We start from the raw sequence: 142,670 nt of genomic DNA, 5'->3' as shown, positions 1-142,670 counted from the left end.
GAGCAGCTAAAAACTCTGTGTGAAGAATCTGCTGAACAGTTCTAGGTCTAGTAAGTTTTGGCCAGGTTTAAAATTTCCCTTTCTGATCAGAATATTGGCGTAAAGTTATAGAGTCTCAAACAACATGGTCCAGTGAAACCTACAATGCAACATCAGTGAATGCCCTTTGTGATAAATTCAAACAGGATTAAAACACCAGCCATTAAATGAAGCAATGCAATGCAGTTGATCAACAACTTGTTACATGACACTAGAATGGAGTGTTTGCTTCAAAAGTACAGGAAACCCAGCAAGCTGGAAGAAACAATAACATAACTGGCAGAGAAAAATGTAATATTGAAGCAGATTTGATGTTGACTTCTTCCAGCAGCGATGTGCATAAGCACAAGCCATTTGTCAGAGTACAAGCTTTTCCGGACCTCCTGGCCAATATGTTTTAAACCCTACAACCAAAAGTGAGAGTGTAGGTCAATCTACAACACTGCTCTCTATTCATGCCTTCTCTGAAGGTACCAAAACATGGTGCTACTTGAGGTAGTAATTGAGCATGGGTGAGATGTGCACCTCTGCCCCTGGGAATTGAATGAAAACCACCAAAATAAATTCCCATAAGGTATTGAAGAAATTAATACATTTTCTATCTAGGCATTTATAAAGTGCCCATAGTTGTGGTATCTGGGAATTAATCATGTCTATTTTCTATATTAATATAAAATCTAGTATAGTGCCTTCGTTCTGAAAGATCCCAAAGGCTGCACAGCTCTTGTGAAATCAGATCACGTCACAATGGGAGCTTTTGGGTGCTCAACATTTTGGAAAATGTGGCCCTTATTTAGCCTGCATGAGAGATGAGCTCTTTTGTGAAAACCTGACTCCAGTTGTGAGTGCTAAGTACCTGAAAACCTGATCTTGAACTCTGTTGAAAACCTGGTACCATAACCACCACTGATTATACTGACGATCTTCAAATGATAGAATGTGTAGGAAAACCTCATAAAATGTTCATATTAATGTTTTGCATATCAACACTTAAATAGGATTCAAGAACCCATACTGCAGGGACTTTATTTGGAGTGTGGGAGTGAAAGGAACAGAAGATGAGATTCATTGTGTGGGGAGGGGAAAATCTTGAAGGTATGCTTATGAATGTAATTGCAAATTGAGAAGCCCCAAGAGTAATCTCACTCCCTGTCACTGCCCTGCTAAGAAAACGTTGGTTATATTTGAGCCTTCAGAATAGAAGCACACTGGACAGCAGCTGGTTGGCTGGCCACGGTCCCTACCAATCAAGCAACGCAACAGCAGAATAAACAAACCAGGGGCCCGATGTTCAATCATTGATCCAGCTGCTTTGTCCTAAAGGGACAGCCAGAGATTGCCACTGACACCATAGAAGTGTGAAGGGGGTATATCAGACTGCTGCAGCTGGCATAGTTAAGAGCAGCCCTTATTCCAAGACCAGAAGGAACCATTGTGATCAGCTAGTCTGACCTCCTGTTTAACACAAACCAGACAACTGCCCCAAAATAATTCCTAGAGCGGATCTTTTAGAAAAACATCCAATCCTGATTTAAAAATTGTCAATGATGGAGAATCCACCATGTCTCTTGATGAATTGTGCCAATGGTTAATTACTCTCACCACTAAAAATGTATGCCTTATATCTAGTCTGAATTTGTCTAACTTCAGCATCTAGCCACTGGAACATGTTACACCTTGCTCTGCTGGATTGAAGAGCCCATTATTAAATATTTGTTTCCATGGAGATAGTTATAAACTGTAATCAAGTCATCCCTTAACTGTCTCTTTGTTAAGCTTTAGATAGACTCGAGGAGCTCAGTCACTATAGGGCATGTTTTCTAATCTTATAATCATTCTCTGGGCTCTTCTCTGACCCCTCTCCAATTTATCAATCCTTTCCAACTTATCAACATCCTTCATGAATTCTGGACACCAGAACTGGACACGCTGTTCCAACAGCAGTTGCACCAGTGCCCAATATAAAGATAAAATAACCTCTCTACTCCTACTCGAGCTTCCCCTGCTTAGGTATCCCAAGATCACATTAGCTATTTTGGCCACTTCGCCACACTGGGATCTCACATTCAACAGGATATCCACCATGACCCCCAAATCTTTTTCAGAGTCACTGCTTCTCGGGGGAGAGTCCCCATCCTGTAAGTATGGCCTACATTTTTTGTTCCTAGATGTATGCATTTACATTTAGCCATATTAAAACATATAATTTGCTTACGCTCAGTTTTCCAAGTGATCCAGATCACTCTCTATCAGTGACGTGTCCTCTTCATTATTTACCACTCCCCTAATTTTTGTGTCATTTGCAAACTTTATCAGTGATGATTTTGTTTTCTTCCAGGTCACTAATAAAAATGTTAAATAGCATAGGCCTGAGAACCAATCCTTGTGGGACCCCACTGGAAACACCCACTTGATGATGATTCTCCATTTACAATTACATTTTGAGACCTATCAGTTAGCCAGTTTTAATCTAGTTAATGTATGCCATGTTTATTTCGTCCATTAAGTTTTAGTTCTGTGATCAGTTCTTCTTTATCTATTAAAATAAGATCTAATATAGAATTCCCCCATGTTGGAGTTGGGAAATTGTCATCTATAATGTTTAGAAATTGCAAGAATATTCTGGTACTGCCAGTATGAGATTTCCAGCATATGTCAGCTGGTCTAAAATGAACAAAAATGCACACACAATCTATGGAACTCACACAATACACAGTCAGCCTATGGAACTCCTTGCCAGAGGATGTTGTGAAGGCCAAGGCTATAACGGGTTCAAAAAAGAACTAGATAATTTCATGGAGGGTAGGTCCATCAGTGACTGTTAGCAAGGATAGGCAGGGATTGCTGTTTGCCAGAGGCTGGGAACGGTCAATGGGATGGATCACTTTAAGATTAGCTGTTCTGTTCATTCCCTCTGAAGCACCTGGCATTGGCCACTGTCAGAAGACAGGATACTAGGCTAGATGGACCATTGGTCTGACCCAGTATGGCCGTTCTTATGTAACAGGTAATGCCATCTTTGGTGTAGCTTATGATGCTGTAATATACCCCACGTTCCATTTTGACCCCCCAGTAGATCCAGGATTAGGAGAATAGAGCGGTGACTTAGACCTATTTTTTCCCTCCACTCTCTCCCAATAGTACTCCCCCACTGCTTCCAGTTATCTGCTGGCTGTGGCTGCTGCTGGAGGGGTCTCTGTCTTCCAAGGCCAGCTCCCCATTTGCTGCTGCCTTTACTTCCCCCAAGTTCATGTGATGGTCCAAGACGGCAGAATGGGCCTCAGTACTCTTGGCACTTGTGCCTTCCTGTCCCCCCACCCAGTCTAGTCAGGGTTTGGGGGGCTGGAATGGGGACTTGACTGGACCACCTTCATGCCCCTGGTGCTGCTGCTCCACCAGTGTGTCTTCAGCCATGTCATGCACATATCATGGCTCATCACTGCTTTCTGGCTGTAACGTGCTCAGTCACGCCGAGCAGCCGACCTCTTGTCTTTCATCTTCCCCTTACTGAAAACATTCTCCCACTTCATTGGTCATAAATGCAGCATGCGAGCTCCCCAAATCAGCCAGGTTCATTATGCGGCAAGCATATGAAGCCGGCTAAAAATAGCAGCAGTGGCTCCAGTGGAAGTGCCAGTTCATACATTACTATGTTTCAACTGGCAAGAAGCCATTCACTGAGTGACAGACGCCTTAAAATCTTTCATCTCATTTCCTCTGACCCAGGAACTATGGCACGGGCAGAAAGATGCCAAATGTTGCATGCAAAAAAGAAAGATAGAGAGAAAAGGAGAGTGGAGGAGAAAGGGAAAGGACCTAGCACGAACCTGTCTTTTCATTATGGGCTGGCACTCAGAATGAAGTCATGGAGAAAACTGAACGGCTCAGGGGGCTTGTAAAGGGATATAGACCCCCTTCTTCTCCAGTTCAAATCTGGCCCATGTCAATAGTAACTGCATTACCACTATCTAACACATTTGGTGGTCTGTGTGAAATGGGCTGTTAGTCCCGCTCTAGTTCCTAGTTGGTAAGTGACGTCACAATAAACGCTATTGTAAATACTACTCATCAGCATTAGAAATGGGGCAAACTAAATCCTTTATTGAAAGAATTCTGAATTTTAAGAGAATCTCACCGTCTGAATTTTGCAGCTAGCCCTTATCTTTAAATTGGGCTTAACCATAACCCAAGATCTGAAGAACTGTTGGAAAGTTTGAAATCTGGAACTGAATTTTGTGGCTTAGACTCTTATTGAATCTGGACTAACATTAGCGGGCCAAGGACTGGATGGACTATGGAGACAGAATTCACCTCTAGCCCTAGTGGTGATTTTTCTAGGACAAGGATCTGGCACTGTGTGGCGTTGAGAAATGCAGGGAAAGTGTGTGCTGTAACGTTTTTCAGTGTTTGACTAGAGAATTTTCTCATTGAGCCTCCTTCAAATGGTAGTCTGGTTTTCAAAAATTCATACTGTAAGGGCTATCCTCACATCTTTAGATGAAACACATATTTTATATGACACTGCATTTTCAGTTCTTCTGCCTTTATAATCGATGGGAAAAGCAAGTGAATCGGTATGTTTTACTGCACTGGTTCTCAAACTATAGGCCTTGATCTCCAAAGGAGTCTCTGGCATTTGTCATAGTTGTAGAGATATGCTTTTAGAAGATTGTTATTTAGAGACACCCCCTAGCATGGGACAGTGTTGTTTGAATTGGGAGATGTGCCCTACATCAGATCTAACATGGCTGCTCTCAGCTGCACACCTGAGAATCACTCCTGTCTGTGTTGTTAAAGTTCTATTTCTTACTCATTCAATAGTATGGTCTTTAATGAACCCTCAGGATCATTACAATGGTCCCATTCTCTATCTCTAGGTTTCTGGTTAAGTTAATTTGCTTAATCACTGACATATGATTCCAAAAACTATTACAATGATTCCCATGGCGCCTCTACAGAAATAGTGTGTAAACACAGGCAAAAGATTCAGAGACGCGACTGAGGAAGATCTAACTGTGAACAAATGTATATGGGGTCATCCATAAGCTGGTCAAAAATCTATTGACAAAATGTTTTTCTATCGGAAAATGCCATTTCTTCTAAATCAAAACTTTCTGCAGGAGCATATGCTTTTGATGAAATTTCATTTTGGAAAAAAACCAGTATAATAATAAGCTTGAAATGTCACCTTTCCATATATTTGGACTAGTATGTTTTGAATTTTCAGTTCAAAATGACTTTTGTGTTTAGAAATTTATTTTATATTATAAATTATAAGAGAGTTTTTAGAAGTTGAAATCACAACAAAATGTTTGTTTTATCTAAACAAAACATTTCAATTAACCCGTCACAACAATTTTTTCAAAAACTTTGTTTCCCTGGAAATTTTGGAATTTGACATTTTTGTTCCCATTCAGAAGAAAAACAAACTTCAAAATAGTGGAATTTCCCACAAAATGGAAATTCCATTTCTTGCACCACCCTAGTCACAATATGATAAAAGTTGCAAATCCTATGTTTCTTCATTGGCAAATGGTGCCTGTAGTGGAATGGCCTTGTGATGGGGTAGTGCTAGCTATATGACTACAACATGTTATTGGAGAAAGGATGGGGGAACAAATATGAGAATTTATTAGTTTTGTTTCCAAAAAACACTGTGAGTGAATTTAATGCAAGAAAATGTCATGCATTTGCTTGAGGTAAATCTAGGGCTGGCAAGAGATTAGTAAATGGCCCATACAAAAAACTCTTTTGACACACTTCATCCCTAACATCTGTCTCTCACTGTTCTTCTAGTGCAAGACCCCCATGCAATTCTGCTAAGGTACCTTTGTCCTATTATGAAATAGCCCCTTCTCATCCTAGTCTTTTGTATCTCTAAAGTACAGACTACCAAATGATTTAGTGATGGGGACCAGACTCAAACTACATAACTTCAGATGAGATTTGAACACGTCTCTGTTGGTGGAGAGCTAGTTCATTAATAGAGCTGAGTGGTAATTTTCAGATGCAACTTTCTTTTGCTATGAAATACAGATTAGGCTCCATCAAAATGTTTTGTGAATTTGTCTTAAATTCACTGAATTGTTTTAGTCCAAAAACAAAATCAAAACATTTTGCTTTGACAATTTTGAAACAAAATGTTTTGATTTTTTTCAAATAAAAACAGCTTTTTGTTTTGAATTTTACTTCAATTTTATTTAAAAAAAAAAAAAAGATAAACTCTTGAATTTGGCATATTTTTCACTGGGGAACTGGGAATCCAAAAAAACCAAAACATTTCATTTCAGCATTTTCAAAATGAAATGTTTTGCATTGGGAAAAAAATATCATAACAACTCTTTGTCCAAATTTGACTTCAGATTTAGGGTTGTTTTTTTTTTTAAAGTTAAACTCAAACTAAACATTTTTTTCTCCGAAAAATGCAACAAATATGTGTTTCTGGTCAGCTCAAAACATTTTTTTTCCAATTTCTTGGTTTAGCCAGTGATCCAGAAACTCAGCACAGTGCATTAATGAATAGAGCTATGTGAATAACTAACTATCTAAACACCTAATAAATTGTCTTCTTTGGCCAGCAGTATTAGTGAGATAATTTCATGTCCCAGCTCTAAGATAGAATCAAATAGTCTGATATAAGAATGATTAGAAATAGTACCCAATACTTGATTTTTTGAAAATCATAGAAGATTAGGGATGGAAGGGACCTCAGGAGGTATCTAGTCCAACCCCTGCTCAAAGCAGGACCAACCCCAACTAAATCAGCTCAGCCAGGGCTTTGTCAAGCCGGGCCTTAAAAACCTCTAAGGATGGAGATTCCTCCACCCATTCCAGTGCTTCACAACCTTCCTAGTGGAAAGGATTTTCCTAATATCCAACCTAGACTTCCCCCACTGCAACTTGAGACTGTTACTCTTTGTTCTGTCATCTGCCACCACTGAGAACATCCTACCTCCATAAAAGATGAGAGGAGCACTGTATTTGCTTTGATTTAAAAGATACATTAATAAAACTCAACACTATTGCCTTATGGAATTAACTTCCATTAATGGAGACAAGATTTATTGCTACTTCAGGGAAGTGACAATGGTGGCTTTTTTACAGGAGCCAGTGGGAGAGGTGAACGAAACTCCTCTTTGTTGACTGCCAACCCACAAAGCCATGAATCTGCGCAAAGAGAAACTTTAACCGTGAGTCCCTCTTGAACTATTCACTAACGTTTTAAAGTGGCCTGTATGAACATGCAGTCAGATTGCAACACTCTTTATTCCTTGCTTGGGGTCTAACCACTGAGGTGCACATTTCTGATTCACTTATTTGGTGGTTAATATTTAATCTAATGGTGACTCATCAAGTCCTTGAACCTCAGAGGTGCTGAGCAACTCTGATTAAAGACCAGTCGATCAAGTCCTAATTAGTGATGGAATTTTTAGGTTTGAGGGCTGCCATGTTCCAAGTTTTAATTTGATTACATTTGGAATCGATAGTGCTAGAGACTGGCTTACTTCAACTGAAATACTTCACACACACAATCTACTGTACATTCACTTCATAGTTGTGTAAATGATATATTGGCCAAAGGCACCACCTTCTTCTAACATCTCGTCCTTGATAATGAGGGCCCCTGGGACAGTAGGGAGAAATGTCTCCAGACATGCAATTAGGGGAACACAACCATCTGACCTCAGCAGTGGCCTGGGATTATGCAGTCCACCAGCAGTGTCTTGTGGGATGGGAAGCATTGAGGTAGCTCTATGCTGATTCTGCAGGGAATGTATATATGGTAGAGAAGTTAGTCATCCAGCCACTGACCACGTTGGCATCTACGGAATAAGATAGGGCTCTTCTGTGGCAGAGACCTACCTTCAGCTGATGCCACAGGAAGGGGGTTCAATTTGTGGAGTGGGGTGCTAGCCAGGGTGTGCTGCTCCTCCTCCTGGGTAGTGTCCTCTGGGCCCAGACTTGTGGTGACAGGGGACGGTCTGGTGACACAGCGCAGTGTCACCCATGTGGAATCCCCAGTCCTTCTCCCTTCAGGTCTGACTCCTGCAAGTTCGTGTCCTATGATAGCTCATCTGGGAAGGCCTGTTTCCAATGGCTAGTGACAAAAATGGTCGTCCTGCTCCGTAATCACCCTCCATGCTTGTGGAGAATAGACCCTTCTTTTGGGGTCTAATGAATGGAATAACCAATATTGTTTTGTGCTCCCTAATTGCGACCTTCTGCTGAATTCACTTAGGTTCATGTTCTTGGGGTGCTGAAGTCCCTCACACTTACCCTCTAGGGGTTCAATGCTTTGAGGTACAGGTCTGCCCCAGAACGAACCCTAGTCGGGTCTATGTTAGACATGATGTTGCATGGTCTGATGCCTGGCACCACAACCAATGCCCGGCCTATGCCAAGCTCCATTCCTTGCAGCACACGACTCCCGACATTGCCCCACTGTTACCAACAGAGTGGACTGTGTCTGGGCAGTGGCACTTACTTAGAACAGGTTAGAATATGCTCAGTTGTATGCCCGAGAGCCCACTCTGAACATCAGCCAAGGGCTTCTGCTCACCAAGCTGGTCAGAGCCTGACCTTTCCGCGTGCCCCCCTCCAGCTCTATGAGTCACCTCTGGACAGCTACGGGGAAGGCAAAGCATCACCCCTCTCTGAATTCCATGCCTTAATAAACGTATGCCTGTTGTTAACTATGCCTGGGTCTCTGTTTCTTTGATTCTGGGGTCATTGCCAGAAAGAAAAGCACACAACAGTGACAGTAAGATTAACTGCCTATTTACAGCTGACTTAAGGTTCCTCTTGTCCTAGTCATGCCAACTAAGTGTGCATATGTACACAACCCTAGTTGCAAAGGGTCTGGATATCTCGGCTGGCTCATTTATTTGTTTCTGTGGCAAGGTTCTGACCAAGGGGTATTAAATGATTCTAACTGTGACATGTGTATTCATAAATCCTCATCTCTTTATTTGATTAACTGCTTGAGTGGAAGTGGTCTGGCCTTAGGTTTTTAGGTACAGTGTAGACTCTGCTGTGCTGTACTGCGTAGTGTATCAGAGACTCTGTATAGCAATATAGTTCATATTATACACACACAAAAAAGCCCCTGGGTTAAAAGAATATTGCGGTTACAAAGTCAAGCAATCAAAACTTAGGAAATAGCGAAATTAAGGTTGCCTGTGCAACCTTAATTCATTCCCCTTGTGCATATGCATTATGATACAGGGTTTAATTGCCTGATCACTTACTATTTTTTCCATAGGCTACCCTCTGACCTGCTGGTTCCCAGCCCTCTCCCCAACACACACACATACCCCTCCATTTCCTTCTCCAGCTCCTAGTCCCAATCTCCTTTGCCCACCCTGGCGCCAGTCCCAATCTCCAGGCCTAGTCAGTCCCAGTCTCCCCACCCGAAGGATTCCTTGTCCCAATCTGTTCTCCACCCCCCAGGTCTGGCTCTAGTCCCCTCTGCATTCCAATTAGGCAGGATCCTCTTCCACGTTGCCTGGGCCAAGCAGCAATGCAATGAGAGCCCAGGAGAGACTGTCTCCCGGCTTTCAGTTCCAGTGCCTGGCCCCAGATCTGAGCAGACCACTGCAAGCCACAGCAGCAATAGCAGGAAAATTCCGCTGGGCTCGAGCATGCTCAGTGCAGACGAAATCTTCTTTGCAGCTAAAAGCTCAGCTCTAGCTAGTCTCTACTGAGCATGTGCGAGCTCTGATTCTTTTCAGCTGCTTAGAACTTGGCCACCTTTTGCTGAGACATCTTTCTTAGTAACCCAGGCAGTTAGGGATTGGCTAATGGTCCAAAGCAGGGGAGTTGCTATCCTTTATATGTTTTTATCCTAGCTAGTATAACTGCAGGTATTTTAATTTCACACAAATGTTGAAATTCTACTAAATTCTTGGCCTCAATATCTAGTGGCAATGAGTTCCACATGTTAAGTACCTCTCATGTAGAAAACTATTTCCTCTTAATTAATTAAAGTGCATACATACATACATTTTGTTGCTTTTTAATTATATTTAGTTTCCTTTGTGCTTATATTACCAGTGAGACAGGGTAACTATGGGGATCCGATTTACCTTCTCTAAACCATTCACTATTGTTATTTCTATAGTGTCCCACATTATTAATCTCTTCTCTAAAAATGAAGTACTTCTAGCAATCTCTCCTCATATAGAAATCATTTCAAGGCTCTTGTTATTTTCATTGCCCTTTCTGAACCTTTTCTATTTTTGATTTATATTTTCTGAAATGAGGTGATGAGGACTGAATGTAATATTAAGGTCGGAATGTACCATCTCTTTCTATAATTAATGGCATGATAAATATTTTCAGCATTCCTACTCATTTTCACATACCACCTAATATCACTCACCGAGCACATGTTTTTAATGAGATATTGCAATGACAGGTCTCCCAGTAGATTTAGGACCCATCAATGTTTATGAGTAGTTAAAACTTTTTCTTCTAATGGGCATCATCTTGCACTTCTCTGCACTTACTTCCATCTGCCATCCCATTGCACACAATTAAATAGTGTCATGACCTGCCCCTTCCTGGGCTCACACCTTATTCAGCACTGGTGTCTCTGGGTTACTGCTATTTGAGTTCCGGGACGTGAGTGGGCACAAGCCCACCCATGGCTAAAAGCCCCTCCTCCAGCCTAAGGGGAGGAGCTACTGAGCCCGGGACTCAACTGATTACGGGGGACAATGAATGAAAAAACAGGAACGGGCATGAAGGTCAAAGGGCTAAATGAAGGGAACCTGAAGGGGACACCAAGCAGAGAACCCCAGACAGTACAGCCATTTTATTGGGCAGTTGTGGCTGCTTTTTTTATCTCTATTTTAAAGGCCCTGCAGATCTCCTTAAAACCCACTGACTGACCACATCTCTGATGCCTGGGTTTGACAAAACACTAAACTTTTATTTAACCTGAGTAAACATAACCTACTTCTTACTGCAATAGAACAGCCTAATCTTATAAGAGTCCAACAGCACTTCCTCTCTTGACCATAGTCTAGCTCTCCAACTCCCTCTGTGACCCTGCTCCCTCCCTCATGGGAGCCAAATGACAATCCCTCAAATTCAAACCCTCCAAGTTCTAAACAACCAGTCTGCCTGGTGCTTCTGGCCAGGGGTCCCAGACTCTATGTCTCCATGCACCGCACAGCATGGGGTCTTTTTGGTCTCCATCCCACAACATACCCTGTCATATAATTTTGCTTGTCATTTATCTTGTGACAGCATCTCAGATCAAACAATTTTCAAATCCGTTTAGTTCCTCCTCCACACGTAGCTTTGTTAGGTCCTTGGAAGTTCCTCAAAATCCTCTCTAGTCTTGACAAACCGAAATAATTTTGTGTTACATAAATTTTACGCCATTCACCGTTTATCCTCTCCTCCAGATCATTACTAAGTAATCCTGGCACTTGTTCGTACCATTGGGGCATATAGCTATTAACCTTTCTGTGCTGAAAATTAACGATTTATTCCTACTCTTTGCTTTTAAATGTTTAGCAAGCTTCTAATCCATGACAGAACCCTTCCTCTCACTCCATAAATACTTAGCCATTCGTGCTACTTTGACCCCAGCACACCATGCTTATCCAAGTGCTTTATAACTCTGGATTTTCATTGTCAATGTTCCCTAGAAAAAAAGAACTACACATGCTCTGTGAGGTAGCCTGATTTTCATCTTTGTGGCAGATACTCAAATCATAGGGTTGGTCTACACTACAGAGTTTTGTCACCAAAATCAGCTTTTGGTGACAAAACAGTGGTGGGGCTCACACTACAATGCTCCCTTCACCAGCAAAACTCCCCTGCTTTGGCGACAAAATAAAACCACCTCGATGAGAGACATAAAGCTTTTCTTTTTGTTCACTGGCATAACTTGTGTTGACAAAACTCTGTAGTGTAGACAAGGCCATAGAGGTGGGACATTTTCTCCATGACCCTTATAATACAGTTACCTCTGCTAAGTGTGAATCATTCATCAGTTGTGTGATTTATTTATTTTACTGCAGTGGAAGTCTTCTGGAATTACATACATTAAAATAAAATAAAGAAACAAACAATGCAGCTGAATAATAGTTTGTGTTCTGCTAATACTCTTCTTAAAACTTGAGAATTTGAGGTGACTGCATCAAGTTTGAACTTGCCAGACGGTAGAAGATTACTGCGGCTCCAGGGGTGTGCTTGTTGATTTTGATTAGTCAATGCCAGCCTCTATGTATCTTTGGGGTGGCTGCAGATTCAAAACTATCTCTACAGCAGTCATCTCTTGTTTTACTCAGGGAGGAAGAATTGAGTTCATGGCAGGTTTAAATGTTGTAACAAGATCATGCAGCAGAGACACATAGGTTTCATCTCTAGAAACCAAAGCTCCAGTTCTGACCTGGGTCATAAGTGAAAATGAATTTTGTGGCCCCAGCATGGCACTTATACATATGCATGACAGTTGGACATGACATGGAATAGAAGGGCAGGTGAAGGGTCAAGAATAAGGTTAATCAGCAGAGCTGTGTGGGGTCCCAGGACAGGAATAGCAGGGGTGCCAAAGGCCCGGATTTAGCTGCTACCCACAAGGTGCTGCTGATCAAGACTGAGCTGTACAAAGAATGGAGAAAAGTTATTCTCTTTTGCCACAGAGGGCAGGACAAGAGGCAATGGGTTCAAACTACAGCACAGCAGACTTAGATTAAATCTCAGGAAAAACTTCCTAACTGTAGGAACAGTAGGCCAATGGAACAGAGAGCCCCTGGAGGTTTTCAAAAGGAGGTTGGATAGCCATCGATCTTGGATGGTTTAGACACAACAAATCCTGCATCTTGGCAGAGGGCTAGATTAAATGACCCTTGCAGTCGCTTCTACCCATGGTTCTAGGACTCTTAAGACTGAGCTGTATTGGCCGAGCAGTGTTTGCAGAAAGCCGTGGAACTGGAACTGGAACTATCCACTGCAACATCCACTTTCTGAAACCCACATTTGCAGTTGGCTTGTGGTGTCTGTCTTTAGACAAATGTGTTTCTGAATCGGGGGGGAGGAGGGCAGGGGCCAATACTTGCATTTGTCCCCGTCCCCCTTCCCCCCGGTGGTGACAGCAGCAGAAGTGCCCCGCAGTGGGGGAGTCCGTGAGCCCGTTTCCCACTCTCACCCTACCCCCTGCCACCTCCCGCTGTGGGGGCAGCAGGTGCAGCTGGGAGCAGGAGTGACGGGGCAGATGCCCCCGGACTGCACAGCGGCGTGGGGGGCATGATGGACTCTGGTTCCTGCGGCTCCCTCGTTGCGCCCAGCACGGGGGCAGAGGCGCTGGGAGGATACTTGCTTCCCCTCAGCGGGAGCCCTCAGCCACCAGCAGGCCGGAACTGGGGTCAGCGCGGCCACCAGGGATCTGAAAGCCCGGCGGCCCCTGACCACCTGTGACAGTGGGGGGTGGCTCTGAGGAGGAGGACCCAGCTGGCACCCAAACAGGCTGGTGCTCGGGGGTATGGCCTCCTCCCACCCCTCCTCGGTAAGCCACTGGAGAGAGGGGTCGCAGCAAATAAATGTTAAGCTGCAGAAATTGATCTATCCAGCCCTTTGTTAAGCAGCTTTTTTTCCTTTTTGTAATTGGCCACGAGCCTGTATTAATCACACAGGAGAATATAGACTAGGAGTGTCAGAAAATGAATGGGCACAGAGTGGAGTGAAGACAGTTATATGGGTCATCATGTATATTTCCTTGTGCCCCTTCCTTGCCTCTGCCAGCCATGAGTGGGAGGTGTCACCTTTAAACCTAAATCTGCTACAGTTTTAGCAAAGAAAAATGTGCACAGTCATTAAAACTCCATATCCATAGGTGGATGACTTTGAACTCCCACGCTTGGGAGTATTTACACCTGGGGTTCTGGGATTATTTGACAAGTTAGATGTCTTCAGGTCACCAGGGCTGTATGAAATGCATCCTAGAATACTCGAGGAGCTGGCTGAGGAGATATCTGAGCCATTAGCAATTATCTTGTAAGGTCATAGAAGATGGGAGAGATTCCAGAGGACTGGAAGAGGGTAAATATAGTGCCAATCTATAAAAAGGGGAATAATGATAGCCCGGGAATTACAGGTGTTTACTCTATGTCTGTACAGCATCTAGTGCAACGGAGCTCTGAGTTCAGCTGGGTCTTCTAGGAAGAGCTTCTGTAGCAGAAGCCAAAATGGCATTACTTTTTAACAAATTTGTGAGAGCCGGCAACACTTTTATTGTCAAATGTAGCGTGTGGGTGAACAGCAGAGTTAAAAAAAAATCTGAGGTTAGCTGAAAAATGTGATTTAATCTTCTTTTGAAAAGCCTCCTTGGAAGAAACTCTCCTTCAGGGTGGTTATCCCCTAATTACCTAGTGCAGGATTTCTTGCACCTTCCTCTGAAACAGCTAATACAGGCCAATCTTGGTGAAAGGATGGACCAAATGGGCCAGTAGTCTGATTGAGTACACAAGTTCCTGTGGTTGAATGTACCTTACACCTGTGCATATTTTCTTAATGTAAAGAAGGTCCTTTGAACTCCATGTACATCAAGGTAAATAGGCTTCTAACAATTTCACAACATAAGGGAGTTCCCCAGACCATTGAATGGCAGCTAGTGGTGAACTATAACACCGAGAGTTATGTTGAGGTTGGAGAGGAATCTGGGATGCTCGCTTAGAACGTGACCAGCTTAGAGTTCCCAAAGGGAGCTCCCACATTGTTGAAAGGTAACCGTGAAAGTAAGGGGTCAGCAGTGGGGCTGGGCATTCAGAGAAATGACTGAATTCTTGATTTACGAATTGCAGGGCCAACTTAAAAAAGAAAAGAAAACTTAGAAGCCATAGCATCAAGAACACGCTCTCTACACAGAACAAAGTTTGTGACCTGTATGCGGTGGGTAATAGTAAAACACACAGTTCACTGAAGAGTAAGCACAAGTCTGTTAGCCCGTTCAGAAATCTTGGCCTACCACGTGAAGGAAAACTGACCTGCAAACCAAGCTCTGTTGTTAATGAGATGACTATTTATTATTTGTATTATAGTAACAAAGAGGGGCCAGCCAAGAAAAGGGCCCTGTTGTGTTAGCCATTGTACAAAAATAGGGTAAGACTGTCTTCCCTGAACAACTGTCGGTCCTAAACAGTTTGCAGTCTAACCAGACAAGACAAATGAAGGGAGAGGAGAGGGATATCACACACTAGCAGAATGAACAGATTGATGGCTTGAAAGTGTCCCTTTCAAACAAAACCCCTCCTTACTTGGAATACTGTGTACAATTCTGGCCACCTGTGTTCAAGAAAAATTAAATCAGAACAGGTGCAGAGAAGATCTACTAGCATGATCATGGGAAGGGGGGGGCCTGTCCTATGGAGTCTGGAAGAGCTTGGCTTGTTTAGAAGAGGGCTAAGAGGGAATATGATCTCTATAAATACATTAGGGAAGGAGTAAATGCCAGGGAAGATGAAGAGCTGTTCAAGCTAAACGACGATGTCAGCACAAGAACAAATGGATGTAAATTAGCCATGAAGAAGTTCAGGATGGAAATGAGAAGACAGTTTCCAATGATCAGAGGGGGGAGGTTCTGGAACAGCCTCCCAGTAGGAGCTGAGGGGGGCCAAACAAGTTAATTAGTTTTAAAAGAGCTGGACAAACTAAAGGGCGCCATTGTGTGATGGGACTGCTTGTGATGGTAGGAGGCAGGGCTCAGTAGCCTGGTGGTTCACTTTGTTTGTCTGATGTTCCCAAAAACTGATGCTTCAGAGATTCAATCAGCCAACTGCAGGAGTCAGAAAGGGATTGTTCCCCCCACACCATCCGCCACCAAAAAAACAAATTATGGGCATTGTTTTGCTTTTATCTTTTTCCTCTGAAGCATCAGGGATGGCCATGGCTGGAAATGAGACATTGGGGGGGAGGACCAGGGCTCTGACGTGGCACTGAGCATTCTCTCTGCTTGGCTGACTGGTTCTTGCCCACCTGCTCAGCGTCAAACTGATCGCCCTGTGTGCAGTCAGGAAGGAATTTTCCCCCAGGTCAGATTAGCAGTGATCTTGTGGGGGGGCGGGTTGCCTTGCTCTGCAGCATGTGAGTGCAGGTTACTTGTCAGGACTATCTGGGTAGATCTCATTTAACCATTTCCCTGCCATGGCAGGGAACTCTGGCACCGATGCACCTTGGTCCCTCCTATTTTCTGCCTGTGACATATAACAGCCTAGTCTCCTGCGGACTGTGAGATGTTGGGTCTAATTTGGTGTTGGGTTTAGTGAGTGGGCACTGGGTTGGGTTGAGGGCCTGTGTTAGTCAGAAGGTCAGACGAGATGATCTCATGGCCCCTTCTGGCCTTAAATTCTATTACTCTGATGCCCAAAAAGGTATATTAAACACCAAATAAGAACACACACAAAGTGGGCCTGGTAATCTCATAAGAAGTCTGGTGTGATTCCGTTTCCAGTTTGGCCCAAATCATCACAAAATCCATTCTTATCCTGCAGAGCTACACTGTCCTTTAGCTGGGATAAATTACTTTGTTCTGATTATTATCGGACTAAGAGGTTTCTTTATTCTAAATTACCGTCTGAAGAATAACAATGGCAAAATACATCCACAGTGTAAATCCATTTGCTTTAGAGGATTGATATCAGAGATGAATTTGGCAGCCCATAGTGTTTTCTGGTTAAAATAACATTAAGAATTCTAGTTTGCCTGAGTCTGAATAATTGAGCTTGATATGATTAAGTCATCTTTTTGATGAGCTAATTTAATTATGTATATTTAGAAAAGCTTTTCCCTGCAACTGACACATTTTATTTTTCTGTGAGTCAGGCAGATGAAGGTGCAGATATAGACAGTATAATTTATATGGGATTTTGAACTTGATTTGATCATACTATGAATAGACTTGGAGGAATTTTTTAATAATTAAGCATTTTTTCCCTATTTTTAGCTATCTATTTTAACAGTTGTGGGAAATTTATGGGCTGGGTCACAAAAATGGGGGTCAGACAATTTAATGATCATAATGTTGACATTAAAAAAGCTAAAGCTTTATAACCATTAAAACACAAATTGTCAACATCAAACGGAAAATATATATCGTAAATATCTCTAAATCAAACTCTAAGTTCTCAAATGGCAATTGTCTTTCTTTGCCATTCTGTAAACTTTAGTTAGTTTGCCTGTGTGTGGTGATATCACTGACATTTACATATAAAAATCTAATCCTTCCAAGCCTGAGTTCATTAAGGAAAATTTAGATCAGTTGTCATGAGTTCTTCTCAGAGTCTCCTTACTTGAAGACTTATACTAAACCCAACATGGATGCGGGTGGGAGGGTCGTGGCTGTGCTATTTGTATAGGCTATTATCAACTCATTTCACATGAGCTTTTGAACAGCAATTAGATGGTATTTACTTGCTATCATTATCAGATCTGAGCTAGTTTCTAATACCCAGAGGGGCAAATTCCTCAGCTGGTGTGGACTGTCATAGTGCCAGCTGAGGATCTGAGGATCTGCTCTCGATTGACCAGCCCCTTTTAGTTCCCTTTTTACGTCTTGCATGATCTTGAACAAAGCTTGTTGTAGATGCAAGGGAACAGAGCCAGCCTGGAGAACTCATGTTTAAAAGCGGAGCGTGCTCCTTCTTTTTGGCAACAAGAACATCATAGTCAGAAAAAGCCCGGGTGAAAGTTTTCGAGGGGGACCTTAGATAAATCATGTGAATTGCACTGCAAGGTACCAAATTTAAGATGTTGAAATCCTTCCTGCGGTGAGAGAGCTTGTTTCACATTGATTGTGACAGGGCTTGGAAAACTGTTTTGGTTGCACACATTGTTATTTTTGTATGAACTTTGTGCTGCCTTTGCTTTTGAAAGGGGGAGATTAATAGACTTGAACTGGAACCCAGGCACAGAGCCATCTCCTCCACCCAGCATGCTGCACCTCCATCCCGACCTGCAACATTCCTCTTCGTCCAGCCCTGGGCCCCTCCTAAGTAGACAATGCAAACTGAGCCAAATGGCTCCTTGGTTAGAATGTCAGAATTGACGTATCAGATCAAATCTGGGATGCTGCTAATTTCATAGCCTGCAACTGCTTACTCAACAATCAAAGTATTGGTCGGTCCTCCAGCAGTATTTGTCCATCTAGTCTGGTGCTCTGTCTCCAAGCAGAATATGTGAGGTTTCAAAGAAAATGGAACCCATCTATAATTTACCTGAGACACAAGATGGGTGAGGGAATATCTTTTATTGGATCACCTTCCATTGGGGAGAGAGACAAGCTTTCGAGCTTCACAGAGCTCCTCTTCGGGTGTGAGAAAGGTACTCAGAGTGTCACAGCTAAATACAAGGTCGAACAATTTAGTATAGTGTAAGTTGTTCAACCTTGTACTTAGCTGTGACAGTCTGAATACCTTTCCCAGACCTGAAGAAGAGCTCTGTGTAGCTCAAAAGCTTGTTTTTCTCACCAACAGATGTTGGTCCAATAAAAGATACTACCTCACCCACCTTGTGTCTCATCCTGGGACCAACATAACTACAACAACGCTGCATGGAATTTACCTGGTCAGTTGTGCAATGCTATGGATGGGGAAATAATTCCTTCCTGACCCCTGCAAGGGATCATCTTATAGCCTGAAACATGAAACTTGACCCCACTCATTGTAGCCTGCATAACTATAAACGTTGCTTGAGTTCAGGAAATTTTTATTTACATGTTATTTATTTACACTAACTTTATAGCACAGGCAGGCTGCAAGGATTAGATCCCAATATGGAGCCAGAGTTTTCCCAACATTTAGTAGAGTTCTGATACATGTTTAGGGTTCAAGCCCATCTTTAATTCATACTAATTCACCAGTTGTTATAAAAATTGGTATTCGCATGGGTAGTAACATGCAAATAGGCTGATTCATGTTCAGATGGGTCTGCTTTGCTGTTCCTTGTGTAAAGCCCTTTGTGAATTAGATGTTGTTTCCAGAATCCTGAGCAGACTCAGGTTTGCCTTATGTCAGTATAGCTACATCACTCTGGTGTGTGGAAAATCCACACCCCTGAGCAATACAGTTATACTGAACTAACCCCCCGTGTAGATAGCGCTGTGTCGACAGGAGAAGGCTCTCAGGAAGGTGGAGCTACTCCGAGGGAAGAAGCTCTCCTGTTGACATAGCTACTACCTCTCAGGGAGCTGGAATACCTACACCAATGGGAGACACTCGCTCGTCAACATAGGTACCGCCTCTCGAGGAGGTGGAATACATACACCAATGGGAGAAGCTCTCCCGTTGGCAAAGGTAGCAGCTTCGCTAAGCGCCACAGCGGCACAGCTGCCTCAGTACAGCACTGTAAGTGTAAACAAGCCCTCGGAGTGAACTAAGTGCTTGGCGGGATAACAAAGGGTTCTCCCATTAAACCCGACTTCTTCTGGGTCTTTATAAAATATCAAAGTCTGTAACAAGGCCTGGCCTTCCCCCAGTGAAACCAAAAAGAGTGTGAGCTAATATACATCCAGATTTATCCCTCCCCTTCCCCTTCCCGGGGGGCCATATTTATAAGGCTTTTAACACAACCAGGACCTCTCTGCAGAGGGTTCAAAGCCACATGCTTCCTCACGGTCAGCAAATTCATAAGCAAATAATTTTTAAAAACCTAGTGAATATCACAAATACATCTCCTCACCCGGCTATTTGCGCCCCGGTGCCTCCTTTTAGGCTTTCTGACCTGTCTCTGTGACCTTCCAGCCACCTTTCCGGGGTAGGGCAGGAGTTCCATATCTCCTACAAGGTTAGCTGGCAGGGTAACAAGAACCACGAGCCAAACTCACCCAACTTCTTAACCCCTGCTGGCCCTGGATGCATTCCTGTAGGTTTCATTTCTAGGCACTAATTTAGGGTGGGCTGCTTTAAGTCCAGGTGGATTCTCACTCAACCAGAGGAGCCATTAGACTTTGTCACAAAATCATAAAAGTCCAAGCAACCATTTAAAAGTAAATCAGCTTAGAGCATAACAAAATGACCAAAGTCAACTTCAAAAGGCCTCTCCTCCAGCTAGACCTCAGGCATTCTGCCTCAGCAAAAGCCTGGGCAAAAGATGAACTTTGTGTGGTTATCATTTTGGGTAAATGAAATGATCAACCTTGGATAAAATGATATGGCAGCTACATTCTCCTAAAGGCACCCAACCCCTGGGAACTTGGTAATGATTAGGAACTTTATGGTTAATTAGGATTTAAAGTGGACGATTGAGAGGTCCCATCCATGCACTGAACAGGTATAAGCAAACAAATCTAAGTCTCACGAAAGCTCGTATTCTTTCTTATTCAGTCTATGCCCTTCATGCCTACACAAGACAGGCTGTACCTTTTGCAAACAACCTCAGGCTATTTGCAGATTTGTAACATCAAGAGCTGGAGATGTTGCTGTGGTGGCGCCTAACAACTCTTGATGTAGAGCATCCCACATCACAACGTTGAGATCCAGATCTGGAGCCTGACATCCCCACCTCTAAGGTGCAACCTGCTTCCTGCTACATCCAACGTGCAGGTTCATTGTCGTCATTGTGGAACAGAAGGCAATCATGAAGTACGGGGTTTTTGTATTTTGGTTTTATTTTATGATCGCATCTTTTGAGGCCTCAAAAGATGCGACGTTTCATGCCCCGGTCCTCTGATGGCAGATGCCTCTACCTGGGCCTGGCTCGTGCCCAGGCTCTGCCCTTTGCAGCGCCTTGTGACTCTGTGCATGGATGGTGATTGCCGCTTGTGACGTTCAGCTGAGTGGCTGCCGACCCAAATGCATTGCCAGAGGTTATCTCCCAGCAGTGGACACAGCGGCACACAGCTGAGACACCTGCCACGGCGCTAAGCGTCTATGTTGTTTTCTGGGTCCGTGTCACGGTATCCACTTACCTCCTCCTGGCCACTCTGGGGATTAGCTCTTTCCAGGCCCAGTGCCCCCTTCTGCTGCTCATTCGTGCACCCTACCGTACCCCATACCCTCACCCTTGACTCAAAGTGCTCCCTCTTTGTGGCTTGGCCCTCCAGTCAGTTCCCTGTGTGTTTTCCTCTTCTGGGATATCAAAGTCTCTCCATACACACTGTCTCCAGCAGTTTTCCCATTCACTGCCCAAACTATGCCACTTCCCCAGTGAGTGGTAGGGGAACCCAGACCCTCCTTCTACTGCAGTTTCCAGCTCAGGGACCCTTCAATCATCAGCCAAACTCTGCACTGTCTTGCACCTTGCTGCCGTCTCCTTGAGCCTTTTGCTACACCCTCTCCCCTAGGGTCCTTCCTTCTCTCTAGATGTTCAAGAGAGGGTGGCTGCAGGCTTCCTCACTGCAGCCCTCTTCTGCTTCCAGCTTCCTGGCTTTATGTTAGCCCTGCCTGTTCCTTCTCAGCTGGGCTCCATCATCATTCAGGGTTACCTAGGCCACCTAATTCCCCTCAGCTGTGGCCTGTCCAGTTAATTGGCCCCTTCTCAGCCTCATTAACACCGTCTAGGCTAGTGTGGGGTGAACACCCCATCAGAGACCGGCACAGTCTTATTCTCATGATGGACTCTGGGGGATTGACTGTCAGAGTGTGGCTGATGCAGGTCAAGGGAATGCAGATCAGGCTATGATGTAGGTGTCCGTGCTCCTGATTCAATGTGCTGCGCATTGCTTTACGCAGTAAAGTACATACCGAGGATGCTTTGGGGCTTGATAACTGAGGCCAACCTCTCTTCCACTAACGCGAGAAACATTTGCACATAGATTCCAGAATGACCAGATCCATTTTGGTGTGCTAGCACTCAGCCTCTGGGACCCAGGTCCATTGCGTGTAGCAGCCAGCATGATTCGGGTCCCTGCCTGTCTCCCTGGGGGGGGCAATGCCCTGGCCCTTGCCTGCACTTCAAGATCTGGTGCAGCAAGGACCGCAGTGACAGCTCTGATCTGCGCCGAGCTGGCTCTGGATCAGTTCAGAAAAGGTCTCTGCTCTTTAATTACTGCTATGGTCTGTGCCATTCTCTGCTCAAGGAGAGATGGGACACAGTCAGTTTTAATGCACTGGGTCCCAGGCACTATAAGAGTAGCCATGCTAACCCCTCACTCCAGCTGCCACAGAGCTGTCAACAGGCTGCCGTCTGCCACAATGGCCCCCATTCCCCTACAACATTTGTATGTGGAAGTGAGGCAAAGAGGTGGTAACTAGGACGGCAGTCTCCCATTGCCTCCAATGGACGTGAAGCCAGGCTGCCCTCAGAGAAGATGGCCATCTCTCTACCCTCTGGGTAGGCCACTGCACAGTTGACTGTCCACACTTTATTGGGAAGCAATCTCCTACTGTTGCAATAGATAAGTAGGTTTAAGGGATGCAAGGGCATTTTCAACCTTTGCCATAAGAGCATAATTATCCAGTCTGCATCTACAGACCCCAGTCTTAAAAACAGAGTCAAAACTAATCTGCCGTGAGGAGCATATCGCTGGGAGTATCCGAATGAAGGCGGCGAGACGACATTAGCATGCTGCGATCCAGGACGGTTTCAACATTTTTCACCCAGTCCCTGAGCTCCCCTGTGTATATAAAATACGCTCCTGACTTTGGTGGGAACTACCCTGCTCAGTGTCACAGCTGTCCCTTCCCACCAGCTCTGAGAGCTTTCCCTGTTCCCACAAACAAAGACCTGGATTTAGCTTAACACCTCCACTTGAAAGAAGGAAGAAAATGGCTTAATCTGATAAGGTACAACAAAGTGCTGTTTTTATTAAAAGTTCTTCCGCTTTGATAACAACAAACAATTGCTGGCAGGAGCCCAGCACATCTGACTGGCTCTTTTTGGGGGGGGGGGTGGGAGAGGGAGTGGATGTCCACCAAACGTACAGGGACCAAATGAACTCGCTTATGGTCGTTAGCCATTACAGGGCTTGTTTGTTTCTTTGTCCTGATATGGGAGCTTTGAGTGTTGTGATGAATGGATTGAAAGGTCTGTCTGGTTTCTCTAAGGATCAGGGATGGACAAATCAAAGACTGACTTTGAAGCATCACCCAAACTTAGAAATGGAAGTTGCCAGGTCAGATTAAGCCAGGTGCTCTTCTAGTCCAGCATCCTGCCTTTGCCAGTACCAGATGTTGCAGAGGAAAGTACAAGAACCCTATAATGGACAGTGGTAGAAGATCCCGCCCATAGGGGACATTTCTTCCTCAACCTCATCCTTCAGAAGTTGGCTTTGCCCTGAAGTTGGGACCAGCCCAACCCCCTGAAAAGCATGAGATTCTTATAAATCCTCACAGTGGATCCTCAGTGCCATGGTTCGGGAGGGGACAGGATTATCAGCACACCCACATTTGGGGCTTGCACCTCTAGGTCAGTGGGACCACTTGTGCTTGAAGTCAAGTATGTGCATAAGTCTTTCACTGGAGCAGGGCACGGGTGCTCAGCACAGCTAGCACTTGGAAGGTGACGGCTGTAACGCTGGGTCACTTAACGCTCCCCGGGCTTTGTCTTTATGAGTGAATGTGATATTTCCCCCTGGTGGCTGGCGTGGCGGACTGGCTGCTGCTGGCAGCTGTAACAGAGTCCCATCCACTCTCCATAATGTTCATTAGTTCCCTTTGGAGAGTGAGCAGCATGTGGTGTTCACCCCTTCTCTGAAGGGAGACAGGAATGGAAGGGGGGTAGAGTGGGGGGGGGAAGTGGTTGAGATTCTCTGGAAAGGAAAAGATATGGTAAATTGATTCACATATGAATGGGAGCCCCAGTCCGTGCAGGAAACTCCAGCAGCCCCTTCTCCATTCACTCCTGCCTGTATCAAAAACCTACTAGGGTTTGGATGGCAAGTGCGTCTTTTGAAAATCCAGTCCCAGGGAAATGTAAGCAACAAAAGGGGCAGCAGAGGGCAGCAAAAGACTGAGGGAAAAAAGGCGGCTAAAGCAGAGGTGGATTTCAGTATCTGCTGACCCCAGGGGTGAGGAGTGAGACGCAGGTGCAGGGCAGTATGGTGGAGGCTGGGCACATCTGCCTTTAGCCTGTGCTGGGGTGTTTAGTCAGGCTCTGCTGAGCAATAAGGGCTCAGGCAGCAGCTGCCTCAAACCAAAGCAGTTGCTCTCTGAGTCCCTTTGGAGATTACATCTCCTACTTGCAGGGCAGGGGACCACAGCCGTTGAAGGCAAAAGCCTGCATAAGTGACCTTTTAAAAGCATTTGGCCAAATGCACCCTTCCAAAAGTGCCAGTGGGTTGCATGGCTGGAGAGCTGCCGTTTACAGGACAGTCCGTGTGGCACTGCTAAAATCCCTGCCTCTGTGTCCAAAATACAATTTAAAAATGAACAAATCTGCTTCGCTTCCCAGACCCCTCACAGCTGTCAGTTTCACCTTGTCCCTGGGAAGAGGAGACTGTTATCTACTGCGTTTGGAGGGGTATTAGCTCTGGGTTTATTTCCCGAATATTAATCACAGTGTTCCCTTTGCCCCACCACTTCACTCCACGCCACCTCCAAAAAAAAAAAAAAAAAAATTCCAGCATAATCTCAGAACCAGAGATCATACATGGCTCTGCACCAAATAAAACGTTATCACTGGATTCCACTGAGACTAACGACGGTCTGTAAAATGGGTCTAATGAGCCATACTGATCATCTATAAAGCATTCTGAGATCTGCTGATGAAAAGCTCTATATAAGAACAAGGTTATTATTATTGATTGATTGATTGATTGATTGAATTTGCACAGATTTCCCCTTCCTGACATTTACATTAACAACTTTCTGTTCAACTGGCAGTATTTAAGTTGTTCTTGGCATTGTGGCTAAAATCAGGTTCAGGATCAATTGAATACCTGATGCATCTTCTTTCTAATCATTGGACTCTCCTGCATTGTATCTAGTTACCAGTGGTATTTAAGATGCCGTGCATTCTGGCCATGATCCAGCAAAGCTGGTGATTAAGAAGATGTAGTCCTATTAAAAGCAACAGAATACTTACTTACGTACAGGCTCTACATCTGTATTCTGGATGTAGGTACCTGTCGCTAGATTATCGCTATTTTGTCTATAATAATAAAAAAACCCTTGAAATCAAACATTTAAAAAAAAATAAAATGTCAAAACCGAATAGCCTTCTGCATAACTGACTAAAGCACCTTCTAGAGTATCGTTTATTGGCATGAAGCTATAAGATAGACTGTGGAATTCCTACAGAACAGGAGTAGGAGAAGAGGCGCTTGTCTGGCATTGTAATCCTCAAAGAACATCATGAAATCAGTTGCCTCCATCCGTCTCTTACATTGCTGTCAGATTTATAGGCTCCTGTGAGCCTGCAGGAAATTGCCTCTCTGAAAAGGTTACATGCTATAGCACATGGCCCTGCCGTGACAGAGAAAGAAGAAGGAATGACTCAATCCGAGATACTGATGGCCCCCCTCACCCTAGTGTCTGAGCACCTCATGATCTTTTAATGTATGTAGCCCCACAACACTAGGACAGCACTAGTACCCCCATTGTACAGGTGGGGACTGGCGGTCCAGGGAGACTGACTTGCACAAGATCACACAGAATGTTTATGTTAGAATAGGAATGAACCTGGATCCCCCACAGCCCAGGTGAGTGCACTAAGTGCTGGACCATCCTTCCTCTGCTCCTTTCCATCCTTTGCACAGCCAGGGCGAGGGAGGAGTAGGAGGAAAGAAAAGAACTACTTACCACCACCATCATTAACTGCATTTGCCCTGCAAGCAATGAAGAGGGGGTCACAGTAAGGGGCTCCCCCTCCCCTGCAAAAAAACAGAGGGGCTTAGGTAAGAAATGGTTCCCACCGTTTCTCCTTGGCTGTCATGGTGAGAGCCTTCCCAGTTCTGTCTGCTGAGCACTGGTATTGACTGGTGACCAGTTACCTCCAGGAGTCTATGAGCCAGTGTTGCACCATAGGCGTATGATCAGCTTGTGGGTGGCATTATGCCCTACTGTCCAGCCTTTTGCATCCACATGGAGATCCACCTGGTGTGAGGAAGTAAAATAGCAGTGGATCTGGGGCGCGTGCCAAGAGTGTGAATGGGAATGTAGGACTCCCAAGTGAGGAGATTACCCTACATTGATCGACTGACATCCAGGTTTTCTGTCATTCACATTATCAGCTCGCTGTGCAACTGGCAGAATATAAGTTGTTCTTGGCATTTTGGCTAAAATCAGATTTAGGATCAATTGAATACCTGATGTACATTCTCCCTAATCATTGGCCTCTCCTGCATTGTACCTAGTTATCTGTGCTATTTGCGGGTCGGATCCCACAAGATGCTGTGCGATCTGGCCCTGATCCAGCAAAACATACGACTAAGCAGGGCCTAAGCATAGTTTTTTCGGGCCCAGTACAAAGTTGAAACACTGGAGTAAGGACAACAACTGTGAGTGGGGTGCTGTGAAGAGAAGGGCACGTCAAAGGAACATCTGGTTGATGGACGTAAGAACCTGAGGAAAGGGACACTGCTCCATGTACTCTGGGTTGGGTGTTTTGTTCATGGTTTTATGATTATGAATCCTGCTTGAGGCATTTTCCCAAGTCAAGGCTGGGTTACTTTCCCCTCTTTATTAACAGTTTCTTTCCTACAATCTCTCTCTGTGCTTGTGAGAAGGGAAGTTTTGCCTCTAGAAGCATCCAAGGGGCGGGGTGTGGGGGGGTGTAATTGTCCCAGGTTACTGAGTGGGGTCTTGAGCAGGTTTTGTGTTGTATTGTTGAAAGGAACCCCAAGATATTGAACCTGGCCCTTGCTGCTGCCGGCTCCAGCTGGCAGAGGGGTTACACACAAATACCTGCACAAAGTCAATAAGAGGGCTCACGAATCCTGTCAAAGCAAATGCACATTTTTTATTTGGATGGATCTTTGCAAATGCTCTTTTGCCACTTTCACACCTTGGTCGTTCACACCTCAGCCGTTCTCTCTTTGCCGTGTGCATTTGGGAGCAGGAAATTTTTTTGACAAGAATCTTTACGTTCTGCACTTTCCTGATCTCGCTTTCTTATCTACATCTGTCAAAACAGAACAATAGTATGGCCGTAAATACCCAGTTTTTATCACCTTATCACAGGGTGTTTTGAAGTACATAATGATTAAATCCCCATCAGCCAGTTGGTCTAACTGAAATACAGTTCCTGGAACAGAACCTTATCAGAAGATCTAAGTCTCCTGTTTGGAAGATACAGTACAATGGCACAATGAATCTCTAGTGGTTACCATGCTAATGGCCTCCCCAAAGTTACAAAGCTGAAATGTCTGGGAGAAACAGAAGTAAAAATGCCCATGGAAAGGAGAACTGATGGATTTCCAGATGAGATTTGAGCAGGGATGGAGAGTTGATAAGGCGAAGAGAGAATAGACATCTCATCACTGCCGCAGATCTCGCCAAGGATTATACAACCAACTCATTTCTCTGGTGGACTTTATCTCTTAATTAACGTCCTGGTTTCAATGTCCCTTCTCCTCTAGATGCAAATCTGGGCGAGGTCCCTCAGGAGGATAAGGGACTGCTGAAGTTTCCCGTTGTTCTAGCAGGTAACAATCCTAGCTGCGGCAGTCCTTAACCTGAACAAGTCAGGAGCAGAATGTTCTCTTGTAACTGTAAATTCAAATCTGCTTATTGTGTCCGTCTCACGGCAAGGACACGGCTACTCTCCCTTAGAAGCAGGTGATTCACACATAAATCAAAGGGCACTATTTTTTCTGGGTAATGTCACAGTTGGGATGGCTCATAACATACGTTGGTTGGAGCAACTGGCAAACATGTTCTCATAGGAGGGGTGCATTATCCAGTGATTATAGCAAGTGACATGTCAGGGATGCGTTCCCAGCTCTGTTCCATGGCCTTCGGCAAGTCACATCACCTCTCTGTGCCTCGGTTTCTCTCTCTGTGAAATGTGGGAAACAATACTGACTCACCGCACAGGGCTATGGAGAGCCTTGATCCGATCTGTCTTGGGTATCTCTAGGGCACCTATCACAGTAGTATCCGATTGTCAATTAATTAATGTATGTTTGAAAAGCAGTCAGGTCTTTGGATGAAAGGCACCACGTGCCATGGAACAGAGGCGACAACACATCATTTATTGCTTGGGCAGTGCCATTTCTTGTGACAAATGGCAGGTTTGTTTAATTCTTCATCCTCTGCCCCCCCTTACTAACCCTGTGCTTGGTCTCTTCCCTGCTGCCTGCCTGTGAGTGCTCTTAGTGGGAAGCGCCCATTAGTGCTGCATTTTCACAGACTCATAGAAATGTAGGGCCGGGAGGGATCTTGGGAGGTCATCGAACCCAGCCTCCTTCATAGGACTAAGGAAACCTAATCAACGTCTCACAAGCATTTGTCCAACTTGTTCTTAAAAACGTCCAATGATGGAGATTCCACAACCGCCCTTGGAAGCCTAGTCTAGCGCTCAGTTGTTCTTATAGTGAGAAAGTTTTGCCTTATATCTAACCTAAATTTCCCTTGCTGCAGATTAAGCCCCTTATGTCTTGTCCGACCTTCAGTGGACATGGAGAACAATCGATCACTGTCCTCTTTTTAACAGCCCTTAGCGTCGTTCAAGACTGTTATCAGGTCCCCGCTCAGTCGTCTTTTCTCAAGATTAAACATGCCAAGGTTTTTAACCTTTCCTCACAGTGTTTTTGGCATGGAGTTAGGGGGTCACATTTTTCATGTCGTCATCCATGACTCCTGACATGTGGGGGGTTCTCGTGAATACGTTTCACTGAGACTGAAATGCTGCCAACCTCAGTCCTCGGCTGCATTGGGGTGGGGGCTCTGCATGGGGTAGAGCTCTTACAGCCAGACGTTGCTCAATAAGGCTGGGCGGCTGGAAGAGTTAAAGAGATGGGAAAACACTCAGGAAGGGGAGGAGAAGCCTGTGGTGAAATTCAGTGGACACTGGTAGTGGCTTGTGGCTGCATTTCCTTTCATCTCATTCACCTGGGCTCACCAGGTCTGAAGTCACACAAACCCTGAAACTCAGACAAAGCCACTGAGCTTCACCTCTCCCTGGTATGAAACCATAAGTGGGCACCAGTCTTGCGAAAGCCCCTGCTGTACCCAGGCGGAGTTTGGCGTCTGTAATGAAACCCGCACGTTGGCTGGTTCTGAGGCTCTGATAATAGCCCCTGATGTTCATACAGCACATTCCCTCCTGAAGAACTGCACCCCAAGGTGCTTTCGAGAGCGCAGGGCAGAAGCCATCCACCCTACTGCTGAGCTTGGAGCGTTTGAGTGAGTCCACGGGTTCCCTAAAATTCGTGTGCAATAGAAGAGGCACCTGTGAGATAACCTCAGGGCAGGTTTGACCCCGCACTGGATAGAATTCAGGTCCCTTCCCCATAGCCATCTCGGGAGTGGTCCAGGTGTGAAGGGAAGGATCACGTGGCAGGTAAACTGCAACAGTCTAGAGCTGGAAAGAAAATGGTTTTCCTGTCCTGCAACAGTTTTTGACGTTTTTCCCTGTGCTGAACTGGGACAAATAATATCAAAACCTTGATCGTGAACTGATAATCTGGGGGAAAAAATTCAAACTGAGCCAATCATAACATTTCATTTTGATTATTTTGAAATGTTTCATTTTGAATTCAGTCTTTCAAATTCTTTTTAACCTTTTCTTTGCTATAAATTAACTACAATTTCAAAACAAAAAGTCACATCAAACTGGAAAAGGAAACGTAATTTCTCTTATTGTGCCTCAGTTTCCCTATCTGTAAAATGAGGATAATGCCACTGGCCTATCTCCCAGGGCCGGGGGAGGAGTCATCATTATTTGTAAATTTCTTGGGGATCCTCAGATATAATATTATGTTAAGTTACTCAGGTGCCAGAGCTTATATCCTCCCCTGCCCTGCCCTTAGAAGACTATCCCACTGGCTGACAGATCCTTCACCCACCCAGAAACGGTTCCATTTTTCCCTTGCTCAGTCTCATCCCAAACTTCTGGAATATGGAACAACCCCAGCACACCTCGAGGATGTGGAATCAGGCTGCAGAAAGAGTAGAGAACACCTGGGCTCATTGATAGCAAATTATTCACATTGTGGCATAAAAACCAGAGGCAGCAGAGCCTCCCATTCTGTGACAGCTGAACACACACCTCAGATCTCTCCCTGGCGTTACCAGGATAGAGTTATGTCGCCCACACTTGGCAGCTTTCTTCCTCCTGGCACAATTTTTCATCTTTTTCCTGGCAGAGCTGATGTGTAAGACCACCCCTTTCTCCCCCAGCCTCTCTGCAGGTGACCAACTCTGTTAATTAACCTGCTGGGTGCCTTTGCTGTTGGGATAATGCTCGCTAACTCTCTGTTGCTTTGGTTTTCACTGAATACGTATTTCTGAAAGTATATAACAGGGAGTGCTGGTGTAAGGTGATAGCTAGCAGCCTTGGAGCCGGGAGCCCTCCGGGTACCCAGCATAGGCAGTAGCCGGGCAGGCTGTCTACACCCGCTGTGCTTCCATCCAAATCAGAAAGACTGCTCCTGGGATAGTCTGCCTTGCAATCTGAGTGGTGATTGCCGCTCAGAGAGGCCTACCCGGGGCTAGTTTTTATCTAGCTAGCACCACTAAAAATAGCAGGGAAACAGAGTTCCCAGCTAGCTTGGACAACACCCTCTGTAGCCCACGCCACCACATCTTCACTGCTATTTGTTAGCCACGCTCACTCGATTAAAGCAAGCACAGAGACGCCCGCAGGAGCTGCAGTCACACTTCCGGCTGCAGGGTACACAGACCTGCAGAGGAGGCTGAAAAGCTGAGTCACTGTTGCCCATTCAGTCAGCCTCTCCCCTGATGTGTCTCTCTCCCATCCAGGACACTACCCGGTCCCCCTCTCAAAGGCGTTACCCCAGTTAGGAGAATTTACCCTGTCTCCTGCTGGTCCCAGTGCAGGATTTGGGACAAAATGGTGAAGTATTTGCCAATGAAGGGCAAAAATCCAGTGCTGAAGTGCATGGATATGCTGGGGGAGCCGGGGTGGGGAGAGACAAGGAGCTGCTTCACCCCCCCCAAACCCAGTGCCGCAGAAATAGGGAACAACAGCAGAATAGAGACCCGCACTCCTTGAACACTAGCCAGGAGGCCTGGCCAATGTCGGGCCTGCGCCTATTAAGTCCTTGGAAGTGGAGGATGGCTGTGCACACACCCAGGTTAGACTAACTATCTAGGCAGTGTGGACTAGTGGATAGTGCATTGCACTGCACTGGGACTCAGGAGACCGGTGTTCTATTCCTGGCTGTGCCAGTGGCCTGCTCAGCAAGCTTGGGCGAGCCACTTCCCCTCTGCGTGACTCAGTTTCCCCATCCGTAAAATTGTGACTAAGGAGACATGCCTCTTCTGTAAAACACTTTGAGAGCCAGGGCTGGAAAGAGCGAGGCGTTATTACTGTCTTTCTATGGATTTATATGGTCCATCATTGTAGCATGTGAGCACCTGCACAGCAGTAAGCTGCTCCCCAGAGCCGGTTGCACACCAACACCCCATAAACCAGCCTACATTATACAGGCAAGAAGGCTCCAGTTGCCCCTGACATCGGGCAACCAGATAGCAAGTGCGAAAAATCAGGACAGGGTGGAGGGAAATAGGCCTCTATCCAAGACAAAGCCCAAATATGGGGACTGTCCCTATCAAATCGGGATTTCTGGTCACCCTACCTTCTCCCTCCCTTCCCCTCCCTATCTCTTGGCAGCATTTGGCTCCATATTCGTCCTGCAACATGAAGATGGCAGCTTGGGGGAAGGACCCACACCAACCTCCACCCAGAATGGTTCATTTTGCTCTTACTTCTCTCCTGGTCAGCCAAGCCAATGAGCTGCCCCTCCAATCCGGGGAGAGTTCACTGGGAATTGTTTTGTTAAGGGATGAAATAACGCTTGGCAAGTTTTCTCCCTTCCTCTTCATTCCCTACTTCAACTGGTCTCCTGGCTAAATTAAATTCAGCCTCACAATAAACTGAGCACAGAGGCCAATTAAAGAAACATGATGAGTCCTGATTTTTTATTTTGTTTAGCCATTAGTCTGAGGCAGACGCAGATGCTAGCCTAGTTGTCCTTTTATATGGCATGATTCAGGTCTTTCTATGGGAAAACCAGTATTTATGATGTATAACTAAGCCTCCAGCCTACGCTTTCACGTGCAGCTGCCCATATGAGCCAGGGAGCTCAGACACGAGTGGAGAGACCGGGGGTAGGCTTGAGTTTATTAATTGTTTTCATTTACAATTCTGATGAAGAACTTCATGATGGTCACGTGTGCTGCACAGCTGCGTATTTAGCAGCTGGCGGCAGCAACACGGGCACAGGAGGAACGTGAAATCTAAACCAGAGAAGGAGGCGAAAGGGCAGCAGTTTGGAGAACACAGAGAGGAACTAAAAACAGACCAGCATGTTTAACCCTTTGGCGACTGCAGACTAGAGGTCGTCATACCAGAAAGGGTTCAGAGCTTGGGGGCAGTTCAAATAATCACCCAAAATTTCAGGAGCATGGTCAGTCCAGCAGGTGCATATATGCTCCCTGGAAATTTTAAACCAATAGGTAAATCAGACCCCCTGTGTCTAATTGGCTGTATCTGAACCTCATCAGCCTCAGAGCTGGGCTACAAACTCATGAACACACACTCTTTCTTTCTCTCTCTCCCCTGCTTTTTGTGGATTTCCAGTCATTCCTGCTTGCAGGGCCTGATGATCCCAGTGGTATTTCAGAAGAAGGATGGTCTTATGATTAAGGCACTGGCTGGCGATTGGGGCCATCTGGACTCCATTCCCAGCTCTGCTCCAGCTGTCTCTTACTACGTGTTTGTACAGCACCTGACGTGGTGGGGCCTCCAGGTAATAATAACAACAGTTGTGCATGCACAACTCGCCCTGAAGCTCCTGGCAGCTCTTCAGCACAGAGCAGCAGATAACACGTGGGCAGGCAGGTGCCAGCTAAATGTCCATGCCCTGCTGACCTTAGCCACATCCAGCCAATAGAAAACCAGTGCTCACATGGACTCAGCTCAAGCTCATGTGCATACATTCCAGAACACTTTAACCCATACATTGCTGGATGCAATATTGCAAAGAACCACGTATTTAGCACACAAGATCGGCCTCTTTCTCACCATTTCAGCCAGGTTCTCTGGTGCCATTCCCAGCCAGAACCTGGAAGTGCAGAGGTTTCTGGAAGTAAAATGTAATGGGAGAGGAGAAGGAGGGGGAAAAAGCTAAACTGACTATTTTCACACCTGCAAAAACAACTGAAATGGACAAAGTTTTGGGGAGATGTTATTTGTTTTTAATTGATCGGTTTAGCCATCCCTGTCCCAAACATGCCTGCATACGTACACTTACATCCGTACATTCAGGCATTCGTTTGGAGGGTAGCCTGGAAAACTCGGTTCCTTGTCTAAAGGCCAAGAAAATCAAGCTGAATATAGTCAGAACACAGCGCCAATCTGCAAGTGGCATTCCAAACACTTCCCTAAAATCACAGAGACTGCAAACATTCAGGGCAGGATTTTCAAAACCACTCAGCATTGGCCAAACTCTACTCTTGCTAAAAACACAGTGGTAAACCTTGCACTCAGCCCACTACGGCTCCTTTGCTTCACTCTATGCAGAGCATCCATAAAGCCAGCTTACCCATGTGACACTGACAGACCAGGTGCCAGCTCATGCCAGTCCCCATGTCTCTATTGAACATTGACAAATACACAGCTGGAATCAGTCCAGCTCACCTGTGAGTTAGGATTAGGTCTCAGAATGATAAGTATGGGTGTTTTAGTGTTTATATTTATTGAATGCCTGTGAGTTGCTGCCTTCATTATTCTCACTTATAACATCTATATCCCATGGTGTAAGGTAATATTTGAGCATTTGTATTGCAAACCTTTGTGACTCTGTAAATCACACGGCAGGAGAGAGACATTAATTAGTGTGAGGTGCTGGTGCTGGTCCTGCCCCATGATTAAGGTCCCATTGACACCGGATGGATTATTGTGGAATGATTTTCTTCTTCTTTTTCTTCTTCTTCTATATGGTATTTCAAAAACAACATGCTGGGAGTAGAACTGACTCTTGAGATTCAAAAGCCATTCTAATGCATCTGAGGCTGCTAGACGGAGCCCCCTTGTGCCGTCACGGTAAGTGTGACTGGGGCAGTTGTCCATGGCATGTCACACAGTTTGTACCTCACCCCAGTCACAATTTGTTGATTCTTTGATTTTCCATTTGTGGAGGAGATATCCAGACCTTCCATGCCTTGTTCAAATGTGGTTGAGTGCAGTCCCACTGCCTATGAGGAAAGCAGGATCCCGGGACTTCTTTTGTTGGATCTTCAATCGGGTCTTTGTTTGAGATGTCTCAGCCAGCCCACGATTCAAGCCAGCGAGTGCTGACATCCTTTGCATTGAGTCGGGAAAATGGTAGTGAGTTGACGTCTTCTTCCTGGCAGGTCTGGAGCAGCCAGGATCTTGTTGTACTCCAGAACTACAGCAACGTCTTAACTGATATAGGCTGGCCTGATAGCTGCAAAACTATAAGCCCCGGTATTGGAGTTGATTTGAGAGAGCCTCTAGCAATCCAGACTGGTGTGGGAGCTGTTAAAGCAAATTGTCATGCAATACTCGGCTGTTGGCAAGACCAGGACTTGACCTGACATTCCAAGTATGCATACATCACATCCCCAGGATGTGCCAACAAGCTTCTGGATGAGGTTAACCCTGGTCTTTATCTTCTTTTTGGTGCAGTCAAGTGCTGGCAATAGTTCAGCATCCGATCGAGGGTAATTCCAAGGTTCTGTGGACTGTGGTCATGTGAAAGAGGCAGACCAAGTGGCAGACAAGGTTTTTGAAGCATTAGGTTTCAGTCACCAAGCCTTGAAACACGCCTCAGGTGTCCAGAGGTCGTTGTTTATTATCTTTTCTGTGGCCTTCAGAGAGGAAGCTTGCATTGCTAGGGCAATGTCATCTGCATAGATGAATTTACAGGATGATGTGACTGGAATCTCACTAGAGATTAAACAGTGCAGGTGCTAAAATGGATCCCCCTGGGAGACGTTGTTCAATCTCCATGATTGACTGGTAGATTCACCAAGATGTATGGTGAAGCTTTTGTTACTCAGCATCTCAGTGCTGAGTCTGATGGTTGATTGGCATGGAAAAGTTAATAATAACTTCAGCAGGAGACCTTTGCATGGTACAGTATCATCTGCAGACGGAAGATCAATGAATGCTGCCACCGTTCTTAATTTTCACTGGAAGCCGGATTCTATGTAGCTGGTTAAGGCCAGCAATTGCAACCGCTGGTTCTAAATCTGGTCTGCTCTTTGGGGACCAGTTGCTCCAGCATCAGTTGCAATCTTTGAAGTAGGAGCCACTTCAACAGCTTATAACATCTGTTAAGGAGGGAAATGGGCTGTAGCTTTTTGGATCAGTGGCTTCTTTTCCAGGCTTCAAAAATGGCCATCTTCCACTCTGCTCGTATCATGCCAGAAGAGTGGATGTTGCTGAAGAATTCTGCCAGCCCCTTTCTTGCCTTCGGACCAAGGTTCTTCAGGAATTCTGGATATATTCCATCCATTCCTGCCATTTTTTTGGACTTAGTGTTGGAGAGACCCTTGTCCGCTTCATCTACCGTGTAGGGAGCAGAAAGGGGTGAAGACAACTGACACTGGTCTAGCGTGCAGTAAAGTTGTTTGTGGACTTGCTGCCTGATGTCTTTACCCACTGGCACACGGGAGCTGGCAATTAGCTGTGTGGAGATGGCGTCTGCACTTTCCTGAGGTGACTTGTAGGCTGCTGGATCCGCACTGCCTAAAAGACGGAGGCGCTTCCAGGCTTTGCGGTTTGGCCATGTGAAGTCCAGCGCCATCATGGTTTTGCGCCACCTTTTCCTTCTTGCTGAGTTCAAAGACCCAAGCAATGCCATTGCAGTTTGGCAGCTTTGGATGACTTGATATTGCTGCTGGAATAATAAACCGAACAAAAGACTGTTGCTCTGCTCTTCACTCTCCCATGAAGATGAGCCATGCAAGTAGATTCCACCCATCAGCTCAGAACACATGGGGGGAAGGGTGTACAAACTCCTAACAGGAAGGAACTGTATCTCTGTGCTGCATGGACTCTGGAAGACAACATTTGATAGGTATAAGCAAGAGTTCCCCAGCTGTTTAGCTGGGGTTAGCCCTAAAGGACACATAAAGCATGCTTATTATAGAAGCTTCTATTACCTTTTGAAACTCATAGACTCTAAGATCAGAAGGGACCCTTATGATCATCTAGTCTGGCCTCCTGCACAACCCAGGCCACAGAACCTCACCCACCAACTCCTGTAATAGACCCCTAACGTAACACTGAGTTACTGAAGTCTTCAAATCATGGTTTAAAGACTCCCCCCCCCCCCCCCCCCCCCATTGATAATCCACGACGCAGCTTGTCGCCCTCAAGCCGAAATGATTCTCCACTTCAAGGCAGTATATATCCACCCGAACACGGTGCTGGATCCTAATCTCCCCCTCCTAAAACCCCTTTCTTCAGCTATTAAACGCTCCAAGGCAGCAGCCGCAAGGCCCTCAGCACTTGAGCAGCTCATTAACAGTTCAAGAGGGCCCTGAATAACACAGAGGCCACGGGAGCTGAGCACTCGCAGAGAAACATCACGTAACGAGACATCTTGTGCGGGATGCAGAGACGCCGTGTATCGCCGAGTGCCGAAACAAAAAACTTCCCAAGAAGGTCAAAAATAATGAAATCGGCAGCTTGTTAGGTCGACAATGAGCTCTGGTTATCGCACTGCAGAACGGCCGGAACCTGGCCTTGACCCAGTGCGCTAGAATGGATGTTGTAATAATATGGGCCGTATCTGACAGCCCTCACTCAGACACCGATTTCAGTGAAGTTACATAATATCTTACAGAGAGGCACATTACTCATCCTAGGATGCAATTCATCCCTCATGAATTTAAGGGAGTGAACTTTATTCTCTAGTGCATATTAGTGAGGACTGATCCTCTAAGCATCTGTAGAAACCCCCCAAACCTTATGATACTTCACCCATGCTATCCTAACCCCTTGACTCTGCCATGTCAGCCGGGAGATCCCACTGGATCAGAGGACTTCCTAGAACCTCCTGCTTCAGGTCGGACATTAGTTATGCCAAGAGCTGCCATTCTTCACAGGAATGTGGATGCTTCTGCTTCCAGTGATCCTGGAGAGCAGAGAGACATAAGAAAGCCAATAGCGCTCTACGAGGAAGCTGCTGCTCTTCCTCCTTGCTCGCTGAAAGCTGGTGTGGGATGGCTTCCTCCTCGTTTCTGGTTTTGCAGCGGTGGGTGCATCCTGGCTGCATCAGGCACAGCAGTTGCATTTGACGGCCCATTTCAGCTGCTGCTGTTGGACCAGCGTCCCTGCAGGACACAAAGAGGAACACTTCACTGAAACCATTGCTTACAGGCGGGTGGACGCAGACTCAATCCCATGGCCCTGGGTGATATCTAATGGGCCACTGGGGATGACTCCTTTGCTCAGACAGTTTGAGTCTCATGGGGCAGAGGGAGACTGGGACCATCCCGTACCAGCCCTCCTCACACAGACCCACCCTTTTCTGCAGCATTAAAACCTCCATCCAAAAACAATTAAGTAAAGAAATTAATTGTGAAGAAAACCTTCCAACTGTGACCCACTGCAGAGATGTCTTATTGAGACTGCAGACAGACTGAAAGAATGTTTCTGAGGGGCGTGAACTATCTGCCTCATCTCAGTGATGTGTTTACTCTGAAACCTATTGATGATCATGGCAACACAGAAACTTAAAACTTTGCTCAGCTGATCATTTGGGCAGAAATTTCTGTGAGAATGTAAGTAAACACAAGCTTTCCATGCTTGGGCCCGGTGTGACATTACCATTGAACACCTGTGTCCCCTCAATTCTCCAATCTGGGGTGCCTTTTACACTTCTTCACTGTGAGAGCAACCACTCCTGGTCTGCTCGCACACAGCCTCCAACAGGTAAATTACTTCCAGTCATACTGTATTAGTGCTATGGCCAGTCATTCTTGAATGACACTGCAGAGCAATCCCAGCAAATTCCCAGTCTCAGACTTGCCCCCAGAAATGTGCGTCTTGTACTGCCCAGCCTCTCCTGGACAATACACGCTCATATAAAGTCCATCATTTTATTAATAGAAAATGTAGGCAGAAATTCTATTATCTCAAGTGGAGCTTCCCAAACACTTCAATTCAAACACACTGACTTAGATAAAACAATAAAACAAGCTTATTAACTACAGAAAGATAGGTTTTAAATGATTACAAGGAATGAGGCATAAAAGTCAGAATTGGTTACAAAGAAATAAAAGATAAAATGCAACTAACACCTAACTTAACAGGCTAAGTGAATTCAAAACAAAAGTCTCTTTCAACACATGCTTCAGCAGTCTTACTGGCTGAAATCCTTTCAGACAAGATCCTTCCCTCAGTCCTAAACTACTTCTTTGTTCCTCAGATGTCATGACTGTCATGGGTAGAGAGAAAGTGAGGAAAATTTGGGGGCATCTGTTCCCGATTCTTATACCTTTTCCTCTTCTTTGAGAATCATTCATCTCCAGCTGGGGGTCAGGAGACAGAAAGTCTGTGGGGATAGGAACCTCCAAATAGTTCTTTGTCAAAGTGTAAATTTCTAATTCACACTGTGATCATCTGCTGTATAACACAGGCCATAGGACTTCCCTGAACTAATTCCTGTTTGAACTACGGCATCTCTTTTAGAAAAACATCCAACCTTGATTTTAAAATTGCCAGTGATGGAGAATCCACCATGACCCTTGGTAAATTGCACCAATGTTAAAAAAAGTGCACCTTCTGTCCAGTCTGAATGAACAAACGTCTGCATTGCTGATATTTGTATTTATCATGACGTTTCAGTGATCTGGGCAATGCCATCTATGCAAATTAAGCCCCTTAGTGACTCCCCAGAACCCCTGGTGGCAGGCGTGGCATGGAAGATCCTAAATTATATGGGCAGAGAAGGAAGTGGGAAGGGAAGGTTTTATCTCTCCAGACCAGAGAGGGGAAATATCTCCAATCAGGAGAGGAGAATAGCATCAGGAGATGCCAAGGAAGCAATGGGAGCTCATAGAGGCATGACAGCCACCCCCACGCTGCCAGCTAAACAATAGCTGTTTACAGTGCATGCGACTTCCTGCCCATCACATAGGCACAATCAGCCTTTTCCACCAGCAACTGGATGGAGGAGGAGCTGTATGTTTGAAGAGCACTTATGGGGGCTTATCTCACCCAGCAAGCACAGGGGCTGATTGGAAAACTCCTAGCAAAGACAGAGTCTGTAGTGATCTCGGAGCAGCAGGAGGTTAGGTGAAGAAGCAGCCAGAGTGTGAGGCAGTTATGTAAAAATGATGTAAAGAAATCCCGTCTGCCGCCTCTCCGGCTCCTCGCCCTGGGGCTGTCAGGAACCCTGCTTTCTATGCGTCTGATGTAAGGGATCATTGCTGAGAGAATAGATACGAGGCGCATATCAGCATAACTCTTGTGATCCCCAGTCATTCCCTGCGCCGTCATGCGTGCACCTGGCGGCACAGCAGGGCCATGCACCCCACTCACAGCTCACCCTAACCCATCAACCCACTTGCCATGCCCACCATGGGACACAGCTAAGTTATCCAGTGAAAGGATTTTCCAAAGTGACTCGTGATTTTGGATGCCTAACTTGACACCCCTTAAAGAGACCTGGCTTCCCGAAGCCAAGGGCTCAGCACTTTCCAAAAACCAGACCTCTTTAAGGGGTGTCAAGTTGGGCCCCCAAAGTCACTTTGAAAAATCTTGGCACAAGGGGAAGATTGCTCATCTTGGAGACCAGGAGCTTCTCTCTCTGCCACTTGGCCTTGTGTTCGATACAGGGACCACAGGGGGGCAAGGTGACCTACATGCCAGTCTATCATAAAGGTGACCTGCAAAACAGAAAACACTGGGGAGCTGTGAAAGGTTTTGTCTCTTTGGGGTGCAGGAAGAAAGCCGTAAAGTGTGTGTACGTTAGCGGGTTTGTATTTTGTTTTTCAATAAAAGGGTTTTTTTCCTTGCTTATGTTTATACTAGAAATGTCACTCTTGTCTGCCTTGGGAGCTCTGTGTGTGACTGGAGAATGGGTAGGACTGTGACCTCAAGCGTGAAACCAGATTAAGTGGGGGAAGAGGTTTTTATTCAGATGATTTGAAACTCTTTAATGTTCGTTGGTCTTTTCTCAGCACCCTGTTCAACTTGAACAGAGGGGAGAAAAGCTTTTTGTTATGGCCTCCCACCTTCATCGTTTATGGGCTGACAATGATCCCAATCCTCATCTCTGAGGTACCCCAACAAAACCAGGAAATGCAAGATGTCGTATGTATAATAAAGAAGCAAATGAAGGCACGAGCCCTTTTTTGTTGTTTCCTTTCTGGGTCTCCCTTAAAGGGACGTACTCTCCTAGTACAGAGCCATTCATTATGCCATTACATGTCCTGCCTTTAAGAGTCCTGACGTTTTCTGGCTCAGCTGTAACACTGGCATGGCACGAGTCTGTATTGTCACCCCCATTAAGTGCCTGAGTCTCCTCTCACTCACACCCGTTTTACAGCCACGGGGCCAGATCTTCAGCTGCTTTAAATCAGCCTAGCTCCACTGACTTCAAAGGAGCAATGCCTATTTGCACTGGCTGGGGATCTAGGGCCAGATTTACAAAGGGATTTAGGCACCTAAAGATACAGAGAGGTACCTAATGGGATTTCCAAAAGCACCTAGGCACTGAACTCCCCTTGAAATCTATTGGAACCCATTCGGTGCTGAGCTCCTGTGAAAATCCAGGCAGAAGTGTCACTCTGGGGTCACCTCAGCTTTCCTGGAGCTAGCATGGGCACTGGAGCAGTGAACTGGGGCCTCCGCAGCTGAAAGAATTGAGCTGCTATAACCTGAACTGAAGAATAAGACGCTGTAGTTGGGACCCTAACCACTCATATCCTCTGTGGATGGGACCTGTAGCACACACTCAGCACTGAGTAAAGAACCACATACGGCACAATAGACCTGACAAAGGGAAACTAATATTTGAGTCCGGGGGGAGTCCGGGGAAAGGGCCCGCCCACCGCTCACGGCCCCTCCCCTTTAGGGGGAGGAGCCACCAGATCCAGAACTCAACTGATTGCTTGGGACAACAAATGTGAAAACAGGAGGGGGCGTGGGGGTCATAGTGTTAAACAGAGAGAACCGGAAGGGGACGCCAAGCAGAGAGCCCCGGACAGCGCCCACTGCTCCCAGGAGGTGTCCAGGGAGCCAGCGGATGCCACCCAGGAGAACTCTGCCCGGATACGTGAGTGCACAAGGGAGCGGAAGTAAGCCCCACAGTCGCAGGGTGCCTCCCCAGCCAGCCTCCCCTCCCTGGTGTTATAGATGGCCACTTTGGCCAGGGCCAGGAGGAGGTCCCGCGACTTCGTGGGGCCACAGATGGGGTGAGCGTAAATAAACAGGTGCGGGGAAAAGTGCAGCCAGAACCTCAGCAAGAGATTCTGGAGGGGCCAGAAGAGGGGATGCAGCCTGGCGCACTCCAGGTATGCGTGCGCCAGGGTCTCCCTTGTGCCGCAGAAGGGGCAGGTGTCGGGGCGGGGGGTGAACCGCGCCAGGTACACGCTCGTGCTCACGGCTCCATGAAGGAGCCACCAACTGATGTCCCTGGGGTTAAGGTGGAATACAGACTGGACCACTGGGAGTCCTCGCCCTCCATGGGTGGCAATCGGTCCCGCCACTTGGTGTCAGGGTGGGACACGAGGGCGAGGAGATGGAGGGTGTGGAGCACGAGCGTGTAAAGATGCGCCCTCGGCGCAGTTCGAAAGGGGACCGGCTGCAGGTCGTGCAGCCGGCTCGGTGTGTGGGGAGGAGGCGGCCGAGCGGGCTCGCAGGGCCGGGGCCCGATAGTAAGTGTTGGAGGGCCGGGGCTGAGGGGCGGGCGGGGAGCGCCTTCTCCCAGGACCCGCTCAAGGTAGGCCCAAGCAGCGGGGGGCAAGGCTGCCCTCACCTCCTGGAGTACGCGCCGGGGGGTTCGAAGGGTGGAGAGGACAAAGGGAAATTGACAGGCTAGCGGTGAGATACAACTTGAAGAACAAGCCCCACCCTCTGCTAAGATCAGAAAAACAGACCAGCCTCCAACACCGGGGTTGATTTGATTCTTCTGATGTGGTTATTTTAAAAGCTTATCAAAGCCCAGATAATTGTTAGTAAAGAATAAAGCTGCTTCGTCTTTTTGCCTCTGTAGTTTTAAGTGCAGGATCACTGGTACCCCCCATGTCCCACAGAGTGACCACAATACACACCCACCCCTTTTGCTGCCAATTTCCTGTCTTTATAGTCCCAGCCCAGTTCATTCCTCCTCAGCTGGGCTGCCCCAGTCTCTCAGGGCATTACTTAGCCACCTGATTCCCCTCAGTTGTTGGGTTAATTATCCCCCTTCTCTACCTGCATTAACCCTTTCCTGGCCAGTGTGGGGTAAACACCCCCTCACAGGCACCTAGAGCTCATTGACTTTCAGTGACACAGGGGCTCTTTGTCGCATCAATCTCTCCAGCCTGCCCAACTCTAAAAGGAAAACGGTAAAAATTCTTCTCTCTCACATTTTATGTCGGTCTTCGGGGCAGGGGCTATATGTGTTTTAAGAGCACGCAGCACAGTGGGGCCCTGATCTCAGCAGGGTCCATTAGACATCACCACAGTATAAATAAATAATAATATCTGCCGTGAATTGGGGGATACTCAAACTGTGCTTATAATGTGAGGGGCAGGGAGGCCACTGTGGGACAGGAGGGGAACTTTAAGGACCAGTATCTGATTCACTAGCATTTCCGCATACAGACTAGTCTAGTCTCCTGTGGGCTGTAATATTTTAGTCTCATTGCAGTTGTTGGCTTTAGTGTGGGGTTGGTGGCCTGTGATATAGAGGAGGTCAGACGCGATGACCTGCTGGCCCCTTCTGGCCTTCTCCTCTAGGGTTCAGCCGGTGCTATCATCACTTGCGCTTTCGCTCCAGTGCCAAGGTTTGAAAATTTTGCCCCTCTCACCCTAAATTCTAAAGAAATGGAAAACTTGCCAATCCGCATCAGGTGCTAACAGCGTATCTGGCCAGTGGTTTTTGCATTTGGCCGGCAGATGGCAATGGGTTTTTAGAACATGGCTCGCTTCTCTTCTACAGAGACCACAGCACCATTTGCGAGACGCAGTCAGAAAGAGATGGAGTTGGCGCAAAGCACTTTATCGATACACAAATGACAGGACAAACGCTAAAGAAGGAAAGGCTCTTGTGACAGATTTAATGTTTCCACTGTTATACAGATATACGGTATTGCAATCAAAGCTACCGCCCACTGGAGCTGCAGGGCTGTCACTAGGTTGCACTCCACAACAACAGCAAGGAAAGAAGATATCGCCCTACGCAGGGCCCACCCCCATGCCGAAGAGAATCTCAGTGAACCATAGGTATAGGGCCTATGACATGCAATGGAGCAGTTCTGATTCACCCCCAGCAGAAGGCAGCAGTGCACACACTTCAGCCAACTCCTTGCACCATTTTCACATTTAACGGTGGAGTAAAATGGCCACAGCTCTTGTGCTGAAGTTCAGATGCCCAGCCAGAGAGTGGAACTTCATGGCCTTGGGGGATACACTCCATGGTAGACCCTCATTCCTGGGGTCTGCTACACAAGCTCAATGGAGAGGAAAATGTCTGGATTTGAGCTGTCTGAGCTGTGCAAAGTGCTTCTTCAGGATCCTTTGGAAAAAGTTCCTCTTGGGCTTCTTGGCAGGGAGCTCTGGGCTGGAGTAGCTCCTCTGAGAGACAGTCTCTAAGGGCAGAGACTCCTGCTTGCCCTCTGTCTCCTCTGCCTCTCTGCTCTCTAGCACGTCTGTGATCTGCCTGCCTCTTATTGGACTGGAACTTCTTCTGGGCAAGGGGGGCCTGGCTGGCTGATCACAGGCCTGGCTCCCTTTGCTACCCTGGGAATCATGCAGCCTGCAGTCTCTCAAGCAGCCACCCATCCAGGAGTGACTGTCTGTGTGGGCGACGGGTATCCCAGGGTCTCGGCAGCTTCCCGGCTGCTCCTGGCTGGCAGGATGTTCCTTGACACCAGGACGCCTGGAGTAAGCTAAGTCCAAATGGAAAAACAAAGCCTCCTCGTTGGTCACTTGGGGGCTCTCCCCCAGGGTGACGAACCCATAGGGGGTGGTGATCTTGGGCAAGTGGGGCAGGGACAGGGCCGCCCGGGTGACGGGGTCTGGAATATCCTCCACCCGGGCGACCAGCTCTGCGCTGGAGCAGCCATGCATGGAGCCCGGAAGGCGCGCCCCTTCTTCACGCTGGGGTCCGAGCTGCTCCTCCTGGCCTTCCGCTCTGGCTGCCCTGCGCCTGGACTCCAAGGCTGCTCCTTCCCCTTCCTGAAGAGCCTGTGGCCCTCGTGGATGTCCAGCGAGGGGATGATGAATTGCGGGATGCGGTCGGGCGTCACCATGTACGTGAAGATGTCTCGGGAGCCCCAGCAGGGCCTTGCGGCCTCCCAGAGAGACATCTCCAGCCAGAAGGTGAACTAGCTCCTCTCCTCTGCACCCAGGCGCCTGGTGCTCCGTTCTCTAGCTCTGCGGAGCAGCCTCCTCTTATTTATACTCTCCGCTGAGCCCTGATTGCTCCCCTCTCAGTGACGCTCCGCAATGACTATTGCCAGACAGCCAGGGCTGCACCTGCTCTCTCCGAACCAGAGATTATTCATCAGCTGACCCATACAAAGGAGAGCAGCGGGGAGAGGAGCGGGCACCCAGCCCTAAACCTCAGCTCCCACTCTCTTTCTCAGGCAGAGCCTATCTAGGGGCAACTTACATAGGTGGGCTCCTGCCATTATTCGCATAAGTGCATCCTCCAAGAAACAAGGAGCCGGAGAAGCTGCCGGTCCCCAGGGGCTCCAGGGCACTTGGCAAGCAGAGCGTGCTCGGCTGCAAGATACAAAGAGGGGGAAAGAATGAAGCCATAGAGGATTGGCTTCTCCAGAGCTGAGTCATCGGCCCCTGGGCACACGGTGCGCAGGGCGAAGGGGGGGCAGCATGTGCTGTGTGGAAGCGGTAAGTGCTCGTCTAAGGCTCGGATCACTTTTCTCTTTCATTCTTTCTTTCACCCCTTCGCACTTCCACGTTAACCCTGAGGCCAGCAGGAGCGCGAGCACATTTAAGACAATCTAGTTACGAAGCCATGGCTTTGCGAATGTTTGGTCCAGAGACCCGAGCTGGTATCTTTGTTGTTATTAGTTCCTCATTTACTTTAAACGCTTCTTTTCAGGAACTCCTGGTATTTCTCTCTCTTTGTGCGGCAGTGGCGGGGGCTGAGGCCTCTCTACAGGGGGCAGTTCTCAGACTCCAGGGGTGAGGAGCTGCCTCAACCATCACCGAATCCGACAAAGCCACACAATATTGTTTCATGAATGACTGGGGGCGGGGAAGGAGATGTCGGCCAGGCAGTTACAGCCACATGGCCCCATAGGTGTGGGAGCCTCTACAGAGACCTTGAAATCATTCCCAGAGGGTGCTTGTCTCCTATTCTCTCCCCCGCACAGAGGCAGACCTGGAGACGCAGAATGGCATTGTCCTGCCAGGGAGAGGGTTTGCTAATGAAGCCTGCTCTAGCAACAGCTGCAGAAAGGCTGCGTTGCATCTGCTCCTGCGCTCAAACCAACGCGGAGAAGAACGCGGTCTCGACTGCAGTGCTACACTGTGTTTAACGGCTTCTGCGGGAACAGGATAACCGGGGGCTGCTGGTCTCTGCTTGCAGCACCGTCAGCTGAACCTGCCATAATAAAGACCTCTCTGCGGCATCATGATTTGCCTTTATTCCTGCCCATTTGCTCCATTTCCTTGCAGTTGACCCTTCTAGTGTAGACAGGGTTTTCCAGAGGACTAAGCGCCCAGGACTGCACCATTAGAGGCACTGGGAGTTTCGGTGAGAGCAGGCCCTCGGCTTGGACCCCAAACCAGTTCAGAGAACATAAGAACTGGCCTGAATTTGTGCTCCAAACGGAAATGAAGGATATCTCTGCACCCCAACTAGCTTTGATTTAGCTCGCTCCGATACCGCAGAGCCGCGGCAGCACGGGGCTAGCCGGGCGAGTACATACATGGGGTTCTGCATGGAGCTGTAGAATCCCAGCTGCTGCAGCTTCACTGCTTATGTTCTTCAAGCTGCCTAGATCAGAGCTAGTGCGGGCATGTCTATGCATGCTGCAGTCACCCCTCTGACTGCAGAGCAGACATGCCTTCAATCTGAACCGGTGACGTTTGAATACGGTCAATTCACGTACGTAAAAATCTGCCCGTTCCCTTCTCTGCATCTTGAGCTGAGCCGGCAGCAGAACAGCGGGAATGATACAGCTGTCCCTGGGGAATTTGCAGATCAGCTGAGATGGGCACCGAGACCTCTGAACTGTGTGGCTAGTGTTGGAAGTGTCACACTGCTGCTGATTGCATAGGCTTGCCAGCTGGGTTTCAGAGAAGCTCCGCTACGCACCAGAACTCTAGGGTGCTTGGCTGACCCACCCCTCTCGAGCTGCAGTGTCCAGCTGGAGAAAGCAGGGGGTGTAACAACACCCCCCATGTTAACATAGCCCTAGGTAGTGCACTGTGGGGCTGGGGACCTGCTCCTTGCCTGCTCTGTGTGGCCTGCAGCTCAGGTGGGACTCAGCATGGGCGGGTCTGGGAAGTTAGCTGAGTGGGAGGATATAGTGATGCTCAGACCTTCTTTGCCCTCCCCTCCCACACCCTGAAAAACGGGAGCTGGAAAACCATCACTAGGGCAAAATGCATTTCAACTGATGTGTCAGAGTCAGGCACGCGATCTGGGCCCCGCTCACCCGGCAAGGGCCCATGGGGCCCCCACTAGACCCCAGATCCTCTTGCAGCACTCACGCCAAAACTGCCCACTCAGGCCAGCTGCAAAACGGGGCTAATGATCCTTGCTGGCCTTTTCGAAAGTGCTCACCCACAAATGAGGGACAAAGGCAGGTAGGATGGTCCTGGCACCGGCCAAGGACCGGACGGCTCCAGATTCCATTTCAGGCTCTGCTGCAGACTCCCTGCTGGACCCTGGACAAGACCCTACCTACCTGTAACCCCCGGGAGTGGGATGTGGGTGTGAGATGGGGGGTGTGAATTAGGGGGGAAGGGGGGCATTTGCAGCCTGAACTCCCCAGCAGTCAAATATCAGTCTGAGACACTGGAGGGAGGAGAGGGCACCTTCCACATACCACAAATCGGGGGAGGGGGGAATGATACAGAGCAACAAGGCAACATTTTGGAGGAGCTTTCTGATCCTAGGGGAATGTCTGTGGGAGGGAGGGGCAGTCAGAGTCACTAACTGAATCAGGCTGAGGTTTCAAAGAACCAGCCTGACTCTTCCTTGACTTCCCTCCCATTCATCTTCATTGGCTAAAATGCAGGGGAGGAGTCACTCGTTGCTTGGTTGGGGGACCCTCTCACGCAGGGGCTCCAGCTTAGTTCTCCTGCTGTTTGCCTGGGAATGCAGAAAACCAAGTTACCTGCAGGATCTCACCACTCCTGCTCCCTGTGCAGGCAGGGCAAGGGAATTGTTATCGTTGTCATTATTCACAGCAACCAGGGCGTATAGAGAAGGGACTTGTCAGCGCAATACCACGGTGGCGGAACTGACCCGACTCACACGGGCGTAGAATGGGCTCAGGGCCTTCCATGGAAAGGGGCCCAGCGAATTCATATTCCACAGTCATAGCAGCAGCAAGATGCAAAGGCCAGATATTCCAAGGGATTTGGGTGCCTAAAAATCCAGGCTGTCCATCCCAAACGGTGCCTATCTGCATCTTTAGCACCTAAATACCTTTACAAATCTGGTCCCAAACCTCCAGTATCCTGCATCTTGGGTGGTTATTCACAGCAGTGTGAAATGGGTGTAAAATGCCCCCGGATCACAAAGGTGGCCTCACACACTTGTTGCACCCTGCTGGAAATGACCTCACAAGGTGATGAGCATCAATGAATCCAGCCCAAAGCACATCCCAAAGGAGCACTGAGTTCCATGGCCTGATTCCTAACCATCACCCCCCCCCCAAGGGAAGCCCCAGGACTATTCCTTCAGGTGGGGTTGCTCTGCAATGAAGCTAAGCCTACAGAGTTGCACTGATTAACTGAGGCTGGCAGCTCATCAACACAATGGAGAACAGCTGGGTCAGAACCAATATGTAGCTAAAGTAGTGGGAGGGGAGCTACCCTAGGCTTCTGCCTAGTCTAGTCTGTCACTTGTCATGCAGCAGCAAACTGAGTCCATGGCTGCCCATGTCGATCCAGAGAAAAGAGCGCTCCCTCGGGTGACGGTGGGCTGGGTTCTCTGCAAGGCAATGGGCCAGGTACAGGGGGTTCTGGCTCTTCTAATGACCCCTCTCCTTTTGTGTTTAGGAGATGCTAGCTGTCCAGACAGAGGTTGAATCCTCCTTCCTGAGGTTCTTCCACCAGATGACTCAGCTGGGGCTCTTCAGATCTCTGGTAAGTAACTCCCCTGTGCTCGGTGTAGGGCTGCCTCTGAGCTGGGGCCTGGCCTGGTATTAGGCCCTGTAGCCGCCCCTGCCACCACTTTCCTCTTTGCTCCTGTTTCCCCCCCCTCAGTGCTGCTGTCAATATGCAGATACTCTCCTGTTTTCTCCACGCCCCTTTTCTTCCTGCTCTATTCCCTGCCCTGCTGAGATTTTAAGGGCTTGCTTTGAAGGGTTTGCATGTGTGGAGCTGGGCTGTGGAAAGTTGTTTGCAATCCTGCCTTGTGGCTACTAGAAATTGCTGTGGCATCTGCTGGGCAGATGGCCTGGCACTGATGGCTTGTTGCCTGTGATGGATCCGGTCCAGAGCACCCAGCCACCCAAACCATTGCAGTTCTCCATTCAGACTCCCCCACTGAACACCTACCCCAGGTAGCGCTCTCCTGCTGGAGTTTTAAAAAAGAAGAGCTGTTAGCGCAGGCTCGCCAGCCTGTCTCTGACCCAGCCAACACTAGTAGGGGACAGAGTTTTGCACTGAGAGGTTATGTGTGCAAACGGCATCATTAAACTGGAGTGAAATGTGTCCTGTGGAGCAGAACAAAATGTGACTGCTATGACTCAGACCTGTGTCACTCCTGAGTTAGAGCTGCCTGGCTTTGTGCAAGACCACGTGATGCTAACTTGCAAATAAGCTCGATCAAGAGCTGACATAAACCCCTACATCAGTAGCCACTTCCCAGCACTAATCTACAGTGTTGTTTAGGAGAGGTGTTGGCCGAAACTCGAAGTTCGGTCTCTTGTTTTATCTGCATGGCAGCAGGAGCAGGGCAAAGGCGTGAGGTCCTAGCTGGTGACAAGTGTGAACTGCACTGAAATGTGGCTGGTGAGACCAGGACCCATGCGCTCCCGGCTCCCGGCCCCGTGTACTTCCCCCTAAGCCAAAGCGTATTCTGGTGGGGGAGCCCTGCACCCTGTGACCCTGTCCCTGAGATGTGGGCAGGCAGCAGAGGGCTGGCAAATGCACGAGTGCCCGGCGAGTGGGGCTGTGTGGCACATCTGGCCTATCTCCCCCTTGGGTTTGGCTCCCTACCTGGGCCTGACATTACCAAAATCCTTCCCGCTCTGGGCACGGGGCCTTGATTGCTGGTCGTGCCAAACAGGCAAAGGGTTTAGATTCTTCCCTGATCCTCCCTCAGCTGCTAGAAACTAACCCTTTGTCGGGGGGTCTGCTGCAAAAATAATACTAGAAATAATTCAACCTAAGGAGTCCTGCTGTCCTAGCAGGAGCACCACGGGCTTATTGACGTCTGCACCAAGAGCTTCCTAATACCAGCTCTGGCATGCCTTGCTGCAATCGTCGCTGGGGGCGGGGGACACGTCTCCTGTGTGCTACTGCAGCTGGCCAGTGCCTGCTGAGAGTCGTTAATCTCTGTGCCCCGCGCAGCGCTCCCCAGCTGACGGTGAGCCTGGCCTGTTTGTAAAGCCCTAGGATGGCCCAGGAGCGAGATGGTAGGACTCTAACCCGCTCGCTAGACCCAGCCTGTAATTACGGGGAGGGAGGATCTGGCACCCCCATTGGGGTTTTACAGCTCAAGCTCTTGGCACGCTTTCTGACCCCTCTAACTTACGTTCCCAGGTCCAGTTCCTCCGCAAGGTGTCAGCCTGGCGGGACCCCTTGGTCCCTGTGGAGAACATTGGCAGCAGGGACTGTCTGGCCCCTTCCCCCGATAGGCCTGTGCGGCACGCCAAGAAGCGTCTCGGCAGACTGGCACGCTTCCTGTTTGCCATCGTCCCCTCCCGGTTCCAGCACGCCCTCGGCTACCTGCCAGCAGACCGCATGGGCCAGAGTGTGATCCCTGAGGGTAAGGACTCGGTGACGTGTAACTTGGCCTGCATGCGGAGAGTGACGTTGGATGCGGAGAGTGGGCACTGGGAGCACAGCTACAAATCATGTGCCTCCTTTTGGATACCCAGAGTGAGAGACCTGAAAGGGGCTTGACATTCAGGGCGTCGGAGCCTTGCGTTGAATACCCAAACATCGGAGTCGCTCGTTAGCCCTTTAAAACTTTGACCCTGGCCTCCCTGGAGTGGAAGGGGAGGTGTCTGGCTGCCTCTGCCTGGCAAGCTTGTAGTGGGAGCCTTGGCATAGGTCCTACCGGATCAGCTGGTAGAAGTGCCCTGCAGGCCAGGGACTCTCTGTCATGATCACCGCTGCTGTAATATCTGAATGGATCCGTGGTGATTCAACTGTAGATCTCCAACTGAGCCGGTCTGGTCCCTGTGGTTGGGAGCTGCCTATCACCCTAGCTCCCTTTCCTTGTGCCCTGCAGCACCCCTCCCTCCTCTGCTGGTCCTGAGCAGGCTGCATGACACAGCTGTGTGCTGGCTTAATGGTTGACATTGCTAATGGGGCACGGCTAAGGCTACAGACACTTGGCCCTCCTGGGATGCTGGATAAGATGAACCCTGATTTGGCAATTCTTTGTTCCAGATTTCCCAAGAGCTCTTCTCCCAGCCTTTTCGCCTCCTGGGAAGAACTCTGCCACTCCCTGCTCCATCATCATGGAGGCCGGGCAGGTGCTGACCACTCCTGGCTCTCCGATTGTTCTCCCAAAGCCAGCAGAGGAGTTGCCTTAAGCCTCTTATTAAGGGGAATGGGAACCAACAAAAGCTTCCCACAAAGCAGAGGCTGGAGCAGGAGGGAGACGAGCTGCCAGTCAAACACTGAGCCAAAGACATGCCTGGGCTGTATCTAAGCCTCGTAGTAGGTACCCGGCATCTTGCTGTCCAGCCATCACCTGGCTTATTAGTCATATGGCAAACCTGCTAGGCCATCCCTACCTCTGGGGTCCGTGCCTGGTCTTTGGGAGGGCACACTTAAGCAGTGGGGACCCTTGCCTCCATGGGGTTAATACCCTGATACTAATTGTGCTGTTCGTGGGCTTCTTGCAGAGATCCAAAAAACTCCGATCAATCCCTCCGGCAAAGGGAGCAAAAGGAAACAAGATGACGTGGCTCTGGAGGAGCATCAGTCCTGGGTCGAGGTCCTGCAGGGAGAGCTGTCGGAGGAGGATGAGGCTGAAGACCCTACCTATGAGGTATGGTGCACTTTCTGTTTGGCAGAGCTAATCCCTGTGGACTGGGTTATGCAGAATCCTGGCATAGCTTCAGTGCACTGTCCACATGGTGCTGTTTGCCCATGATGCTACTACATCCTCTTCCAAGCAGTGAGATCTCCTCAGGTCTCTTCTCCTGGGGGCAAGTGGATTGCTGCAAAGCATGCAGTGCTTCCACAGACAGCACAAGGAGCCATCAGACTGGGACTTGGTAAGTCTGACAGCTGCATCCCTCGCTGAGCCATGGCTAGGACATGGGCTGGAGTCAGTGTATGTAAGACCTTTGTTTTCAGTTTTTACTAACTGTTTGGAGTTTTTTAACTGAAACTCCTGTATTCTACAGAAGCCATTTGACCTTTTCTTCTCTTAACCAATTGGCACTTCCAAAATTCAGGTGACAGAACTACCTGGACCCAGCCTCCTGCTTCAAGGAGAGAGAGAGTGACTCAGTAACCACCATCTTCCCCCCAGAGTGGGGACAGAAGTACCGGCACGCCTAGAGTGCTGCAGTGCGCTCAATCCCACGTCAACCACATACACGTTACCAGTTTTACAAGGAGCAAGGATAGTTCTCTGCCTTGAAGACAAATAAGTGCTGGTGTCCTACTTTTCATGCTAAAATGGGTCAAAAATGAAAACCTGTATCTGACTAATTTCAGAACAAAGTGGTTTTGGAAGCTTTCAAAAAGATTTACCCAGAAAACTGCAGCATTAATTGTTTTGCAATATTTTTAATCTTTGGGATTTTTGCTTTTAATTTGTGTAATAAACACCGACCGTTTCCCTGAAACTTGAAACGAAACAAACTGAAAACAAGGGCCTTCAATGTACACAGCTTGTCGGCTCCTCCCTTGTCAGACACATCTGGTAACACACCTCCCGTCCTGTGTGAGTCCTTCCCAGAAGTTGCGAGACTAGTGACGCTCTGCATTGCAAAGCTGGGTCTGGTGGAGGAGCTTTAACTTCCTCTCTGTGTCTGCCAAACGTGCCTGTGTCACATCTGGCTACAGAAATGAGGCTGTCAGACACCTACAGGCTGTGATGACACTTGTGCATTTCAGTGACTGCCTTAGGGTGAAGGTGTGGTGCTAGCAGACCGGCAGCACTGACCTACGCTACCCTATGCTAGGGTGCTTGTTCCCAGTAGCAAAGGAGAGCTATTGGATTGTGAGCTGTCCTCCTTGAGTGTTTGGGAAGAGGCTGGCAGACAACAAATGCTATTAAAAGCTTCTTGCCCAGTAGATGAATCCGTGCTGAGCTGTAGATGGACAGATCTTCGGTGTGGCAGATTGCTCGTGGTACCAACCCCTCCTTTCCCAGTATTGGCAAGTCCTTGTTCACCAAGGGGGGCTGGGGAAGGGCAGACTCTCGAGGCACAAAAGGAAATTTGGCTTTGGGGGGGCCCTGAGTACCTAAGGGATTTAAGTGCCTAAAGCTTGTGTCCTCACTGGCACTGGCCTCCTTCCCTCCTCCAGCCAAGTCAATCAGAGGTGGACAGCGAGGAATACAGGTCCCAGAACGACACGGAGACTGACCTGGAGTTTGAAGAGAGAGATGGGGTCCTGGTACTGAAGGAATCACCAAATCTGCCGGTCAGTGAGCCTGTCTCAGTGGTGGCAGGGATCACACAAGGGGCAAGCAAGCATGCTCTGAAGGGAATCTGCAGGTGCCCATGTGATTAACAGATGACTGAGCTGCAGCTTTGCTTGACTTCTCTGTGGGCGAAGGTAATGATGGCACTGGACTGCAGCATGGAACACCTTGCTGTTAACCCTAAACCTGGTTACCAGTTCACCCAAGTCAACAGAGCAAGATGGGTTTATGGGGCCAGCAGTAGCTGAAATGAGCCAGTTCTCTGTAGCTGTCCCAGCTGCTGGTATACCTGTTCCCGGGGGGGGGAGAGCTATAATCTCCTCTCAACCCATCAGAAAGCTTTGTGGTTATAGTCCGACTCTCCTGAGCCCCAGGTGTAAACCCTGATACTGATGTAACTGACCAGTTCTGAGCCACCAAGTTGTGTGCCCTTGACTCTGCAGGGAGAGAACGCGCTGGCCGCAGCGAGCAGAAATGCCCCGGAGCAGCAGGCGGCAAGCGGCAGCAATGGCGGGGAGGCCCCGGAGCAGCAGGCTGCAGCGAGTGGCAGGGGTGAGTGATTGGTAAGGATGTCTCTTCCTTGCACACAGGTTTTCTCCTGGGGAAAGGGGGTGGAGGGGATGGGACAGAGGGCTGATTGTCTGTCTGTGCACATTGGAACTGCATCTCTGAAGCAAGTTTCCCAGTACTGTGAGCCCTATAGGATGTTCTCCCTTCCCCCTCACTGCCCTGGGGGGGGGGCTTGGACACATCCTTTTTCAGGTCCTACCCTCCCAGCTGCTGAAATGGCTGGCTCCATTGAGGGCCTGAGCCACTGCACCTGCTGAGTGAGGCCCTGCTGCCAGCTGCTGAAAAGCTGTTTGCAGTGCCCCAGGCTAGTGCAGTTCTTCTATTCAGGGAAGATCAAGAGCCTCCCTCTCCCCGGATCCACCCAGGTGAGTGCAAGGCAATGGGGAATCAGGCCTCCGTCTCTAGTGCTCGGAGATGGTGTAGGCCGCTTAGACATTAGGTGAGAGGGGAAAGCCAGGCAGAGCTGGGCTGTGTGTTAGTGCAGGGACCAGCATCAGGGCTCCTGAGCCAAGTCCCAGTTCTGCAACAGAGTCACTCTGACCTTGGCCAGTTCACATCAACCCTTTGCTTCCATTTTCCCCGTAGGGATAATCCTCAGACACTCGAGCCTTCAGTCCCAGCTGAGGCAAGTGCAGGAGATACTGGGATGGAAGGCCCTTAACCTATGCATTTGACGTCCTTGGAGAGGACTCTAAGTCGCTGTGCCCGTCCCAAACTTCCACTGCCCACTAAAGCTGCTTGTTCCCCCACACTAGACTGGCCGCCAGTGCTTTGTAGTCACTTCTCTTGACAGCACTGGTGACTCTAGTAAACTACACGTGACGATCCAACATCTTTAAATAAGATCTCAAATTATCCATTTCCATTGGCCACCAGTGTCCTGCAGACCCCTGGTGGGTGGATGAGCCAGCTGGCTGGTCACATGGTCCTACACCCTCTATGGCCACTTCCTAAGCTATGTTAAGACTGCTAAATAAGCTGGATGCTCTCCCTGCAGGCAAAGGCTGCAGATGCTGTAGCTGTTCTTCCCTCACTAATGTGAAAAGGTAGCCTGTCCTCCTCCTCTTTGTGACTGGGCTGCCAAGCGGCACTAGAAGAAGCCTGGCTTAAAGGATTATGGAACACCAGGCACATGCTTACTACCACCTCTTGTTTCCCATCAGCACCTGGCTGCAGCTGGCTGTGGCTGAACTTGACCAGCAGTGTTTAAAACTTTGGCTCACCTGACTTGAGCTCTTCCAGCTAGGATTTTAGTGAGGATCCAGACCTCGTGTGAGGTCACTTCACTTCCCTGAATGCTCCCTGTAGCCGGCAGAGCTGGTTGTCCCAAAAGCTGCCACCTACAGCTTTGGTATTGGATTAAATATTGCCCTGCAGGCTCCCAGAGGATCTGAGCACGCCCAGTAGACAGGGTTGGCTGGTGGCTGGCATCTCTCTGAAAACCACACCACTGCTGTGTGAGGCTCTTCCCACACGGTGCAACACAGTCTCTGGTGCTGATCTTGGCCAGTGCATCACCTGGAATAACTGTTCTTCTCCTCTTCCCCCCTAGGATAAAAGGGCCCCTTGACTCCTGGACCAAGATGCTCTTTCCCATAGTGGTTGCTGTGCCTTTGAAATGCCTGGTTCTCTCCTCGCTACCTTTGCCTTGCTGGATAAATTGCCTTCTTAAAATGCAGTGTTTAATATTTTGAAACCTGTGGTGGTAATAAACATTTTTCATGTGATTTCAAAAGTAGTTTGGCTCTTCCCTACCCCAGAACTGGGCTGGCTCAGTAGCTGTGCAACGGAAGGCAGCAGTGGGGTCTTTGCTCCAGTTCAGTCTTGGGGTACGAGGCGGGGCTCTCGCCAGCTTTGTAACAGGCAGTATTGAGGAGTATAGTGCATTAAACTACTGCACCAGCCCACCTCCCTCCGCGTGGGTCCCAGGCCAACAGCTGTCCAGTCAATGCTTGGAAGGAGAAGAGCAGCCCATCTTCTGACTCCACCTGGGAGTATCCCAAATCATCCCTGGGGCCAGCACAAGGGGCCGTTCAGCAGATGGAAAGGGTCTTGCAGCTTCTCTGGGGCTGCTCTGCTCCGGCATGGCTAGCTCGAAGATGCTGCAGAGCACTGCTGAATCGGGGCCCTCTGCCTCCAGAGCTGTCAAGGAAGCATTGGCAAGGCCTCCATTGGAGTGTGGTGTTGTGTCCTGATGTAAAAATGCAACAGTGGAGCTCCAAACCCTTTGATGAGGGTCCCAAAATTAATGGTCTGGAAAACCGCCCTTCTGTGGGGAGACTTAATGTGCATGAGCTGCTGAGTTTATCTAGAAGTACCTCCAGAAAGCAGATGATAGAGGGCTGCTTCTGCTAGCAGAGAGGCAGAGCAAGATCCAATAACCAAAGAACCCAAACCGGTTCAGGTGGAAAGGCAGATGTACATTTTTTTAACAGAGGGCAATTCACCCTAAGCAAACGTACTGAGGGATTTGGTGAATCCTCTGCATTCAGGCTCAGATTCCAAATACCAGGGAGTGGGCTTGATGTGGGAATTGCATAGTGAAACTCTGGCCTGTGATGAGCAGTAGTACAGGCTAAGAGCCTGTCACAAGTGCTTAACTTCCCCCTCCCCACCAGGGGGAAGGTGTGGCTGGCATAGTTACACAGGCAAAACTGTCCTGTGTGGATGTGGTGATCCTGGTATGAAGTGCTTACACTGTTCTAACCTATTCTGGTTCCCCACACTGCCAGAAGCTACTCTGCTTTAAGCACCATCTTCTGCCACTATCCCTGTCTACACTAAGTGTTTCCTGGGCGTAGCGTCTTCAGTTAGTGATGCTGGTAAAGAGAATCACCCCCTATGTTGGTAAAATGGAGGCCTAAATCTCAAAGAACTGACTTAAGCGGTTGATGGTTTTTAATCTAGTGGGAGACCGTTGTTCTCCTGCACTGTACTTAGCTTAGTCCTTCCATATGCACTGGAAAAGGCAGTCCTCTCTCTGTGCTGTGTGAACACCATTGGATTGCTCTCATACCTGGAGTGGGATCAGCTAGAGTGCTGAGCACACTTAAGTGATGTAGGTGCCTAATGAGAGCAGAGCATGTTAGACTTTTTTTTTTTTAAATTAACTTCAGCCTGAATGTGTGTGGGTTTTTTTTTTTTTTTTTTTTTTTTTTAATTGATGCTATCTACAGCAGCCCCTTCTTAGTCCCTGCCCTTAGGACAATCACACCTGGGGCCTCTCTGCAGTCAGGTTAAAAGGCAGGTACATCCCGCGCACACAGCTGACTAGTCTGCATGGGTGCATGTTGAGCAAACTGTTCACAATCAAGCATCTCCTTTACACAAAGCCAGATCTGAATGTTGCAGAAGCAGGCTTAGAATTGCTCTTAATATGTGTCCGTGGTGCTCGCACTCGTTCAAAAAGCTCTGCGAATGTGAACTAATCCTTCTCAGCCGGGCGACTGTTTGTCTCCATTTTATAGATGGGCATCAGGCACCGAGGTAATGTGACTGGACTAAAACACCACTGACCTCAGATGATGAGGAGCTGGGATTAGAATGTGAGTGTCCCTAACTCTCAGTTGTCTAATCCCCTAGGAGATGGTCTGGGTGAAGCCAGAATATGGTGCTACTAATCTTTCTAATTAAAAAGGCTGCTGTGACTGGCAAAGATCACTTCAGGTGATAGTATGCTCAGTGCAGCTCTGACTATTAGATTAAAATGATCCTGGAAAGTACTGTGGCTACAGCCACTATAATTGGGCCAGTTATTAAGCTGTTATGAGGGGAAGAACTTTCCTTGGTTGTGGTTCCCCCCCCCCCCCCCATTAAAAAAAGGACCAATTGCTGGTGGGCTAATTAGTAAATACTAGCATGTGCGCACACAACCCCTCTACTGCTGTGACCATATTCTACTACATTGAAAACATGCTTTCCTGGTACAACCTCGAGGTGTATCTTCTAGGCTGTAGGTCTTGGAGGCAGACTGGGAAATGGCCATACATGGGCTGCTGTGGAGGTAAATCTATATGGGGTTAACATCAGTCGTGTAGAAGGAAGGATTGAGAGCTGCCCAGTGAAAGCCTGCTTAGGAAAGAGATCCTCTGGAGTGCTTCAGATGGGAAGCACAGGATCAGAAGCAAGGTGCGGGACCATCCTTCTAGCAGCACTGACAGGCAGTGCACTGCAGTAGCCGCATGCAAGGGAGAGAAACGTTCTTCCTTGGGTGTCATAGCCCTGGGGTGTAGCTGCTGCTGTGATTTCCACCCGTCCCGTATCTGAAGTGTCTGGGCTCTTTGAAAGAAGAGCCAGCTGGGCTAAACTCCCATTCCAAAGTCTCTTGCAGTGTCCCTAAGCAAGCTTTTCAGTAGAGATGAGAGCATGGATCAACCTGCAAGGCCAGGATCTGATTTCCAAGACTCCAAAGGCCAGAGATGTTTAGATGCAGGTATTTAGGCTGCTCCAGTTACAGAGAGAGTGGCTGTTTGCAAAATACGGATCTGCTTTTCGTAGTAGTATAGAATAGCTCATTAAACTGGCTAAAATTTATTTGCTCGACTGCCCCCTGAGGATGGAATGTCACAAGTGCTAACATGCCACAGAGCCACGCTGCCATCTAGGGGATGCAGCCTGTTGCACATACAACCCCGCAGTGCACCTAACCCACTTTCCCCTTTAGCATGGTGTGCAAGGATTACAATTTAGGATTACTATTTAGGATTACAAATTCTGTGCACCCATAGCATGCAGAACAGCCACTAGCCATGAAATGTATGTAATTATGAAATTGTTAAACATCCCTCCCCTTGGCAGTGTCTCTTTAAATGCAAATATGCCTCTTAGACAGCATTATCTGTATACATAATAGCAGTGATTTGATTACCTCGGAAGAGGTTGTTGATGGGGAGGAGGATTGATTGGGTGGGGTTTTTTTTGTGTGTGTGTTTGAATGAAGGATCTGGTGTTGCAGCTTATGGATATTATATTGTACTCTGCATTCATTCCATTGCTTCTTGGTTTGCATTTGTTAGCATTTGTTAGCTCTGCTGTTCTCTGCAGCCAGTTACCAACACAGGGCTTAATAAAATATGCATTAGCGCTACATGCCTATGCAAGAGCTTTTTGAACTCTGCACCTGATTTTCATGCTTGCTTCTGGGTTTTATCTCCAAACCCAATGTTAGTAAAGATGAAAATGTGTCTATCATTCATGCTCCAGGCAGCAGCATGATGATTATTTACGCTTTAAAATTTAACTGGGGGGGATGGGAGAGGAGACGCACTAAATTTGGGCTTTTAACAATCACCTGCAAATTCATTCTGCAACCACATCTACTAGTGGGAACTGTGCCAAACCCTCCCTGAGCTTTAACCAGCCCTGATGAATGGCGATCAGAACAAATCTGAGATCATTGTGCAGAGGAAGAAAATGGCTTAGGGGAGTGGATGAGAAGCTGTTTCATCTCTAACTCATCACCCTTGAATCCAACCGAAGCAGGTAGGAAATGAAAATTGCTGCCATCTGATGGGCTGGTCAGGATGTCTAGGCTTCTACATGAGCTAATGAACTAAAAATAGAAGTGTACCTGCCCCGAGTCCCCACCCAGCTGAGACCCTGAGTACATACTGGGGCAGCTAGCACCTTCCTCTACTCACAGGACATCTCCATTTCTATTGTTAGTGCACCAGCTTGATCAGATTAGCACAGGTATGTCTCTTGAACTGGAAACTACACCTCCAGCATAGATATACTCTAAGTGGATCTCAGTCAAGGTTCCCTGCCAGTGTGCTCATGCATGGCCTGGAGAGAGGGGGAAGGGCAGGCAGCATCGTGCTGTGCCAGGGCACTGGGATAGCAGACTGGCGCTCTGGGTTCAACTTGTGACTCTGCTACTGATGCATTGTGTGACCTTGGGCAAGTCACTTGTTTTCTGAGCCTCAGTTTCCCACCTGCAACCTACCAACCTTCCTCTATGCCACCCTTTGAGAACCAGGGGTACTCTCCCCTTCAGACTGGAGGCGTACATTATCACCCGCAGAGACGTACCCACGCTTGCGCTGATTGAGCTTGTGCACCAAAAGCAGAGCGAAGCTGTAGTGGTGAGAGTGGCGTTGGGAGCCAGCCAGCCCAGGTACCCACCTCGGTCTCTGACAGCGATGTTGTCGGAGCAGCTAGCCCCTCACCTCCCCTTGGCTGTGCTCTAGTTTTAGCATCCTGGCTCGATCACAGCTACGTCTCCTTGACCTGGAATTCACACCTTTCCTCTGTGGTGTAGACATACCCCTGTACGGGCTGGGGCCTGTTACTCAGAAGGTGAAGCAAGAGGGTCATTCACGCCCAGTCAGGCCTTCCTCTCTCTCCTGCCCGTTCCAAATGGGAGCAGCCAGTCTGTGCCCTAGACTGTGGCAGCCCCTGCCTTGTTGCGTACTGACTATGCCTCCGCTTCCTGTCGCTACAGCCCTGCCCCGGATTTAGAGCAGCGATGGGGGCAGCATCCCATTGCTTGAGCAGGCCGTTCCTCTCTCCCTGGATGTGCCAGTGCTTCCTGCCAAGGCTCCACGTGGAGCAATGTGCACGCATCGCTTGTGCGGCTGCCAGCTGGCTCTGCCCACGGGGGAGACAGCCTCACGTGGCTCTCTGCGGCCAGATGGCCGGCCAGGCTGTGAATTAGCTGTCCTCGGTGTACTCTGAAGTGTGGGTTTCATGGAGATGTAATAAGATCAGGCTTAGACATCACAGTGGTACAAACTCATCCTTGAAAGGCTGGTCGGCAGGGAGTGAACAATTGGGCACCAGCCCTGCTCAGTGGGATTTAGTAATTACCTGGAGTGTGTTTAATACTCAGCCCCTCTTCTATTAAAGCAAGGGGCGGAGACACTGCTACTTCTATCAACCCTAGGGCTGGTCTATGTGTAAAATTTAGGCCGACATAGCTCTGGCACTCAGGGATGGGAAAAATCCACACCATCGCTCTGTCGCCGTACCCCCCAGTGCAGACACAGGGAGTTGGATGGAGGTGGTGGATCATCACTCGGAGGTGGTGTGCCTAAAGCAATGGGAAAACCCTTTCCGTCCCTGTAGGCTTAGTCTATGCTACAGGGTTATGCCAGCATCGCTATGGCACCCTTGCTATAGGCCCCGTAGTGTAAACTTGGCCGTAGGGATCCTCTTCGCTGCAGTAGCGGAGCACCTCACAAGCTTTCTTGCATTCCTCCTCCCAGCCCCCTGGTGTGGCAGGGCCGGGCTGTTCCCCCGTGGTACGAATGGGAACCGAGGCACCAAGACCAAGTGAGTTGCCCAGGGCCCCACAGGGAGTCTGTGGCAGAACAGGGACCTGAACCTGAGTCTCCGGAAGCTGTTCCCATGAAACTCACCCAGGCCTCGGGATGATGTGCTGTGGAGATAACTAGGGGTCTAGTCAGACAGGCCTGTGAGAGGCTCTGCAGGCTGAGGAAAGGGGTCCAAGCTGTCCTTTTGGTGTCCCTGTTTCGGGAATGGCCTTTAACCAGCATCAGTAAGGTCTTGGTGCCCCGGTGCAGCAGAGATACACTGCAATGGGCTCAGCAGAGCCATATGGGCCCAGCAGTGACAGGAGCTGGATGTGGCATTCCCTTGCCAGAGCTGAGGTCAGGAGTGCGGGAGGGTCACAAGTTTTGGCTCGCAGGAGGCTCTAGAAGTCCAGGTGCTTCCCCCTGTTTCCTGAAACAAGTCCCCCCCCCCCCATTTCCTGAAACCCCAGATGGACGAGAAGCCAGGGCAGACCTCTCCCCCGCAGACTCTCGGGATGGAAATACAGCTCCTGCGCTGGCACTTCAGGAGGCCCATATCGGGAGAAGCCCCGAAGGGCCGAGGCAGCAGCTGTGACGGCGAGCCCAGGGACTAATGTGAAGGGAGCACATTGGAGCTGCAGGGAAGGGCTGGGGATTGGAGTCACGCGTGGGGCCTGGTTCTCGGGGTATCCCCCAGCCTGCCGAAAGGAGTCAGAACAACAGCTGCACCCTGATGGGCTGGCAGGCGGGCAAACACTGCACAGACACCCCTGGAGCATCACTTGGTCTCCACTCCCCCCTGGCCTCCCCTAGGCCCTTCCAGCTCCCTTGGTGCTCCTGCTGAGTCTCCCCACAGCTGCAGACGGCCGTGCAGGGGCTCTAGCTGTCTGCTCGGGGGCTCTGCTGTTCTGCTGGGAGCCAGCAGGGGTCAGCGTTATAGCAGGAATGGACCAGAGGCAGCAGGCTGGAAGGATGGTCTGGCTGTACCCAGACCCTGACCGCATCGGGCGTTGCAGGGGTCGGGTGGCGCGGATCATGCAGAGAAGAACGGGCAAAACCCTGGAGTTCCTCATGCCGTCTTCCTCCAGGCGGGAGTGTTCTCCCTCTGCTAGCCAGGCCCAGAGCCTGATCGCTCCGGGGCTCAAACCCCAGCCTCCAGGGTGGGTCTCTCACACATCTGGGATCCCTGCTGACAATCACAGATTTTATCTGAGTCGCTTCTGCGCTGCCCAGTACGTTTTGTTGTTGAATCCCTGTCGCTATAAACACCCGCCTGCGCCTCTGCCTGGACCTCAAACCCCAGAGCCGTCAGCGCAGCTGGCTCAGCTTTTCCATTTCCCTGCCCCCTGGAGCCCCTGCTCCCTGAAAAGCTCTGCTCACCGTGCTTACAACCTGGCTTCCTGACCGTGCCTGGGTCTAGGGGGTTCAGACACTTGGAACCTTGGGGGATTTGAGGGCTCACAACCTTCCCCGCCAGGTTTTGGGGCTTGGAAATGTCTCTGTTCGAGCCCGCCAGGCTCATCAGGCCAAACACGCGCCCCTCTTCCCAGAGCTAGAGACCGTCCAGCTCACAGCCAGCCCAGCCGACCTCTTCCATTTTAACTGGGGCTTCCACTGAGCCCACTGATATGGGCTGGTGGAGTGGGGGAGTCGTGGTAGGCTCGCCATGGGGAGGAGCTGCTCCGAGGACACCGCTGGGGGTCCTCTCATCTTGCCAAGCCCCTTCCACAAGCAGTGGAGCGGGGAGGGTGGTCTGCCAAGCCCTTGGCTCAGAGGGTGCTGCACCCCCTCACAGCCATAGCCCTATGCTTGAGAAGTGGCCCTCTGCCCCCCTCACACCCCCAGGACTTTTTGTTTGGGAGGCGGGGCAGCGCAGCCAGAGGGCTCTCCTCCCCCTGCGGGAGATGCAGAGCACCCCACCGGAGAGAGGGAGGCCAGTGGGGTGGGTGAAGATGGAGAGGGCTGGGGGGACGCGTTCTCTCGTGGGGTGGTCAGGCCCCCCCAGCGGGACGCTGTGAGGAGGCTGCGCTGTCACAGGGAGACAGGCCCACAAATGGCTCCTCGTTAGCACGGCGGAGAGGGAGCTAAATGGGAAACAAATGGTTTAACTGAGGCAAAAACGATAGCAATTAGTGTCGGCAAATCCAATTAAGAGCCGCTGATGGTTACCTTGGGCCTGTCATTGGGAGCACGTGCGGGGCTGGCAATGCACGGCGCAGCCCCATGGCTCACGTCCTAGAAACAGAGGGAAACGGGACCCCACCCAGGATGCCCTTCATTAACAGCCCTGTCCCCTCGGGGATGGGAGGATGCTGCTATTCAGGAACCTAAGGAGGCAATGACACGGCTACGCCAGCTGCACTCAGCGGGCAGGAGAATCACTGGTAACCAGGCCCCGATCAGCAGGGTGGCGGGGGTAAAGTGGAAATTACATCTCCCAGGGAGCAGCCCCCTGCTTCCCAATGAAACACAGTCTTTCACGCTGATCCCCCCTGGCCGGGTGCTCCAGGCACCGCCAGGCCATGGCGTGCAGGGGGCCATGCAATGTCCCAGCTGCGTGGTTGTGTGTAGTATGGCCCCTCCTGCCAGTGACTGACAGACAGACAGACCCACCTGGGTAACATCAAATCCTCCCCAAGCCCCTTTCAGCCAATCTTGTTGATGACCCTCAATCCTGACCTATTTCTCCCCACTAACTACGCCCCCTGCCAAGTAGAGAGCAGGTGGGTTTCTGATGAGGGCAGGTGGGCTCAGGGATGATTCCCTCCCCCCACTCATCATCACTTGTGACAAGCAGGATTTGAACCCTGCTCTTGGCAAGGAGCGGCCAGGGCCCAAGGCTACCAAACCTGTCCTCTGGGGCACTGAGCGCCCACCTTGGAGAAGGGGTAACTCCCCACAGCCGTGGTTTCATCTCCCTGCAGCGTCGCCACCTTGCCCAGGGTCACAGGTTAAGGTCGGCCATGCGTATCTGATCGACTCGGTCTCACTGGGGGCTTCCCAGCTGTGAGCAACGGGCATGCTGCCTGCCAACGGAGAGCTGTGCGTCTCAATCTGGGCTCGCCTGAGGGGAGCTGGCGTTTCTGCTGAGCTGCACGTTGTTTTGTGGGATTGGGTAGAAGGCACCGAACACACGGTCGTGGAAATCCCCAGATATGGGTTTTGGTTCATTTTTTTTTTCATCTTCGTGCAACATAAACCTCTCTGCTCATCCCCAGCCACAGCAATATCCATGCCAGCAGGATCCATTTCCCCAATAAGATTCTTTCTCCAGGTCCTTAAGGAATGACCCTTAAAAGCCACCACAAATTATTAGATTATAATCTCCTTGGGGCAGGGACCATCTTTTTGCTCAGTGTTTGTACAGCACCTACCGCAGGCGGGGGCCTGGTTCCTGACTGGGCAGTACTGAAATAGTACTGTAAGAGGGGCGGGGCAGAGCAGAGGTGGGTTATTTTGACCGTCCCATTGGAGTGACACACAGCAGAGGCAAGGTTTATGCTCCGCATAAGGATAATACTTTCCACTTTCATCCAAAGAGCTTACACTTGACAAATATTCGCTGATCCCCCCAACCCTCCTAGGACCTAGGTAAGGAGTATTCTATCCATTTCACAGGTGGGGGAACTGAGGCGTCACAGTGAGCAAAATGACTGAAATGGGAATAGGATCCAGGAGTCCTGGCCCTTGTTTTAACCACTAGATTAAGCCCTGGTGAGAACTCCATTAGTAACTCTGTGTCTCTAATTAAACCCTGGTGTATCCTTTGAGAAACGAAGGCAGGGTAGCGTGCATGCTACTTCGGGCATTAACATGTACATACGTTATGTGTATGACTCACCCAGTGACGGAGAGTCATTTTCAGGACCCATTAGCCTCACCCACGCGTTCGCCCAGACTCACATTTTATTTAAGACACAGCAAGATATTAGCTTAGAAATATGGGCGGCAATAGGGAGGGCTGAGGTTAAGCCCTGTTCTCCTGAGAATCATCATCTGCTAACCAGGCCTTCTAGTCCATCAGTTTCCCCCATGCCCACCCTGCCCTGGAGCAGTACTCCTGGCAGCACCGTTTGGCAGGTGGGATCCCCGCCCACTCGGTCCATTACTCACATCAGATTGTGCCTTCCCCAAGCTCAGCCCCTTCCCCAGCTCACCAGGGCCACTGCCCGATTCAGGCACCTTTGGTGCGAACAGCTTTTAGTGGCAAATTCCAGAAACAGAGAGAAAAACGATAAAAACAAGCGGGTGGGTATGAAAATGCAGCCACCTCGTGAAATTCGGTGGGGAGATCCACTGGGCCGATAACCTCGAACGCCAGCTCACTGTACAGCATGCTGGATAATTGTCCTACGGGCAGGGAAAAGGCCTTTCACTGTCACAAGTGAAAGGCCGCTCTTGCCTTCCACTCATTCAGTCCCCCAGCCCCGAGGATGAGAGCCTCAGGGAAGCATGTCACCCCTCATAGGGACCACGGCTCTTTTGTGCTGTATTCATGAAGTCTCTGGTTACATCACACACTGAAATGGGCTTCATCTGATTCCTGCTTCCCCGGCCCCGCTGGGACCTGCTGATGTGACCATTAGTCAATAAGCTGGGTGAGTGTCCATTTCCAGCCCCACACGGGCCACACGTCAGGGCCAGTGGGTCACGAGGCAGTGACTTACAGCCTGGCCCTTTGAAGGGTTAAGGAGAAATGGGGAGAGCCCCACCTGTGCCATAATTAGCGGCCTCCCAGCCTCAGGGGCAGGATTAATTGGGGTCAGGTGATAAACACCTGGCCCGCATAAAAGGGCAGAAACTGTGCTAAGCAGAGGAACCACAGAGAGTGAGCTGGGTCCCAGAGAAGTAAGGGGGTCTGGTTCAGAGCAGCCACCTAAAGGTTGCCTAGATGGGACTGGGAACTGAGCTCAGAGGTTGAGCTGAAGAGGAATTCAAGTGGGGTGAAAGAATCTTTTTGTTTGGCCCTTTGTGACCCTGGAAGGGGTTAAGTTTTAGTGACTTGGCCACAAGACTCAGCTATGGCACCAACAACGACCTGGGTGGGGAAGGCTGAGGGGACCTGCTTGGAGGAGGCAAGTGAGAGGCAGGGAACATCTGCAGTGCCCCATGTGCCAAGAGGGCAGGGCCACAGGGCAGCCGTCCCTGTGAGCAGGGCATGTTCCCTGCAACTAGCGTGGGGAGCTGATTGGCTAAGAGCAGCAGGGTGCTCTCTACATTGACTAAACAGCCCCAGCTGTGCTAGTGCAGGGTGCAATGTGCTAGTGCAATGTGCTAGTGCAGGGTACGTCATGGCCCAGTGGCTAGGTACCAGATGAGGAACCAAGGAGGTAGGTGGGTGGGTTACAGGTTCTGAGCTACAGGAGAATGACTATGGTTCTCACTCACCATTACAAAATCAACCATTTAACAAGCAGTTCCAGAATCAAACCAAAGCCCAGCTACCGCAAACACTAACCTCCGTCCAGGAGCCAGTACCAAGCTCCCGCAGGCCCAGAGAAGAGACCAAGGATCCAGTGAGCTGCCCTGAAACAACACTGGTGTAAGCATTTTTGCCACCACAAGATCAAGTGGATGGATGCCTGTGTCGTAGCGTTGCCAACAATCTTTTATTTCTTCATCTCTGTACAGCAAGATTGGGAATTGCTGAGCGCTGCAAAAAGCAGCAAGAAATACGCCTGGTGAATGTAGGTGAGTCTGCTTTTTCTTCTTAATAATTATGATTGCTAATGTCAGGAGAAGGGGTGGGTGGGGGTGCTGAGAAAACCATCCCTTATTTTTTTAAATACAGTGTCTGCAACCTGGGCTCCTCCCCTGCCTGGTACCTTCTCCACCTTTCCCTTCCCTGAGCCACTCTTGCTGTGATCTCAGCCTGCGCTCCTCCACCTGCCCCCTGAGTTCATCTCCTTCACTGAGCAAATCGTCCCTGACATGCCATTGGCAGGCATCCCCTTTCTGGAGCATTCCAGGGCTGCCTCGGCCCTCCCATGGGAAGGAGCTGGGCATGGTGCCTGCCCATCTATGATCTAAAAGCAGAAGCAGGTTGCAGGCTAGCAATCCTCCCCTGCAATGGAATTCATGCTCTGCTCCTCTTTTGTCCCAGATGACTCGCTGTCCCTTGAATGCAGCATTCAAGACCTCTAGTGCTGTTTTCTTTTGCAGGAGAAAATTGAGACAGCTGATCCTGTTGAGACCCAGTCGGGATTAGAGCGAGGAGAAATTTTTCATACTAAACTTATTTTTGGCAAAAAATGCAGATTGGGCTTCACCAAAACATTTCACCAGCTCACGTCCCTTTCACCAATTGTTTCAGTTTAAAAACAAAAAAACAAAAAAATTCTGAAAACATCAAAATGTTTTGATTTGTTTTTTTCAGTTCGAAATGATTTTGGGTTTCAAACCTTCCTCTAATTTTATTTTTAAAAGATAAAAAACGTCTTATAATGGTCAAAATTGAAAAGAAACATTTTGTTCAACCGGCAACTAATTTTTTTAACTTTCTGATTCACTAAAGATTTTTTTAAATATTGTTTTCATGTCAACCGAAACACATTTTTTTTCAATTTTTTGGACTTGCCAGTGAACTGAAAAAAATCCATTATTCGCTCATGTCTAGTCAAGCTTCCTCCGGAAGGGCCCATGCTGATGGTTCAAAGGCTCCTGGCCATACTGCAGGGTTCAGGGACTGGTGCGGTGTGAAGGGGTGGTGTGGGAGAGGGGATGTATAGAGATCATAAACATACAGGGCTTGCCACAGAAGTCTCTCTGGTCTGCTAACAGATTAGTGGGTCTCTGAGAATGGTCACCACCAGATGCACCATGAAAAATTACAAGAAAACCCATAATAGATAATTATAAAATAATCTAACCTGCCCATTCCTGGGTGCCAAGGTCTCCCCACAAAAGACTCTGCTGATTGTGTAACAGATACACGGTGACCTCCCAGCCATACACACTTCTCATCCCCCTTTAATGACTCTTTTCTCCCCTGAGTTGTTGAAGCACAGAATGTTGCAGTCCCACCTGGGAGTGATGGGTGCTTCCTCTCTGAGGTGACTCAGCAACAGGCTTCATAAATTATGTGTACCAAAGCCACTTTGCCTAGCGAGGAAATGCAGCCACCTCTGGGGTGGAATGCGGCTGTTGTTTAACAACTCAGAACAACACTAGGCAAGATTCTAGAACAAGAAGCGAATTAGAATGGAAGTTTTAGTAAGTAATGATGTAATGATTTACCCAATTTGGAATCTGTCCAGAGCCCTAGATTCTTTAGGAAAAAAGTACAATCAGGGTTGTACTTGGACTCTTGAAAACAGTGTCAGGGGACCGTTAACCATCGCAGACAGCGCCTCTGAAAGCTGATGTCTGGCATTGTAGTGCCCCCATACCACAAGTCTGGAGTGTAAGCTCCATCCTCAGATCTCCCTGCTGAGTTGCCATGAACACTTCCCTTGTGCCTTCTGACCAGACCCCCCCCTCTCTAACACATGAGCTCTGGCACGGCAGCAGCCAGCGATGCTCTGGCTGCACAAGACACATCTGAGGTGATAAGTGTGCAGTGAATGGCTGTGTTTCCACATTGCTCTGACTGGCCCATGAATTAAGTCCAGGAGTGAGACCGAAAAGATAAGGGGAATTCCTTACACTCCGGGGCACTCCCCATATTTCCCCCATTATGGGAGACAACTCACGCAGGCGAGAGACAGACGGAGAACACATGGCGCAGCCGCTTGGTAACTTTATCTTGGCAGCCTCTCCACGGGACTGAGATTCCTGGTGCAATGCACCTTTGAAGATCCTGGTGTATGAGCAATGTCCGCTCCAATCAGCCCTGCACCCAGAAGGGCAGGGCCTGATGCTGTGTGCTAGAATCCCGGGCCAGCTGCTGAGCAGAGGGCACTGCAGATTGAAGGCCTCTGTCTCCAACTCCCTTTGCTTGCTGAGGAACTTCTGCACGCACAGGAGAGTCAGGGTCAGGCACCTCGAGCCCCTTAAGGGTTTCGCTGATCATCTGTGAAGCCGTGGAGATGGGAACCGGCTCTGTTTTACAAAATCCAATTGGCTGGGTTCGGTGTTTGCAAAGCCTGAGCCATGGTGGGCTGAGACCCACCCAGTGACCATTGTATTTGAACTCCCCCATGGGTCCATATCGCAAACCTTCAGGTCACGGCTCCCTCTGCTTCAGGTGCTGGGCACATCTTGATAGGGGCCAGAGCAGCCCTTGTCAGAAGCCATAGGTCTGCACATGCAGAGTTTGGCTACCTCTGCAGAGCTGGACTGGCTCCTGCTGAGATTGACGGCCAAACTCCCATTGACTTTCATGGGAGCAGAGACCAAGATGCCCCACTGGAGCAATCAGACCCCCTGTGCTATACACGATGGTATTGCCTACGGACAACTCTGTCCACCATCTGCCTGTGACTCAACTATACCACCTGGGCAAAGGCTGCTGAGAAGACCTTAAAGAATCAGCAAGCACAACTGATCTGTGTCCATAGGCAGAGAGAGAAGACCAGCTCACTCCCAGTACCCTGCCGGGCCTGAAACCGAACTGATAGAGACCAAAGAAACCCAAGGATCACAAGAGGTTCTGCACTGCCACCTTCTCGGTCACCGAGCCCCCAAACGGGGCAGGTCAGAGGCAGGGTACGAGTCTAAGGGATCGTCCATGTCGAGAGATGGTTTCTTGAGTAAGGACCTGACTTGAATTGAGAGCAGCTGATATCCTGCCCTTCCCGAGGGAAATATCTACACACTGCACTAGCGGTGGGCCCAGCAACCTTCTCAGGGGCAAAGGTTGCCTGGATCTCCCACCACCCAAACTAGTGGCTCTGGGAGAGACTTTGTGGATGCTATGGTGGAAGAAAAAGAAAAAGTCTGCAAAGGAGAAGAATGAGGAGGGATTTGATAGCAGCCTTTAACTACCTGAAAGGGGGTTCCAGGGAGGATGAAGCTAGGCTGTTCTCAGTGGTGGCAGATGACAGAACAAGGAGCAATGGTCTCAAGTTGCAGTGCGGGAGGTCTAGGTTGGATATTGGGAAAAAGTTTTTCCCTAGGAGGCTGGTGAAGCCCTGGAATGGGTTACCTAGGGAGGTGGTGGAATCTCCATCTTTAGAGGTTTTTAAGCTGTGGCTTGACAAAGCCCTGGCTGGCATGATTTAGCTGAGGTTAGTCCTGCTTTGAGCAGGGGGTTGGACTAGATGACCTCCTGAGGTCCCTGCCAACCCTAATCTTCTATGATTCTAAGAAAAGACAATCTTCCCCATGCCCACGACAGCCTGGGATTTCGAAAGCTCTTTATGTCCCCAGGGATCTGACTTGGACTGCAAATACCATTCGACCCCTGGCCCACACGAGCTCCAGGTGGCCTGTGAGCAGGGCCTACAAGGAGAAGGCTTTCAGGGTGAGCCTGAAAAAGGCAACAAGGGCTGCAAAAGGCAGTTCCTTTGCCTGCTGTCACGCCAGCCTCTGCCTGGAGATGCATCCCAGAGCACTTCTCCTACGGCTGGGCTGCCGCTTCTCCTCCAGCTCAAACCCGACCTGGCCTGATGGTCAGAAAAGTGCAGGCGGCCCCTTCTCTTCTCGTTGCGGCTCACTCCTAAGCCACTCTGTCTTCTGTCGCTTATGCCCAGACACGCCACGCAACCTTCCAAAAAGCTTCAACACTTCCTGGCTCTCTGAATTCTTTGAGGTTCCCCTGTCGTTCAGATTAGGGGCCTGGCTTCTGTGGAACCAGACAATCCTATTTCTCTGGCTGTTGTCTGAGTCCGTCGGCTGGAAGTTGCAAGGTAGTGGGATGGCCAGGAGAATAAAGGCAGTAATCCATACGTCTCCCTCAATGCTCTGCAGCCAGGAGGCAAATGTCCTACCCATAGCGATCCATCAGCTGCGCAGGAGTGCTCCCTCTCGGATAAATCATATTAGAAAGACAAGACACAAGGGGGCTTTTAATTATAGAAACCATTGCAAAGAACTAATGATGGCAGCAACGTGAGGGATCAGCATTACTCCCAAAGTTTAATAAAGCTTAAGTAGTTTTTTGTCAGGCGAGGAGAACAATGAGCTAATGCTCCCTGGTGTGTTTGCTTTAACAACCCCAGCACTAGGGATATTTGCTGCCTCTCTTGCTCGCTGGCTCGTTTGCTGCTGAGATGTTTTCAGCAAAGGAGGTGGTTGGACTGGGATTAACTCATTCAGCCTCTCCGAGAGCGCCACCATGCAAAGGGATGGAGCACAGCGGTGTACGTGGGTCGTCTGGCCACACAGGGCTAAGGCTCAAGACACACTAATCGCTGTACTAGGAGTTGGAGGGGCAGGACGGGATATATGTCTCCTTTAGGCTGGTGGGATGAACCGGTGGGTCTGACAGCACCAAAACCATGTCTCGTCACATGCAGTTTGCTCCCCATGTCTCATGAGACTCGAGCAAGTTCCCGAGATCTTGGGTGCGTTGGTTAGAACCAAACCTGGGAAAGCCCAGTCCATGGCACAGCCCAGCCCTCTAGAAGCTGAGTGTGACGCCTCAGAGGTACCTTCCTCTGCCCACCAGGGAGCTGTGGGTGGGGTTCCTTCTGCATGCTTTGCCTGGGCTGTCATTCGTCACCCCACTCCACTCGCTCAGGATCTGGTCTGGGCAGCTTCTCGATCACAAGCAGTGGAGCAGGGAGTTAACACACCTGCTCTCCTTGACACACGTTCCCTTATAACCCTCACAGGATTGGCACATGGTCAGATGGCACTGCTGGCTGGGCCCCAGGGCATACCTCTCATCACACTGCATGTTTCTTATTGGCTGTGCAAAGCCCCCTTTTGTCTGCCTGTCTATCACCTCCTGATCTGTCTATCCCTGCCTTAGCTAGGCTATCTGCCATCTAGCTTCTCCATGCATTTGCAGGCTGCCCCCTCCCCCCCACCCCCCCCAACCACAGCTCCCCATCACTATAGTATTTGCTAGTAGACCTCTCTGCACAAATTTCTGGGCCCCCAAAAATTGTTCTTTTCCTTTGTTCTCCCCTAAACAGGCTTGTGAGCCTGGTACCAGGCTGCCCAGAGGAGGATTCTGCCAACCTTTACTAACCTACTTAGAAGACACTAGCAGATAAGACGGTTCAGGAAAACGCGACAGCCGACAATAGGCTCCGTTTGCCTGGAGCTCTAATTATCACTCCCCCAATGAGGCGGGCTCAGCGGTGTGAGCAGGGCGGCTGTCACTTGGCATAGGCCTTCCGCACAGAGTCTTGCGCTGCCTGCTAGTTATACGGGAGGCAAAGACGGCGAGACTAAAGCTAGCATTTAGCTGGGGGGAGGAGGGGCGGCTGTGGGGGAAGCAGAAGTGTCGCTTGAGCTGCGAGGCAGAGAGGAACAGCGCTGATGGTGAGACTCTGGTTACAGCAGGGGAGGCTCGTCCCCCCCCGGGCCTGTTTTTGACTGGCCTAGTTTCTGTAGTGTCTTGAAGCACCTGTTGGTGGAAGTGAGAGAGATGCACGCAAGGCTGGGCCCCGCTGAACAGAGCAGGACGAGGTGCCCAGCACACAGAGCAGTGGCGGATTAAGGCACCAACGGTTCCTAGTGAATTTGCCATTGACTTTGGTGGGAGAAGGAGCAGGGCCATATTGCTGAGAATGAGCCTGACCTCCACAGCTACGGAACCAAGCTCTGCCCCCACTGAACTGCCCTGTGCAACCCCTGCAAGTTGGACACGTCGTGCCACTGCACCCATGCAATTGCAGGGGTGCATTGTCGTGTGCAGCCTGTGCAACTGCACCTATGCACCCAGTACAACCATACATCTGCACCCATGCAGCTGTCATCACTGAGGTGTAAGTGAGGGCAGGATTCAGCCCCGTGTGTTTTACTCCATCAAAATCAGAGGGAGGCGTTTAATCCAAGCCAGGTTTCGACGCACTATATCTCAGGAGATAGCAGAGAAGGGCAGTATGTGAACTCAGTCGGTTTCTCTTATGCTGCCTTGGGTTGCCTTATGGATTCTGCAGTTCCCAAGAGCCAGGGCTGCTTGCCTAGAGGATCTCAGGTTTCACTTTTTACAGGAACTGTGATTTTTCAGGTAGCACTGGTACATGCCAAAAAATGAACACACAGATTGGCGTATCTTCAAGAGAAAGATGCCATGTGAGTTGGCCTGGATAATGGCAGCCTTTTCTGGAGTCCTAAGACAGCTGCACACACACTGAGGTCAATTGTCACCCACCACCCTGGGAGGTAGCTCAGTATGCTCAACCTCGCTTTACAGATAAGGAAACTGAGGCAGATAAGTTCCAGAGGGGTCGCCGTGTTAGTCTGTACACAGCAAAAACAACGAGAGTTCTGTAGCACTTTACAGACTAACAACTTTAATTTCAGCAGGCGTGAGCTTTCGTGGGCTCCGACCTACTTCATCAGATGGAAGTAATAGAAATCATACTGGGGGCAACATACATAGGAGGCAACATATACATATCCCAGGGAAGTGACAACAATGGGGGAGGTGGATGAAGGCAGGGTACTTGAGGCCTAATTACAACCGTTGAGTAGGAGGTGGAAATGGGTGATCAGAGGTAATTACTTCTTGTAATGAGAGAACCATTCCAAATCCCCATTCAGACCCAGTTTGATTGTGTCAAGTTTGCAGATGATTTCAAGCTCAGCAGTTTCTCTTTGAAGTCTGTTTTTTGAAGTTATTTTTGTAGAAGTATAGCAACTCTAAGCTCAGAGACAGTGTCCTGGGAGGTTGAAGTGTTCTCTGACTGGTTTATGGATGTTGTTATTTTTTCTGTCTGATTGGTGTCCATTTATCCTTTTGCATAGTGACAGTCCAGTTTGTTCAATGTACATGGCAGAGGGGCATTGCTGGCACATGATGGCATATATTACATTAGTGGATGTGCAGGTGAATGAGCCCCGTATGGTGTGAGTGATGTGGTTAGGACCAGTGATGCTGTCACTAGAGTCAATGTGTGGGCAGAGCTGGCAATGGGGTTTGTTGGAGGGATAGGTTCCTGGACTGGCCTTCTTGTAGGGTGTATGGTTGCTGATGAGTATTTGCTTCAGGTTGGGGGGCTGTCTGTAAGCAAGGATAGGTCTGCCTCCCACAGCCTGAGCGAGAGAGAGAGGTGAAGTGACTTGCTCAAGGTCACACAGCGAATCAGTGGCAGAGCTGGGGATGGATCTCAGATTCCCTATCTCCCAGCCAGCCCTGCAGGATCTTCATCCACGCTTCATCTGATCCTTAGTATCACCCGCCTGGCTCCCTGCCTAGCAGACAGGGGGGCTGTGTTCAGTATGAGGGACGTGCCTGTAACCATGCCCAAAGCATCCAGCACTGATCTCCATGGGCTCTCGTGCGCTCTCGGAGATGGGACAGGAGGAGGATTCAAGAGCTGAGCCTGTATTAACGCTGGATGGATAATTCAGCGTGTGAGCAATGGTCTGCACCCCCTCTCACATACTACATTAGGAGGTGAGAGCTCTGCCCTGGGTGAATGGGGGGGTGGCTCCTGGGGCAGGCTGATGGGCAGAAGATGCTCCCTCCCTTCAGTTTGCTGCTGCCATGTAAAGAAGCTGTGGGTCAGGATTATGGGGCACCAGCAGTTCTGTGTGTGGGGTGCCCAGTGTCAGGACGGAGGCGTATTCACCACACAGGGAGAGAGTGTGAACGCTGCAGCCCACGCGGAGCCTGGCTCCAGGCCAGCGTTCTTCGTCTCTCACTTTCACAAGCAACACATCCACCCACGCAATGGAATTAAAAAATATTGTTTTGAAACAAGCTCTTTCCAGGGCTGCGCCTGCCGGCTAAATCAATTACTAATGATACCGCCCCCCCCCCCAACCCCGCACCTGGGTCCCACCTCCAGGAATCCTCCGCCACGCCACGCACCACAAACCCTGCACGCAGACACCAAACGCTGCTTTTACCTTCCAGACCTGAGCTCATCCTCTTCCCGGCCTGCTCCGTCTCTGAGCTCCTGACCCACGCCCCTCCGTGCACGTGCATCCTCGTCCCCCTCTGCGTGCACCCCCCAGGCAGGCAGGCAGGCACGCACCTCTGCCCCACGCACAGCCACTCCCACCAATGGCCCCATCCACACACACAGTGATGCGCGCACATTCACATGCTAGGCACACACCCTTGTACACCCCGCCTGTCCATACCACACACCCACTGAGACGGGCTGGCTTCGTCCCAGCTGTTGTGTTTCTTGCACCCCTGAAGGGGCTCTCTGGGCCCAAAGGGTCCCCCCCCTCTGACCCACCCAGCCGGGAGCCCCACGCTTCTGAGACGTGGGACCATGTCAGTCCCAACCTCGCAAGCTGGCCCCTCCCCATGGGTGCTGGCAGGGCTCGGGGTCTCAGTGCTGGCACCAGCTCAGGGAGGGGTGGGGGGGGGTCTCTGCTTCTCTTGTTCTGTCTCCTGCACTGACAATCTGGGCAGCTCACCCCAACCGTGGCTGCTCCAGCCCCTCTTCTGCATTCTAAGGCTCTGCCTCCAGCCCCACATCCTCCTCCTCCCCCTTCCTCCCCCACTGCTTGCGGCCCCTTCCCATCTCTTCTCTGCCTCTCTCCTGCTGCCCCTCCTCCTCTCTGCCCTCCAAAGCATCCCCCCTTCCTCCTCTATCCTGCTCCCTTCCCCTCCACTGCCTACTCCTCCTCTCAGCCCCCCACTCCACTCTCAGCACAGCGCCCCGCTCTCCTCCATGTCTGTGCAGCGACAGGCACTTGTGGTGAGTTTGGGGGTTGAGCCCCGACACACAGAGCTGCAGCACATCTGGGGTCCGATCCCTGCCCCGTGCCAGCTCGGCCAGTCCCTGCCTGGCTGCCAGGCTGTGCCCGCCTGGGCTCGCTCTCAGCCTGCACTCTCCTTTCTCCTGGGCTCGTGCATCCTTTTCCCATGGGAGTTTTCTGGTTGCTACTGATGTTTCAAGGACATGAACAGTCTCTCCCTCCCTTGGCAGCAGCACTGCGTGTATCTCTGGGACACACTGGATGCACAGGCCTTCCTCTCCGGGTTTGCATGGGAGGAGGTGGCACAGCAGGGGCTAAGCCACTGCTGTCCTGCACCTTGCGCACTGGTGCAGAGTGGGTGCAAAACAGGGCAGATGCTGTTCCCTGTTCCAGCCCCATATGCAGCTCAGGCCCCTCTACACCACTCCAGCAATGCAGAGGGCTGTCACTAGACCAATCCCACCACACACGCTGCCCACCTCACTAGCCCCAGCCTAGGGGGTATGCTGGGGCAGGGCGGGCATGGAGGGAGAAAGGGAGGGAGCAGGCCCATATCGCTCTGTGCTGTGTGGATTTGGGGCTGCACCACAGGCAGCCTGGGATGGGCTGGCATACCTTAGAGCAGCCAGGGGCTGCTCCGCCTTACTCTGGGGCTGTCTTGGTCCCTGGTGCCACCTAGAATCTGGGCGGTGACATAAAGTCAGCCCAGAGAGGGTGGCCACGATCTGCCGTTAAGGTTCCCATGAGGGCAGAGCAGTTCTCTGGAAGCCCAGCGCGGGCAGGGGCAGGGGCAGGGGCAGGAGTCCCTAGGAGAAACACCTCGGAGGAAGCTACAGGAGAAGCCAATTCCCGGCTGGAGCTGGCTGATTGGAAGCACAGAGATCCCTGGAGAGCCCAGACAGGCAGGGGGTGGTCAAGGCAGCACCTTTCCCCTGGGCCGGGGCACTGGGGGGAGCTGCCGGGGCTAGGTCTGCGGGGCTGTCACCCGCACTCAACCATCTGAGTTTCTTGACATACCTGTACCTGATCTTTCTCCCCCAGCCCAGGGCGTTCCTAGATCCTGGCAGCAGACAGCCACGTGGGAGCCACCCCTTAGACAGCGATGCTTCATCAGAGAGACCCCGGCAATGTGGCCTCTGCTCCAGCACTCCTTAACCTCCGCTCCTCCCTGCTCTCTCCCCAGCTCCCTCATCCCGGCCCCCCTGGGGACCAGTGAGCCAGGCAGGAGCTGCAGCCTCTGTATCTCAGCCTTTCTGGCAGCGCTGATGGAGCGGCACCGATTTCCTCTGACAGCCAGAAGGGTGCGGGCGGGGGGAGACTTGCCTGCCTCACCCCCACAACCCCAGGAAACACCTTGCCTCTGCACAGCCGGTTTGTGATCCGAAGCGACAGCTCCTCACCCACTTGGTGTCCAGCACACCCACCTGCCCGGGGCGCTGCCTGTCACTCCCGTCTCCCCAGCACCTCCCGCAGCTGTCAGGCCCCCCTGCTCCACCAGGCCAGCAAGACACCCCTCCCCCCCCCGCCCCAACACACACACACACACAGAGCAGCATGGAGGGGATCCCGCGCAGTCAGCCAGAGCGAAGGGTGCGCCCAGCTGGAAAGTGAGAGCTGCTTAGCTGGTGCCAGGGAGCCCAGATGTGCTGGGAGCTGCTGAGGCCAGGAGGGTTGGTGGCGGTTCTTCAGGGCTGCTGACAAACCCAGCCCAGGCCGGCAGTGAGAAAAGGCCACCCCCCATCTGATGGGTCCTTGGATTCAAGGTGTGGCTGTACTGTGGATTTATGTAGGGGCATTATGGTATTTTCTGACTTCTTATCCATCCCTTTCCTAATGGTTCCTGACATTCTGTTAGCTTTTTTGACTGGTGCGGCACAGATGTTTTCAGAGAACTCTCCGTGATGACGATCGATAGGAATTTAAAAGGGCAGTGAGAAGTGAACCAAATTACCTAGCGGCATATCCCACGCTAAGCTCTGAAGCGGGTACGGGGGGGTGACTGAGGTATCTTAACCATGACCACCAGGGGGAGCCTGCTGGAAGAGTAGGTAGGGGATTGGCGTGGAAGCGGAGCCTGTTGCACTTTAGACCCCCTCCCACAGGTAAGTCCATGCCCACCGCAGGTCTGAAGCAGCTTGCTTGCAAAGCACTGGGGGCAATGGGAAATGCTGGGAAAGTCTCGAGGAGAACAGAGGGCTCTGAATCTGGTAACTGGCATGCCTTTGCTTTCTGTGTTCCTCACCTTGACATCCCTCAGAACCTGGTCACCCATCCCTGCTTTATTCCCTCCTGCCTCTGCGCTGGTTGCCTGCAGCCAGGAGTAGAAGGAAGTCCCCGTTCTCACAGGATTTCCGATCTGAACAGAAGCAGGAAACACCAGGAATTTCATGGGAGGGCCTGTTCTCCAGAGAGCTCCCGTTTGATCAATCAAACCAATGGAGCATGAAGAAACTTCTGAACAGCTGAGAGCTCAGCTGGCCTGAACCTTCCAAGAGTTGCCCATTGCAGACCTGTGAGCAGACCTGTGAGCATGGTCACAGGCCTGGAGTGATTTGAGGGGGATGGGCCATGCCTCCTCCGCTCCTGTATTTTAACTCTTCTGTTGATGTCCTCTTCTTGGGAAAGTGAAACTCCAGGGCCCTGGGTGGGTTGTCAGCATTGGGATGGGACCTAGGACCTCTGAATCATAAAGCATAAGCTTCTAATGCCTGAGTTAAAAAAGCCACCCCTTTAGCCAAGGCTGTAGAAGGCATATCAACCTCTAACCGTCTGTCTAACCTCTAGCTGACCACCGCTAGATGGGGACAGAGGGCCATGTGCTCTGGTGTAGGTTACAGTAACTGCCTGACTCCTGCATTTTCACTCTAGCTCCCTTGTCTCTCGAGCAGCATGGGAAATAGCTTTCCTCAAAGCTTTCACAAGCCAAAAACCTAAAAAAATAAATAAATTGTTAAATAAATTTAAAAAATGGTCCTTTTGATCTCAACTGACATTTTATTTATTTTTATTTTATTTTATTTGCTCTAATTAGCTTAAATTTCTACATGGCAAGTCATTTCCAACTGGAATTTTTCATTTAAAAAAATATTAAAAGGCGAGGCTTTGAAAATGTTTAGAAATGGATCAGAACTGATCCTTTTCCGTGAAAAGTTTGGGCTTTGCTGAATCAAAAATTCCTGACCGTCTCTACTGGTCTTCTCTGACCTGACTGTGTAACACACTGGCAGATCGTGTCTCTCTCTAGTGGATTGCTTTAGCAGCTATTCCCATCTGCTTCTGATGGCTTAACCTGTCACTACGCTGTTAGCTGGAGCAGAGACCTACTGTTTTCCTGCTGTCCCTCTGCTCATAGCTGCACAACTGTTTATACTCACATTAGTGCTAAAATTAGCAAGCTAATGCTCTTTGGTCTCAGTGAAAGGGCTTATCAGTAGTCAATTTCAGCTAAAATATTTACCAGGCTGACCAGGTTAGCTAGATTTCAGCTTTAAAATTGAACTGGCCCCTTGGCCTATTTCTATCTTTGACCCTTCATTCATGCTTACGTCTCTTCCCTCCCCGCACCCTCAGGAGAATTCTAGAGAAACCACAAATACAAACGTCTCTACACACACACACACACTTTGCCTAGCACAGCAACCTGTTGGTTTCCTTGGGGTGCTTTTTAATGACCAGAAGGACTTTAACCTTCAGGCCTTATCAAGGTCAAATGTCCCAGCTGCTCAGGTCCCTGCAGAGCCTTCCCCAAATCTTGCAGAGGTGAAAAAGCTGCTTAATTAGATGAATCACGCTGGCAGCAGCCTGGTGCCTCCCTGGGCACAGGAGATGGAAGGCACCTGGGACGGCTCCTGCTTACCAGGTGCACACTGAACGTTTGCCGTCCTTGTCAACTCAGTGCCTGGAATTCTAGGCTCCCTGAAAAGCTGCTCTGCTGCTATTTAAAAATGAGCTTGGAGCTGCCTGGAGGGATTCAATGCCTCTCGGCTGGATGCCGTCGGGATCCGCACAGCGACAGATGGGACAGGGCAGCGCACTTCACATGAACCTGGCGCAACTGAGCAAAGGAAAAAAACCTCGGCTGAAGTTCATCAGGAGCAATTTCCTAATGGCGAGCTCGATCAGGCGGGCAGATAGCGCATCTCCAAGGGAAGCGGGGGAAGCCCTATTGGCTGGGCCAGCTAACAGCGGACTGCAGAGAATAATCCTGCGCTGGCTGGGGATAGAGAGGGGCCTTCACGGGTCTTGCCACCTCTGCTGTGTAAATGCTACAGCGACAGCTGTGTTACACCGGAGCGAGACAGATATGAGAGATTGTCAGTTTCCTTTTGCAAAATCTTGCTGAAAAGAAACTATTCTCCAAATCCACAGAGGGGGGCTGTGTGGGACAGGTTTTCTGGAGGCCGCTGAGTGCAATTTCTGCCCAGAGCCCTGACTGCATAGCAGACTGCAAATCAGGCCAGCACAGCTGTGCCACAGAAAGCGCCTTCCCCTCCCCTCCAATAACTGAAATGCTCATAGGCAGCTTGGCTTCAAACGTCTGTTTAAACGTCTTCAAAAATCTGTTTAAGACCCTGCCCTGGCAGATGATTCCCCACTTTTTACGGTCAAGCAGGAGCAGACCACACCGCAACAAGAGGGGGTCTGAGAGCTGGGCAGGGCAAACCCTTCTCTGCCCCGGCGACAGCCACCAACTGGATTTGAACCCACCACCTTGAGCAGAAAGTCTCCACTGTCGCATGAGCTAATGGCTCATCTCCCAAGCTGGTGCGGCCACAGGCCCACATCCTCTGTACCTTGGATGCAGCTGAGGGATCCATAATGCATCCCAATCTGTGGGTTACCCCTCCCCTCCTCATCTCCCCCGTAGCTTCTAATTAAGCAGGCTCTGAAAGGTTCCTGCCCAGAGTGCACGACCCCCTGCAGCCACTAGGCTGCCCATCACACGCCCTGCTGGTGCCATTATTAGATAGCGTGCCAGGTGCAGGGTCCCAAGGCAATTGGTTACCATGCTGCCTCCGCAGAAGACATGACTCGCCCAGCCTCTGCTGCTAAGAGGGTGCGCCCCATCATCCCCATGCACCTTCTCCTACCTCCCAGCACCCGCCACGCTGTCCCAGTACAGTAGCAGAAGTTCACGCAGAGGACACTGCACAGCCCCTGTCTCAATGCCTCCCCAGCCAGCCTCCAGCTTCCCACAGCCTTCCACGCTTCTATTCTAGTAGCAGATTCTTCTTCCCAGAGCAGCATGTCAGGAAGATCCATGTCAGGTCCCATCACCTCAGCCCTCCACAGTGCTCCGGGATTGTGTGGGTTCCACAGCTGCAGGGCACCTGCCTGCATCGCTTTCCCTCATCCCTTTGGCCGTTGCACCGTCCCTCCTGGTTACGGCCGGGCAAGCAGAGCTGCAGGATCCTCAGTGGAAGTAGCAAAGGCTTTTCCTTGGCTGCATTCCTTTTATCAACATCAAGAGGGGTGGGAGAGGTGAGAACTGCCACAATGCACCTGTGGGAGCGAGGCCTGCAGGTTAAAACACCAGACGGTGTTTGGGGAGTCCTGGGTCCTATTTCTGCTTCTACCCCTGGCCTTGAGCAAGTCACTTCACGTCTCGGTGCCTCAGTTTCCCCTCTGTCTCAACGGGGATAATGATCCTTCTTACCCCCTTCACAGAGAGCTTTGAGAGGCTTAATTAATGTTTAGATGCTTAGAGATAGGAGGGCAAATTGTTGTTACAGCCTCATGCGGTATCGTGGCCCCAGACGAGGGACATGAAGAAAACAGCTGTGGGCAATGGTGGAATTTGCTCCGTTAGCAAAGCTGGCATTCGCTGTCATCTCGGATTGGTGAGCTTCTGCATGGCTGGCTGTGCTCAGAAGAGGGTGTCCCCTTCAACAGCTGGCAATGCCCTCTCTGGCTAGGTTATAATCCTCCCCTGAAAGTTAAGCAGACCTGGCTGTGGTTAGTATGCGGCAGGGAGGCTGCCACTTGAAAACCCAGCTGACTGATTTTCAGGAAGTGCAGAGCACCTGCCCTCTGAAAATCAGGCTCCTTTAAGGTGTCTCAAGGTGGGCCCCCGAATCATGAGCTGCTCTTGAAAATGCAGGCCCACCACCGTGTGTTACCCCTGGTGCCTGGCCAAGTTCTAGTCTGGAAAATTACGTCCTACCTACCCAAGTGCCTCTGGCACTGCCACCGGGGTGTGATAGCACACTTTACTTCCAGCCCAGGGGCAGTGTTGCCATGCCAGTTACTGCATCCCACCCCAGAGCCAGCTGAATTTCAGAGGAATTTCCATCTGTGGAAAGCACTCTAAGATCCTTCAAGAAGCTTGTTGCAATACACGTGTAGGACTGAAGTTCCTTGGCAAAGCTATGAGGGTGAGGGAGAAGCTTTCACAGCATCTGCCCACACTGTGTCTGGTTCTTGCTAATCCTGGCCATTCCTAACTCTTAGGAATCTCTTAGGAGCTCCACGTGCACTCACATTTTGTATATATAGTGATCCTTAACTTTGGAGCTGCTGTCTCTCTGTAGGAGGCATATTTAAAGAGCTCCTCAAAACCTTTTGCAAATGGGACTGGCTGAACTCAGGACCTGAATGAATAATCTGCAGCCAATATGTTATTTGATGGATTTAGCCTCTCTGCTCAGGGAATATCTGCCAGTAGATTGCAATTTCCTCCGGCTTATTCATTATGCAGATTTATGCAGCAAGTGTCTCTTTGGAGACTTTTTTACTCTCTGGATTGATCACAAATCAACATTCAAGATGGGGTGTTTAGCTGGGATTGGGCAGATGTGTCATGTGACACATGCACATTTAAAAAGGTGGCCTCTGCTGACAGTTGCAGGTGCAATCTTGGAATCCACTTTCCCTGGAAAGTAAATTCAAACAGGGCGCAAGCAACATGCACTTGTTTGAATGTTCAGGCTAACATTCCCAGCCGCTGCTTTGCAATGTTCACCCAGCCCCGTTGCTGAGCACATCCCATGAATTTTGTGAGTATCTTGCCACTTGGCCTGTAAACTCTTGGGAATTTGCCTTGCTCTGTTTGTGGGCAGATACCTGGCCCCCATTAATGTAGTACTGAGCACCTCACAAGCTTCACTGTATTTATCCTAACAGTTATAGCACTCCTGTGAGCTAGAGAAGGGCTTTTCACCCATTGTGAAGAGGGGAAACTGAGGCAGAGACTGGCTCATGTTCATGCAGGCAGTCTGTGAGACAGCAGGGAATTGAATGAGGGTCTCTACGGTTACTCCCTCTAACTCCCTTAGAACTTCCACCTTCTCTGAACTTAATGAATCCTAACTAATGTGCCTTGTTGAATGACACCCACCGCAACCCTCCGTTCTTTCAGAACGGTGCAAACCGTCCTGGATCGGAGCTTCGCCAGATCTTATATTTCAAGCTGAAAGGCTTGTGGTCCTGCCTGAAACAGAGAGCACCGAACAATGTCAGAGCTGAGCTGGAAACACTGCTGGGCTTCTCTGATGCTTTTTCTTTTTCCAAAACCTTGCTGGCTGAGGACAGCAGCTTTTGTTTATAAAACAAAGGAAATGAAATCCAACCCACCAGCTCTGCAGATCGCCAAGGTGGAAGAGAACAGCAGGTGAGCTGTGCAAACGCACACAACTAATTGGTGGGGCACCAATCTCCTTTCATGCGAGCCAGGCAGGAGGCACTTGTTACCAGGCGGCATGCAGTGGGTGTGGGTTTCCGTCACTCCTTTGCCCCTGCCCCTCCGGCTTGGTTTCCATTTGGCATTTTAGACTCAAAGCTACCGAAGCAAAGTCGGTACCACTAGACCCTCTGAGCATTGAGGGGACGTGTTAAAATTAAAGGGAAACTATCTGACTAGGAAGGTTTGCAGACCCTCAACTCTGATCTAACTTGAAATGATTCAAGACTGATAGTGGAACAAAAATCCTCCACGTGCTTGATATAATTATACCAAGCTTTTATATAGCACTTTTCCTCAGTGGATCTCAAAGCACTCCACAATCTTGAAAATATTTATCCTCACAATACCCCTGTGTTATAGTGAAGTATTATTATTCCCATCTTGTTTGTTTTACTGAGTCTTAATATGATTAATTTCCATTGCTTACAGTGTATAGATGTATCTACTTTCATTCCCCAAAGCACTTTACAAGTAAATGTTAGATAGACCGAGAATTCACTTTATCCACAGCTGATGTGCAGAGCACAGCATCATTTTAACAGATAGTGAAGGAGACCACACTCATCTGAAAGCACAGGTGGAGTTAGGTAGGCAGATGGAACTACCTGACCTGCAGTTTCATCGGAGCACTGGGACTCCCCCCCGCCCCCCCTCCCGGCTCTTTTGAAAAATACAGGATGATCTTTAATGATCACAAGTGATCAAGAGTTTGGTTTTAGGTCTTATCCGAAAAGCATAGGAGCTGCTATCCCTGGTATTTACCATCATATCTGATTGCCTCCCTCAGGCTGGAGGGAGGTTACTAGTGGAGTTCCTCAGGGATCGGTCTTGGGACCAATCTTATTTAACCTTTTTATTACTGACCTTTGGCATAAAAAGTAGGAATGTGCTAATAAAGTTTGCGGATGACACAAAGTTGGGAAGTATTGCTAATACAGAGAAAGACTGGGATATCATACAACAAGATCTGGATGACCTTGTAAACTGGAGTAATAGAAATAGGATGAAATTAAATAGTGGAAAGTGCAAGGTCATGCACTTAGGGACTAATAACAAGAACTTTGCTATATGCTGGAGACACATCAGTTGGAAGTGACAGAGGAAGAGAAGGACCTGAGCGTATTGGTTGATCACAGGATAATTATGAGCTGCCATTGTGATGTGGCTGTGAAAAAAGCTAATGCGGTCCTCGGATGCATCAGGTGAGATATTTCCAGTAGATACGAAGGTGTTAGCACCGTAATAAAGGCGTTGGTTAGACCTCATCTGGAATACCGTGTGCAGTTCTGGTGTCCCATGTTTAAGAAAGACGAATTCAAACTGGAACAGGTGCAGAGAAGGGCTATTAGGATGATCCGAGGAATGGAAAACCTGTCTTATGAGAGGAGACTCAAAGAGCTCGGCATGTTTAGCCTAACCAAAAGAAGGCTGAGGGGCGAGATGATTGCTCTCTATAAATACACCAGAGGGCTAAATTCCAGGGAGGGAAAGGAGTCATTTATGTTCAGCACCAAAGTGGACACAAGAACTAATGAATTTAAACTGGCCATCAGGAAGCTTAGACTTGAAATTAGATGAAGATTTCTAACCATCAGGGGAGTGAAGTCTAAATATGGATGTAGGAGTGAACTTCTGCTCCGATTGAAGGCAATGGCAAAATACACTGGGGACAGGATTTCACCTCAGGTGTCTAACTTTAAATTCTTTCTAAATGTTCTTGGTCCCATATTTTCAGACCTGAGTGTCCTAAAATTAGGCACCTAAAATTGTATTTAAGCAGCTAATTCAATATTCAAGAACCTGCAGGCTAAGTTTAGGTGCCTAAATTGCCTCCAGTTCTGAAAATGTGCTCCTCCATTACTACACCCTTGGAATGAGAGCTTGTTGAGTGTCTTTTGCTAACGCAAACCAAACAGTGTGTGTAAAACAGGCCCCAGATTTCAGAATTGCTCGGAGGTGCAGGTGTTTTTCCTTCATTGCCGGTTTTAATACTTATGCCCAATTGGAGGTTATGACCCATTTCTATCAGAAATACAGGCACTCAGCCAGAGAACTTTTATTGAATTGCTAATTTTTTTTATTAAAAACAAATGGAATTGTTGACAGTGTAGACCGTTAGTGTTTGCAGATCGGCACGGCACTTTACAGGCAAATAAAAGGATGACATTTCTTCCCCACGGGTTTTGCAATCTAAATTAAATAAAAGCCACACACAAAAAGTACAGCAGATCACGGTGTGAGGGAAGGGGTAGAGAAGTGAGATGGGGAGGCAACAGTTTAGAAGGGGGAAAGATAACTGCTTGTAGGGCAGCGTAGATTTTTCTGCAGAGAGCAGGTCATGTGCACAGATTTATTTTGTTAATCATCTTTTAGAATAGCACTCAGTACCAGTTACAAGGCGTTTTTCATCCAAAATCTCAAAGCACTTTTATAAAGCAGAGTCAGTGGTATCGTCCCCATTTTACAGATGCACAAATGGAGACACAGGGCGGGAAAAGACTGCCCCAGGATCACACAGTGACTTGTTCAAGGTCATCATGTTTACCCCAAGGTCATGGAGTGGTAGTGACTGGAACCCAGCCTTGTGGCTCACAGCTCTATGCTCTAGCCTCCCGAATATGCTGCCTCTTCTGAATTCACTTGTCTCTTCCGTGGTGGGTGGCTCCCCCAGGCAAAGTGTGCGTTAGGGTGGAATATGAATGAGGAGAATCGGAACGCGTTCTCAGCCTTGGGAGCCGCATGGGAGATTTCAGTTAGCGGGAGAAGGAAACCACCCAGTGCCCTCCATAACTCCTGTACAAATCAGACACCTCACCATCATTGAGGGGGCTCCCGACCTGCGTGGAGGGCTCTGATTTTTCATTTAAGAAGCGTGGAGCTGACGGGGAAGCTAGGAAATGTCGCCAGTAGGTGTGTGTCAAGACTGGGGTGCAGGCAGTCAGGTCTAGTGGTTGGTGCTGGCATCACAAGCCAGGAACAGCACTGAGGGTCAGAGCTGGAACCAAACCAGGGAGCAGGACTGGAGCAAGGCTGAAGCAGAAGGGAGCACAGCTGCAGGTGTAAGCCCTGAGCAGCCAGTGGCGCACTGGCTCCCTTCAGCCAATCAGGCGGTTTTGCTGTAGCCGGTCTGGGCTCATTAGTCAGCCTGGGGACTGAATGAGCTAGTTCCCGGCTCACCTGCAGGCCTTCATTCCTGATGGTACACGAGCAATGCCACCCTCTGCTCCTCTCCTGACACAAGTCCTGCACAACGGATCCCGCAGCAAGGAAACCACGAGGTCTGGAACTGGGGCCGACAGTGCCTGATGCGGTGTGGGGATCTGGTTGGGATGTTAGAGGTGGTTGGGATGAAGTGGCAGATCCAGAGGCAGGGCAGCACAGGGGAAGTACAATGTACAGCCGATTGCCAGCAAGTGGCATCACATGGGAGGATGATCACAGGCTCAAGAGGAGTGGCAGAAAGATAAGCCCAGTGAGGGAGGCTGCCAGGAAAAGCAGGAAGGGGCTGTCTGGGGTGAGCATCAAAGTTCTTGGGGAAGGAGGAATTTGGTGGGTCAGAACCCCGTTTCGCCTTAACCCCCCCCCCCCCCGACCCTTTTCATAGCCGTCAATAATCTCCCTACCTGTTATTTCTCTTGCTGTATACATTGCCCTAGCACTGAATCTCTGCATTCTGGATTATTTTCCCCCAGCCAGATCAGCTTGAGGGTGTTGAATCTTTCCAGCCCACATTTTAACGCCCCTCCCCTCCAGGTCCCTTTGTACATTTCTCTGCCCTCACTGTTTGTACCAACTCCCAGTTTAGTACCACCTGTAAATTTCAATAACTTCAGGCATGATGATGTTTATTAGGACCAAGCCTAGACTCGTGCAGCCCCTCCTCCAAACACCTCAACACATTTGGATTCAAATGTGGATGTCTGGGTCAAATGCTTTCAAGAGTCCAGAATGAAAGTCTGAAAGCTCCTTGCTACTTCCACAACAAAGGTCAGTCTCTGGAGGAAATAAGGAAGTGCCGGACTGGATCAGACCCATCTAGCCCAGTATCCACTCTCCGACAGTGGTAAGCACCAGACGCTTCAGAGGAAGGTGCAAGAACTACACAGGAGGCAGTTATGGGATATTCCATCCTCAGGAAAGTCTCTTCCTTACCCCTAATTGTCAGAGAGAAGCTTAATCCCTGAAACACAAGATTTTATATCCATTCCAACACTCTGTGCTTGCATTCATGGTTATAACTCTGCTTCATATTTCTAAGTGCTCAGGATTTTGGAGTCAGGGGCCCAATTCCCCCAGTGTCTTGCACCTGGTCGTTTACAGCCGGGGTCACAATTGCTGTTGTTTTGAATGGCTGGCAGCGTGTGCCCACTTGTCCCTGGTGTAAATGACAGTAGGAAGGGTCAGGCAAGGGACCACGCCCATGCTATTTGTCTGGCCCTGGCATTTGAAAGCCATTTTCTTCTTCAGCTTTAGTGGGCGTAATTCCAACTTGTCACACGTGTCAGTCTGAGCATTCGAGCAGCTCTGACAGCTGGGGGACCACAACCGAAGCTGGCCACGTGATCCTGAGCCAGCCTGGGCTCCATTCTAGGAGAACTGAAACTCAGTTGCGCCGGGAGCTTCTGCAGGAGAAGATAAGCGAAGGTCAGGTCTCTGAGAAGGACGTTGCCCTCTAAAGTGCAGCGTTTGAGACAGCACAGGAGATTCCTGGCAAGGTGGGGCTAGCACAAACCCAATCCTTCCCAGAACCCATAGCTGAGTCTGCCAAGTGGCACCAGAACAATTCTGCCTTGGCTTACACTGAGGGAACTGGGCTTGTTTAGTCTGCAAAAGAGAAGAGTGAGGGGGGATTTGATAGCGGCCTTTAACTACCTGAAAGGGGGTTCCAGGGAGGATGGGGCTAGGCTGTTCTCGGTGGTGGCAGATGACTGAACAAGGAGCAACGGTCTCAAGTTGCAGGGCGGGAGGTCTAAGTTGGACATTAGGAAAAAGTTTTTTACTAGGAGGCTGGTGAAGCACTGGAATGGGTTACCTAGGGAGGTGGTGGAATCTCCATCCTTAGAGGTTTTTAAGGTGAGGCTTGACAAAGCCCTGGTTGGGATGATATAGCTGAGGTTAGTCCTGCTTTGAGCAGGGGGTTGGACTAGATGACCTCCTGAGGTCCCTTCCAACTCTAATATTCTATGATTCTATGATTCTACACGGGCCTGGGGGACATAACTGGCTTCAAGAGGCGCGCGGGGATGCCAATCTGAGTTGGTCCTCAACAGCAAAGCAAGAAGGGGCTCAACGGATACAGGCTAGGCAGAAAAGTTTTTGCTGCAGCTTCGCCTCGTTGGGTGAAGGCTGGAGTAGTAGAACCAGCCAGCAGCATATCCAGTCAAATCCATGGCAGTGCAGCAAACTTGTAGCCACTCCTGGTACATGCTCTAGTCACGCGGCACTGTCGAGAGAGAACCCAGGTCCTCCTACCTGAAAACCTGCCTGGCTTGGGCAGATCCCCACCCCTGTCAGGAAGGGGTTAAGGAGCAGCTCCAGACACAATCAGCCTTAACCTGGTGCAACTGTGAGGCCTCTCAAGCCACCAGAGGGCGGCCCTTAAGAGGGAGGACTCTGAGCCCAGCTCAGGGTGGGGTGGCCTGCTGAAGCAACAAGGGCTGGAATTCAGTGCTTGTGATGCTGAACAAGCAGGAGCTGCTGACTGGGGGAGCTGCATGAAAGCCCTGCCTGCCCAGGCTGTCTCAGAAAGGAGAAGCATTGGTTCATTTCTCTTTTTTACTCTCCTCCACTTTGATTTCTGAAGGCCCTGAACTCTGCCTTTTGTGGGCTGTGGAAGCACCCTAACTTTTTTATTTGGACTGCTTTATTCCCTGTAAGGGGGCAGATGTCCTGAGTGGCACAGTCAGGGGGCTGTGCTCTGTGCTCCTCGCTCCAGGACAGCCCCACAGCAACGCTGTGGTCCAGGGATTGACCTCTGAGATGGGCAGGTGCCCTGCCTCTCCCCATGGGAGCACCAGAGAGGTAAAACTTACGACACTACTAAACGGGAATTGCTGTGTGCAGTATATGGGCTATGACAGAGCTGAATTGTTCTGATTCCCATCTGTAGGGGGCAGTGGAGGCTGCACAGCTAGACATTTGCAATATTATTTCCCTATCTATCTTTCCAGGTTCTTAGTTGGCCCCGTGCTACCCAGGAGCATTTTCCTGCTGTCTCATCCACTCCTGGATCTCCGCCCAAAATGCTGCTCTTAGAATCAGGGACAGCCTCTGGCACACAGAACTCCTCCCAGGCAGTGCCAGCAATCACAAGTGGGCCTCATGTGTCAGGAGAAGCTACTGCCGCTTGCTCCTGGCAGTGAGTTTCTCCCAGGCCATCTCCGGGCTTGTTTGTTTTACTGAATCAGGTGAATTTGGACTCGCTGCTCATAAAATAAGCTGGCTGGTACTGCAGGGAAAAGCCAAGCACTGTGACACCGGTGTCGGCTGTGCACAATTCTCCCTGCACCTCCTTCAGAGCACACCTGCATTCTCCTGAGCTGCAGCTGTTCCAGTCCTAAGTTTATTCACAACAAGGATGCTGCACAGTCCACAAAAGACCTGCAACTTGCTGTATCTACACAGCATCTCCTATTCATTCCAATACTTAGCCAGGCTGGAAGGCAGGGAGAAAGGGAGTGCCTGAGCAAGCCAGGGAAGGTGGAAGGACACCAGCTGGGGAGCCCCAACCATGGGATGCTCCTGCATCAAACAAAAGCCTCATCAGGGCTTGTGAGTGCTGAGAGAATCTCCCGAGGGTGGGGACTGGATTGCCAGTGCCAGGGAGTACCTGTGAGGCTGTCGGCAGCTGCCGATGCTGGGGAGAACAGAATAGCCGGTGGTAAATGCTAAGAGGAACAGAGGGGGACCAAAGCTCCTCCAAAACCGGACCAGCTAGTTTGTGCTTCCCAGCTAGAGGGCTGCGGGGCCAGTCAGTGCAGTACTAACAACCCCAGGCCCTAAAAATCATAAGCCAGCCCCTCTTCTCCAAAAGCATTAGATTGAAAATCTCATGCTGTTTAAGTCAAAAACAGTACACGTTGGGGGATGCTTTTTTTTTTTTTTTTTTTTTTTTTTTTTGGCCTTCTGGCTTCTGAGTCTTTAAGCCACAGGCAGGTCACGTGTTCAAGCTTTTCTCTACACCCATGCGGGCTGGAAGCTGTCTCTTTGTTTTGTATTCGTGAAAGCCGAAATCCTCACCTGACTCCAGGAGCTGTGGCTTTAGGGAAAAAACATCAAACGTGGCGAGAGCTGGCAACACTGCCATGCTGCTCTTGAGTCAGTTGGAAAAGGGCAGCCACAAGCTCCCATCAAACATCCGCTGCTGCAGTACTCACAGCCTCCCAGGTGCTCAGGCTCCTGCCTCTGCTTGTCCCCATCTGGCAGTGCAGTAAAGTACTGAACATTAAGTGCCAAGAGCCTTGTTTCTCAAGCTCTCCTCCTCCTCTGCGTGAGAAGGAGGCACAAGGGACGTGAGTGGAGAAGGCCCAGGCAGTACAGACGAGGGGTTTGCTTCCTCAGTGGATTTCTTTTCATGTCGCACTCAACTGAAATCCGCTCCTGAATTCTGATCACGCACCAGCTGAGCCATGAATATGCAACAGACGGTTCAGTTTTGCTGGGTCCTGTGTGAAAATGACCCAGGGAGAAAGGAAGACGGATCAGGTTGCTCCTGGGCACAGAAAGGCCTTTTTCAGAAATGCACCTTCACTTAAGAGTGGGGAGATCCTCGCTCCCATTCTCAACACCCCTTAGATTTTCTTTCTATGAATTGGGTGCTCACGGATGTAAGGGAAGGGCTGATAGTCCTGGCTTGAAGCAGGCAGATGCTGGGACAGCTTCCCACCCGCACAGCTCTGCCAAATGTGCTGTAATCCTGATCTACAATCCCCCTGCTGTTCCATGGCTGGATTTTTCCCAAGATCAGGCTCTCCGCCATGTTGTACAGTGCAGCTCGTTTTGTGGCTAAAGCCTTCAAGAAGATACTGCCTGGAACAAGCCAGCTTTGGCAAGTGGTGGAGGAGATTGTCTTGTCTCCTTCTAGCTTCTGTGATCTGCGGGGGAGACCGGAAGGGTCTGGGGCTTGAGGATGTTCACATTTGCCTTTGCCCAACCCACTCCCATGGGGGGGGGAGGGGTCCTGCAGTGTCGGGCCTGTCGGCCTGCAGCAAGGTGGTGTCACCACGGGAAGAGGCAGCTTCCGAGGATTGTGCCGCTCAACCATCATGCCAACGGCACCGCAGAAGAGCACTGACGCTGGGATGGTTGAGGCTGGGGACGAGAGCAGAGCTGGGGGCAGGACACTAAGGATTTCAGGATGGGAACCCGATCCTCCACGTTACCAGGTCCTCAACCAGCCCGGATACTGTCGGTATCTAAAGCCAGTCCTGCCCCGGGTCCTGCCCCCAGTGTTTCCATCTGCATCATGCTCATCTCTGTAGTATCTCAGCTCTCGCGCTAATTCACTCCCCGTCTCCCTTTGCGGCACACACAGGAGAGCCCTGGGGGAACGGGTCCCGGCTGGCAGGCGTCCATGGAGGCCTGGGGGAGGGCCCTTCCAAGTGGCTGCTGTTCAGGGTTGTCAGGCCCACGCAGCAGGGAGCAGGCCCGGAGGTGACATGCGAATGATGCTGCTGAAGGGTGAGGAGGATGTAGGGTTCTTCAGGCCCTGGGATCACAAAGCAATACACGGCCAGGCTCTTCCAGCTTTGCACCGCGGCCCTGTGTGATGACGGGGAGGTGGGGACCTGGCAGCAGGAGGCAAGCAGGTGGGAGAAGGCGAGAGCGAGATAGCAACCACACACACCCAGCGTGGAGCAGGAGCAGGCTCCTAGAATAGCTGGAGCAGCGCCCACGGCTGGCCACGCTGGATCCATCCCCTCTCTTCCTCCTCTGCGCTGTCTTTGATCTGCAGAGACCCCACCACCGCCACTCATGCACACTTCTGACTTAGCCCCTTGGTGAGGAGGACAGGGTGAAATTCCCACCCGCTACAGAGCCCTGATGGCAGGGATGTTGGTCCCTCAGATCTCACCCTGGGGCTGTATCCAGCTAAGATGGGCTGTCATGGGCATCAGATGGGGGTGAGGAGGCATAAAGAAGAGAAGAGCCTTGGAACAGAGCTGGGAAAGCCCTGTCCTCGTAGGGCATAAGAACGGCCATACGGGGTCAGACCAATGGTCCATCTAGCCCAGTATTGTCTTCTGACATGGGCCAATGCCAGGTCATCTGCACCACCGCCTCTGCCATGTCCAGTGGGAGACAATCCTAAATGTTTTGGGCAACCTAGGCTATACAGAACCCCAGCAACGCCCTACCCCTTCCCCATCATTTCCCTCATGTTATCCAGGAACATTTCCCTCATGTTATCCACCCCGAATCTTCCTTTTTGTCATTTTACTCCATCACGCCTGGCTACGGCCTCATGTGTCACGGTGAACAATCCATCTTTCTCCATGTAAGTGTTTGGGGACCTGTTGTCATGTGCTTCCCCTTCCCCCGTCGTCCCTTAGACAAGATGGCCATAGTTAGCTCTGCTGTCTTGTCCTCCCTTGTCAATCCCTCCAGACCCCTGATTATTTTTGCTTCTCTTCTGTACACTCCTTCCAAGCCATCAGTATCTTTTTGGCCACGAGGTGCCCAGGGCTGAATACTGCCTGCTAGGTGCTGTCTCACCAGAGCGGGGTCTGTCACATCTCCTGCCTCTTGCATGGTGCCTCTGCTTGTGTAGCCCAAAACTGCGTTGGCTTTTCTGCTGCCATGTTACATCTGAAACTCCTGGCTCCAAGACTTGGCTGTCCCCTCGTTCTTTTTCAGCTCCACCCCGTTGCATACTGATGCTCCATTTTATTTTTCCACCTCTTGCATTTTCCCATACTGAAGCTGTTTATTTTCCACCTATATTTTTAATCCCCCTCTGAAAAGTCCTTTTATATTAATTCTTTATCCTCACTGGTGTTTGCAGTTTCTCCTGATTTAGCATCATCAGTTTCCTTAATAGGCTGTTTATCTCCCCGCACCTTCCAGCTCAGTAATGAAGAAATGTTATCCCCTGACCCCAATCCTTGTAGTTCCCTACAAGACATCTCCTTCCTATATAACACGTTTAGCTTTTGTTTAAGGCAGTTTCCAGTCCATATGGCAGTGCCCATATCCCAGACAATTTGAGTTAATTGGAGGGTATGATTTTATGAGACACTGTGTCACGGGCTTTACTAAAATCCAAATAGAAAACATCCACTGTGTTCCCCATAGCCACCAATTTTGTAATTCTCTCTGAAAAAGCAATCAATTTGTCGAGCAAGATCTAGACTTTATACAGCTGAGCTGTTTATTTGTTTATGGTGCAGTCACTCTATAGCTCAGTGATCTTCACCATTTTTTCAAGCGGGGGCCACTTTGGCAAAAATATTTCAATGTGAGAGCCACGTCAACTATTAAATGAACACATTGCGTGCTGCTCCTTCATGATGGAATGTTACAGAGCCACTCTTGTTACTAAAATAAAGTCTGCTCCTACGATGTACTGTGTTTTCTTTGCACAATATTCACTGCTGAAAATGTAGATTCGCAAGTATACATACTGACAAAATGACAGCATTTTTTGCACACAATGATTCAGGGATGGCTATTGTGTATTGGAACATAAACAATTAGTCAAGGAGCCGCACTTAGGGTCCATGGGAGCTGCCATTGGCTCCCGGGCCTTGCAAAGAAGAACACTGCTGTAGCTGTTCACTGATTTGTTTTCTCATAATATTTGTTCTGTTATTTTTATTAGGGATTAAAGTTAAACCAGTCGGAGATGAACATGGGGTGCTACCTGGCTGCACCTGAAAAGGATATTGGGGACAAGCTGTGCTTTAGAACATGGAGGTTTGCCCCCAAAGACACACACACACACACACACACTGTGTGTGCGAGAGATGGAGAGATCCCTTCATCACAGAATTTATACAGGTGAGGCTCTTTTCTCTATGAGATGGTATTAGAAAGGCAGTGTGTCTCTAACAGACATAGCAAAGGGCTCAAACTAAAGCCTCCTGGGTTCTATTCCCAACTCTGCCACTTGTCTCCTTTGTGATCTTGGGTAGATCATGTGTTTTGGTGCCTCAGTTCCCCCCATTTTCCACAGGAATAATGATACTTATTGAGGGATGAGGGGAAGTGTAATTCACTAGTCAAGTGAAAGGCATTATCAGAGGGCAAACTAGAATAGTTCATCTCTCCAGAATGTGTACATAGGGAAAAAAGGGAAGATTCCCCCTGTAAACTAGAGATCAGGAGTTAGGAGCCCTTACAGAAAACAATACTGCAGTGCTCTGCAATAATGATCTCTAAGGCTAGGATGTGCAATGGAGTCACTCAGCATTTGGGACCAGTGCTGTGGTATCTATTTTATAAAGACTGCAAATACTGTATGCCTCTCTGGAATTTAATCATTCCCACCTTGCCCATCTGTGGATTCCAGAGAGAGAATCCTGCCCGCTAGCACGTCCCAGTGAATGGGAACCACCACTGTATCTGGACCCCTCCCACTCTGTCGGTGATCTGCCTGTCCCACCCTAGCCCATAAGAGCTGTGCTAAACTGCTCTCTCCTGGGGGGCATTCCCGCACTCGTGTTCATCACACAGTCCAGCAGGCATGAAAACCTCTTCCATTGCACAAAATCAGATCAGTGTTTTGCTTCCAGCAAAGAAAGTGCAAGCTTTATGGTGAAAGCAGTTTCCCTGTTTCCTGATTAATAAAAAGAAACCAAGGCCGCAAGCTGGGGAGGAAAACAGCTTAATTGGTTGTGAGTTTTGAAACAGGGTCTTAATGACTAGGTTCAAATTAGCCAGCATCACTTTTCATCCTGGGGAATTGAAATGAAATGTGATTCTCTACAGCAGCCTTTGGCTAGTCTAGCTCCACACACCCACAGCCCTTTTAAAACATGTCTCGGGTAAGGTAGGTAACCTTCCTCTTTCACAGGCTGTGCTGTTTTCCTCACTGTATTGTCTGAAGCACATATTTTAAAACCCCACACACATATCTAAGCCATCTGTGTTTTACCTGCAGATCAAGAGGAGGGCGAGATCCTGGGGTTAAGGATGGCCAAAAGAAATGGCTTTGGACTGTTTTGTTTTTCCAGCGAAATTATAAAGCCAGATCCCAAAGCAAATGAACAGTGTCTGTGTCAAAAGAGCAAGACCTGATTCTCCATCAGCAAAGGCGCAGGGCTGGGTGACAGGAAGTGCCAGTGGGAACAGTGACACCCAAATAATAGTAATAATTAACAGCGAGCATTTCCCATGGCAGCAGTCTGCAGCAACGGTGCAGAAGCACAGCAAGAGCACTGATAGCAACTAGCACCGACGGGGCTGGGCACGAGTCTGGGAATCAGATCTGCATCCGAGTCCTAAGCACTGCAGTAAGTCACTCTGCCTGGCCAGTCCTCCCCCCGCCGTCTATAAAATGAGATAATGATGCTACTCCCTTTCTGTCAAGTGCTTTGGGTGGGATCCCCGAAGGGACGTGGGTGTTGCAGTGCTGAGTGTCACAGCACCTAGGCAATCACAGGAGCACACCAGGAGCCACAAAGCTGAGTTAGGCACCTCGGCTCTCTGTACAATGTGCCACAAAAGCCAGCACCCTAGGCTGCTCCCTACCTACGCTAGGCAATGGGAGAGGCCGACAACAGGCATGTGTTAAGCCCTGCTCCTTTCTCAGAGATAGGCACCTGTCAGGTTAGCAATCCCTAGGCAGAAACTCCCCACCTGGAGCCAGGCAGTGTAGGCACCTACTTCATGGATCCTGCCCTCTGAGAGCTAGAAAATGCAGTCTAACAGCTATGCATTATCATCAACAGGAATGCTTGGATCCGTGCTGCAGAACAATTTAACACAGCTCTTTCTGTCCTCGGCGAGATCTCCAGAGGCAGCACATGGAAGCCCTATTGCTTGTCACATTTCAAACGCACTTGGACCAAACACCAATAAATACACAAGTGACCCCGATCCTGCGTTGGCAGGGAGATGGACTGGGTGGTCTAACGACTCTTTTTAATCTCCAGAGTCTGTGAGTTACAACCATTGCCTAATGAATCCAAAATTGCCCAGTGTGGGTGGAGAAGGGAGGGGGTTTGAGGGGCACCTCCCTAGTGCAGACACCTTTGTTAAGGTGCAGCGGTGCTGCAGCAGGAGGCGGTATGGCTGAACAGACTGAGCATGGCCTGGGAGCCAGGAGTGGTGCTGCTTGGTTGCCTGGCTCTGCCACTGACCCACCGTGTAATCTTGGGCAAGTCCCCTCAAAGTCTCTGTGCCTCAGTTTCCTCGTCTGTAATTACGCCCCTTTGTAAAGTGCTTTGAGGTCGTTCAGCGAACGGTGGGCGGTCAGTGCTGGGTATTTACAAGTAGATTTAAAAAGACAGCGCCCCTGCCCCAAGAAACTGTACAGGATCAGTGTGTGTCAAAAGCCCAATACAGATGACCATGGGGGGATGGCCTAGGGGAGAGGCGGACAGCGAGAGACCAAACCAGCCTTCCGCCAAGCCGGGGGTTTTATTTTACGAGGATCCCTGACGCTGCTCCGGGCAGGTCCGGCCCTGCAGCCGCGGGGACGGTGCAGGGAGCTGCCTCCGGCCGCTCCAAGCTGCCCGGGGGGGTCTCAGCGAGCCGGGGCCGGGGCCGAGACAGGAGGAGGAGGAAGGAGGAGGAAGGAGGGGCGGACGGGCGGGCTGCAGCCTCTCTTCACTCCCAGGCAGCGGGAGCCGGCGCGACACATGAAGGCAGCCTGGGGAGGGCAGAGCGCCGCGGCCCCTGGGGATCTCCTCTCGGGGGGAGCCGGGCTGGCTGCTCCCGTGCGCGGGCGGCGGCTGGCCGGGGCGGGCGTCTCTCCTCGCGGCGAGCTGCAGCCGGCCGGGAGCCCCTGCCCTGGCGCGGAGCCGGAGGATGGGCAGCGCCGGCGAGCGGCGGAGCGGAGGTGGGTGAGCTCGCCCGGCCGGCCGGCGGCGGCGGGGGCTGGGGCGGGGAGCGGCGGCGGCGGGGAGCGGGGGTCGCGGGGGCCGGGAGAGCCCGGCTGCGCTTCCCGCAGGGGCCGGGGCGGGCCAGCGGGCGGCAGGGCGAACGCCCCGAGGGCTCTGCGGCCAGGCTGGGCCAGCGGCTCGGAGCGGTGCCCGCAGCCCAGCCCGGGGCGCCCGGCGCTGCTCGGAGCAGCTCAGCGGCCAGGCGGGGGGTGATGGGGTTAAAACAAGCGAAGAACCTGCCAGCCCCCCCGGCAATGCAATACCCCGGCCAGCCTGAGCCTTGCGGGCTCCGTCCACCTCCGGCACCAGCAGGGAAGCAGGGCTGGTTCCCCCCCCCCCTCCTCGTTCTCTCGCCCCCCTTCGATCCCCCTCTCTGCTCTTCTCCCCTCAATCGCCTCCCATTCTTCTGTGGCTTCTTTCTAGCCCCTGCTCTGTCCTTTCCCCACCACCTCTCACTGCCTCGGCCACTGCTCTGCTCCTCCTGGCCTTCCACCCTTCTGACCCCTGACCCAGCCTCTGACCGAAGCCTCTCTTCCCCTCTCTGACCCCCCTTCCCACTCCCCCCGAGACCCATTCAGCACAGTGGGCAGGACAGTCGTTTAAAACTCAAGGCGGCTGTGGTAAGAAATGAGCCTGCTCTGCCCTTCCCAGAGCACCAGGCCCCCTCCTCTTCTGGCTGCCCAAAGCTGAGCTCATCTCACCCCTGGGGGGAAGGGGCAATGCAGGATTGTGCTCTACAGTGTGTTCCCCAGGGCTCCCTCCAGTCTAGTTTGCATGGAGCGTGAAGTAAGAGCTGGCTGGGCTCAGATGTTCTGGCCAGAAGGAACCGTTGTGGTCATCTAGTCTGACCTCCCGCACAGGATGGGCCAGAGCACCTCACCCTGAAACTTCTGCCTCCATCCCAAGACTTCCCTTTGAGCTGTAGCGTGGTTTTTTGAAAGACACCCGGTCTAGCTAGAAGGGCTTCCAAGGATGGAGAATCCACCATGTTCCTAGAGGAGCTGACCCGGCGGTTAATTCCCCCCTCTGCTGCTAACAAAACGTGCACCTTATTTCCAGTAGGAATTTGTCTAGCTTCATCTTCCAACTGTTGGCTCTCATTCTGCCTTTTTCTGCTAGATTAAAATGTGTCCACTGCCAGAAATCTCTTCCTAGCATGAGTCCTCCTAGACCATCCTCACCTCCCCGCTTAACCTTCTCTTGGGTAAACTAAATAGACTGAGCTGCTTCAGTGTTTCACTCTCAGGTGTTCCAGACCTCGGGTCATTCTTGTATCTCTTTCCTGAACCCTTTCCAATTCCTTACTCCCTACAGACCTTACTCCCTCCTCTGCCTTCTGCCTCCTCCTTTAAAACCAAACCCACCCTTTAATTTAAAGTTAGGCGCACACTTCCACTCAAAGATCCTGGGTTCGGTCTCAATGTAAATGTGATGGGATGTGTTTCCCGTAGGGGAAGGCAAGAGAAGAGGAGCCCAGAGAGGGAGAAACAAAAAGCAGAGTGGGGCAGAGAGAAAATCAAATAGAGAGAGAGACAAGCATGGCTGGATACATAACTACAGACAATAGGGTAACCACGTACAGTACTGTGGCCACATACTCCGCAGCCATCCTTGGATATTAAACCTGAGACCTGTGGCACCAAAAATCCCTTACCCCCTTGAGCTAAATATATAGCTCCTTTACTTTGACATAGCTGGCCGTCATAGTTGCTGGGGCCAGCCACTAGAGGGACACATGGCCACACGTACGCTGCCAGTGTATGAAACCCATCTGTGCCAGCCTAGTTCAGGGGGAGTCTAACTCTTATCAGAGAGCACCAAAAAAATTGTTGTCTGAGTTGGGTGAGTTTTTGATGCTTGGTTTCTTGTCTAGATTTATTTATTTTAACACATGGAATCTATTGTCAGGGTGTGGGGAGCAGCTGCTTTGAACGTTTGGCAAAGTCCACCTCGGTGTGCAAACCCAGAAAGGTTTGTAACCCTGCAGGCTCTGGGAGGTGTCCGTCCCTAGCCCTGCTTGACCAAATGCCGTTTGAAACAGCCTCTGCCCTCCTGCTGCAGGAAGATTTCCCCGGGCCTGTCATAATGGGGGTGGGGCTGGGGTTTGAAGAGCACCCATGCTGATGGTGGGGAGGGAAGCAGGAGCCCACCCTCATCTGGGCCTCCTGCAGGGAAGGAGAAGTCAGGTCCTGAGTTGCTTTTTCCTTGTGGGGCTGGGGGTGTGGGGCTGAGCAGACTCCTGCTGTGGCAGAAGCTGACCCCAAACGACTACCCGCTGCCTTCCTTCAAGCCTGGCTGAGTCCCCACCGGACTCCAAGCAGCCCCTTGAGCCGCAAGCTGGCGGTGGGGAAAGGGAGCGGGCTGCGTTGCCAGCAGGGAGACGCGGCCTCCTGACATATCCATCTGCAGCCAGGCAGTTTCCCAAGCCGTCCTGCCAGGCGCTCGGGAGACAAGCAGATCATCTTACAAGCCCTCACCCAAAGCTTGGCCCTTTAGTGATGGAGCAGCCCAGCAAAGGGGTGCTCGCTCAGGCCGTCTCATCATGCCTCTGCTGGCGGAGTCCATGGGTGTTGGCTGACCCTTACGCGGCTTCGTTTCAACCCCCTGTGCTGAGCACTCGGCCTGTGCTTTTGGGAATGTGCCTCCAAGCTCATTCTCTGGGGCTGGGGCATGTGGGGAGTAGGAGGGGGGAAGCTTTGGGCTGAAGAGGAAGTGCAGGAAGTGCCTCTTTGTGGGATGACGGTGTTTGAAAGACAGCTGGTCTTTGCTCCATGCAGAGCAGGAATCCTCTGCTTTAGTGAGCGTCACCGCTGGCTCCCAGAGAGGCGCTCCGAGGAGAGACGCAGAGAGGAAGGCATGTTAAAAAGCCATAGGAAAGCGTGACTGAGTGATGCAGGGGAGTGTGAATGGATGCCCAAGTCTGTCTTTCCCAAGCTTTACACGAGCTGGGACAGCATGCCAAGGGACAGCAGACTTTATGCTTCAGGGCATAAACTGACAGGATGCAGCACAGCATTGCAAAAGTAGGTGCGTTGTGGGTAGATCTGAACAGCCCGTACTTTTGGAAAAGTTTGGATCCACTTCACAATTTTGTGGCTTGGTCTTTGTTGAGAATATGAGAGTTTTAACCCTGGGATTAAAGAGACAGGGCTCCTGGGCAGGCCAGCCTATTAATCTGTTCCAGTTTGGGAATTCCTTTGTGCATGAATCAGTGGAGCCATTTCTGGTCCTCCCTTGTCTGATTTCAGTTAGGAGAAATAAGCAGAGGAGAATAACTCCTTAAGAGAGGGAAATCCCATTTTCCCGTGAATGTCTCTATTCATAAAAATCAAAAGGAGTAAAAAGACACCAACAGTGACAACCCAGAAAACAGAACCATCCCTAGATGGAATCTTTTTTTCCATGAGATGTTAGCTCATCTTTAAAGCTGGAGTGTCGGCTTCTACTTAAAAATGAAGCCAGCCAGACTCACACTACTTTGACCCACTGCTTCTAACTTGTGCCCATCTTGTGCGCGCATGTGCGTGCACAGACAAGCGTCAGCCTCATAACATTATAGTGCAGTGGGCAAAACACAGGGCTGGGAGGTAGAACTCTTGGTGTCTATTCTCGAGTCTGTCCTTACCTTTCCTGTATGACCTTGAGCCAGTTACTTCACCTCTCTGTGCTTCAGTAGTTGTTAGCCAAGATGGTCAGAGACACAACCCCAAGCTCTGGGTGGCCCTAAACCTCTGACTGCCAGATGCCAGATCTGGGTAACAAGCGGATCGATCACTTGATAATTATCCTGTTCTGTTCATTCCCTCTGAGGCATCTGGCACCGACCGCTGTCAGAAGACAGCAAGCACACTGGGATCACTGATCTGATCCAGTTTGGCCCTTCCTGTGTTAAGTTTGTGGAGATGTTGAAACTGTAATATCTGGCTTTATGAGCTCTGTATCTACTGCTCTCAGGCTCTATAACTAATCACGGCAGTCCCGGCTCTAAGCAATGGTACAGGCCGGAATTAACGTTTCATTTGAAAGCTGACTGCAGAGAAGGACAAGGGTATCTGGAGGTGTTTGCACTCGGTATTTAAAGACTTGAAATTGATCCTATTGGAATCAATGTGGCCTCTTCTGATCTACTTTGCCTTGGACTTTGCATTACTCGTGCTCAATCCAGCGCTCTGCAATCTGTCTGTGGGAGTTTGGGGCACTTTCTCGGAGCTTGTCTCATTGCTCAGATCAGCGTGCTCAGACACGCTTCTGTTTGAACCAGAAGAACGCTGGGCAAAATGAACAGACCATTGTGAACAGTCTGGCATATCGGTGCAGTGATGATCGGTACTTCCACTGACTTCCTATCCGCTTGTGCCCACCCCCGCTGTTGGATCTGTGCACCAAACTGCTATTTCACTTGTCTAAAACTCCTCTCTCTCTCTCTCAGTTCTTCCCACTCGGCAGGGCTGATTGTCGTGTGTATGTAGTGCAGCCTTTGGACTGAGTTGGGTGATGCCCCAGTTATTTTGCTCTCTCATGGTCACCAGCGACACAGTCTTGGTCCAGTCACTAAGCAAGTTCTGTCTCCGAAAACGTGCACGTAGTTAATGGTGTCCTTTCAGAGCTGCCATGGAAGGCTGTAGTCATGGAAGAAAAATGATCTCTCACCTAGCGAGGGCCAGTCCTATGGAGGACTTTGGATATCAGCACAGATGTCTTGAACTGGACTCTTTAATGTTTGCAGTGATTTTCCATATGTGTCTATCAAGGTTCTGAGGCTATAGCGGTGACTTGAATTTTCTATTGCATCTATTGTATCTGTATCCCAAATCTCTTCACAGAGTTAAAATGACCCAGAGGAGTACTGTGTCTGAGCAGGGAAATCTTTGGTTCCATTCCCAGCTCTTCCTTGAGCAAGTCACTTCACTTATGTGCCTCAGTTTCCCCATCTGTACAATGGAAGTAATAGTTCTTGCTCTATGGTGTTATATATGTTCTTGTCCAATTAGCTAGCCACTCTAACTGCCTTTTTACTGCTCTGCTCTTGTCCCAGCCAGCTCCTTGATTAATCACTGATGTTAATTTTTAATAGAGAAATGATACCCACCTCATAGGCGGGCTGTGAGTCTTAATGAATTAATGTGTGTAAAGCACTTTGAGATGCTTGTATGAAAAAAGCTATTGAAGTGCAACATATTGCTGTGAATGAACTGTAAAGAGCCAAGGTGCAAAGACATTGTGTGGTGAAGAAAGGGTAGTAGTGCAAATGGCAGGGGCGTGGCAAAATAAATAAGTGAGGGAGAGAAATGTTTAAAGCTGAGATTTGAAAAAAGATTATGGAAAGCAATAAAACTACAAGAGATCTTGAAAAGATGACAAAACTGGCGCTGGCTGGCTGTGTTAGGAGTATTGATTTGACTTCTGGGCATGATGAGTTGAGTTTTCTGGGAGGTTATTTTTGAAGCGTTTAAGTACAGTTTAGTTTTATAGACAATGGAAATGCTCCCGCAAGGACTGGCTTCCAGGATTGCAAGTGCACCCAGGACACGTACATTCAGGATGCAGCACGTAGGCATGAGCAAAGCCAGCTAGCTAGGTGCACAGGTACAGCAAAGCCCTGCATGTCTATTGTGAGGGTGTACTATTGTCTGGTAGACAGCATCAGAGACCTATTACTGCTGCACACTGAGAGATCTCCTTTAGCGAGGGTGGCAGAGGCGTGTGTCTTTGGAATGGAATGGCCTGGGTTCTAGTCCTGTCCCATTGTGCATATTCTGTTTCTGCAGCATATGGATCTGTTTGAGTGTGTTCTAAGTCCCCAAGAAAAATATCATCAGTCCCGCTCAGGGGATCTAGTGCCGCTGCACTTCCTGAAGCATTGCTTTGTGTCTTGCTATTGGCTTGGCTACGACAACCTTGTTTGTTTATCTTCTTAATCGTGTCAGGATCCTACAAGTTGTGTTGCTTTAACCTGGGTTTCCAGCTTGGTTCTCTGCACCAGGCCCAACGAGTGTGTCCGTCTCAGAGTACACTGCCTGTCATGTTGGCTTCCTTATGGGATATCCCAGGCAGAGCAGAAGAATGATACCTGGGAATCTGCAGGGTGACACTTGGAAGTGGATCAAATGGTGCACGTGCCTACTGTGCATGAGCTAAGAAACAGCGTCTCTCATTGGAGGAGCCCAAAGAGCTTTACAAATACTCACTAAGCCTCAAAGCCCCTCAGTGTCGCCTTACTGCCCCCTCCAATCACTGCCTAGACCCCCCCCCCCCCCACCAATGTCCCCTTACCTTACCTCCCTCTTCCCCCCTCTCCCCCGAACAAGTGATGGGCATCTTCCCTGTGGATTGGGGCCTGTAAGGAATGTTCAGCCGTTGTCGATTTCAGATATAGAGTGACAGCAGGGACTGTGGTCTAGTGGTTAGAGCAGGACGCCTGGGTTTCACTCCTGGTTCTGCCACTGACTCACTGTGTGATTCTGGGCCCAATGTGGCATGCAGGTTCTGCAATGCCCCCTCTCCCCCTGCCAGGACGAAGGGAACCAGTGGGACCAAGTCACCCTCCTTTGGACTTTCATCGCCCGCTGCCTGCCACACAGAACACAGAGTGTGTCTGCCTTGGAACGGGTGTGTCTCCTCTGAAGTCACAGGGAAGGTTCTCCCTGGATCAGGTCTATTAGGTATCCGCAGAGGGCAAAAGCAGAGAGATTTCCAGACTGGTCCTCTGCCTTTCTTTGTGTTAATGAAGCCAGTTTGGCTTTGACTGCCCACCGCTGTCTGTCTGCTCACATCAGCTGCCAGAGGCAGGCAGCTGCAATTTTCTTAAAGGGGTCGCGGGCAAGGCTGAGATTAAACCCGCCCTTGCTTTAGCTGCTATCTTCTGGCTACCTCTTGGCAAGGTTTAAAAGAAGCAAATACTTCAGCGCACTCTCCCTTAAACAGTTAGTGCCATTTGTCCAGCACTTGTGAGTAGCCCTACGATAACAAACCCGTGTGTGCATTCCAGCTCTTGTGAACAACCTGACGAAAGCAAATTGGCAGATATGGCCCCTCTGAGGAACTCTGCAACGACAAAACCCTGGTGAGCGTCCCCAGCCTCCATGAGCAACCCTACAATAATGCAGTGCTGAGTGTGCCCTCGGGACTAAACGGATATCAAGAACGAGGGTGTGCTGACCTTCACCACTGTGCGCGTGTAACTGGTTGAGTGTGTGTTACCGGTCCCTTTCTGTGCCGATTCATGGAAGATCTGAGGCTTTTACAGCCCCAAACTGCCACGCCTTGACTCTGGACCTCACGCTGTAGCAAATCAAGCTTTTAGCCCTGGTGCAGCCCAGCCAGCCAGCCACCATGGGGGCTGTCAGACATACACGGTGGAGAATTAAGTTAATGAGAGAGAATTTTAACCTGACGCGTCAGTTTTGTCTGCAGGAAAAGAAAGCTAGAAATAGTATTTAGCCGCAGACTCTCAGGTGCTGATCCAGGTGGGGCACAACACCCCCGTCTTGATTTTGCAAAGCACTTACGCACATGATCAGCATTAAGTGGGTGAGGAGCCCCACGTACACAGGCAAAGCCAGCCAGGTGCTGAAATGTTTTGTTAACATGAGGCCCGAGTGCTCAGTGCCGAGTTGGATCAAGTCCTTACACGCTGTGATGCTCCAAAACAAACTCGTCCTCCCAGTCTCTCAGAACAGGTAACGGTGGTGGTTGTCCCCGTTGTACGGAGGGAAAACTGAGGCACAGACAGAGGCTGTGGCTTGCCCAAGAGAAGTCAGTGGACGAGTCAAGGTTGGAATCCACTAGGGGTCCGCTAGACCGTCCAGCATGGACACGCCAGGGACGCTTCATCACAGCGAAGGCCAGGCTTTCACACCCGACCCCCTGCCCTTCTTCAGAGAAGTGGGGGAACCAGTGAGAGGATGCAGGGCTGTTGCTGTGACTTGTATTACTGTAGTGTCTCTGAGTCCTAGCCATGGACCAGGAGCCCATTGTATGGCACCTAGCAGAGTAGCAATGCCGTCTGCAACGTGAACTGGATTCTTCTTCCTCCTCGCCAAGATGCTCTGGAAGCTTGGAAATTCCATGGGTGGCCCTCCTGGGCCACTGGTTCAGCAAGGGCCCAGCATGGGGCTGGGCTGCGGCACGTGTTTTTCTTTCAGATGAGACCTAACGCCAAGGCTTCTTGTGATCTTTAATGACCCCCATGGTGCTTTTTGCAAACGTAGGGGTAACAATCCCAGCGTTTGGCTGAATGCCAGCTTGCGTCATCATTAAGAGCTTCATTTGCTCTGGGTGCAGGAAGCAAGCTGGGTAAAAGTAGGGAGTGGGGAGGAATAGAAATAGCAGCGTCACTTACCGGTACTATGTGCCAGCTGCCATTTTAAGCAGCTGTTGCTTTTTTTCCATCTGATTTATACAAACATGGTTGTGGCAAAGTTGCCATTTTCATGTATGAATCCATTCCTGCTTAGAGAATCAGCCCGTCATCTGAAATGACAGTCTGCCTTCCTAAATTCCCATTTCATGCGGTGTTCCTTGTGACTCCTTCTCCTAAATGGTTGTGCAGAGTTACTGTTGCTGTCAGGCAGCTGATTGATTCCACTTAATTATGAAAAGCATGGAAATAAAAATGCAAAAAACTTAGGGAACTAGGATACCAAGGCTGCACATTCAGGTACAGAACTGGGAGCTGCAGAAGTGCAGTTATCTCCTCCCTGTGGCATGCCTACTAGTCTACATTTGAGAGCTGGTGGAGCACGTCGTGGTTCATTAACGCTGCTGGGTGATTCTTCCCTTTTGTATTTGTGTTCATTAACGTGCACGTTTCTTCCTGGATTTCATCTTCTCTCTGAATGTGACTGTTCTTCAGCCGGTCCGTGAGCCTGGCAATGAATGTCCTCTGCCTCCGACACCGTGCTCTTCCCTGTGATTCACTGGCTCTTCAGCCAGTAGCTGCTATCAAGCTCTGCACTGTGGCGAGGATGAGAAATGCAAGAGGCGGGAGACATGAGGAATCAGCAAAGATGAGTGAAAGAGCCACCTGGCTAACCCCAGCCAGGGAGCTGAGATCTGAAAGAGATGAATCGAGAGGGAGCAATAATGAAAACCTACTTTCCATGCTGATCGCTTTTCCCTTTGGCTCAGTTCAACTTAAAAGCCACAGCCAATTTGCCGGCAAGTTCAGAGGCAGTAGCTAATTTCTGAGCCATCTCCATGTTCTGCTCTGAGACGTGTCTGTCTTGTTATCCTCTCTTTGCTGGCCTTCGCTGCAGTCTCTGAAGTGCCGTCAGCACTGAGAGGTGGCATTCAGCTCTGCTGGAGTGTTTTGCCTCATGTAGCTAGTGGGTTGGAAAGCAATGAATCCGTTAAATGTCAATTTTTATGTGCAGTTCTATGATGGATTTTTTTAATAGACCACTGTTCTATAAATCCTATATATCATCTTTTTTTTTTTTTGCTTGAAACGTTAGGATCTTTTTATCATTATTATTATTAAAAATGCATTGTTTCTACCAGCTTTATTCCCAGGGGGAGACGGTATCGAGAGGAAATACTTGGAATGAAGGAAGAAATAAAATATTATAATAGTTCTAGGTAAATGTTTTAGTATTTTTTAATATGATGTCCCATGTAGCTATACCTTTCCTCCGGAAGGATGTTAAAATGCTGTAGGCGTTCCTATGTGTATGTGCCCAGGCAATACCTTCCTGCCACCAAAATGCAGCTACCCCGCTGGTGAAATGCTAGACCCGTTTAAAAGCTGATGAAAGCTGTGCTTATTAGCACTGATGTTGCTGGCAGCATTTCTAATGGCTTGGTAGCTCCCAAAACACCGTGTTTTGGCAGGATTTTGGTGGATGCAGGACAGGAAATAGAGAAGAATATTGTATCCAATTAAAATGGTTGGGGATGGGGGAGGTTGATGATTTAGGAGGAGAGAATGTAATTGCCCATACTGGGAATTTGGCAAGGACACTGAGGGAAACTACGTGCACCTGGGTGATAAAGTCCTTTAGGATTTCTAACGACCACCGATCAGGGTTTTACATCTCAGCTGAAAGGCAGCAACTGCAGCATCACGGCTCATCCTAGCATGATGTCGAGGTAATGAACTGCAGTCCATGCAGTAAAGGGAAAAGATCCACATTCATGTTTAGGATGAATGAGCCGATGGCCAGAACCCTTTTTTAATGAGACTTTGCTCTTCTCCTTGTCTTTGACTTTTCAAAGCAAACATCAAACCAGCACAACTCAAATGGGCTTAGCAAATCCCAGTCTGGCACTGGGTTCAGACAAGAAGCCCAGACTGAAGTGCAGGTGCTAGGAACGTCTCTGCTTTGTTCGTGGACACTCTGTTGATGAACATATTGATAGCACAGTATTCCACTTGTTGCTGTTTGGAGTGGGGCTCGGGGATACTGGAGGGGGATAGATGCCTCCAGGAATTGTTTTGAAGATATCTGCCCTTTGAAACGGACCCCATCAAAGGTTAGAAAAAAGGGCTCTTCTGAAGAATTATCAGAAAGCCCTGAGATAAGTTAGGGGTGGACCAGTAAGATCCAGAAAAGTGAAGGCTCCATCAGACACAGGGAATCACCTCGAGGTTCCTTCCAACTTGGAGGGAAAATTTTAGCAAGTGTCTCCCAGGGTCCCCTGCCAGCTCACCACAGGACTACTAAATAGACTGCAGCCCTCTCCTTCCAATCAGGGCTTCTGTGCGGTAATCCAGGCCTTGGGGATTGAGGACTGAACCTTTCAGCTCTCGGCCAGTGGTTCAAAGCCAGAGCAGGAAGCCCCAAAATCATTCCCCGCTGATGGCTTTTTGGTGGCCAGCGTGCAATAAGGTGAGGGCCACACTAGACAGATGGCCAGTCTGAAACAGAAGAAAATCCTACCACGCTTCGTCAGTCATGGAGGTCGATTTGTAAATCTCAACAGGAAAGCCAAAGATGGGGCAGAAGCTTACGTTGCTGGTGCCTCTCTTCTAGGGAGCAGAGCTCTTCCATTTCTGGGCTGTCAGTCTGGTGTCGTTTTGTGCAAGCACTCTATATCCCACTCAGTACACACGCTGTAAAATAAGGTCAGAAGAGGTGACTCAATGCTCGCCTGCAGACTTTTTTACTTTGAAAATGGACTTTTGCCCAGGCTGTGTCATTCACCAACTGACCACCAGGGATTCTTCAAAACAAGTCCGCTTGGGGCAGGCCTGGGTATCAGCAGACACTTTACCTCCTCCTATGGGATTGCTTTGCTATTGGTGTTTCCCAGCACAACCTTTTCAAGCTCCTACCTGTGAAAATGGCTTTGTATTGTTTGAATGTGTTTGTGTGCGCACCCCTGGCCTTTGCTGGATGGATTCAGAACTGCTCGACCCTGTGCCATAGTCAAGGAAGTCTCTCCTTCAGTGAAAGTGGCAGAGGCTTGTGCTTTGGAACCATAGGAACCTGGGTTCTAGTCCCATTGTCACCATGAACCTCTGAGAGACCCCCACAGTGTCAAACGTGACATTCTAAGGGTGGCCATGGATTTGTTACCATGTTATTTTCAGCCTCCGGATTAAACACTGCATCTGAGCAAAGCGAAATCTACTTGGCAGCATAAAAAATGGCTGGACACATGAAGAAGCCAATTCACAGACTAAAATAATTTAGTGGCACAATGAATAGATTGCAAACTGCCAGGCCAAAACTCTTCTGCAATGGAAATCTATCATTAGAACAAGCATGGATGTAAAATGGAGCCCGGGCATAGTCCTGCAGGATTGTAACATAAACTGAATTTGGAAGAAAGGGTTCCTGCAGCAAGAAGCAGAGTAAACCCAAGCCGTTGATTCAAATAAGATCTGAACAGATTCAAAGCAGCATATGACAAATAAAGGGAGGTCGCAGCCCATGGTGTCAAACGCAGACAAGGCCTTCAACAAACAGGAACAAAGATCTGTGCCCCTAGAACAGCAGTCACGTAAGATCTAAGTAGCCTATAATGCTAGGGGCTGGCCGGAAACCGCACTGACTCTTAGCAGAGAAATGAAACCTAAGACATTCAAGGAGGTGACTTGATGTTTTTTATTGGCCACTTCAGGGGACAGCAAAGAGGAAAATTTCTTGTGTTTTATGGTATCTACCTTCCATTGCAAATGCTTCCCAAGTGCACTACATCTACTGAAAATGCATCAGCCACCTCTGGGTCAGAGCATGGCAGTGTTTAAGGGTGCCCAACAAGGGTGTAACAATGTAGGGCTGTGAAATGAAGAATTCTGCATCTTCCATGTATTTACGCACGGTAGAATGGGGACAGGATGTTTGCATTAATACAAGAGGTGGGGTCCCAGACACAAAACTGAGAGTTGAACTTTCATGAAGTTCTTGGGTATTTGGACCTGGGGTTATGGGTCAATCCTGTTGCTCTTGAACACCCTTTCTCTTAAAAAAAAAAAAAAGTGCGTTGGGGTCTTTAACAACTGTCAGAGGAGTTCAGCGTGGGGTATGTAACAGGGCCCTGTTTTGGTTCTATGCTTTTAGATTTCCAGGAGTGTACTCTTTTGTGTTAAGTACAGATAAGGTCTTGCACATGGCAGAAAGCAAAACCTACGCACACTTGCTGTCCGTGGGAAATACCTTCCCCTGTATAAAGCGGTTTTATCATGGGCTGGTGGCTGACCCTGCGATTTTGAGTCAAGAGACTTGAGTTCTATTCCTAGCTTTGTCTGCGACTTTCTGTGTGACCTTGGGAAAGCCACATCACTCTTCTGTGCCTCCTTTTCCCTCTGTGTAAAATGGGAGTAATGATACTTACCCACCTGTATAAAGTGCTGTGAGATCTGTGGAAGAAAATCATGATATAAATGCTAAATATTCTTATTCTCCACCTCTCAGAGGGCACTGGGGCAGATGATGAAGGGTAGCAGATTCTCTAGTCCTTGTGTTTCCATAGCACCTTAACCACCTCTTCATCCTTTCTTTAAACAAGGAAAATAATGCAAAGATTTTACTTCTCCAGCCTTTTCCTATCATCATACCAGCACCCAGTGTTTCACGGACATTAGCTTAATCGTCACAACAGCCCTGCAGGGTCAGTAAATAGCAAAGGCTTTTATGAAGTGACATTCTGCGGAGATGTGCTGAACGGGAAAATAAAAATCCTGAATGAGTCCAGCCTGAGTGGCAGAGCGTCCTCCCAATGACTCTGTTGTAACATTCCGATCACACCAGGAAGGAGGTAACTTATTGCTCTCCTCCCTTTATCGATGGAGGACACTGAGGCCGCACAATAAAACGGTGTCAGTCCGTTCTGGCACTCCATTGTTCCTGCACCTCAGTGCAGATCATCTCCAGAGTGCTAAACAATGCCTGATTTGCACAGTTGAAGAGGCAAGGTGGCCCTTCAACTGATCCTCAAAGGTTTTTGGCCTCCCTGAGCTCACACATCTGAGTGAGGTGGAGAGGAGGGAGGTAAGATGCGTGTTAGGTTAATCCCTGGCTCTTGAGTCCCCCTGGTAACAAATTCATTATCTTCTCCAGTGTTTATGGAAGTTGGACACTGAGGTGACGATTACTCTTGTAGGAACTCTGGGTTGGAAAGGATCCATTTTAGTGCTTACACTAGGGGAGAATTTCCATTAGCTCTGTGATGCTGATCTCTCTTCCAGCTGTGCTCTGGAGAACAGAGACCATCATACGTCCACAGTTGGATCTCCCTGACTTCTCAGTGGAATCCTTTACTGATGGAACCAGTTGAGGTTGACACTATAACTCTCCACCAGCCAACTACCTATTGACTCATGATAGCTCCAGGACATGTTTTGGCCCACAAACTTTGAACAAAGATAGCAGCAGGTAAGAGTTGGAAGGGAAAGACCACCGTAATCAAGTACTGATCAGAGAAGGGAGAGCAGGACCACACATTAGCAAACTGAAGATTAAGTGACATAAACGAAGTCTAAAGTGTGATTTTTTTTTTTTTTCCCCCGAGCAGGAATATTAACAAACTATGACAAACCAGAAAAAAAATTCCACTTTCATTAATCCTCCCGCTCATGCATACAGCTGACATCTCGGCTGTAGCCTTTGGTCTGCTCTTTGCTGCCAGGGAGGCTCGAGGCTCTTGGGTTTAGACCTTGCGTGTTAGATGGGCTCCTGTGTTAATCAGATAAGATAATTTATGGGACACGTGTGATGCTAAGCAGGGAGGCGTATCTCTGCAAAGTTACTTGTAAGGAAAAGATTAATTCCTTCCCTCTGAAGGAATCTGAGCTGCTGGTTGGCACCGGATCTTTGTTCTGCTGTACGTGGGAGAGAGTGTGGTGGTGAGAGCATTTCTCTGCTGGTCTCTTAATTAATATATCAGTCTCAATCCCAGTGGTTGATCACAAGGTCTGCTGGGAGAATGGGTCGCACTGTGGCTAGCTTCTTGGGAACTGGCCAAAATGTGGCATGCTTTAGGGTAGGTTTCCCTCTTTAAAGATGGCGCTGACAATCTCTACTAGCAGAGGTACCAGGTGTTGCTGAGCATCTTCCACCAGCCATGCTGGGGGTAGCTCAGATTTCTTTCAGCACTTCTGGAGCGTCTTGCTCCCTGAAGGTGCTGAGTCCTACGCTAGAGTGTGTGCCTCTTCCAGCTTGATTTCAGGTGGGCAGTTTCTGTTCAGTGTCTGGAAGAGGGTCCTGAATGTGGGTGTTCTTCTCCCAGAATCCCATTACCGGGTCTTCACGTCAAGCAGCGTTGGCATTCCAGTGGCCTGGTTTGACAGAGCAATAGCATCTACTAGACTTCTGCAGGGCGGGGTTGAGCTGCTGCAGGGCAGAGGAGAAGAATGGTCGTTTAGCCTCTGCTGTAGTGTAGGATTCTAGGAGACCCTGGTGCTGTAGTTTTATCTGCATCTGATCATGTTCACTGCCCGCTCCATCCTGCTTCGTCTGGGAGCCATGATGATCTATGGGGAGATGGAACATTGAGGCTCTGGTGTGTTCATGGAGGTGGCCAGTGCATGTTTCTAATGGCTCAACAGATCTTCTGCTCCTTGATCCAGGGGTTCAGGTTCCCTTGAGGATGCCAAAAGTCACCTACCGCGTCAGATTTAAGCCTTAAAAACAGGAGAGAGGTTGTATACACCCTTGCTCCCGTCTCCTTCTCTGAGTATATTCCACACCCCCCATGCTCTACCACTGACCCCAGACTTGATGCCATAGAATCAGCTCCTGCTCCAAACTCTGAGCCTTCTTCTGTGCCATCGTCATGGCCTCTCTGTCCTCATTCAAGCGCCTCCCAGTCGGCACTTTTCACGATGCCCACAAGAAGTGAGTTGGGGGAATGGCCACACTGCTATTTTTAGCCCCACAGCCTGAGTCCCCGCAACCCTGAGTCAATTGCCCCAGGCTCTGAGACTTGGCCAAACTCCCGTCTTTCCCTGCTGTCTTCACTCACTCTGAGGCTTAGGCAGAGGCAGGAACACAGGAGCCGAGGAAACGTTTACCCTGAAAAACCTAGGTAGGCACCAAGTGCATTTAGGCACTTACAGGGTTCAGTACCCCAGACTGTGGTGCCTAAGTCCCTTAGTCTCCCTGGGCCTCAGTTTCCCATCTGTACAGTGGGGATAAAAGCCCTTCCCTGCCTCGCTGAAGTAGATTAAAGATGACAAGGTTCTCTGATATTACAGTAGTAGGGGATACAAGTGTCACAGGTCAGGGCAACTGCACCTGTGTTACCCGCTTGTGGTCCACCAAGGGAACCCAGCCTGGGCAGTTCAGCTGTTTCTTTAAACAGTTCAGGCCTTTGGTCTTGTTTCCAGTCAACAGACAATGACCCGCTCCTCAGGGCAGAGCTTCAAAAGGCTGGGTTTTTACATTTAATTTTACAAATTACATTCACTTCCCCCTGGGTACTTCCCAGGAAATGCACTTCACATTTATTATCCCCAAAGTCTATTGCTGTCTGGCATGTTTTCAGTCTAGTCCTTTGACCCCTAGAGCTCCCATCACATCTCCCTCCTAAAGAGCTTACATACAATCCTGACCCACAATAATACATAAACTTCATACAATCAGCTTTTTCAAGGATATTGCAGGCAATTCCCATCCCTCTCACAATAAGTACTTAAGGGAAGTATCAAATGCTGCAGCTACCACTGCAGCACTTCAGTGACGATGCTAATCCACCTCCGGGAGATGCCGTAGCTATGTTGACAGGAGAAGCCGTCCTATCGACATAGGGGTGTCTATACCGGCAGTTAGGTCACTACAACTGTGTCACTCAGGGGTGTGGATTTTTCACACTTATACCGATGTATGTTTGTAGTGTAGACCTGGCCTATTATTAGATAATAAATAACAATTCAGCAACAGATCTGAAGGATCAATATGTGGAAGCCACAGATAACCCTTTTCAATCCCTATGTTAAAGTGCTTGCTTGTGTGTCCCATTTCAAAGGTAGCAGAAATTAGAATAGATTTCCAGACAACAAACTTAGTCAACTTGAAGTTAAGGTTGCTAGGAGACATGAGTTACCAAAAATACCTACCAAGAACATTACAGTTAAGGGACCCAAATCATTCAAATGTATGGACGTGATCAGTTAAACTAATGGATATGGAGAGTCTAATACACTTAAATTCAGATGTTCTTGTAAAAATATAAGTGTGGTGGTATCCTACTGCTAACTGTGTGTTAAGCTCTTTGCAGTGGGGTCTGAAGACAAGGTCACTGCCCCAGAGAACTTGCAATCTAGGTAGAAAACAGCGGGAATTTACTGTTTTGAATGTTCCGTGATTTTCACTGAGATTTGTTTTTTGGTGGAGAAGAGCAAAATATGCAGGTGTTTAGTTTGCTAATGCTGCACGTTAATGTTTGCATTAGACATTCCCAAAACAGCCTTAACTCTGATCTGAACTATCAAAAAACTGTCCGTCTCATGTCCAGTTTTACTTACTTTTTAGGCTGAAAAGATTCAGAAACCTCTCAGCAGTTACAACACCAACATACATGACTATAACTGTCATGCCACGAAAAACTTAAACAATAGGCTGTGAGGTGTAACCCACACACGCATTCCAATCACATATATGTTTCAATTATCCCATTATTTAGACAGTACGGAAGCCATGCTGTTTTGTATCTATCAGTGACATGTAACTGAAATGTATAGTCTCACATCTATGCTGTAAAATATATAGTGCCTCAAACTGCAAACTGTTTTTGATTTATTCATTCTCCTTATAAAAACCCTGGCATTTGGTATCAGATCATAGTTATTAGACAGATCATTCATCTACTGTATCACACGAACTGAGCATGAAGACAACAGGGTCAGAGTTAAGGTTGGTTGGGGAATATCTAATGGCTCGTTTATCTATGTCTCTTTTTTGAGAGAGAGAGAGAGAGAAACTATATGAACTTTAAGGGACTGGGATCTTTTCTGAATGACTTTAACTAATAATCTCCATACTTTTTAACGTTTGGGCTTCCTGAACTATAACATTCTTGGTTTGTATTTTTGATGTCACTTAACATATAGAATTTGAGATTAACAAAGCTTTTGTCTGAGAATTTCTGTGAGTTGAGCATGGGTGGAGATTCTCATCCTCCCCTGGAGTCCAACTAGGCCTCCTAATCCCTGCTATAGACGATTTGAGACAATGAGGTCGGAGAGAGGCCATGGTGGAGGGGGTCCAGCCGCTGATTCCTGGTGCTGCTCCCCTGTCCCAGGAAGGGTGATCTTGGGCAAGTCAGCCACACAAGAAAGATTTATCTGTCAATACTGTCCCAGGTGGAGAATTTTAAATGACAGTTCTTTTTCCCCCAGCTAATCTCCATGTGAATTTGCTATGCAGGAACTTCATACAGCAGCATTTGTGGTAGAGCAGGAGGTCCCAGTTCAGCAAAGCACTTAAGCATGTGCTTAATTTTAAGCACGTGTGTCTGTCACATTGACTTCAGTGAAGTGAACTCCAGCAGAGAATTTGCCCACTGGTGCATCTCCATGATATGGAATTAAAACGAAGCTGAGGGCAATATTGTGGCAGTCAAGCCAGTGGCCGTGGGAGTTGTAGCGAGCACGGATGTGCTTTGTCTATCTGTCAGTGTGTTCGTATGGCTCCCAGCACCACGGCAGCAGAACGCTTGCCCCGAGGGAGCCCTTGGAGTCCATTGTGTCAGAAGTAGGGCAGGATTGTCTTTCCTGGTATGTTGCACAGCGTTGAGTACATGAATGTTGACTCTTTTTTTGCAGATCTTGGTAGCTCTGACAACACCCGGCGAGGACAGGGGTGGGCCTGGCATACACCAGGATGGATGGAAGCTGACACACTTCAGTTCCCATCCCTTTGACAAAAAACCTCTGATTTTTTTCCCCCCCCCTCTGCCTTCCTTCCCCTGCTATTTTCCTTACTGCTCCCCCAGCACCATAGGCCGTCATTTTAAAAAGCCTGCCAGTGGGACGCTCGGGGAGCAGGCTGTCCTGGGTTGTGTTTGAAAGTGCAGCCCACAGAGGGGAGAAGGCAGAAGTCACGATTCTGGGAGTATAATGGAGCCTGCCACAGCGCTGATTACGGGGTGCGTAATGTTTTGCCACCTCCGGCTCATTGTTCCAGGAGCAAGCGGCTGAGTGAGACGTGAGAGAGACAGTTTTCAGGTGGGTAGCTAATATATATGAAACGCAGGCAGGCTGTGGGAATAGGCTGCTTTCTAATACCCTGTGCTGCAAGAAGGATCTGATTGCCTAGCAGATCTCCCCAGCCAGGCAGGAGTCCCAGATAGTTGCAGAAGTCAGGACTAGTTAGCGTCGTGGCCCTCATTTAGAGTATAATAAAATGGGCCCCATCCTTCAGCCAAAGCACAGGCCGTGGAAGAGACACAATTCTGCCGGCAGGAGGAAGGCAAGGTCTGGAGTGGCCCAGCTCAGCAGAGGGCGGTCAGGAGCGTGACTGGGAAATCCAGTGGTTCTCTGTTGGGTTGTTGCAGGCCTGCATTGCAGCTGGAATAGCTTGGTGGTGGTTTCCACGCAAGGATTGAATGGCCCATGGAAAGCGAATCCCGTGTCGAGACAGATGGGAAGTGTGCCCCGCCGGGCACTGTCAGGTGCTCGTGTTGTCACGGAGCTCAAGGTCAGAAGGCACCATCTGCTCAGCTAGTCTGACCTCCTGTATATCACGAGCCACCAACCCCAGCCCGCTACCCGCTCACTAGCCCAACAACCGGAATTAGACCAAAGGATTACAGCCCTCAGGAGACTGGACTCCTGTGTGCCACAGGCAAAGAATAGGAGGGACCAAGGTGCCCCAGTGGCAGGGAACGGATGAAGTGGACGTGGCCAGATGATCTTGGCAAGCGACCCTCCCCCCGTGCTGCAAAGGGAGATGGAAAACCCCCAAAGTCACCGCCAATTTGACCCGTCCGTGTCCTCAAGATGAACCAGGCCTTCTCTCTGCAGGGCTGCCAATCTGGCGCCTTTCACCAGTACTAAATTTACTTGCAGAAAAAAAAAACCCGGCATGCAGCTAGTTCTATAGACTTTATCTTCAGATCTCGGTTTCAGCTTCTCTCTCGTTCAGTTACGAATCCCCTATGGATCTAGATCAGCAAAGGAGGAGGCTCAGATTTAGCTAACTGCTGTTGGGGCTTCTGTTATCAGGCTGTCATCAATCCCAGGGTAGATCCTTTTCTTTTTATCCATCTTGTATGTTTCTGTCCTCCTGAATGCTCCTCCTGGCAATAGGCTGCAAATCTGAGAGGAAGGATTGATGGGGCTTGGAGATGATTCCTGAATCTAGCTCCTAGAAGGGGTGTGTGATTTCCCAGCTCCCTGGCCCAACATGCCAAAACGAGGTCACCGTTTTTCAATCACAGCCTGAATAAAACAGCCGCGTGAAAGTTCAGAGCAGTATAATATCACTGCAGAGATGCAGCCTAGACCGGGCCTTAGGTTTGGAACCATTTATAATATATAAATTGACACTAGCTGGACTCCCCATCCAAAGAAGGGAGAGATTCATTGGAAAGAAGACATTTTATTTTTTTAGATGCGAACTGAGTTTGAGATTAATCCAGTGAATTAATAAATACGGTGGCAAAGCTGTACCAATGTTTTGCCTGCATATTGCATGAAGGGTCTTCCTAACATGCAGCCCTTGAGATTGCACTACAGAAGGTAAATGCATATCTTCTACGGCCAGAAAGGACCACTGCGATTAAAGTGGGCCAGTCTGCTCTTGCACTCTCAGCAAATTTAGACTGGATGAGAACCTGGATGGAAGCTGCAGGAACTGGGCTCCAGGAAATGGGTGGGTTGGTTGGGTGGGAAGCGATCTTCCTTCTTAGTCAGTGTTGCCATAGCTTGATACAGGCAAGCGAGGCCATCCTTCAGACGCGATATAAATTGCAAGGTCCTGGCTAGATGTCATGGAACATTTGTGGCTGAAGCGGGGGTCTAGCCCCAGCACCAAGGCCAAAACCTCAATGTGGGCAATTGCACCCTGCCTCCTTCCATTTCCACCTCCCAGCCTCAGTGGATATAAACAACCTCTTCGCTCCCCACCCCTAACTCTCATGTAGTGTTGCTGTGTGCTGCTAAACAGCTGATGCATTCCACTCAGAGGTGGCAGCCGTTTAGTGCTGGGCCCAGTCACCCTTCTGTTTGCAATGGATCCTTCAGGGTAGAAAATGCTATGAAACAGGCTTGTTATTAGTAAACTCATAATGGTCAGCCCTGAGAGGGCCTGGGTCAGATGTCCAAAACCTTTTTGCATTTCAAGGGGAAATTACCTTTCCAGTGGCAAATGTAGTGACCTCAGTGCCTGATAATCCAAGAAGTCTGTTCAGAATCCCCACATTTTGATGCTGTAGTGCATGATTTTTATTTTTTATTTTTATTTTTTTTGTCTCTTGCTTTATCCAGAGGATCACTGACCTGCTGCGCAGAAACTTTTGCCATTTAAAGCTTCCCAGCACCAGGCGCCACAACGGACTCAAATGTTGGTACGGACTCAGAGCTGCAGAACGGTGAGTGAGTGGCTGGTTTGCAGGGGCTCTGGGTTGCGTTTTTCTGACACTCCCCATGATAGGAGCGCGATTACGTTAGCTTTCCTCGTGGACTCCTTGAATTGCAGAGCTCAGCAATCACCTGATGCTTGTCGTGTGAAATTAAGCATCTCCTAGGCTTCTTGTTCGGTTACAAAGCAGTGGAGAGCTCGTGGGGCTGGTTGTATGGAGCCTGACCTGGTCTGTAGCTGGTGATGAGCGCGGTGTAAATGTCCAGATACAGAGAGAGAGTTTTCACCACCTGTAATTTGGTTTGACTCTGTCCCAGTTTCAGTGCCACGTTGCTGCTTCTTGCCAGGTGGGCTTCCAGTATCATCACCCTGGGTCTTGCCCGCGACATGATTCTTGGCTTGGGGCAAGATGGCTTAGTGGCCATTGTTACGATGTTGGAACGCAAAAACGTTTGTCCTCCAGGCAAGCGGCTGGGAGTGGCCACTGGCAAACCCTGCTTCCCGTCTCAGAAGTCCGTGCGGTTTCTTTTCATGCCGACTGTAAACCTAAGTCCCAACCCAGAGCTGGGGTCCTAGAAGCTTCGCAGTTAGGAGTGAGTGGGGCCAGAGCAAGGTTTTTTCATGCAGTGTATTTTCTAGGGCTTTGCCCAGACCAGTTTTAAATGCCTTACGTAACAGGGTTGCACCCTTTCACTTGGGAGACTCTTCCATACTCAAGTAGACCTCACTGTGCGGGCATGATTCTTATCAATGGATTAAGTGAACAATCCAGTGGGCCCGCTGCAGAGCTGTCCAAGCACCAGCTCTCTTCTGAGGCCTAATGGGAGGCAGTGTTGCCTAGTAGATAGAGCATTGGACTTGGACTCAGGAGACCTGGATTCTAGTCCCAGCTTTGCTACTGGTCTGCCAAGTGACCTTAGATAAGTCACCACTCTGTGCCTCAGTTTCCCCATGTGTAAACAGAGATAATGGTACATACCTCCTTTGTAAAGTGCTGGGTAACAGAGAGGTATTATGCAGCCCAAATTTGGACTTCCTCATGTTCCCCCCACACGCACTTTCCTGGCCTCTGTGGGCTTTGAACCCTTCCGGTATCTGTAGATGTTGTCGTATTTCACCCCCCAGGCACACGCCCCTTATAGTCAATGGGAATTGCCTGGGAAGACCGAGAGTGATTTGTATCAGGCATGCGATGGACCTATGCTGCTATGATTGTCACTGCCGTGGATGTCCCCTGGGCAGTGCTTAATTTCTAATAAAAGAGGTGCCGGGGCTCAAGCAATTTTTTTTTTTACTGTCATAACTGACGAGTGCAAGCCCAGAGGGTCCAGGGCTATGAACTGCCAAGCCTAGAGGTGCTGGGGCTCAGCCTGGCACAAATTCAGCACTGCCCGTGGGCTTGGAGTAGCGTGCAGAGGTCCCCCTCAGGCTGCTGCAACCTCTTCCTACAGCTCCTCTGATTACAGTAGTTGGTGGAGCTGCCGGTATGGTACATGAAAGGGGGGAGAAGAGGAGCGTGCATTAGGAGAAAATTGGAGAGCATGTGAAGTGAATGAGGCCAAGTAAATCTGCTTTCTGCAGAGTAGGCTCAGAGCTTTGTGGTAATGCAGGGGCTGGATTGAATTGCTGGAAGCTGGGGACCCGCCGCCACCTCAGGATGTTGGGAGTAAGTAAAAAGGCACAGCGCGTTTGGTCAGCTCTGTGATAAATCTGCTGCCGCTGGCTGCAGCGTGTCTCTCTCCTTTGAAAAGGTTTCCAATCCCCGGGCTGGCCCCTGCCTGGCACAAGGCACATCTGCAGGGGCCTGCCTCGTTCTCAGTGGAGTTATGAACATCAGGTGCAATGGGACAGGCTCCAGAGATGCATGGTTTGTTTCAAGGCGGGAGCACCAGTCGCCTTCTCAATCTGCATCTTTCCACCGTGCCACAGACTGAGTGCAGGGCCCTGTCCAAACCGCGGCCAGCAATCCAGGCGTGGCTGGGTAAGGGACCGAAAGGCCTTTAACATCTGACCATGTGGGGGATAGTCTCAAAGAAATATAGACCCTCTGATCTGAAACCCTCCAATCCTGGATCCTGATCAGAATTTTGCATCTGACCCTTTCCCTCTATAACAGTCCAATTCAAAACCCGCTATTCTCTTCCTCCTCTTTTTCTTCTGTCCCACATGGTGCTTTAATCACACAATGCCTTAGTCTGGGTCCTCAAAGTATATGCCTTCTTAATTACTAAGAAGACTCTTGCCAGTGATTTATCCCAGTCAGGGGCTGAGACAAGGCGAGGACTCGACTGAAGAATTGATGCTTAGCTCAGTTATGGCACATTTTAAATCCTGGTAACCTGGTAACCTGGTAGCCCCTGGTCACCGGAGTGCCGGATTTATGCCGGGAAGGAGATGACCAGTCTTAAGAGTCAGGAGGCAATTCTTTGCTGATTTGCCTTCTGCACCCACCCCTGTCGTTGCTTCTGGGGGCGGGTGTTGGCGTAGTGGTGACTGGATTCTTTTTTTTTTTTTAGTACTTTAAATTGAATAGGCCCAAGCTGCCCTTCAGGCGTTTCAGGCACAAAGGATCCCATGGCCGCTTCTGCGCCAGCACTGCTCTGTGACTGTGATTTACTGATAATACTAAAGGCACATGCAGAGCCTGTCTTAAAGGAACAGAGGACTCTTCAGACCAGATCAACTCAGTGATTTATTTAAGTCTAATGTCCTGCATCCTGCAATGAATGCTTTGAAATGACCCCTGAGGCCCAGAGCGAATTGTGCAAGGTGGCACATGGGAGGGAATATTCCTTCCTGACCCTCCAGCCACCTGCTAATGCCCTGAAGCTTGAGATCTGGTTACTGATCCTGGCGTGTCTCGCTGTCAATAACATTGCTCATAAATGTCCCCAGTCCTTGGGAAATGCAGCCACAGTATTGGACTCTGTGGCCCCTTGGGGTAGCACGATCCACAGGTCGAGTGCGCTCTGTGTGGAGAAGTCCTTTCATTTGTTCTAAATTTACCAGCCCTGAATTTCATGGCGTGACCTCTTGACCTCACACTATGGAGCAGGGTAAAACGCGTTCTGCATGTAGAAGATTTGGATGGAATGAAACCGTTCGTGCATGTTAAGCGGTGCCCCATTCATTAGTCCAGACTTCCTTCCTGAGCCAGTCCGGTCGGCTGGGGCTAGCCCTCCGCACCGCCATGCACTTCGCACTTCACCCCCGGGGGCTCGAATCTCACCAACACTAAGGCCCCGTTACACCTCTAGGGTGGCATAAAAGCGTGGGGAAAAAGAAGGGTCTGAGCGCACTGTACTACAGCTATTCTGTATTTCCTAGGGGGGTCCTGGGAAACAGAGCAAAACTATGGCTGCCCTGAGGATGCTGTGACTTAGACTGGGGGCAGGACAGGACTCTGGCTGCATTAGAACACAGAGAAAGCACAGGCGGCTAGATGCTGCATTTTCCCTCCATCCCAGTCTGTTCCTGCCCCACACACAGGACAAGAGGAGCCAAAAAGCACTGGGGCTTAGCTCAGTCCCCTCCTGGCTGATGAAAGAATGGCCCTGACAAGTGCCACAGGGAGTAGCCCCTAGACTGAGATGAAGCTTCAAGGCTGAAGGGTCGAAGCAAGCAAAAAAGAGAGGGATCTCCAAGGAGCTGAGGGTTGCAAGAGCTTTAGCAGCTTCTCCTTTATTGTACAGGATTTAAATACCAATTATTATTTCATCCAGTTGGGTCCTTTGCTACCTGATGGTTCACCATGTGTACAGTATTTTGGAACTGCTAGTGAAATGCAGTCCCTTCTGGGGTGAAACACAGCTGTTATTTAACCATGCACAGCAACAGGAAGTAGAGAATAATGCTGTTGCCAGCTGAACGCACAGCAGGGACTTAGGGAGCACATTAAAATTTTACTGTCACAGGGTGACTGGCCCCTTCAAGAGGGAGGGGGATCCAGTGAACCTGCGTCTGATTATCTGCCGCCCAGTTGGGCATAAGGGAAGGCACCTGGTCCTTATAAAAGAGGAAGCCATGGAGGCAGTGGTGGCAGAGCTGCAGGGAGACTGGGAGGAGGGTTGGGCCAAGAAGCTAGAGGGCTGAGGCTGGCTAGCAAGGGCGGAAGAGGTGGCTTCATGAAGAGCAGACTGGGAAAGCAGAGGAGCCCTGGATGTGGCCGAAGACACCAGAGTTTGCGTAGGAACTTTTGTCTTGCAGTGATGGACTTTATTTGGGAACTTTTTTCCACCTGTTTCTCTTATTAAACCAGCCCCAGACAGGCGTGGCATTAGCCACGAGAAAGACTGGGGGGGGTTATTAAGGAGCCCTGAGAAAAGAGGAAACTGAGGCAGGGTGCCTGCTTTTCTGCACACCACCGGGCTTTGTTCCCCCATGGCTGACCAGATTGTCATGGAGCTGGGATCCACTCTCCATGCTGGTCAGAGATGGTCTGGGAAGATGTCCCCAGCTTGCCCCACCGCTGGGAGATTGCGGTGGCAAAGGATTGGTGGCTCAGACTGGAAGCTGGCTGTTGGGGATGAAGGTTTATGAGGCAACGTCAAGCGTTATTTCACCCTGTAATATCATTTGCTTTCTTCACTGGCTGCTCCCAGGATCATGACATAGCAAGAAAACTTCAAATGCAACCGCTGTGGACAGGTCTTAAAAAAATGCATTGAGCCCTGGATTGATGCTAACCAGAGCTGAAACTAACAGAGAATGGAGCGGTCCCTGGAACGCTGATGTTCCACTCTCCTTCCATCCAGGGTCTACACTCTGATCATTGTTCTCCAGGCACTAGGCAGGAGTCCAGTGAGCTTGCTTCCAAAGCCTCTCACTCCTTTCCCCCACCCACGTTCCCAGACGATGTCCAACACTATAGCTGCAAGCTTGTTCTTGCAAAATACAGGGTCAAAAAACTCCCCCACTCTTTCCCCCACCCCGTCTGGGGTATTCTCAGAGGCAGGGGCACCCCGGTATCTTCCGTTAAATGCTCTTTCCACTAGAGAATTCCCTTCTGTGATCGTCGCACCCAACCAGACCCAGAATTGAAGTTATGGCTGAGTGATACCATTTAGCTTGACAGCATGCTTCAGTAACATACACGTCTATGAAGAAAAGTGTGTGTGTGCGTGCGTGTGCGTGCGTGTGTGTGTGCGCGTGTGCATGTACGCACGTGCCCAGAGGGTGGGAAGGGGCCTTTAAGAGTTAGACTCAACACCTCCAAAGCATCATCCTCGCCATGGCCAAAAGTGGGCGCTGGACAAATAAGGTGATGAGATTGAATCGAAATAGAGTCTCTGCGCCTTTCCCAGTCTGTCCCTGACATTGTCATCTGTCTGTCAGTCTGGCCTGTCAATCTGTTAAATTCAACCCTGTGAAACTACGCGTCACCCTAGCGCTTGGTGCTCCTCTCTGCAGGGCTGCTCATGAGCCGATGGTATTTAAACATGAAAACAGCCTGCCCCTTCCCATTCCTCCCGCCTGCCCTGCTCACTGTCTGCCTGCTCTTCTCCATATCTCCCCACTCTGTGTCTGTCTGTCCCTCCACTCCATCCTCGCTCTCTCTCTCTCTCTCTCCCTCTTTTCTATGTCTCTCCCCTAATCTCACTCAGTCTGACTGTCATGGTCCTACTTTCTCCTTCCATCCCCTCTATTTAATCTCCCTCTCTTCCTCTCGGTCTCCTGCAGAAGAGGAGCATGTGAAGTGCAGACAGTTCAGTGGGGAAGGATCATTGCCACAAGCCACCTACATCCAGGGAGGTGAAGGGGAGCTGCATGGTTGTGCTTGCCCCTTGGCTCCCAGATTCTTGTCACTGGGTCGGAAGGTTTGACAGAGCTGATTTTAAGTACTGGGAACGTCTGTCTTGGTTAAGACTGAAAGCTCCGAGCTGTGTTGTATTCCCAGACCGCTGTGCATCTGGTGATAGTCTATAGTGACAGGGAAATTAATTGATTGGGAAGAAAAATGTAGACAGAAAAATCTGAATGGAAATCCGGAGTTCTTCAAGAAGAGTTTGTTAGCTGTCCAGAAAGCCATGATTCCACAGTACAGGGAAGCTGGTGAAACTATATAGCCTGGCAGCTTGTTGGAGCTGGGACTGTCTTTTTATTCTGTGTTTGTGCAGCATCTACTACAATGGGTTCCTGAGCCATGACTGGGGCTTCTCAGAGCTTTCATGAGGCAAGTGGTAACGAGAAATAATATATTCAGACTCCGTTTTAAAGATGCAACGTGAGCAGGGTGACAGATGGGCCCATTTCCTGCCAAACCCTTGGGAGACTTTAGTGAATGAAGTTGAAGTTTCTTTGGGTCCATTGCATTAAGTGAATGGTTTATGTGTTATCGGGGAACGGGATTGTACGTAATCTCTTGAGGGGGGAGATGTGACCAATGGGAGACCCATTGAACCATGGGCCAGGTGAGAATGGGCTTTAGGAACAAAAACTGTTCAGTGGTTTTGCTGGGGACTGTCTAGGGGGAGGTGGATCCAAATTCCCCACCTCCCACTGTGCCTTTTGAAGCTGCACTTGGAGGAGAGGACCGTTGTCTGCTGATCACCTGTTACGCAAGGCCAAGATCAAAGGTCCAAGCAAGGAAAGACTGAACTATTCCCAGCTGTTCTGGTTCTGAGTCCGAGGCAGATATGAACTTGTAACCTCAGGGGAAAAAAACCCAGCTGTGGGTTTTGCAGGACTGACACATACCAGAGCTCAAAGTGACCTCTGGTAAGCCGCTTAGCATGCAGGTAGGTTCTTTTGATTGTTTGTAATAGGTGTCCTCTGCACTGCTTTCACCTTAAGAATAAATGTGCTTGCTTAGGAAGAGCTGGGTGGTACCTGGTAACTATGAGTAACTACAGTGTCTGTAACCAGTGGAGAGAAAGCAAAGTCTTAAGTGCTCTGTCTTGCTGGGGCTATCACAGCGTAGGCAGGGAACCGTGCAACCTGGAAAGCTCCCCGTCGTGAAGGAGAGAGACGTGGGCAGACCAAATAGCTCCCCAGGTGATGAACATCTTCAGTGCCCTCCCCCATTTGTCAAACTTTTGCATACCTTATTTTTTATTACATTTGTAGCCCATTTCATGATTTTGATGCACGATTTGCATGCATGATTTATCCCTGTCATAAGATGATACATTTGCACACTGCGCTCTAGAAATCTGTATTTATTCGTGCCATTTATAAGCAAATACCTGAAACATTTGACTTCAGACATTCTATTTTCCCTTTTGTCGCTAACAACAAAAGCCGTCCCCCAAGCCCAGCACTCCAGGTGGTCGCCTGGGTCTCCTGCCCTAAATCCAGCCCTGGACGTGGGTCTGTACCCAAGATTGATGACAGCTGGGAGCCCTTATAAACCACAGAGGGGAAATTTGCATTCTCCTCCCTCTAGATATTCTCCAGAAAAACCACTTAATGCTGGTTATTCCAAAAGTCTGTTTACGTCTGGTCCATCATTTAATATAGTCCTTTGAACCCCCAGGTCTCACATCTGTCACAACTGCCCCCTTGAGAGGTTACATACAATCCCAGCCCACACTAATACATAAACCATTCATTTAATACAGTGGACTTCAAAGATGCTTAAACTTAACTCAGTAAGGTTTCCAAAGGACATGGCAGGAAATTACCATTCCTGTCACATCACCCAATACAGGACTCCCAAAGGGTCCTGGCCCAGCATGCACTGGGCCCAGCGTGTAATCCAACATGGCTATGGGTTAGACATGAGGATGAATGGACAAGTGGCACTATCTAATATAGCTGCAGATGAAATGCTGGCCTGGATGGATGAATGGTCTGATTTACTATGGCAAATCCTCTGTACCTAGGATTGACTCTTTGGGAAGTGACTTCTACTGAGTTTGCTGCAAAGCCCTGCTCAGAAGCACGTCTGGGATTTTCCCTAGCCATGGGAAGCTCCCCACTCCCTGTGCCGGATCCAGGAGAGAAGAACTTGGGCCAAACCTGCCTACTGAGCAGTAGCAGACGCGGGACTGTCAGGGCGGTGTGAGTGTGTCTGTGTGCCAAGCTGAGCTGCTGTGTGTTCTCCAGAGCCATGTCATTAATCAGCCTTCGGAAAGGCAGATAATTACAGCATGTGCTTTTCTGTTGTGATTGATAATCATCCTGTTCCTGTATTTCATGTGTCGTAGGTCATGGAATGCTCCCAAGGTTATGTGACGGAAGGTTATATGGTTCCCCCTGGGCCAGTGCATAGGCCCTGCAGCACGGCACTTGTGCAATAAGAGATCTTTTCACCGATGTGTCATTTATGCCCTAGTGTTTGAGGCCTGACACCATTTAGGGGAAACGCCCCTGAAAAAATGCTTGAGCAAAGCAATCTTGTTAAATGAGGGCTCCCCACACATGGCCCCACTGGCTCCTCATGCCCAGGAGAGAGAGCTGGGTGCCGTCAGGACGGAGATGTGGCCTGTGGAATCTGCATGCTAATCCCAGTCCCCTTCCACGGCAACCAAGGTGGAGCAGTGCATGCTGGGATCTGCAGTCTCGCCACGAGTTGCATTTGTAGAACCCAGTGGATAGTGTTTGGCCCGCGGGCTGCGCTGTGGCCCCCTTGGAGTCGAGGGCTGTCCGTGCACTGCCATCCGTCTCCAGCGCGCTCGGAGCACACTGTGTCACCTCGAGTGGGCAGGGAGCCACCAGGCAGGCTGCCCTGCAGATGCGCCTCTCCTCTGGCTTTGACATTTGGAGTTGGCAGGCAAGAGCTACTGGATCTTGTAATCTGACCTGCAGTGGGAGGCAGGCTGTTGGGACGAGGGTAACCAGCAAGGTAGGCAGGAGGCTTGTGTAGAAACTCAGGAAGAGCTGAGAGTTTCTTTTGCAAGATCTGTGGGCTCCAAGGGCAAGGGGGAAGCCATAAAAAGTCTGAGTGCTTGGAGAAGAGAACGGGGACCTGTGGAAAGCAGGCAGGAGACCTCGGCAGGAGCAGAGAGAGAGGCGAAGCGACAAGGTAAGTAAGTTAGCGAGCACATGGGAGGGAGGCAGGAGCTCTCTCTCTCTCTGTAGAAGCCAGGGATGGGGAGAGGCAGCAGGTGGGCAATGGAGGAGCAGCAGATTGCCCCTGATAAGAATCTGTCTTTGACTCTGGGTCTGACTCGAGGGTCATATTTGCATCTCCAAGCAGTAGGAGCCGAGGTCTGGGACTTGCTCTGATGGTTTCTGCTGTCAGCCTGTCTAGGAGGAGAGCCCCGGAATTTGCATGTGCTCGATTGTCCTATACAAGGGCTCATCCTGGAGGCTGCTGTTGGTTTGGTTTTTTGTAAACCTCTCAGCAATGTAGTGGGGTGGATTTGAAAACAAGAGAGAGTGAGAGATGCCAGAGGAAGTTGGGATTCCCCCTCCACAGTCAGCTCCTGAGGTGAATGGTGCTGTATCAGGGCAACGTGCTGTGGAGATGTGACGAGCTGAAGAATTTTAAGAGTGCTTGGACTTTAGGGCGTAAATGCTGTGAGCCAGACCCAGTAAGACGTGTGAGGGGTTGTTAAGGATTGTTCATCTAAGGGACTCTCTGGTGGTGTCATTTATAAATTGAGACAAGAGGCGGAAGAGGTAAATTATACAAGCATAGACTCCTTCTAGGCAAACGCAAGCTGGCCTCTGAGTTCGTCCATGTCTGTAACACAGCACACAGTCGCCTCCTCCAGTCAGAAGATGGCACCTGTCAGAAGATGGCACCTGAGATCTGAAGGCATAATCCTTTGGCAATCAATATGCTGCCAGGTTTAGCTACATGTCTTGTCCAGAGCGCATTGGTCCCTGATGTTACAAATGAAGGATCTGGCCCTAGTAGATAATGTGGCCTCTGGAGCCTAGACACTCAAGCAGTGCTGCGTGTACGTGCAGGCAATTGTTAACAATTAGGCTGCAGCTTTCTATGTATCGGTGCTATCCTGGACCAGACGGAAACCAGTGAGCTGTGATATCTTCCCTTACCTGGAAGTGAGTGCTGGCCTGAGCATGGGTCATGTAACAGGAACCAATGAGTTGTATTCTGTGTGCTGACTGGAGAGCGACACCATGCCGTGATTGCGTATTGACCGGATGAACCTCTCCTCACCACATCAAAGGAACGATCTCTCCTTCCAGGGAGTCTCTCCTGACACATACGTTTATCGTGGGGGAACGTGTGAAGGCTGGTACTTTGTTGAGACACACGCACCTCCGTTCTCTGTCCCAGCGCAGCTGCTCTCAGTGCAGAAACAGGGACGTAAGAGGGAGCAAAGATGACTTTACTCCACCTTTGGCACCTGATCGTATTCTGGCACTATCCAGGAACCTATCCAGCTCCTGTTGTAAGGCAGAACAGCCTGGAGGCTGCTCTAATGTACTGTCAGCTGCAACAGCCCTCAGAGGCTGTTGTATCATCAGAGAATAGCCATAGTACAGAGCAGTCAGGTCATGCCCTTTCCCTCCTCTAGCACAACCCCTGTGATGGGGCCTGTGAAGTGGCAACGTGGAGCCAGCTTTGGCTTTAAGCCACCTAAAAAAGCCCAACCGCAAGGGCTGTTCCCCTGTGTCAGCTCACTGCCTTTCCTGCCCCTTAACGCTGCTGCCCTTGTATAAAAGGATCATATTGCAATGCAGAATTAGCCCCCTAGACTTTAGGTCTTGAAACTGGGAGAGAGTCCTGGGGCATTGCAACGCAGTCACCAAAATAACTTGCCGCTATATAAGGTTTTCATGTTTCTTAAACAATCCCTAAGTAAGCTGCAGGCAGACTCGGGGGCGTTTTCTGCTGGGACCCGACCTGACCCTGTTTTCATACAGTCAGCTTGAATTTCACGCTGTCCTCTCTCTTTGTGCCTTGCCAATACAATCAACTTTGGCTTAAGCAATTTGGATGAGGTCATGATCCTGTTAGTTGGGGCCGGCTGGAGCCGCGTGTTAAATGCCAGTTAATTATAAAGAGCATCATGGGTTCCCAACACGCTGGCAGTACAATGAGAGGTTTGTTATGGAGAAATTAGGGCACAGGGGTAGGGTTTAATCAGCAGTTTGTGTTCAGCAGAGAGTGATGCCCTTTCGAAGTAGAACCTCCCCCATCTGGGATATTACCTGGGCTGCCCAGCTGAGCTGCCGGTTTTTAAACTGGATTGACTGCATATGTGTGAACTGCTCTGAGCAAGGGAGCTCTCTGTGGAAACGTGCTGAAGGTATGTAAGAAATCCTGTTGGAGAGGCCAGTGTGAGCTCTGAGGAAGCCTTCCCTGCTAACAGTGGGCTAAGCCTGCAGCGGACAGTGCAAATTAAAAGGCAGGCAGGTGCTGAAGTAGGGGAAGTTTAATATTGATTATAGGAGGCGATTCGAAATAAAGTGTGGCTGTGCCGCTGCAGCGCTTCGCAACGACGCTCCCTAGGCCAACAGGAGACACTCTCCCATTGACATAGCACCGTTCACAGCGGGAGTTCAGTCGGTATAACTGCATTGTTCGGGGCAATATGGTTATACCGACATAAGTTTGTAGTGTAGACCCAGGGCTCAGCCTGACAATGGACTGGAAATGACAAAGCAGGGGGTTTTCAGGGCACCAGAGAGGGTGATCTGAAATAAGAAACAAATCAGGGCATGTGCTGTGCAGCCTGCACCGTGCTCCTTTTTATGAATGATGACTAAGGCCTTGTCCACACTAGCACTCGTGCCGGCAAAACTTTTGTCCATTCAGAGGTGTGAAAAAACACCCCTCCTCCTCCCGAGCGGTGATGTAAGTTTTGCCGGCATAAGCACTTGTGTAGCCGCACTACGTCGACAGGAGACAGCTCTCCTGCAGACATAATAAAACCACCTAAAGGAGCAGTCCACACAAGCACTTATCCCGGCCAAATTTATGTCACTCAGGAGGGTGTTTTTTTCACACCCCTGAACGACAAACGTTTTGCAGGCATAAGTGCTAATGTAGACCAGGCCTAAGAAGTATACATTAGGAACGTGCTGGTCATAACAAAGAATTCCATTACAAGGCATTTTTGTATGTTGCCCTTCTTCGGCTTCTCAGCGGGATTTATTTCTCTGAGCGTTTTTTGACCGATGTAAGGGAGGAGAAGAAGTTATTTGGAGTCTTGGCTAGGTGAGAGTTGATGTGGGCACTGGGTGAAAAGGCAGAGACGTTGGGGTGGCAGACAAAGGCTCTGGAAGAGGAAAGGAAGCCATTCTAGAAAGAGCAGGTGCTTTCAACAGCACAGGGGCCTTCCTCCAAAGGAATCACCCAGACACATGAGACTACAGACAGGCGTGGGGAGGAAAACGGAATAACAAAGCATCTAGGGAGGTTAAAGGCTGCAGGAAGAACTGAATCGAAACTGGTACAGAGTCATCTTACCTTGAGACTTGGGCACGTGCTGTCCTCAGCAATTATGCCTTGCATTTCTATGGTGATTTCCATCTAAGAATCTCAAAGGCCTTCACAAGCACCTAATGGATCTGGCCTCACAACATCCTGAGAGCTAAAGTAGTGTCATTATCCCTGGTTAGCTCTTGAGAAAACCAGGATCACACAGGGAATCTGGGCCAGAGTCAGGAGGAGAACCCAGAAGTCCTGAGTCCCAATTCTGTGCCTGGACCTCAAGAGAGAGGTGCAAATAGATGAAGAGCAGCCCACATAAGTTCAGCCATCATGAGCCAAATACCTGTAAGAAAGAGGAGGTGAGCAATCTGGATAGAATCCACAGGGAGAAACTGGGGCCCAGATGAAGAAAAGAGGCTGATTACTGTCTCCCATGTAAGAGGAAAAAAGATGTAACAAACGGGATACAAACTATTCTAGAGGGAATTTCCCAGCATTGATTAATTACAGTCCATGTGGACAAATGACCCAAGTGAAAGAAGATATGATAGGGACCTGGGAGAAAACTGAAGATGAGGTGACACAGACAATCTTCTCTGCGATCTTCCCAGTATTAATCTACGTGCACAATGTGAGATGGAAAATGGAGTTGTTCTGAAACAGGGGACTGAGATTGTTATTAGTGGACTGCTGAGTCTGCTGCTTTTCACCACAGACTTCTTCTTTTTGGCCTTTTCTACTGTGTCACCCAATCAGTTAACAGCTCTTCTGATGCTGGAGTCCAGGTTTGGAGCAGGTGGATTTCATATTAAACCGGAGAATGATTTGTGTGTGTTAAGAAATCGCCCTGGAACTAAAATGCTTAAAAGTTACTGTCTGTTTCCTTGATTTATCTCCTAATTTAGCTTCTTCCAATTCAGATTTCCCCAGACTTTCACACCAGCCATTATTCTAAGGCACATACCTCTGTTGGTTTGTGCATGGATTTATGCAAATATATGCACATTTTCAATTTATTGCTTTTGTGTTAGTTGATGTTGGTAGCTATGCTGTACACAAAGGAAAAGAAAAGAAGCAGGAAGAAACAGAAGTGCTACTGAATGCGGGCAACTAAACTCATTGGGATGATAGTGATCTGTGTAATGTCAGAACAATTGCTATAAGATACGTATCGGGAGAGAGAAAGGAAAGCACATTAAAAGAATTTACAGTGCCGGAGGGTGGTAGATTTAAAGACGGTAAGGTCTTTGGATCAGGAGCTGTCGTTTTGTTCTCTTTTTGTACAGCGCTTAGCACATCGAGGGCTTGTCCCTGACTGGGGCTCCTGGGTGCTACAATAATAATTTATACAAAGAAGGGGTGTTACAGTTCTTTGGTTTAGGAGGATACAAAGAAGAATGACGGTGAGGAATCTGCCACAGAGCCCAGCAAAATTCCTCTGCCGATTCTAAAGGGCCAGCCATGGAGAGATCGAACTATCCCGACCACTGCTGGGGATCAGACGCAGCATCAGGAAAGAGGTTCCTAAACTCTTTTTAAAAAAAAAAACCCAAAACACTTTACAGTCCAAAAACGTGAGGCTCCAGCTAGAGCCGTAGCCACTGTGGCTCTACTTCTCTTCCACAGGGCGGAACTGCCCGAGGAGGTGACGAATAAAAGGGAAGCTTGGAACTGGCGCTCACACGCTCTTTGAATTCAGCCAGGTGAGGAAGGGCTCGCAGAAGAAGCAGTGGAGACAGAATACCTCCACAGTCGTTGCGGAGTTGATGCTCTGAGGTATCCCATCCTGGAGCCGGAGGGAGGGGTGCCCTGGGACACAGCATTCAGTGCCAGGAACCATATCGTTGGAAAGACAAACAGGAGGTCATTTGAAGAAGGAGGCAGTGAAAATGGTTAGGGGACTGGAAGAAATGAATTGTGCAGCAAGACTAGGAATCCCTCTGTGTCCTGCCTGGCTAGGCACAGACTGAGAAGTGGGGAGGAAGTGTGAATGGCTCACAAATATTTGGAAGGCATAAACTCTAAGGAGAAAGAGACCCAGCGAGTACAAGGGATCCAGCGAGGACATTCCAGTGCTCAGGACCATGTGCATGCCTGCATCAGCACAGCGAGGGTTCAGATGAAGAAAAGGAAAGGTTAGTGGTAGGGGCACTGGAACAATTCTTATAGTGGGGGCACTGAGAGACATTGAACCAAACTAAACCCTGGATACAATGGAAACCACTTCAAGCCAGGGGGTGCTGCAGCCTTAGTTCTAGTACCTATGTTAGACGGTGTATCGGCAAAAACTTCCACAGCCAACCATCGTCCAGCCCAGACTGGTCCAGTTTTCCTGTGGGAACCCTGTTGCTTGAGACACTTCCAGACTGGTTAATATATTAGCATTCGTGCAGCATGGAACAAGCCAGCATTGGCAGGAAGCTGGCCTGGGTGTTAGTAGAACTCTACCTTCTCTAGCATCTGGCAGCTGGGGGCATCCTTGTCTTCTGTGTCTAATGTCCCTCTGATGGCTTCAGGCTTAGACCCAGAGGTGCATACAGCTCCATTCACAGTGTGGGGGTTACTCAGAGGGTCGGCATAGCCAGCATGCATTAAATAGGACCCAACAGAGCTGGCTGTCAGAAGATAGGTGTGCGGACCCTGTCAGTTACTCAGCATGTATGTCCGCATTAATTATTAGCAGTATTACTGTAGCACCTAGGAACCCAGTTATGAACCAGGACCCCCATTATGCTAGGCCCTATACAAACAGAACCAAAGCCAGTCCTTGCTCCACGGAGCTGCTGGGACAATGGGCCCTTCCTGTGATTACACCCCAGACAGCTTTTTCTTTCTGCCTCTGCACTTGCTCTCCCCTTCAGCAGCCCAGTTCCCACCTGCTCGAGCCCATTCTGATTTTAAGGGTAGATGCGGGATCTGGAAATGAAAGGACCAAGAAAAACAATCGCTGGAAGCACAGAGAGTGGCAGAGACAGCAGAATTGTTTTCTAGCCAGAGACTCTGATGGGATTCGGAATAATTCTCCATTAGGCTGTTGGGTTTTTTTCCACCACCCCCCGAGGCTCCCTTCATCTCCCTGCTTCTGTTGAATTATCCCCACGCTTGGATTTCTAATTGCCTGATCAGTGTAGTCTTGTCAGAGTGTAACGCACAAGGAAATCACTGGCCTTCTTTGACCCTCCTCGGTTCCTCTCTCTCTCGGTTTGTCTCAGCTCTGATTTAATCTCTTCTCCGGCTCTGCAGCATTGAGTATAGTGTCTCCACTGCTCTAATCAGACTGAGAAATGCGCCCTGCTCAGAGCCCTGCCAGCTGCACAGTGAAGGGGGGAAGATGTCTAGTAGTCAGAGAGAAGGAATGGGCATCTGGAACCCTGGGTTCTGATTCTAGAGCGCTGTCACCGGCCTTGTCTGCCCGGTAAAGTGAGGTGCGTTTAGCAAACGTTCGCTAACACAGGTTAACATCTTTTAAACACCACTTCGAACCTCTCTTAGGGGAAGGGTGCAACGACACTGCAGCTAGAGGTGTCATCTCCCGCTCCCGTAGACTTACCTACGCTAGTTCTGATGCAGCTAATGCACTAAAAATGACACTAGCCACGAGTCGTCGTAGCAGGGGAGCTAGGTGCCCAATTCCCATCTGAGACCCTTCCTTGGGGCAGCTAGGCCCTCCCACTGCTCATGCCGCCATTTTCAGTGTGGTAGCTCAATCAAAATGACACCTGTGAGCTCGGGTGTAGACATACTCTGAGGATACGTCTACACTGCAGTCGAGGTGTGATTGCAGCATAATATAGAAATACCCTGAGCCGGCTTTGATGTAGCTAGCATGAGTATCAAGGGCAGTGAAGCTGCAGCAGGATGGGCGGTAGTACAGGCTAGACGGCCTGAATGAGGACCCAGAGTCCCAGGAGGGCTTGTACGCTGAAGGCCGTCATGCCACGGCTTCACTGGTCTTGGTTCTCGCCCTGGCTAGCTCAGGTCTGCCTACACCATGCTGCAGTCACAGATTGATTGCGGCGTAGACCTACCCAAAGACGGCAGCGAGGGTCATGGATCTTCAGGCAATCGTGTCTGGAAAGAGCCTTGAGATCTTCCTCGGGAAAGCTCTGGGCAAAGGGGAGTTGAACACTGTGTTGCTCAGAACTGGGATTAAACTAGTCCAACCTATTGTTTAGAGCATGTTACACGCACAGGCAGGAGCCAACTGCTGCTAGTAGCTAGAGGGCTTAGTCCTTCAGCTCAGGTGATGGAGTGCTGTGCACTTAGCACGGGAGGTCCCAGTGAAGCCCCATAATGTCCCCCATGGCATTACTTATATTGCACCGAAAGACCGTACCATCTGGGTGCGGGTGTGGGTGTGTGGGGAGAGGCATTTGCTAGTTCCTGGGCAACATGAAACACCTCAGTGGGGAAAAGGAGTTTGCCGTGAGTGGGCTGTTAGTTTGGCACCAGCTCAGATCCCAGTTCGGGCCCGCCACAGGCCAGTGGTAGGACTCTGAGTCCCAAGTCAGTCTGTGCTGGAGAGAAGAGACTGGGCCCAATCAGAACTCCTGCGGAGGGTGGAAGTCTGTTCACACTCAGGCCCATCTCAAGGGTATCTTTTGGGCCGGTTGCCGTATGCAGGGATCCCCCAGCAGCCAAGTATAGCATGTTCTGCTCCAGTCTGTAAAGCAGATAGGACTGGATTTTGGGGATGTGTCAGTGAGCAGGGGGCAAGGGACAGGACCAGAGGATTGGCTGCTGTATAGCTCCTAGAGTCCTCTCCTGCCACCTACCCCCATCACTCCCTTCCAGCTACACTAAGAGTTCACAGGTGATTTCCACCCTTCCCCTGTGCATCTCTTCAATGCCTAGCCCGGCGACTTGAGCCCATCCAAAGCAGAAGCTGTTATCATGCAGGCCGGAGAGCACAGCCTTTTATGACAGCAGTCAAAGGAAGTTGGAGCTTGTAGGGGTGTGAGGTGATGTTGTGATCCATAGAGGGGTCTCGCCGGGTTGCAATGAAGCAGCTGAGACACTCCCACAAGCAGCAGCGGAACCTTTTCAGCCATTAGCAAAGTAGATTCCGTCCCCGTTTCAAGGGAAGTTGAATCTGTGTGCAGAGAATGTGAATAAGTCCAAAAGATGCATGTTAATTCCTCCCCGGGGAGAGCCACAGATTTGTGCCAGCTCCTTCTTGAACTCGTGACACTGCTCTGTGCTTGGGCCCGGGGCTGAGAGCAGGCAGCATGCGCTACCCGCTCAAGATATGGCAAGCGGAGGCACTAAACGGTGCTGGGTATATGGACGCCACCTCGGGGCTTCCTGGCTTCGTTCCCAGGGCCAGGGCAAAGTCACCTGGCTGTCCCACTCCTGAGATAGCTACAGGAACTGCATGCCTTTACACCAAGTGACCAACACGAGAGGTCATGTCCTGGGAAGAGCCTTGCCATACTCAGGCTCGGGGACAGGCTGCTCTCTGTTACCCCGGCATTAATCCAGAGCTGATATTCCTCAAAGTGCAGCTTTGTCAGAAGGTGGGACCCTTTAAGGGAGCTGGCTTAGCCCTACCTCTGACTAGTGAGTTACCGCAGGGAGGATGGGGTTGATTTCTTTTATTGGCGCTTACACAGCCATTACCTCCCAAAGGCACTGACGACACACACAAGGTGCCCAACAGCTGGACAGGAGCGAAAGGAGACCCAGCCCAGATGTGAACAGACTAGCCTCAAAATTCAAAGGTAAAACCGACAGAGAACTTCGTTAAATGCAAAGATGCCCTGTGGCAAATAACACGGAACCAGCACTGCAGCTGCTAGTACTATCCCTGCATTGTGGTGTCATTGGCTCACCTTTCCAGGCCGCGGGAGCTGTTTTTCCCTGTTTGATTCATATTTCGACTGTTTTGGTTTTGAGAACTAACTCTATCGAAGAAAGGGACTGAAATCCTACCTTCTGGCGGGAGCTATATCTCTCTGATGCATTGGCCAGTGAGCTGGTGTGATGACATGGAAATTTTCTTTAATGTTTGTATGAAGCCTATGAGTGCCTCAGTTTCCCTCTGTATTTTGCATTGCTACCCAGTGGAGGAAAAAGAGTTAAGTCTGTTCTTGGGGGCACTGCAGGCTGTGAAGTGTGCATGCCATCTTGCTGGCTGGACGACAGTGAATAGGGGCATTAAAGAATTGGCTGGAATATTCTGAAAGCAACCCATGCCAACGCAGCATGACTGGAAAGCCCCAGGGAGCAGAACATGAACACCAGGGAAACAACAACCACACACACACACACACACACACACACACACACACACACAATCTCTCCGCAGGGAAGCAGAGCAGAGACCAGCTTGAGAACAAAGGACTGAGACGTGATTGGCAGGGAACAAAGGGTTGGTTTCTGGAAGAAACTGTGGGCTCTCACCTGGCCTGCGATTGCCTCAGGAGTCAGGAGCAGAGCCTGAGATAAATCCACTACAGCTCGGCTGGTGGTTTTGTTCTGGCTTGACCAGAATGGAAAATGCTTTAGTCTTGATTTCTCTCTGCTCATCTAAGGACTTCCAGTGCTGAGTCTCAGCTAGCTAATAAATCCTCCTCTGGTTTGAAAAGGCGGTTTGGTGTCCCTCAGAAGACTTTGCTGGGATGCGTTGGTCCCTGCAGCGTGTCCCAGCCTCCTTCCAGGAGTCTCTCAGTCGGCTGAGCAGAGCTCACAGGGTGAAACAGGAGGGCTGGAGCTGACAGGCTCACTCGAGGTGAGGAGGCTGCACGGCCTACCCTGAAGACTGAGTGAGACCCCTTGGGGAACTGACACACAACAGGGGTTCGTCCAAGACACTGTTGAAACGCTGTGGCATGGCACAGGTCCTGCAGCTCTGTGACTGTCTGGCCCACGGGTCTCCCGCTCTGTCTCCAAGAATCCGGCTGGATTTTATACAGCACCCACCCAGTGCATGCTGGGACAGGATGCTGGCAGAGCGTAGCCCGTTCCAGGCTGCTTCTTGCTGGCTGCGTGTAATAAAGCTGCTGGCTCTGTCTGCTCATATTGCAGCAGAAAAGATGTGTTCCTATGTCATGTTAGCGAACACTCGCTAACCGCCGTGGGGTACGTTTTGTGACGATCGAGCAGTTCGGCGCTTCCCCCTGAGTTAGCAGGTTGAGGTAAGCGCTAGAGGGGAACCTAGAGTTTCACCTCAACCTGCTAACCCATGCCAAAACTACACCCTGCCTTGTGCTTGCTAGGATTTTACCAGGTGTCAGTCCCAGGAGGGGAGAACATGCCTTTTCCCCTAGTGTAGACACAGGCACGGAGCCTGCCACCAGACTGAACCTTACTTCCTCATGTGCGTGGAAGCATCCGATACCCACCCTGTCCCGGTGGAAATGGCCTCCTAGGGGCCAAGGCAGACGGGAAGCAGCGGTAATGGTCTAAAGTGGGGTTAATAACACGCAGGAGAGCTAGTCTGTTTTCTTCTTTGAATATATTTATATCTATCTTAACTCTATCCCTTTCAAAGTCAAGCTGCCCAGTTCTCAGGCTGCAGCAAAAGAGGAAACAGCTGGCATAGCGAGGGCTAAATAGCCCTTCCCTCCCTGCTTTGCTGCCTGACTTCTGCCTGCCCTGTTACCCTCAGGGGCCCTGGGTCATATGGAGCCTGCCGCATGCCTGCCTTTGCTGTTCATAGGATCCATTCTTGCAGCAGCCTATTTTTAATTCCTCTTGTTTTCCCAGCTGCTGCATTAATAATTAAAACGCGACAATAAAAAAGGCAGGGGCCTCATTTATTTTCTGCCCGTCCTGTGAATAGGAAGGATAAAGCCTCACTAATGATGATGGCTTCATTTCAGGTGACAGCGCGTGTGCTCTAATGCCCAGATTTACTGTGGGAGGGGGTGGGGGGGACTCCCTGCTTCAGCCTTCTCCCAGCTGCAGAGCTGAGCGGTGCCTCTTGAACCAGAAGATAATTAGCTATCTTTCCACACATGCCTGATTCCATTCTACGCGCTGGGCCTTAGAATTCACTTGCAGCTTAGGGACAAATACGATATTTCAAATAGGCCAAGGGGCCACAATCAATACTTCGGGGCAGCTCTGTTCTGCTCACAGGGTAATTACCCCCGGGTCCCCTCTTGGGGACTCCCCTGTAGGTGGCCAGCTAGCACAACCAGCTGCTGTGCCTTCGTCCAGAGCAGGGGGTATGTTGGGGACAAGGAGGAGTGGCTAACCCCAGCTAGCATGTGGTCCCCACGGGGTGGACAATCAATGACCTGTAACAAGGGCTTGGTTCTCAGCTTCTCCTTGTTCCTACTCTCTCCTGGACTGCCCTTTTGGCCATTAAGGGGTGAGGAGGTGCTATCCTTCACTAGGCACCCCCACAGCTCTGGCCAAGCCAGTCAAGCGCCTTTCCTGTTCTCCCTGGGGCTCTGTCGTGGATTTGGGGTGCAATCCAGACCAGTGAGGGGTTGTCACCCTTCCCCCTGTAACACAATGCTTTGCTACTGTAACTCCCTGCCTGGGATGTTCACAGTCAGCAACAAAAATGCTGGTCACACCCTGAGTGTCTGTATAACAGCAGCCCTGGTCCAGCAACTCTGACAGCAACATCCCAGTCACCCTCCCTGGTGTCTCCCAGCCTTGGTTCTCACCAGCAAGGTGACCCCCACATGCTCCCAGTCCTGAATTTTTCCAAAGCCGTGTGCTCTGCAATGTCCAGCCCTCTCCTGGACACTTCAGCGAAATAATACGGTTTGTTTGTTCTCGAAAAGAGACCAAGCACATCACAGCATAGTAACTTAACACGGGTAAATGCACCCTTCCCTGCAAACACAGCACTGAGTTCATTTGTAGTAAAAATAAAACAAATGTCTTAACCACAGGACAGAGGTTAAGGAATAAAGTTAGAAAAGGTTGCGGGCAAAGAAAAGCGAAAACCCACATCAAAAAGTCTAAAACGTAATCTAGCAAGGTACCGGCTGTGTTCAAGATGGTTTCTCTCACCAATCTCCCTTCTTCCCAGCCATGGCTGACTTTTCCTCAGTCAGGACCTTCCACAGAAGCACAAGGTGCTGGGTTCCCTTGTCTTCCCAGGGGAAAGGTCTTTGCATAAACAGGTTTCTCACCTATAACTTCCAGAGACTTCAACTCCCCCTTGCTTGAAGCACTCGTCTTTTACAGCTTGCAAGAGCTCTGTTCCTTGTGTCTGTCTAGTGACGGATGCCAAAAATGGCTTCTTTTCTTGCCTATATCTTCCACAGTTCAATGGCCTCGTTTCAAGAGGCAGGTTGACTTCATGCTGTTTCTCCCTTTTTGTGGGCTTCCCATCCTCCTGGATGTAAATGGGGCTTCCGTTGTTTTGATTCCACCTGGCTTAATTTACATAGGACACTGGTAAATAGCTACCTTCTCTCCTGGCTGGGAGGAACCCGTTTCTCCATTTGGCCGCAGATTTTAAAGCATAATATCATTAAGTATCCATATTTTCTCATATGGTGTTAATACAGACATCACACAATGATATCAATCCCTGGTGTGTTATTAGCTTTCAGAAAATGATCTCACGCTATACAGTAATAGTGCATACAATCAGTTGATTCAGTAGTTTATCACTTGAGGTTCAACCCCCCCCCACGTCCCATTTTTATAGACCAGCAAACCTTGCAGTGGATTCCTTGAAAAGTAAAACCCAGACCTAGCTTCTCTCTCCTGCTGGAACACAGAAGCCAGGCAGTCTCCTCCCCCTCTTGTTGACTTAACAGCTTAGTTCACCGGATATGTGAATGGACCTTCATTGTCTCTGCCCAGTGGCCGGGCTGGTCGGAGAAGCAAACAAGTTCCTTTGTCTAGGGCAGCCCTGTTTACCAACTCCTCCGACATGCCTGGTTTGAACACATTTTTCATCTTATCCCCAGCATCTGTCCATAACTCCTCCTCCGCATCGTGCACACAGGTCAGGCCGGAATATCGGCGAGTTATTCGTTTTCAGGTGATGGCTCGCACAGCCCGTTTTGTACCAAGCTGATTACCATGGCATGGAGGGAGTGAATCCGGGGCCGCCGAGGGTTATTGCTCCAGCCAGGAAGCAACGGAGCAGCCAGAGCTCCTCTCTCCTCCCGCCTCACCTGCGATGCAGCCGGCAGCAGGGAAGGAGCAGGACCTGCTTCAAGTGCTCCCACTGCCACAAGAGCCTGCTGTGGTGGGAGCTAGTTGGGGTGGGGGTGTCCGCTCCCTCCTCCCGATAGCACCAGTGCTGATTCCAGCCCCTTTGTTGAAAAATTGCATGGTGCAGCCCAGGACCCATGATTTGAGTGAGTAAATCAGGTGGGCGTTTTCTTTGTAACACGGTTGCCCTCGAGGGCCACTAGTAGCCAGTGGGACACTCCTGATCTATGTAGCTTTGGGAGCCTTTAGGGGAAAGGTCCTCTAGAAATATCAAACTCCACTGTATTGTCTGCACTGAACCTGCCCAACTAGACCCTGCCCACCCACTCTGATTATTTATTTGCCATCGAGCTGACCCCTCCATTTAAAACGCTTTGCTCCTGGGGCATGCCCTTCCCGGATGCGGCGTGCACTGTTTGTTGTCTTTTGCTAGCTGAGTTACTGCAGCCAGGACTCCCTTTGCCAGTGAGGTTTGTGGCTCCCTCCCCGGGAGCCCTCCCTGTGCATTTCAGCCATTGCCTCCCAGCCCCCGGGAGCTGCAGTGAGACGACTTGCATTACTGAGCACTGTGACAGCTTGTGTGCTGCATGCCACAGAGTAGTAGGGCAACTAAGCTTTGCACAAAGAGGCTGTCCCCACTGGATGCTTAGCTATCCCTGTCCATCTGGGGAGCCCTGCGTATGTGCGTCTCTAATTCCATGGATGTGCCTGTGTGCTTCCCTCCCTGGCTTTGCTAATCCCATTCACTTTATAGAAACTGAATTGCTCTCCTGACCTGGAATTCATTCACATTTCATCTTACTATCTTGGTGTGATAAAGCCTCCTGACAGAGCATCTGTTCCACCCCAGCTTGCCTGAGCACTAGGATTCTTCATTCACCTATTAACTGAAACCCGTCAATAACGTCCCCTCCAGCTGCATGAAATTCCTCTGAGTTGGTCAAGAGACAACCGAGCCTCTGGCCCCTGGTGAACCAAAGGACTGGGCATATGGATTCAACCAGTAAGCAATCTTCCTAGAGATTCAGAGACTAGGGAAAGGGCAAGAGACTTGAAAGGGTGCAGGAGTGGGAATAAAAAGCCTTGTAATTGAATGCAGAGTTGTTTTGGAATCAGTGAGAGAAACGACTGTATACAAAGAAAAATTCATTCACTCCATGTTGTTAACCGAAAGTAGCAATGAGCATCTCCTGTTAACCTCACTGGTTCCCCAGCCATAGACTGGGAGTAGGTATAATTCACAAGAGGTGGGGCTTAAAGTTGTTCTGGGTTGCACCTGTTTTGATGGAATCAACTCACCATTGGTGAACACCTTCCTGAGCCAGCTTTGGGTTGAGTCAGCGCTGGTCTTGAATCAAGACCCCCAGATCCAAACACTCACTAAACTTCATGAAACTTCAGAGCCAAACTCTCCAACCTGGCCGCCTTTCACGGGTCAAACCTAGCGCTTGGCTCTGCAGGTATGAACAGGTTTGGAGGCAGCTGCAGATCTGAGCCTGGATCAGTATAACCTTGGGATGGCCTGGTGGTTAGGCAGCAGTGTGACAACAAGCCCAGCAGGACATGGTGGTGTTTGGTTTGCAGCATGCCATGGGCGGCACATGAATCCCCTGTTTGGGGAGGCTAGCCCCCCCGCCCGGCCCCTTCTGCTGGGACAGGCTTCTGTCCCACCTCCAGTGGGGAAAGGGAACTGGGGATTTAGCATGTTCAACAGCATCGTAGGC

General features: G+C 49.6%; 1 protein-coding gene and 3 long non-coding RNA genes across 6 annotated transcripts; all 4 read left to right on the top strand.

Moving 5' to 3' along the window:
* The first annotated feature begins 48,308 nt into the window (after nt 1-48,308).
* On the top strand, nt 48,309-55,589 carry LOC137159484 (uncharacterized). Of its 3 annotated transcripts, none has more exons than XM_067557869.1 (7): nt 48,309-48,413; nt 48,502-48,588; nt 50,212-50,437; nt 51,528-51,673; nt 53,167-53,283; nt 53,728-53,847; nt 55,407-55,589. In XM_067557869.1, the coding sequence occupies exons 1-6, from the start codon at nt 48,351-48,353 to the stop codon at nt 53,842-53,844; spliced, it is 756 nt and encodes a 251-aa protein (XP_067413970.1). In that variant the 5' UTR covers nt 48,309-48,350; the 3' UTR covers nt 53,845-53,847; nt 55,407-55,589. The 3 variants fall into 3 exon arrangements, with proteins under 3 accessions (XP_067413970.1, XP_067413960.1, XP_067413952.1); XM_067557859.1 differs by having other exon boundaries at nt 48,316-48,419; nt 53,728-53,836; XM_067557851.1 differs by having other exon boundaries at nt 48,316-48,419.
* Nucleotides 55,590-65,929: 10,340 nt separating this feature from the next.
* LOC137157163 (uncharacterized) lies at nt 65,930-77,563 on the top strand. The gene is made up of 3 exons (XR_010921012.1): nt 65,930-66,050; nt 66,525-66,798; nt 76,867-77,563. It is a non-coding gene; the product is annotated as an uncharacterized lncRNA (long non-coding RNA).
* Nucleotides 77,564-86,689: 9,126 nt separating this feature from the next.
* LOC137157159 (uncharacterized) lies at nt 86,690-96,855 on the top strand. Its single transcript, XR_010921010.1, has 4 exons — nt 86,690-86,784; nt 94,326-94,504; nt 95,607-95,958; nt 96,397-96,855. It is a non-coding gene; the product is annotated as an uncharacterized lncRNA (long non-coding RNA).
* A 441-nt stretch (nt 96,856-97,296) lies between these two features.
* On the top strand, nt 97,297-126,835 carry LOC137157156 (uncharacterized). The gene is made up of 3 exons (XR_010921009.1): nt 97,297-97,508; nt 118,424-118,527; nt 126,341-126,835. It is a non-coding gene; the product is annotated as an uncharacterized lncRNA (long non-coding RNA).
* Nucleotides 126,836-142,670: the final 15,835 nt, after the last annotated feature.

Source organism: Emydura macquarii, unplaced genomic scaffold, assembly GCF_026122565.2.
Source record: "Emydura macquarii macquarii isolate MOO-44397 ecotype Brisbane River unplaced genomic scaffold, CSIRO-AGI_Emac_v2 contig_306, whole genome shotgun sequence".
Taxonomy (NCBI): domain Eukaryota; kingdom Metazoa; phylum Chordata; order Testudines; family Chelidae; genus Emydura; species Emydura macquarii.
Note: the sequence above shows the minus strand (reverse complement) of the source record. Positions and strands in the feature narration are given on the sequence as shown.

Bases quoted from the DNA above. Each gene is read 5' to 3' on its own strand.
- LOC137159484 (XM_067557851.1), top strand. From the start codon at position 48,351: ATGCAGCAGCAAACTGAGTCCATGGCTGCCCATGTCGATCCAGAGAAA. The intron at 50,438-51,527 runs GTAAGGACTCGG...GGCTTCTTGCAG, and splicing joins CCAGAGTGTGATCCCTGAGG to AGATCCAAAAAACTCCGATC. The intron at 51,674-53,166 runs GTATGGTGCACT...TCCCTCCTCCAG, and splicing joins CTGAAGACCCTACCTATGAG to CCAAGTCAATCAGAGGTGGA.